The sequence below is a fragment of the Numenius arquata genome, chromosome 12 (genome assembly GCF_964106895.1).
Source record: "Numenius arquata chromosome 12, bNumArq3.hap1.1, whole genome shotgun sequence".
Classification (NCBI taxonomy): domain Eukaryota; kingdom Metazoa; phylum Chordata; class Aves; order Charadriiformes; family Scolopacidae; genus Numenius; species Numenius arquata.
Window position 1 is genome coordinate 20,733,264 of NC_133587.1, and position 144,179 is coordinate 20,877,442.

The 144,179-nt window shown below is 40.3% G+C and overlaps 6 protein-coding genes across 7 annotated transcripts in view; 1 reads left to right on the forward strand and 5 right to left on the reverse strand.

Annotated features, from left to right (window-relative positions):
* Nucleotides 1-1,349: 1,349 nt before the first annotated feature.
* On the reverse strand, nucleotides 1,350-35,724 carry PTTG1IP2 (PTTG1IP family member 2). Of its 2 annotated transcripts, none has more exons than XM_074157353.1 (7): nucleotides 35,594-35,724; nucleotides 30,061-30,113; nucleotides 25,591-25,699; nucleotides 21,605-21,713; nucleotides 15,076-15,144; nucleotides 10,037-10,083; nucleotides 1,350-2,976 (listed from the first exon to the last, which is right to left on the reverse strand). In XM_074157353.1, exons 1-7 carry the CDS (start codon nucleotides 35,706-35,708, stop codon nucleotides 2,927-2,929), a joined length of 552 nt encoding a protein of 183 aa, XP_074013454.1. In that variant the 5' UTR covers nucleotides 35,709-35,724; the 3' UTR covers nucleotides 1,350-2,926. The 2 variants fall into 2 exon arrangements, with proteins under 2 accessions (XP_074013454.1, XP_074013455.1); XM_074157354.1 differs by having other exon boundaries at nucleotides 15,076-15,141; nucleotides 35,594-35,720.
* Nucleotides 35,725-50,076: 14,352 nt separating this feature from the next.
* On the reverse strand, nucleotides 50,077-50,814 carry CLDN12 (claudin 12). The gene has a single exon (XM_074157452.1). The coding sequence runs from the start codon at nucleotides 50,812-50,814 to the stop codon at nucleotides 50,077-50,079; it is 738 nt and encodes a 245-aa protein (XP_074013553.1).
* Nucleotides 50,815-58,570: 7,756 nt separating this feature from the next.
* On the reverse strand, nucleotides 58,571-72,559 carry GTPBP10 (GTP binding protein 10). Its single transcript, XM_074157009.1, has 10 exons — nucleotides 72,489-72,559; nucleotides 71,407-71,600; nucleotides 71,222-71,313; nucleotides 69,071-69,215; nucleotides 66,407-66,480; nucleotides 65,350-65,402; nucleotides 62,032-62,139; nucleotides 61,457-61,534; nucleotides 60,365-60,488; nucleotides 58,571-59,658 (listed from the first exon to the last, which is right to left on the reverse strand). Exons 1-10 carry the CDS (start codon nucleotides 72,519-72,521, stop codon nucleotides 59,441-59,443), a joined length of 1,119 nt encoding a protein of 372 aa, XP_074013110.1. The 5' UTR covers nucleotides 72,522-72,559; the 3' UTR covers nucleotides 58,571-59,440.
* Nucleotides 72,560-85,392: 12,833 nt separating this feature from the next.
* On the forward strand, nucleotides 85,393-86,504 carry FAM237B (family with sequence similarity 237 member B). The gene is made up of 2 exons (XM_074157665.1): nucleotides 85,393-85,774; nucleotides 86,479-86,504. The coding sequence occupies exons 1-2, from the start codon at nucleotides 85,393-85,395 to the stop codon at nucleotides 86,502-86,504; spliced, it is 408 nt and encodes a 135-aa protein (XP_074013766.1).
* Nucleotides 86,505-90,645: 4,141 nt separating this feature from the next.
* On the reverse strand, nucleotides 90,646-123,645 carry CFAP69 (cilia and flagella associated protein 69). The gene is made up of 23 exons (XM_074157403.1): nucleotides 123,493-123,645; nucleotides 123,144-123,206; nucleotides 121,333-121,398; nucleotides 120,183-120,292; nucleotides 118,365-118,441; nucleotides 116,715-116,813; nucleotides 113,934-114,083; nucleotides 113,632-113,809; nucleotides 112,489-112,612; nucleotides 109,900-109,948; nucleotides 109,694-109,815; nucleotides 108,994-109,210; nucleotides 107,969-108,133; nucleotides 106,454-106,572; nucleotides 105,867-105,985; nucleotides 104,711-104,792; nucleotides 103,524-103,716; nucleotides 102,765-102,902; nucleotides 100,431-100,507; nucleotides 99,170-99,364; nucleotides 95,518-95,604; nucleotides 92,919-93,023; nucleotides 90,646-90,822 (listed from the first exon to the last, which is right to left on the reverse strand). The coding sequence occupies exons 1-23, from the start codon at nucleotides 123,643-123,645 to the stop codon at nucleotides 90,646-90,648; spliced, it is 2,865 nt and encodes a 954-aa protein (XP_074013504.1).
* Nucleotides 123,646-132,944: 9,299 nt separating this feature from the next.
* Nucleotides 132,945-144,179, reverse strand: part of STEAP2 (STEAP2 metalloreductase) — a 12,975-nt gene continuing 1,740 nt past the window's right edge. Inside the window, exons 2-4 of the mRNA XM_074157151.1 lie at nucleotides 143,248-143,775; nucleotides 141,470-141,634; nucleotides 132,945-133,229 (exon numbers count right to left, since the gene is read on the reverse strand). Of these exons, the coding sequence (XP_074013252.1) occupies nucleotides 132,945-133,229; nucleotides 141,470-141,634; nucleotides 143,248-143,775 (978 nt within the window). The remainder of the gene's footprint in view (nucleotides 133,230-141,469; nucleotides 141,635-143,247; nucleotides 143,776-144,179) is intronic.

Here is a 144,179-nt window from a genome sequence, read left to right on the forward strand (position 1 = left end):
AATTACTTGTGGCTACACTGAAATAAGAAGGCTAACAACCTTTCTACTGATAAGCCAAATCCAGTATTTCTGCAAAAGAAATACTGACATACAGAAAAGCAGAGAAGGCTGCAATAAATATACTGAAATAAAGGTATTTTCCATCCAATTAATTGCTCCAATAAACAAAACAAAAAAAAAAGTCAAATAATCTGAAAAGTCTAGGGAATGTTTGGGGATTTTTGCATTTTCTATTAAGCTTTAAGGTTGCTGTCTCATAATAGTCTCATTAAATTAATAGTCTTGTCTTTAACTGTGCAAGCGAAAATTATACTTTATTAGATGTCCAGCTTGACATTTTGTATAAATTACAGCCTACGTTACAAGGTTAAGGCTTAGTATACGGTAAGCCTGTGTAAGATACATTTGACCACAGTTGCTGCATTTTCACACCCACAACCGTGGCTTAGAAGTGACACGCTAACACGGTGTGTAAGACTTCACTGATTTCACTCAACCTTCTCTTAAACACAACGCAACTGTTCTCCAGCAATGCCACACCCATTCCAGTGTCTCAAAATATTTTGGTTCTCCAACTACTTTACCACCTTGAAATTGTAAGAAAGGTTGTTCCTCCTCCCCCTTTTGTCAGAATATGTGACAGCCCTTCCTACACTGTAGCAGGTGCTGAAGAAAAATGCTTTTCTATGAAGTCAGGAATGTCACTACCTGGGTTGTGTTCAGCAGGCAGAGCTCCATCATTTTTGCAAAAGTTATCTCCAGAGAAAACCATCAGCATGTTTTATTTCCACACTATCAACTCACTCTTATCACAGACCATCACTCTTCAAAGACAGCCATTTGAATAATACTTCAGACTTGACAACAGTTGACAGATGAAGAAACATGAAATTAAATACAATGCCTACTAATAACGTGCTACATAGGAGTTAAGAAAAAAAGGAAACCCAACCATTATTCCATGAACACTATTTGGAATACAGATCTGGGAACTAGGAAACATTTTTATATAAATTCCTGAGAAACTGTATACAGAGAAACTGTTTACAGAGGCAAAACCAGTAAAAGAATGGAAGTGAACACTGTACCAAAATTAGTGATAAAGTCTTAAGTTACCAAATCCTGAGCAGAGACAGGTTCTGTGGCACTGCAAGGAATGGCAATTCACCTCAGCACCCACAGCCAAGATTTAATTCCCACCACACCGATGGTAAGATTTTACTCTTCTGTCAGAAAACCAGCAGAAGCAAAAATGCATCCTTTCCATTCTCCCAAACTCATACCCGATCACTTCTAAACCAAGTTAATTTAAAATTGTACAGAACAACAGAACTAAACAGAACCAAATTAAAGATGTTAAAGTGTTTATTTTGGGAACACTGGTAAAAATAACATGAACATCTTCAATACTATACATTTAACGGATAATATACAGCAAGGGAGGTTATTTAAACTGTACAGAATGAACTGGAACTCACACTGAGGGGGTGGGGGAAGAACTCCTCTTTGCTTGTTGCATCACACGGTAAGCTAGTGAAAATGCTCCATGAGAGACCTCTATGAAAAGACAGAGGAAATATCAAAAGAACAATAAAAGCTTAAGAAAAATCACTGCTTTCTTACTGTACACACTAGGTCTGGCTGGCATGGAGATAGCTTTCCTCATGGCAGCCCACAAGGTGCTTTGCTTTGGATTTGTGGCTGGAACTGATAACACGGCAGTGCTTTGGCTTTTGCTGAGCATTGCTTGCACAGCATGAAGGTTTCATTTCTCCCCACTCTGCCCACTCCAGGCAGTGGGCAGGGGGTGGGCAAGAAGCTGGGAGGAGACGGAGTTGGGACAGCTAGCTCCAACTGACCAAAGGGCCATGCAAGATCAAGCTCAGCAACAAAAACTTAGGGGAGGGTGGGCAGAGGTCTGCTTCCAGGAGGTGACAATTGTCTCAGCATGTCTTATTCCCCCTACCCTCCTCTTCTTCCCTTATTAAATTGCCTGTATCACAGCTCAAGAGTTGTCTCACTTTTGCTGTTCCTGTTATCTCCCTCATCCCAAGGCAGGGAGAAAGGGAACGAGCAGCTGGGTGGTGCTTACCTGCTAGCCAGGTGAACCCTGGTCAACTGCAGAATCCTGACAGTGGTTTTTTGGTGGGGTGTTTGTTTTTTTTTTTATTAAGAAGTCTTCACACAAGCTGATATTTCTTCTTAAGTTTAGGCACACCTAACTATATTTATCTCAAAAATGACCTTCTTCCAATTTTGATAACTGAAGTAATTTCTTTCTGACATCAGTGATATATCCAAAGTACATATTAACATTTCCACAACTGAGTTAAATTATTCAAAGACCCCATTAACCCTTAGACTTAACACTCGAAGATCTTTTTTGCCACCCAATTCTCACATTATGGTAGTACACAAAAATTTGCCTGGTGTATTTTCTCATCAATAGCAACATCAGTTATTTCAGCTGTGTGAAACTGTCCTTCCATATTGCCTTCTATTTTTATAAAAAAAGATACAGTAGGGAAAAATCTTTACTCGGGAACATGGGAATAACTGTTTAAGTAGCAGTTAAGACTGAATTCAAATGTGTGATTGTGACTTGCCATCTACATCCAGTAAGAAAATACAGTATTAAGAGAAGGAATGATACTACTTTACACTTGTCACCATGAAAAATAATGATAGTAAAAAAAAAAAATAAAATAAAATCAGCAGACATTTCAACAACCAAAAAAGCATTTATGAAAAATTAGTTCTATATAGGTAGAAGAAGATAGAAACATCTATTTCATGAAGTCTTTATCCACTCATAGTTTTACAACGAGGAAAAAAAAACTTTGGGAAAAAAACAAGCAAAAGTCAAATGAAGACAAACTATCTTCCTGTTTTCTGGAATTACAGCTCTAGTGGAAGGTCCTCAGATTTATTCATTTTCAAGTCTGCTGTATGGATTATCAGAATCCTGGAGAAGACCTGTAAAACAAAACAGGACTGCATTTATCATTTTCTTACCAGTATCACATAAAAACCTTGAGTTACTGGCCTCACTGTAATAGGTGCTCCTTATAACAAAACCAAAAGGCAATTATTGTCTCTTAATAGTTGCTTTATTACCCAAATGCTATTAAGCATTCTTATTTCTCAGACTATTATCATAAGTATTTCATGACTTAGCAGGGAGAGAACATTTCCTTATGAAAAATTCTTGCAGGAAAAACATTTCTCATTTGTGAGGTATATCCTACAAAATGCATTTCTGAGAGAGTCAAGTCTACAAAAATCTAAGCATAGAGATGGTTCAGGAAGAACAGATTCAGACTGCCCAGTTTATAAATGAAAGTTATTATAATATCATCATCCTTTTAAAATGTAAGATGCTGCTACTTTGACTTAGTTCTACTTCGATTATACACAACATCTGTCACATTCAGCCACTTACAGCATTTCTGCAGCAGGACAATCATGTCTAAGAACAAATGAAGATCCCTTCTACATGCACTAAAACCTCTGGGGACCAGAACAAGAGCATCACTTAATCCAGGTTGCAGTGCATTTTCATCATGAAGATTCTTAATGATTTTACCAGAATACTGTCACAGAAAGCATTATAAAGCCATCCAATTATACTGAGTGTCTGGATATGCATATCATCTTCTATAAGGGTTAGCTGAGCAAACGCTTTTCCATACAGCAATTACTTCAAAGAGACTTTAAACCACACATCAGACCTTTTGTTGTGAAAGAACAGGAACACTTCCGCTATCTTTTCTACCAAAATTTTTATACTGATGTCTGGCAAGCCTGGACTTACTGCTCTCTACAACTCCCTGAAAGGAGGGTGTAGCCGGGGGGGGTCGGTCTCTTCTCCCAAGTCACAGGCGATGGGACAAGAGGAAATGGCTTCCAGTTACACCATGGGAGGTTCAGATTGGATATTAGGAAAAATTTTTACATGGAAAGGGTTATTAAGCCTTGGAATGGGCTGCCCAGGGAAGTGGTGCAGGCACCATCCCTGGAGATATTCAAAAGACAGGTTGACATAGTGCTCAGTAACATGGTTTAGTGATGGGGTTTTTTGTTTTTGTCAGAGTTCGGTTGATGGTTGGACTAGATTATCTTAAAGGTCCCTTCCAACCTAGACAATTCTATGATTCCATGATTCTATGACTCTTCTCCAGCTTATTTGTTTAGGGCATGGAGACAGAAAACAGCTAAGCCAAACAACCCCAATTCACAAATGTTCAGATTCACAATAGTGGAAGAGAAAGATTACACAAGTCACTGCCCAAAGAACTCCCCTCAGACCTCTTCATACCATACCTCTTTCCCACATACACCTGCACACAGATACTGAATACTCACTGTTCTATCTGAAAGCCAAAAGCTAATGACACTGAAGGCAGACTATACTTTAGTCTAACTTGTTGCAGTTGCACTTCTTTCAAACTGCCAGGCTATTTTAAGATGTCAATCAAGAAGCACAACTGCTTAGTGCTGATTATTTTATCAGTAACCACAACCAACTACCTGATATGGAACAACAAGTATTAAGGAATAAGTATGAAAAAAATTTCCTATAATTACTCAAGATTACAAGCAGTCACTTTTTACAAAGTTAAAATCAAAACCAGCCCTCATACATAATGGCCTTTACTTGCCAAAGAATAAGTAAGCCAGTCACATTTATAAAGCTTCCACAAAATACAGTCTATTTACTTGGTACAGTATCTTCCATCAAATGTACCACCCCCTTCTGTAACTCTCTAAAAAAAATATCTTTGAAGCATTTGTGCAATAAGAATATGGTTAGATGACAGCATTGTCAAGAATTATCTACAATATTCTGAGATCTTTAAATTTTTGTATTTTTAAACTTATAGAAAGCAGTTACTTCTCAAATTTCAATCTTACCTTTCATGCATTTAAACAAAAAGTTGTAATGTCTGTTAAGTCTACTCTAGCTGACAAGCAAGACAACACACAATAAAAAAAGCTCTTATCCTAGGCCTACCGTTCCACCTTTAGTGCCTTCAGGTAACATTCCTGCATTAATATAATCCCAACATGAATACAAAGGAGAAACATTTACTTTATTTCCAGACCACCACCCCTGCTTCCTTCCTCCAAACTTGTTAATACCTTGGCAGCTAGGATCTATGGATCCATATATTTAGTTACCTGAGAGACAACTGTGTAGTCCAGTTTTCAAAAAATTTTTGCAGTACTTCTCTATTTCACCCCTTCCAAATACAAAGCACATCTACACAATGTTTACAGAAAAATCAGCAACAGTAGCAGAAATCAATTTTTATTACGATTGGCATTGCATTAAGTTCCACTTTGAAACCAAGGCACCAAACTTCAAAAATTTTTCTGCAAAGTGGCAAGAGGTGGTACCAGCTTCCCTGACAACATTACCTTAGCTTGCATACTTCTCTCTCTATTGTCTGGCAAGTGCTTATTATGTCTTTCTAATATTTCATTCAAGACATACTTGACACTTCATTAGTATGAAAGTAGCACAGTAAAACACTAGACACTGTTCTCTTACAGCTTAAACAGCTGAAATCCAACAGAAACAATGGTCCACATCCAGTACTGCCAATTCCAAATTAATCAGCCAACAGTGTAAGACTCCTGATAAACTTCTGCTATACCACTCTGAGGAGCAAATATACTTTTATCTGCCTCTCCTCTAAAAAACTCAGACAAAACCCATTTTAGATAACTAGTCCTCATATTTCAAGTGAATGTGTCATTTTTACTTGTCACTGTAAATGCCATTTCCAGGAGTACTTGCTTTAATTTTACTGAATGATGTTTAACAACGAACAGATATAGTTACCAACAATCAGGCATTAGTATGTTTTAACTTAAAGGTCTCCAATCTGTTTCATTGTACAATACTGAAACCAAACAGGCCTTAAGAACTATAGGTCAATCCAATGTGAGTATTACTGGTTGACTTTACAAATTCATCTCCCGGGAAAGAAGGTACTCAAAGAGAAATGCAAGTTCTCCTTCCAAATGAGGATAACCAGAGGTTACAATATCTGACAGACCTTGCTCTCAGTCTTGGCTCTCAAATCTGCATCCAGTGTTTAAATTTTTTTTATCCTCAGCATTCCAAGTACATCTTAAGATGAGAAGAGGGAGACACTTGCACATCACTTGCACCGATTCTTACTGAAGAAGTTGGATCAGGCTCCAATATGTAGACAAAAACAATCAAAAAAAGAGCACAACAAAAAGCTCCTGTCAGCTGCCACAGCTGCTCTCAGCCATGACACAGAGAGGAGATGCAAGCCTATGCTAATTGGATAGTGTGTCTGGGTCAACTAAAGCTTATGTGCTGTCTTGAACCAGACATGAGTTGTCTCTCTCCACTGTTTTCCATTTGACGTGAGAGAGACTACCCAACTTGTAATTTACACTTACAGGTTCAGAGAAACTAGACGCTTATTGCAAACAAGATTCCTGAACCTACAAAGTCCATTACACATTACTGCTGAACTTGAGTATTAACACACAGGACACATACAAGAACTTCTAACATCTTACTTCTATTTACCTTCATTTTGAGGCTAATATTTGACCTACTTAGCAGTATTTAAGAAACACTCCAAAATTTGAAAGATATAGTAGTGAAGTATCTTTCAACAGCTTGTAAGTAATGAGGCCTCTTAATATGTATGGAATGACAAAGCAATTTTAAGAAATTAATACCTCTTTCCAGCATGTTCATTTATATTATATACTATGTAGCTTCTCAGTCATTGATATCTGACTCTCATCACATACCAGCACTGCCCAAAAATAGAATTAGCAAGTGAAATACTTAAACAGACTGTATACAGTGTAAAAAAATGAACTAGTTTGCTGCATGTCTTCACCCCTTATTACACTTTTTCTCTGTATTTTTAACCCCCAGATTAACAACTCTATTCTTATACAAACTAAATAGCTTTAAGTGTACAGGAATACAAGATTTCTCTGCTTTACATTCAGAACACTAAAGATGATCAAGATAGATACTTTACCTTGAACAGAAGGAACATTTACTGTGACAAACTACTGAATATAAAAGTCAAATAAAATAAAGGAAATAGGATTACATATCGTTAAATTAGCTAATCAAAACCTTTGCAGAACTGAAGCAAGCGATGTGGAAGCCCAGAATCATGAAAGGCAATAATTTTTTTGTAAAAATGAAGGGATACAATTCTTCCACTAATACCAGGCAAAATCCTGAAATAAATAAATAAAGCAGCTTCTCACTAACAAAATACTGAACATACAATAGCAGCAAATGCAGCAGCAATTAAATTGTAGTTCCTTTGTATACCACACAAGCTGGAGAAGTACTCTGAATTCTACTTTAAATTTTTCTAACAGTCAACATATAATTTGTGTAATCATACTGCATTCATATATATGAGCAAATGAAAAATACTATCAGATGGTGCAACAAAGAAACAATTCAAAGTGTGTATTACTGGTTGCTAAAGCTCTCTATTGCTTCCAATGCTCCCAAAGGACTGTGGCTAGAGTGACACCCGCAATGCATTATAAATGTGTAATTACCATTTAAATGGAGTAAGGAAAGCTGGTGCATTAAATAGGAAAAGGCATTCCCTTAAAGCCAACCAAATACTGAAATTTCAGGCATGATCATCTTAATCTACAGAGTCAGGTTAACGAAGTCATTGTAATTCTGCCATTCATCCATGCCTACTTAACTAAGAATCCTCTCGGCAGTGCGTAAAATAATCTGTCTCCATAATTATTTGCAGCAATTTTATTAGATTATATTTAATATGCTAACACATATATTTACTACACAGTGAAAAATGAAGACAGAAGATCCAAGGCTATAGCAAGACTTACTCTATTATGTCTCACTGAATTATTTTGACAACCATTTGTCTGTATGTTATCAGAATATAAACTATATACACCAGCAATAATATTTAGGTATTTCAGAATTTATACATATTCTGTCTTTCATTTTTCCTCAGTTTTACATAGACCCTTTCAGTATGTGCCAACTATTCTTATAAGAGTTAGGTTTTTCTTTTGGACAAAAATGAGTTATGAGAATCCAGGCCCCAAATTGGTGTATCTGATAATACAAATTAATCTTTGAGTATGCAATAAAGCAAACCTGTCAATAAACAAACTTTATATAGAAGTTTGCTATTGAAATTTAAATTTTATAGTTGAATTATGATCTTTTATGAATAAACTGCATTGCAAAACATAACTGCATGAAGAAATGAATATGCCTCACTCCTTATAAGAAGGTATGCCTTCCATTAACACAATGAATGTATGAACTTCATTCTAATTAAGTCATTGACAGATTAATACCCTTCAAGTGGAGGCAAAATGAACTAGCTCTCATACGACTGTGTGCATACTATAGCTACAAGCAAGATTTGTTGAACTTGGTGTATGTATTCCAGAGGCAAGCTATAGTTATATTCCTTAGGCAACTCAAGTACTCCAACAAGATCCAACAAAGCATTCTGCAAAGGTCTCAAAGTTACGCACTGAAGAGAGAGAAGTGTCTTCACTAAAATGTAGGACCATCCAGAGAAGAATGAACCAGTTTCAGAAGCAGAACATAACTGAATACAGCTTTTAGAAACACCACCTAACATAACCCAAAGCAGTGCTTCGATACACTAACTGCTATACGGAATTCAACCTCTCTTACCTGCACTGCCTCAAGGAGAAGCAAAGTTATATGTATACCTGTACAAAGGGCTGCATGGCTTTTTTGAGACATAGCCATCATCTTAAATTATTCACCAAATCTGTCCCAAGGATTCAAACTTGTTGAGATTGACTCTAAGGTCTCTTCTAAGGTGAAACAAACACAAAAATTGTGTGGTGTTTTATGTTTTTGTTTGGATTTTGTGTTTTGTTGTTTTTTTTTTTAAATCTGGACTACTGTTGTCAACCTCTCAAATAAACCTCTTGAAACTGAACTGTTGTTGGGATACACAGTCAATTATTCTATAAAATACCACAAGACTGAATTTCATGACTGATGTTTAACAAAAATGACTTCTAGTTTCTACATCATTCTTCCTCCTGCAGCTCAAGCTTCACATTGAATTTTCCTCCATTCCAGCAAAGGAGCATGCTTTTGCAAATACTCCCCAGGCAGAGAATTCCCTATAGAGATTGTCTGTATCACTTCTGCATCAGCCAAAGGGCAGGCTGCAGACTCATGAAGGCATTCCCAGACTCTGCCAATCAGTTTAACAAGAGGATGAAAATTAACAGTTTTGAGTGACTGTTCAGACCTCTAGAATCACCTTCTCTGACATTAGTGCAATTTGCATAATAAAAAGTGCAGCATAGTTTTAGCATATCTGTCTCTGAATACACAGTACTATTAACTCTCTGAAATGAAATGAAAAGTGAAGCACTGACAAGCCTAGATAACAGCCTCCTATACAACACAGCAGGTCCTACAGGCTTGCGATACGCTTCTACTGGACAACAGCTTCACTTAAAAACAAAGAAAAAATCACCTTTTTAATCCCTACATTAGGCTGAATCCTCCATCCATCTTTTTTAAGCTTGATTTAAAAAGCTTACTATCTGCTAATCAGTCTATCCTCCTTCAATAACCATGAGTCTACTAGCCAATTTCAACTAGATTGGTTTATCAAGTTCAAGAACAAACAAACCTCTCCTCCCCTTCCCCCCAAAAAAAAATAAAAATCAGTGCTCTTACTTAGGAAGAGACAGAAAGAACTACTTCTTTTAATCAATATATTGAACACCCTATCCAGCACATTGTCTCTTGCCCACTGGAAGAGTCAGTGCAGGAAGAAAACTGGAGCATAATATTGATGAGATCAGGTGTTCAGATGATAGAAGACATGCATCAGTAGGAAACCGGGCTTGATTACTTCTGCTGCTTATAAAGTAGTTTGTTCCTGTTGTGAATTTTAATAATAGTTAAGAAAAAGGAATCAATTTAGATACTGAGTATCAGAACAAGATTATCACATACCATACTTCTTACGTATTTCATCATGCTTCATTTTTCTTTCATGTTTCCTGCAACAAATAAAGGCATCAGAAGAGTATTTAGACTGTTTTGAGCTAAGCAAAACACAGTAATTACATCTGAGATGACAGCAGTTTTTAAATTAGTATGCAATTACAAATTTCCAAAAAAAATCACGTTACCAGTTATATATAGCTTATCTTTCTATATACACTTTATGTATCCATAAGATTCCCTATAATTTCTCATTAATCAATAATGTCAAAATAAGGTATATTAGTACTGTATGTCCTTCTATATAACAACTCAGTATGTACACGTACACATACTGAGCTAGTCATCTATACATAAGAAGCAAAGCACTACATTGGAAGACTCCCTATTGCTTTCCAACAGCAAACTGTAAAAATTTAGTAGTGAATACAGTGTGCTTCAGAATCCTAATTCAATATAATAATTCTAAAAAGATAAAAGGCGTATTACTGTTTTGTTTAAGCAGTACAGCAAGTATAAGTGAAAACTAATAATTTCTAAAATCCAGCATGGTATCCATGCAGAGGTTAAACTAAAATATCGTGCTATATAAAAATTGGATGCCTCTAATTATGCTGTCTAATCATACAACAGTTTTCAAGACTGTATCTAATGTTGCCAAACTTTAATTATTCACATAAAATAAGTGTCTGACAAGTCAATTTCTTCTTCCCCTTCCTCCACTCTGCAAAGGTGAAGGAAGTTTAAATGGAAATCGTTCCATCATTCATAGGAAAATTTTCCTGTTTCCACAAAGGGAACATCTATTTTGCTTAGTTTAAAAGCAAACAAAAAAGTTCATACAGTCATTTCACTAGGATGATCCAGAATCTATATATTTTGAGGAAAGGACATAGGATTTGGCAAAACAGTGTTCCTCTAAAAAAAATACATCATTGCCTCTATCAAAATTCAACCAGTTAAACAAGTTTTGACTTTCACCTGATTCTAATTTGCACATATTCAGCAGAAAGCTTTGAAGCACTGACAGCTTAATGCACCAAGGCATCCACCTGCCCTATACATATTCCACCTCCAAACAATTCCTACTGCTAATCAAATCCTGTGTGTCCTCAGAAGCAACTACCCTGCTTCCTACGGAGCTGAAGGGCTGAACTGGCCTTTCTCTGTAACTGCACTTCTGGAAAGCATGCGGATAAAGCACGATGAGAAAATCAAATAAGAAAGACTGACTCAAAACCTTCCACTACTATCTCCCTGGATGTCTATCTCCCTTATATCCCTTTACACTATTCAGCCCAGGCAGCATAGGAAATAAAACCACCTGGCCAAACTGCAGGAGGAGGAGGAACTGAGGAATCAGGATGATGGAATTCATGTAGAGGAGGAAAGTCAGGACTGAGAGGCTGAAAAGAACAGGGAGTCAAGTTCCTGACCTGACCTGACCACAGGACTCCTGCTTTCTATGTTGCATAACAGGAAGACGTTATATGAGGCAAGGGGTCTCAGAAAGCGAATAGACAGATTCTGCTTAAAGCAGCCTTCTCCTATATAAATCAGTCCTTATTTCCCTATAGTTTCCGTGAGACACTGTGACCTCAAACCAGTTTGTTTTTTTTTACTGGTGGTATCAATGGCATGTTCTTCACTGTTTTGCATACCCCATCTGAAATACTGGAGACTCACTGCTGCAGTTTCAACTAAAATCTCACTATTTCAGCAGTCAGTCTGAATCTGCCCTAAACACAGAAAGCACTAAGTATCTGCATAAGAAGGGTAAGGGGGTGGGGAAAAAAAATTAAAATCAAATCAGTCTGCGTAGGCCTTAAACCTCAGAAACAGTTTAGAATACCTCCCGAGGCTATTCAAAACAAAAACCGCCAAACATCTAAAATTCTTACATTGTTTAAGTTCGAAGGGTAAAACCATTAATATTTGCCAAACATTTGAACTTTGACAGATGGCCACAACTATATCATATCACATCACCCATGACTAAATCCCTGTACAGTAAATAAGGCCTAGCTATAAATCACTCGAGAAGAAACACACAATTCCGACCAGACAGTCACCGAATCACCCAACCAGAGACGGTTTGCTGCACTGTTCACATCTTACACTATGATCCAGTGAAGTCACTTTACAGCCTTCTGAGTTAGTTCTGTTTCTTAATACTACTGCTATTATTCCACCTTCTGTATGCTAAACTCTTGGCTCTTCATGCCAAGTTGTTCCTGCTGCTGTAAGCCAAGGAAGTATTTTTCCTAATACTAACAATTCACATGATTTTCCATACTTGGTTCTTCACAAGTGAACTGCATTCTTTTCTTTCTTTCCCCCCCCCTTTTTCTCCCTTACCATTACTACCAAATTGTAACTAGCCAGTTTATCTCAATCACAATCTCATTGCTTTTCATTGGTTTATCAACTTGTAACATATTTATAACATGGTTTATAAATTACATAAATTTAACATATAAATGTGGCGTGTATTTGCAGCAGTAAATACTTAAATGAGTGTGCTGCCAAAGTCTCACTATTTGATGCTAGTTTAAAAATTATTTTTCATGTTAGAGATGACATGAAGTCAAATAAAGGACTAAAGCTATGCAATAAGATACTTGTTTTCTTTCGGTATTTTTAGTCTAAAGCTGAACTCCAGGATTCCCTCCCCCCACTGTAAATGCAAACTCTACATTTCAGCAGTGATTCTCAGCCTCAGTGAAGTGACAGCTAGTTTCTTCCTTTTGAAGACAAGCAGAGGGCAGTGTTATTACCCTTACTCTGCATTCCAATGGCCATTTAGGTATTCCAGAATGACACTTCCTAAAATTCAGTTTATTACAGATACTTAACACAAACAAATTTTAAACTTACAAAGCAGACATTTACTGTGTGCCTGATAAGCCAAAAAGATGTTAGGTTCTGCAATTACCTTGATGGTTGCATTAAGCACACACTATGCAACTTGGGCCTCCTTACTTTGTTTTCACCGTTCACTAATGGATCCATTAAATGAAGCTTAGACTAGTCCTCTTCTCCTTCCATTACCAACTCATTTGAACAGCTAGCTGTACATGAAGCAGCTGTATCCCATTGAGGAAAAAAACAAAACCAGAAAAACCCAGACAGACACAAGGTCAATGCTTGTGCCTTGGGCATGAAAGAAAAGTAAGAATGCTCTTGCCACCAGCAGCTCACAGTTACATCAAAAGTAGGGTTAAATTAGTGGCACCATTACACTTAAACATACACATTTTCAAAACAGTAATTCTAGCTCCACTACACTAGGAGGGGTCTAGATTTTCATCTTCCCTCTGCAAAAAGTTACTTTAAAACTTACACTTTCCTAAACAAGTGCAGAATACACATTACTGCAACGGTAAGCCTGTGCTGTTAAGAATAAAATTTGTGCAGAACAAAGAAAATTTGGTAAGTTTAAATTTTAAGTTTAAAAGCTACTAGACTGTATTACACAGCTAGTAGAAAATTGAATAAATAGCCATATTAAACTGCTAGTATGCAATAGCTCTAAAAAATTACAGTCACAGAAACAAAACTAACTACTCAAGCTTTGCACTTTCTTGTTAAACATCCCCTTTGTATCCTATTCTAATTCTTTCTATTGCCAACAGGTTTAGGAATTTTGCACAAGGCTAAAGGACATTTCAATTTAACCCATAACAACAGCATCTAGTCTGCTTCCTAATATCACAGCACCTACTTCAGAGCTGTAACCATTGTCAGATTCAGGGCAACCAGTTGCTGTATTTGCTTGTATAATCTGGCAGTTCAGGACCAGAAACCAGATTTGCATGGAGTTAAGAGTGATTCTCACAGCCCCTGCCAGAGACATGAGTGACAGCAGGTATATCTGTAAGAGAACCTTATTGGCTCCTGCTTTTGTGCCCAGTCAGAAACGTAACATGTCTGAGCAAACCAAGCATATTTGCCTACCTGCCTTGTCATCTTATGCCCATTCGTAACAGAGAAACTTAATGTCTTCATGCAAAAGCTCCACAAGGGGTCTTATTTGGAAGTAGGCTTTCCTCCCCACAGTCCCTGCTCATATTAACAATGAATCTGAGTTCAGGAGAAATAGCAGGCACCACTGAAGGTGCCCATCTGTTACTTGGCAGCTGAGTATTCAGAGACCATTAACCAGGAAGTGTCAAACCTAGGATCAATTTCCTTATCAGTCTTTTGGGATTCAAAACCACATCTGACAACTTTAAGCCTAGTATTAGTTTAGTTAGGACTGTCCCCTTGTCTTGCTGAAGCTAATCCATTGTGAATATCCAAAATAAAGACCAGGAAAGGAAGTAAAATTCAAAAGGTACATCGGGCTTGTACTAGGTATCACGGTCCTACCTATAAAAATGGTTTATCTAAAGAATAATATAAGAACCATGAAGAGTCACTGGAGAAGTAAGCTATAAAAACCTACACCTGAAGGAATGCTGTTCTGAGAAGCACTATATCGCTGCTGACTCCTGCACTTCTTTCTACACTGTATTACAGCTTTAACAAAGACGATGGAAATGTGGAATTAAGTCTAAAAGGAGATCTCAGCCAAAGTTTTCCACTTCCTGAGCAAAATTTCTAGTAAGTGTCTCACTATCAATTTCTCTACCCTTCCAAGCCAGACTTTAAAAGAAAAAGAACCAGTTACCAAATTAATCAAATTCACCTCTGAATCCCATCCTCACTTACGCATTTACTCATGCCACAGACAAGCATCAGTCCAGGAGAGACTAGGAAAGACTTCAGACACATCCCTCCCATTTGCTCTTGGCTGGCACAGAGCACTTGTACCTACCACACTGAGCATCAACCTATTCACTCCCTGCTCACTTAGGAAGATACAGGCTCCTAATCAGGGTCACAAATCTCACAATAAGCTCCTTTTTTGTAAAAAAAAAAAAGATATTGTCATGCCTAACTCCATAACGCCTCTTTGTTTAGTACTCTGTGTATTACTTAGAAGGGCAAAATACTCCTATATCACCGGGAAGTGTGTTCCTATGTATCAAGCTGCCAAGACTTACCTCTGAAGAGACTGTAGTCTTTGTTCCTCTCTCTTTCTAGCTAGCCGTTCTTCTTCTTCATCTGGTCTACTAGAAAAATAAGGAGGGAAGGAAAGCATAAGAGGCGGAAAAATAATTGCAGTGCCAGGCAATCATCCTTTAGTCATTTGACTCATTTTCAAAAAGGATTTATAGTCTGACCTGAGATACTTTTTCACAGGTGTGTAAAATTTCATTGCTGAATAAGTATAATTGAAAAATTTGTAGAATTACCCTTTCACCTTTTATAATACCCAAATGCTTCAGCCACTGTAACAATATGCTCTTCAGACTCCACAGGACAACTTAAAGCCTCGTAGCAACAGGTTGCAGACTGCTCCAGAAGCAGGACTCCTACTTGCCATTTTCCCCTTGTCACACCCCATTTCACAGTAAGCATAATGCACACGCACAGTTAAGTCCATCGTTGTGCCCTGGAAGAAGACTGATGGTTCATAAGCCTTTGATGTCAGAACAGTTCATCTTTCCAACAACCATCACTATCCAATCTCAAGTTGCCCCCAGGAAAGGAGTTCGCATGAACTGTCTTGGCAGTTGCCTTCCCTGTTCTGGAATGAGCAAGGATTTACTGGAGTGCATCAGCTGTGTGACTCTGGGAAACGCTGAGCCTACACAGTACATCCGAGCTGTACATTTGCAGATATGCTCTACTGAATGCAAGCACTTAAGCTTTGTGACATGCCTTGAAGAAAGCTCAGCTTCACTTTACCATTAGATAGACCACATAATAATTGTGGAACTCTAAGGCAAATGCCAAAAAATATTTATTTGTCTGTTATTTTTTCTAGCAGAATTAGTGACAGTTCTTCAGGATTAGTCAGTGGACACCTACTACGCTTTTCCAGGCAGGCAACTGTGCTAATAATTTTTCAAAACTGAATGCACTGCCTGAAGATGTTTAATATTGTAAATATTCATAGCAACACACCTGCTAATAGAGAAACAGATAGTACCACACATCTACAGCAACCAACATACAAGTTAAGCAAGAGTGACATCCAGTGGTTAATTACATCATGTCAAGTGTTTTAACACAGAAAGTTCAGACACTAGAACTGGAAATCTGAACTCAGTTTTTCCACCTGCTCAATCACTCCATACGTGTCTTTGAATATCTTAGTCATTTAAATACAGCTCAGTAATTCAGAACCCAGGTAATGGTTCACGTACAAATTTTCTAGTTCATAGAATGGTTTGGGTTAGAAGGGATCTTAAGATCATCAAGTTCTAAACCCCTGCCCTGGGCAGGGACACCTCCCACCAGACCAGGTTGCTCAAAGCCCCATCCAGCCTGGCCTTGAACACTTCTACGGATGGGGCATCCACAATTTCTATGGACAACCAGTTCCAGTGTCTCACCACACTCATAGTGAAGAATTTCTTCCTCATATCTAATCTAAATCTCTCCTCTTTCAGTTTAAAACCATTCCCCTTGTCCTATTGCTCCACTCCCTGATAAAGAGTCCCACTACAGCTTTCTTGCAGGCCCTCTTTGGGTACTGGAAGGCTGCTATAAGGTTCTCCCACAGAACCTTCTCTTCTCCAGGCTGAACAACCCCAACTCTCTCAGCCTGTCCTCACAGAAGAGGTGCTCCAGCCCTCCGACCATCTTCGTGGCCCTCTGCTGGACCTGTTCCAACAGGTCCATGTCCTTCCTGTGTTGAGGACTCCAGAGCCGGACACAGCACTCCAGGTGGAGTCTCACCAGAGCAGAGTAGAGGGGCAGAATCATCTCCCTGGATCTGCTGGCCACGCTTCTTTTGGTGCAGCCCGGGATGCAGTTGGCTTTCTGGGCTGCCAGTGTGCACTGCTGGCTCATGTTGAGTTTCTCATCCACCAACACCCCCAAGTCCTTCTCCTCAGGGCTGCTCTCCAGCCATTCTCCACCAAACCTGTATTTGTGCCTGGGATTGCCGTGACCCAGGTGCAGGACCCTGCACTTGGCCTGGCTGAACTTCATAAGGTCTGCACAGGCCCACCTTTCAAGCCTGTCCAGGTCCCTCTGGATGACATCCCTTCCCTCCACTGTGTTGACCACATCACACAGCTTGGGTGTCGTCGGCAAACGTGCTGAGGGTGCACTTGATCCCACTGTCCATTTCACCAACAAAGATGTTAAACAGTACCAGTCCGAGTATTGACCCCTGAGGAATGCCACTTGTCACCTGGACATTGAGCCATTGACTACAACTCTTTCAGTGTGACCATCCAGTTAATTCTTATCCACTAAGTGTCTTATCTGTCAAGTCCATGTATCTCCAATTTTGAGACAAGGATGTCATGTGGGACAGTGTCAAATGCTTCACACAAGTCCAGGTAGATGACATTAGGTGCTCTCCCCTTATCTACCAATGCTGTAACGCTATTGTAGAAGGCCACAAACTTTGTCAACACAATTTGCCCTTACTGAAGCCATGTTGACTGTCACCATTCACCTCCTTATTTTCCATGTGCCTTAGCAGAGTTTCCAGGATGATCTGCTCCATGATCTTGCCAGGCAGAGGTGAGACTGACTGACCTATAGATCCCCTGGGTGTTCCTTTTTTCCCCTTTTTAAAAATGGCAGTTATGTCTCCCCTTCACTGGATTGCTATGACTTCTCAAATAGTGGCTTGGCAACTTCATCCGCCACTTCCCTCAGGGCCTGCAGATGCACCTCATTAGGTCCCATGGACTTGTGCACCTTCAGGTTCCTTAGATGGTCTCAAAGCTGATCTCCTACAGTGGGCACTTCTTCATTTTCCCAGTCCCTGCCTTTGCCTTTTGCAACTTGGGTGGTGTGGCTAGAGCCCTTGCTTGTGAAGACTGAGGGGCAAAAAAATCATTGAGTACCTCAGCCTTCTCCATGTCCTGGGGGACCAGGTCTCTAGTTTCCTTACAGAGAGGGCCCACATTTTCCCTAGTCTTCCTTTTATCACTGACCTACCTGTAGAAGCTTTTCTTGTTGCCCTTGATATCCCTGGCCAGATGTAATTCTATCAGAGCTTTAGCTTTCCTAACCTGATCCCTGGCTGCTCAGACAATTTCTCCATATTCCTCCCTGGCTACCTGTCCTTTCTTCCACATTCTGTAGACTTCCTTTTTGTGTTTGAGATTGTCCAAGAGCTCCTTATTCATCTGAGCAGGCCTCCTGGCATTTTTGCCTGACTTCCAAGCTCAGAAGCGATGCATCCTAGCAAAGAGGAGGAGGTGATCCTTGAATATTAACCAGCTTTCTTGGGTCTGTCTCCCCTCCAGGGCTTTATCCCTTGGCACTCTACCAAGCAGATCCCTGAAGAGGCCAAAGTCACTCTCCTGAAGTCCAGGGTAGTGAGTTTGCTGTGCACCCTCCTCACTGCCATAAGGATTTTGAACTCCACCATTTCATGATCACTGCAGCCAAGGCTGCCCTTGAGCTTCACATTCCCCTCCAGCCCCTCCTTGGTGGTGAGAACAGGTCTAGCATAGCACCTCTCCTCATTGGCTCCTCTATCATTTAGAGAAGTTAAGTTCTCATCAAGGCACTCCAGGCACCTCCTAGATTGCTTATGCCCTGCTGTGTTGTCCCTCCAACAGATATTAGGGTGGCTTAAGTTCCCCATGAGGATGAGGGCTTGTGAACGTGATGCTGCTCCTATCTGTCTATAGAGGGCCTCATCTGCTCAGTCTTCCTGGTCAGGTGGCCTGCAGCAGATGCCTACTATGATGTCACCTGTCCCTGCCCTCCCTTTAATCCTGACCCATAAGCTCTGGGTCAGCTCCTCATCCATCCCCAGGTAAAGGTCCATGCACTCCAGCTAGTCACTGACAGACAGCAACACACACACACACCCCCGGCTTGTCTCCCCTGCCTGTCCTTCCTAAAGAGCCTGTATCCTTCCATTCCAACACCCCAGTCATAGGAGCCATCCCACCACATCTCCATAATGCCAATAAAATCACGGCTCTGCAGGCGTGTGCACGTCTCCAACTCCTCTTGTTTATTCCCCATGCTACATGCATTTACACAGAGGCATTTAAGCTGGGCCCCCGATGAAGCTGCCTTACTGGCTGGAATTCCTTCGTTCTGCACTCCAAGTGCCCTCTTGCTGACCTGTGATCCTTCTCCAGGCTCTGGGTATCTATTACTGGCATCAAACTAGTAGAAGTGGGATGAACTGAGGCTCCTCTCCACCAGCAATTTTAGTTTAAAGCCCTCTTCACCAGCTTGGCAAGCCTATGAACAAAGATGCTCTTTCCCTTCTCTGACAGATGGACCCCATTCTTGGGCATCCTTCTGTAAAACTACTTTATTGGAGACCCCAGTTTCTTATAACTCTGCAATAGTCTTACTTCATGCTGACCCATGAAGTCAATAAAACACTGGTATAGGATTCAGAAAATATATTTCTTCTCTGTAATTAAAAGAAGCAGTAAATATCTTCTGATTTCTAGACACTTTGAAGGAATTGAGTTTTTCCTCAAAATTCAGTCTGAAATTATAAAACTTTAAAAAGTGGTTGTTAAACTGAAGAAGTTAAAGACAGTCTATTTAGTATAGTTTTCTCTCAAGTACGTCGAACCAGACTCCAAGTCCAAACACAGGATAAAAATAATGAACTGAAACAATGCACCAATAGTCCTAGGATTCCTGTGGTAGGGATGGACTCAGGTGAGCGACCTACACCATACAACGGCAGGATTAATGCACCTAAGTATTCTCTGTGTTTAAGGAAAAGATAAATGCTGGCTTCTTAAACACCGAAAGCCCACAGCTTAAAAATTACCAGACTACTGATGCTTCTGCAAAACAAGGTTACACCTGAGATCTGGGATGATACATCTAACAAGTCAGTAAAGCAGATCTATTACATTTCTACAAATTTTCCTTCTTCCAACTCAGTAAAAAAAGTTTCTTTTATAGAAAAGGAGTCCCCAAACTGAGCAAGCAGACAGCAAAATAATTCCTGCTGCAAATCAGTGGGTTTAAAACCAGCAATACATCAGGTTTCAGTGTAATAATACATTCTGAATCCTCCTGAAAGAAGTTGGAGCCCACTCTGACAAGATCTTTAAATCCTCTGAGTGTCAGAAGATTAAGCTTAACACCTTTGGAGTTCTGGCATAAGAGGACTCTCAACTAACCCTCTATGTTTAGGATCAGATGTTACAGTACTGATGGATGACTTAGCTACTGAAACTGAAGTCTGGCACAAATCTCTCTTTTGACAGGAATCAAGCTTTATTTGTTGGCATGTCAGCCACAGGGGCCTACTCAGTTCCTCTGCAGAGGTAACTGGCAGATCTTATATAAAATCTCAAACAGTTCTATACATCTTCAGGTCTTATCAGCACAGGGCTAAAGAGTTATCAAATCCTGCACTACAACAGATTTCTTAGACCAATCCACCAGCAGAACAAGTGCATGCACCATTCTCAGGGGAAAAAAAAAAAGTGTTAAGTTATTTACAGTTTTCTCCTTTTCTGAAAGCCACACGTACCATATTTCTCTGGCTTGAAGGTCAGCACTAAACACTGTACAGCTGCATAATTTTTTTAAAAAAATCCACAAACAAGAACAATGAATTACAGGTACTGGAATAGTATACGGAAATTATTTCATATCACAAAATAAGGTCCACATTTTGTTCATGTAATAAGTACTGAAGGATGAAAGGAGCTAGCTGAAACTGCACTGCCCAGAAGCTTGAGCTCTAAAGCTTCAGTGATGCAAGGAAGCGTATTGTGCTGTCCCAATAAACAAGGCTTTCCAGGTGTTTCATTAGGGAATAAGCACTGATCACTTCCCATGGCAGCACTGACCTACCATTTTTAGCTGCTCATCAACTCCCTTTGAAGCATAATAGCCAATTAGAAGTCATTAGAAAGAAAAAAAAAAAAGGTAAGTTTTACAAATCCTCCAAGACCTAACGAACACTTAATTTTTGCTGTATTACTTTACCTGAAAATAAATCAGTCACTCTGGTATCTTAGAGCAAAAAGTATCATCTTACATTTAGAATATTCTGTTGAATTGGCAAATACAACTAATCACTTAGATACTAACTGCTGACAGATCCTAGAGCAAACTCTGTAGCATGGATATCAAGTGCTGTAGGACATGGTCGCTCAGATACTTGTTACCCACCTGGTCCCTTTTTGCTGTACCACGAGCTTGCCTTGAAAGAAATCATTTGCTCTGTTATCACAAGAAGCAAGTATTTATTTGACCATTGAAATCTTTATTAAGATTGGACATGAAATAAGTGCAAAATGTAGAACTGCAAAGCAATAGCTTACTTGGAGAACATATCTGTGATGCCACCACTAATAACATCACTTCAGTGTCATTCCAGCATCATTTTTCCTGTGATACTGCCTGTCACTAAACACCTTTCTTAGTTGTCTCTCAAACAAATAAAATGAAGTAACCAAAATTGCTTCAAAATGAAAAGAATCTTAGTATATTGGAGAGTAAGAATTGTAGTACCAGTCCCCAAAGTTAGTAAAGGAAATAAATATATGCATTTACCTCCTGGAACGCCTTCTGCAGTAACAGCAGTAACAGCAACAGACTGTTACGGACACCAGAATGAGTCCAGCTACTACAGCTATGGCAATAATTAAAGCCTCAAAGTTTACTGAAAAACATGAATATATTCAACTTGTTAGACTCCAGCATTAACATTTGTTCTGATAATTCTTCCCCTCCAGTTAAAACCCAGCATATCACATTAGAATTTTGCTACTATGCATAATTTACACTGAACAGACATTAAGTAAAATTGCTCTTTACATACACCAAATTATTAACTCATCCTGTAATACTTTATATGATATAAATCTACCGGTGTGATTCCACACACAGTTCTGCTGTCCCAACCACAATCTTAGCCAATGTACCACATGAACAAAAAAGTCATATAGATTCAGCATCAGTGTACACACATTACATGCAGCAGTTTCTAAGAGCGAGCAAAATGAAGTAAGACAGTGTCAGAGGATTTAAAGGAGCCAATATAAGACTCTCTATTAAAACTTCCAAAGTCATCTTCTACGTCCAAAGAGTGATTAATAAGTAGAGGGCAGGGTATTATTTTAACAGCATACACTGTAACAAGTGTAGTTGGTCTAAACCAGGACAGGACTGCATTCATAAAAGAAAAAATCAGAAGCCTGATGTCCTGGAAAAGAGTGAGGCCCAAGAAGTAAGCAAACAGGGACAATACAAGCAAAGCTACAGGCACAACTTTGAGGAGTTATTTCAAGGACCTAACAAAGGACAAAATGAAATCATTCAGGAAAGTTGTAACAGTTGTAAATACTAAAAACTAAACTCCTCTCCCCACAAATACCCCACACTGTCTATTTTAAAGCATGACAGGGGGAAGGGGCAGGGAAGCTGTCTCTTCTCCTTTCTCCCACATCAACCTCTCTGATCTCTGCCCGATTGAGCAGCTTCATGCTGCTGCAGAGACACAAAGTAGCTGCACCTGCACTTTTTATTGCTTCAGGGTACTAGTGATAAGGCAGTCAAATTCAGCAAGTGAAGTTCAGAGCGTTTATCCTCTCTGATCATGTGTGCAAGCCAACGCGTCTGATACTTCTCTACAGACCTCACCAACCCACAGCTCCCCAAGGCATAACCTTCACAGATGTTGCCAAAGACTAGAACCCAGTAAATATTTTTGCTTATGTGTTGTAATTTACTTGGCACAGTTTATAACACAGATTAATACATAGTTTCTAGTTAACATACACAAGTAAATCCCGAACATGTACATTTCACTGTACCACATTTCTCATTCTGTTACTCCCCTACAAGGTACAAGCAATTAAATATACCTCATCCAGTGAGGTAGAAAACAGAAAATTGTTTTAATCTCCATTTAGTTTTTTTAAAGTATATTATTTACTTTTTAAAATGTTATTTAATGGAAACAAAAAATATATTTTGAACCTATTAATAAAGTGTAGAAAAAGACTCAGTTTTCAGTCTGTATTCCTGTCTCCACTGTCTATTTCATTTGCTTATGATTCATGAAAAACAATACAATTAAGCTTATGCTGTATTACGTTGCTTCTATACTGTTCCTTTTTCTTCATGGCTGGTTAATAATTTGTCAACATGTCTTATTCCATAAAAAATTCTAACTGGAAGCCAGTCATTTGTTTTTCACATTGAGAGCTGCAATATTCACCTTCATTTCCAGCAACACTGAGCCAACACTCACCTCTTGATTTTACTTGCAAAAAGGAAAAACACCACCACGCTCAGAAGGTAATTAGTTTTCCTGCTGTGTCCAAAGGGGACAGTCTCAATAAGACTATATATCCCTATTGCATGTTGCTGTGTATAATTTGTAAAAAAATCTATTAAGGAAATGCATATCTGGGTTTTTGTTGTTGCTTTAGCGTTTTTCTTTTTTTTTTTCTTTTTCCACTTTTACATGTTTGCTGAGAGTGTTCTACATTCTCTATTTAAGCTGCATTCAATCTAGAAACACAAAGGGTGCCCAAGCTAGAAGCCATTTCTGTAGCAGAAGTAAACTATCAAGAACACCCTTGGTATCAGTAGACAGCAGGAATCACTGGTTTGCAAAAGGGCAAAGCACAAATGCATTTCTGTACAGGGTGTTGCTGGGATGGAGTTAACGTTCTTCCATAGCAGCTGGCACGATGCCATGTTTTTTGATTTCTGGCTAAAACAATGCTGATAACACATCAATGTTTTTGGCTGCTGCTGAACAGGCTTGAAGAGCATGAAGATCTTCTCTTCTCCCCACCCCCTATTCCCCGCAGTGAGTAGGGCTGGAGGTAGGCAAGAGATCCAAGAAGTCAGAAGGGGACACTGCCAGAACACCTGACCCAAACTGGCCAAAGGGATATTCCACACCACAGAATGCCATGATCAGCAATGAAACCTGAAGGAAAAAAAAGTGTAGGGGGTATCTGGCTTCCAAGGTGGCTACTCTTTGGGAACTGGCTGGGCCTGTGGGAAGTGGTAATTGATTTCCTTTGCTTGTTTTTTTGTTGTTTTTTTTTTTTTTTTTTCCCCCGCTCCTCATTTTTCCTTCACCTATTAAACTGTCTTTATCTCAATCCATGAGCTTTCTTGCTTTTGTTCTTCCTATTTTCTGCCCCCATCCCACTGGGGAAAGGAGGGTAGGAGCAGCTGTATGGGTACTTAGCTGTTGCCAGGAGTCAACACACCACACTTCCAGAAAACAGTCTGCTTAAAAGATCATAGTAACAGCACTTACTATAATATTGAAAGCCCAATTTCCTTAAAAGTGTGCCTTATCACTGAAATGATATACCTTCTGTAGCTCTAAAAACCAAGTCTAAGCATAAATGCTTTCTCTCATAAAACAGAGACCTTCTGCTAAGAACAAAGAATTGATAAAGTTCTCCTGTACTGTCCAATCTAGTCCTTCAGTTTGCAGGGATTATATGAAGTGGTAGCATTCAGAAACTCACACGCTCCATTTTAATAGCGATCTTCTACCTCTGTAACTCAAATTTAAAGACTACTCCATAACCTCACTGCTCTAAATGTGTTAACTTCCTTCTAATTTACAGTGAACAGTCACTGATAGTTCATCCCCACTCGTTTTTGTCCTTTAGCCATGGAGTTTATGAGCAAACACATAGAAAGCAGCAAACTCCTGCTTTGCTGGACTAAAGATGTACTCTTATTTCATATGACAAACTTTCCAATGTCTTTATTTGTCCTCTGTTCCAGTCTAGTCTGAATTTAGATCTGTATACACAGTATTGCAAAAATAGCTCCAAAGACTTCACGCCAATGGCGGCATATGCACTGCACAGTATTTTGTAATACAAAATGCAGAGCAAAAGGAAATCTAAAAACAATGAAATGATGCAGCACTACAATCGACAGTGGCACTCTACAGCTTCTTTTTAACCTTAACCTTAACTTCAGCACCGATAGATCACACTTTTTTCAGATGTTTAAGCAAAAACAGCATTCAAGAATTTTTGGGTGGTTCCATTCCTTTAGTATCGGTTCACTGCTGCCACAAGAATATACTATAAAAATTGTGGATCCAGGCATATCACCCAATATTTTAGGAAATTTTTAAAAAGGTAAGAATGGTCACCCTTTGTTAACAGAATGACCTTATTTCTTTGTACCTCAGAATTACAGTTTAAGAAACAGGTGAATACTGACTACATACATAGAATACTCAGAACATTCCAACATCACTGGTTCCCAGTCTAGACTTTGGAGTCAACAGAACTTCACTACATAGCAGGTGTTTTAAAGCCATTGGATCAGCATAACTATACTGGCTGTTCACAAAAATCCTTTAACAATGACTGTTTTGTAAGTCCAGAAGATCAGGGATCATGGTTCCAAATCATAACGACTGACTCTTCCCCCCACCCCTCCAAATAAATTATCAGGAAACAGCTATAGTAAGCAGTAGTCTTACTTTAATCTAATCATACTCATAAATAATTCTCTACAGCAAAAGTAAAATTAGTACCTACTCCAGCAAACTCCCCATCGAGCATTTGAGAGGGAACACAATGAAGATGGTGGAAGAATGCTTCTTACAGGGTAATCAATACAAGTGTTGTTGGTGTAACACCAAAGGCACTGTGCAAACAAAACAAACAAAAACCAAATTACTGATCTTCAAAAACAGATTACAATTTAGTGCTCCTCTCCACAGAGAAAATTCTTAAGTGCATACAGTACTGCACAGATATGTTGAAAGTGCTTTTTAGTATAAAACCTACAGAGTTCTGGTACAATTCCTAAGTAAGCCTAAACTGAACTATGAATAAATACATATCATACATCATATCATAGAATCATATATCCTTTGCAGAGTCTGCTAGGAATCATGTTCCCACCAATGGATGTCGCTGGCTTTATTTTAGTAGAGTCTCACATGGATAATGAAGCGCAACATGATTAATTCAGTCCACACTCATTTTAAGGACACATTCTCAGTATTACAAGACAAGAGATAGTAACTACGAGCACAAAATTAATACCTGTTCCTCTATGATCAGATAGACACATGCAAGTGACTATTATCCCCATCAAAAAAAAAACACTTGGCTATATTTATTGATCATATAATTTCCTATAGGTGTTAGCAACTTACTTTTTTTTTTTTTTTTTTAAGGTCTACTTTGCCTAAAATCTATTTTCCACGAGAATTTAGATTCTATATATTTCTTATCAGGACAAAGATGAGCATGACAAAAACAAATAGCTGAGGGGAAAAGTGTGTTGGTAGACTACTCGAAAGTTAAAAACAAGACTTTGTAAAATTCTCCAGAATGCTGAGTCTCCACACGTGCACAGATTTTAAAGCGTAGTCCTACCTTTAACTAGTGCTTGCATTAGATATGTTGTCTTACACATTGTCATATGGAGTTAGAAACATGAAGAGAAACCTCTCTCAAGATGTTAATCAATAGATATTTACACATTATTTGGTAACAGATAAAAGTTCTCAAATTTTAATACATCTGGTAATCTGCTAGTCATAGCAGTAAATACTTCTTTGAAGTAAATAAACTGAGTTTCAGGATTCAACAGCTCTAACCAAACTCCCACGTGTTATTTTTTGATGTATAATGTTGTCAGGAATAAAATGAAATGCAACAGCCTATCTATAAAATTATCACTCAGAACTCATTGATAAAAACACAAGAACGTAGGTATTCATCAAATCTAAAAACCAATCCAAAGGACCAAGCCAATTATAATTATGATAAACAAAATGTGATCATTTTGAATCATAATTCTATTTATCTGAATTAAATTACTACATTTTAGAATTTGTTTGGAATTGTGTTTATCTATTCACCAAATGGCTAACTAAGAATAACTATCTATTCACCAAATTTCATGGCTAACTGGGGAGGTCCCAATGGACTGGAGGGTGGCAAATGTAACACCATCTACAAGAAAGGCAAAAAGGAGGATCCAGGAAACTATAGACCTGTCAGTCTAACCTCAATACCAGGGAAGGTCATGGAGCAGGTCATCTTGAGTGCCATCAAAACCCACATAATGGGCAACCAGGGGATCAGGCCTAGTCAGCATGGGTTTATAGAAGGCAGGTCCTGCCAGATGAACCTGATCTCCTTCTATGACAAGATAACCAGATTATTGGACGAGGGAAAGGCTGTTGATATTGTATACCTGGATATACCTGTTGATATTGTATACCTGGACTTTCAAAAAGCATTTTGATACTGTCCCCCATACAATTCTTATGGAAAAACTGGCTTCACATGGCCTGGATGAGCATATGATCCGCTGGGTCAAGCAATGGCTGACTGGAAGGTCCCAAAGAGTGGTGCTCAATGGATTTAAATCCAGCTGGCAGCTGGTCACAAGTGGTGTGCCTCAGGGATCAGTGTTAGGACCATTTCTGTTTAATGTCTTTATTGATGATCTTGACAAGGACATAGGGTGTATCATCAGCAAGTTCGCAGATGACACCAAGCTAAGCAGGAGTGTTAATTCCCAGGAGGATAGGGAAGCTCTACAGAGAGACCTAGATAGATTGGATCATTGGGCCAAAATCAATGGCATGAGTTTCAACAAGGGCAAGTGCCAGGTTCTGCACTTGGGCCACAACAACCCCGTTGCAGCTGGAAAGCTGCCTGGAAGAAAGAGACCTGGGGGTTCTAATTGACAAGCAGCTGAATATGAGCCGGCAGTGTGCCCAGGTGGCCAAGAAAGCCAACGGCATCCTGGCTTGTATTAGAAATAGCGTGACCAGCAGAAGTAGGGAGGTGATTATGCCCCTGTACTCAGCACTGGTGAGGCCACACCTCGAGTATTGTGTCCAGTTTTGGGCACCTCAATACAAGAGAGATATCGAGGTGCTGGAGCGAGTGCAGAGGAGGGCAACGAAGCTGGTGAAGGGCCTGAAAGACAAATCATATGAAGAGCGGTTGAAGGAGCTGGGACTGTTTAGTACGAGGAAGAGGAGGCTGAGGGGAGACCTCATCACTCTCTACAACTACTTGAAAGGACACTGTAGAGAGGTTGGTGGTGGTCTCTTCACACAGGTAACTAATGACAGAACAAGAGGGAATGGCTTCAAGCTCCAGCAGGGTACGTTTATACTGAACATCAGGAAAGAATTTTTCACAGAAAGAGTGGTCGGGCATTGGAATAGGCTGCGCAGGGAGGTGGTTGAGTCACCATCCCTGGATGTGTTTAAGAGACGTTTAGATGTGGTGTTGGGGGATATGATATAGGGGAGAACTTTGTAGTGTAGGGTAGATGGTTGGACTTGATGATCCCAAGGGTCTCTTCCAACCTGGATGATTCTATGATATGTTTAATTTTCATTTTTATCTGCTGCTATCTATATTACCACCAATATGAATGCCTGCTTTTTTTTTTCCTCTACTGAAGCAATTAAACAACGTAATTTCAGCAATCCTTTGCTTTTGTATTGCTCGCAGAAATGCTAATGGCTTTGTTCTCTAGCCTTTTTTTTTTTTTTTTTAACGTATGTGCCAATTGTCTGAATCAAGTCTAAGCTCCTTTCTTCACAGTTTAACACTGATGCTATTGAAGCAGTTGTTCTGAATCATCCATCATCCTGTCACCAAAACAAGGCTGGACACTGTCACTAGTTTGACAGATTCTGAAGATAACCTATCTGTAACTTTGTTAGTGTCGTCAGTACACAAACACAGCTAAAGGGTTTATTTCTCTCACAAGGTGAACACATAGCTCTCAGGTTAATAAAAGCTGTGCTCATGTATCTGCGATAGCAGCACTGATTTGAAGTGACAGTCACACCACTGGTAGTGCTGAACATTTAATCTTTAATGTCCTGTATTTTCCATTTCCTACTTTATACTTCTCAAGATGAAGAGTTCTTTACACAACGCCATTCTTATGACAATAAATATACAGGTCTGACAACACACAACCACATCAATACAAGACAATATTTTTCCATTAAAAAGATAAAAGATGTGTAAGATGAGCACAAAGCACGTAAGTTCAGGTATTTCTCAATTTTCCTTAGTGAGAAAGTTTTGCAGTAACTTATGTAACTTAAAGACTCCTGAAATATTTCTTTTCAGTGACATCTGAAGTTAGAATTCAAGACAAACTCTCAGTTTAAATATGGGAGCTTCTCCTCTGCGGGGACAGACACCTTTCGCGTACTTGCCGTGACACCTGTTGTGAAGCTAAAAAGGTTTTGAGCAAAGAACAGCAAAACAAATTATATTGTTTTAAATGTCTGCCTTATTGCAATCTCATTGGAAATCTAAACACTTTACTACCAGATCAGTGACCTAGCCTGGCAGTCTTAAGCACTAACAGTCTGATGCAGTCAGTGGACTGGACAACATTTTGAACATCTACAAAGCACTGATCCAGCCTGCCTCAGTTGCTTGGGGCACCTCTGGAGAAAGGTATCTCTAGTTTATTTACATTAATTTCCCAGTTCTCCTATTCAGCATACAAGAAATGCAAGGCATTTTAGCCACATAAGATTCTATTTATCTAGCCCTTTTGTAAGATGGAAATTTAACTAAGTGCTGCTTGCAACATGAGGATGAGTCTAAATCAGCAGCAACATCAACGTGTTCAGTTGCGCCATGCAAGTGCTGAGCAGACATTGAAACTGGAGGCTGGGGTTGGACACCGTCTGTTGGCTCCAGACAAAGCAGAGAAATACCCCGAGTCACTAAATCATGGAGCAACCCTGGTAAAGTGAAAGCATACTAGCATCAAGTGTGCCAGAGGGGAAGCAGCACATCAGTTGACTTTTAAGTAATAACAGAAATTAGAACTGGCTGACCTTGACTTCCTCTTTTTATTAAGTGTAGTTTGACTAGATTCACCATTAAAAACAAAACCCCCACCAAACAGCCAAACAAAGCCTAACAATTTAACTTCATATTAGGTGGAAAAATCACCGAATTCTCAACAATCAAAAAGGATGTTAAAAATCTTACCGCAACATTCTTTAGACATTCTTCACAGGACCTCTGGGAAAACTCTGAACATGCTGGAAAAAAAAACCCAAAACACACTCAGATGATACATTTATTTTTACTCAGTAATGTCAAGCATTTAACATCATATTTAGCCTTTTCCTTTTTCTACTTCTAGATACCAACAACCACCTTGACTGAAGTAATGAAAACTCAATAATTCCACTCCAGAACTGTAGCAAAGAGAGATAGGAAGCACTTAAGTTTGACCTCTGACATAGGCAAACAATTCAAGCTTACCAATAACTTCTATTTGCTTTCTCTAGGGACAGCTCAGGAGATACGAGCCAAGAGCCTCCCTGTATCTCCGCTGAAGTTCTAAGGCTTTTATGCTTCAATTTAGAGAACGTTCCAAGTTTTGCAGCTTTGGAAGCCTAGCAAAAGCTAACCCCTGGCTAGGGTTGGTCCCCCTTCCATAGATATCAACCCTTTTCTGGAGGAAAAAAGCTTTTAAAAGACAAAAGTCTCCAAATAACATGATTTTAAATAACAATAAAAAATGTTTCCAAACATAGGACACAAAGTTATTTTGTAAGAGGTCAACAAGAACTCAAACATAAGTTTGAAACGCCAAGCGATGTGGACAGACTTGATCTGTATTTTCTTTGGATCTTAAAAAACATCTTCTAGCCTAAAAAAAGTAAATATTTACTGGTGTTCACACTCCCAGAGGACTTCAGCCAAAGGCTATGACTTTCATTTAGAAGTACTGAACGCTTATCGTCTTAAGACGCATCTTTTTTTATCGACAATGTAGAGGTAATCTGATGGCCACAGGACCACGTAACATGTCATAGTCTTGACCTAGATGAAATGCTTGGCAGGTGAGGGCAAGTCTGCTCTCCTGGTCTGGACCTGAATTTTTCTTCCAATAATTGTAGTTCCTATGATCATTTTTAATATTATTTAATGAAATTAACTGCTGATTATTTCAATACATCATAAATATGAGGGGAAAATATCTTCAAATCAGGAATCCAATTCCACTTTTAATGAATAACTGTATTAGTCACCAGCAGTTTTCAGTTTGAGTTATTGGCATGTTTTGAGACAACTACATATTTTAATATTTTAAACTACATATTTTAATATTTTTTTTTCATAATTCATCATCCCTCACGGCATTCTCCTGGAGAAACTGGAGAATCATGGCATAGACAAGTGTACTCTTCACTGGGTAAAAAACTGGCTGGAAGGCTGTGCCCAGAGAGTTGTGATTAATGGAGCAAAATCTGGTTGGCGGCCGGTCATCAGTGGTGTCCCTCAGGGCTCAGTTTTGGGGCCAGTCTTGTTCAATATCTTCATTGATGATCTAGACAAGGGGATTGAGTGCACCCTCAGTAAGTTTGCCGATGACACCAAACTAGGTGGGAGTGTTGATCTGCTTGAGGGTCGGCAGGCTCTACAGAGGGATCTGGACAGGTTGGATCAATGGGCCAAGGCCAATGGGATGAGGTTTAATAAGGCCAAGTGCCGGGTCCTGCATTTTGGTCACAACAACCCCAAGCAACGCTACAGGCTTGGCGCAGAGTGGCTGGAAAGCTGCCCGGCAGAAAAGGACCTGGGAGTGTTAGTGGACAGCTGGTTTAACATGAGCCAGCAGTGTGCCCAGGTGGCCAAGAAACCCAACGGCATCCTGGCCTGTATCAGGAATAGCATGGCCAGCAGGAGCAGGGAAGTCATCGTGCCTCTGTACTCGGCACTGGTGAGGCCTCACCTCGAGTGCTGTGTTCAGTTTTGGGCCCCTCACTAAAGGAAAGACACTGAAATGCTGGAGCGTGTCCAGAGGAGAGCCACCAAGCTGGTGAGGGGTCTGGAGAACAAGTCCTATGAGGAGAGGCTGAGGGAACTGGGCATGTTTAGTTTGGAGAAGAGGAGGCTGAGGGGGGACCTCATTGCCCTCTACAACTACCTGAAAGGAAACTGTAGAGAGGCGGGGGTTGGCCTCTTCTCCCAAGGGAATAATGACAGGACCAGAGGAAATGGTATGAAGCTGCGGCAGGGGAGGTTTAGATTAGATATTAGGAAGAATTACTTTACTGAAAGAGTGGTCAGGCACTGGAACAGCCTGCCCAGGGAGGTGGTGGAGTCACCATCCCTGGAGGTATTTAAGAAACGTGTAGATGTGGCTCTTCAGGGCATGCTCTAGTGCCCGGGATTGTTGGTTTGTGGTGGGGTGTTGTGTGTGAGGTTGTGGGTGTGGGGTTTAGTTGGTGGGTGCTTTTTTTTTTTTTTTTCTGTGTGGTTTTTTTTGTTGGTTTTTTTTGTTGTTGTTTTGTTTGCTTGCTTGTTTGTTTGGGTTTTTTTAATGTGGTTGGACTCGATGATCTCAAAGGTCCCTTCCAACCACTAAGATTCTGTGATTCTGTGATTATTACACCATTCTGGTACTAATTCTTAACATTAAATGTATTTTATGTACCAGTATGTTTAAAACACCTAAACAAACCAGCTTTCTGAACATGAATTAGCAAGGTACTGTCAGAAGCATGCAAATACACCACAGACTTCTAAAAACATGGTTTAGGTTACATTTTCAGTAACTGAACCATCTACAGCAAACTGAAGAAACGTTACTTAGATTCTTATCAAAGAAGGTAATCTCACAAGCTTTTCATGCTGTTTATCTTCTTTAACTGCCTTCCTACTGACATACCATAGCAGATAACCTACACTGGCATATAGCCAACAGACAGGGACTGTCTAATAAAAATTAGACTTGTTATTTATCTTTATTCTAAAGAACAGCATATTAGTCTTCATGAAAATACTTCACAACATCATCACAACATATATCTCAAAAATGAAAACATCTTTATGTACTGCTGTTACGAAATTTAACATTACTATGAGTGACTGAAAAAATATTTTTTTTTTTCATTCTGCTTTACATATTTCTCCGGGTCACATAACTTGTGGGAAATGTATACATCTTTGTAAGTTACGGTGTTCTCCACAAGAGCAGAAGATAGAACAAATAATGTCTCAAACTGAAAAAGAAGAAAAACCCAAACCACCCCTCCCATCCACCATGCTAAAGCATTATGTGTACCAGCACACTGAATAAAAGAATTCAAAGTTATTTTTATTGAAACAGATACTAAGTTTACGGTCTCCCTCTAGTATTTCAAGGGACTACTGTATTATCTTTACTGGGGAAAAATAAATGTAACCCATAGCACCACTACCAACAACAGTTCACACTGTATTTTAAACAGCATTTATCAAACATAATCATTCCTTCTATAACATCAGCATTAATTACCTAACATGTTATAAAATGAGAAATCATTTCTGGATACCAAGCCTGGTTTACCAGTCAGTGGAAGCATTACTTTGGTAAGTGGTGCAATTTTTACCAAAACAGTTTAGTGTAACACCTTGTACAGACTGGACTGTAGCTGTATGAAGATTATACTCTCACAAGATAAGAAAAAGCTATTACTGTTCATGCATGTTTTCTTTTTTTTTTTCTTTTTTTTTTCTCCCTCTTTTTTTTTTTTTAACAACTAGAACGCTGCCCACACATACAGGAATTGTATTAAGTTAACTATACACCAATTACCTGAACAGTCTCACCTTCTCAGAGACATACTCATGGACCAGGGTAAAATATATAAATAGAGAACAAAGGCTGTTCCTCCACAAAATATAGGTAAAATAGAATAGCACTAACAATAAAACTCTGGTTTTTTTAAAAATGCTTTCCTCCCTCCCCTTTACAATATGTATTTGTGCATGGAAGTAACATATGTAGAGATTTTTATTATTTAATTTTCTTTTAGGAAGACAGGGCTCTATACCAGCATACACCAAAGGACTGATGACTGCCATGCAACCTTAAGATCAGCGAGAAATGGAGGAAACTCTTACTCCACTAAAAAAACCCAAACCAGTGCAACTCCTCAGACAGAAACCTTTCAAAACCTACACTAAGCTTATTCATACCTAGTTTATTTTAATTTGTTCTCCACCCCCACTCAGGGCAACATTGTTCTTCAACTTAAACAGCTGCTCCCTCCTACTGATAGGAGTACTTTCTCAAAGTACTCTTATTCCCCCTCAACCTCCCTCCTGTTTCAGCAATTAAAGCCATACACTTCTTGGTATTTCCTGAAATAGGGAACAATACAGCCTTTGTAGCCCTGTTTTGTGCCAGTCCAGCCCTGTTGAACACAGGTGCTGAACTTGTAGAATATTTAGCAGGATGGCATACAAGGTCCCACAATCTTGCAAAACTACCATAAAACTGCCATCCCTCTCCAAGAGCATCGCTTCAGTAACTGAAATGTATCTGACAGTCAACAAGTCTACCTCCCTACTTTTTTCTGTTTCAATCTAAGATTAAAATAATACTCATCATGGCATAACAATCCATCTTTTATTTTTCATTTATTTCTAATATATTTCACTATATTTCTAATATATTTCTAATATAATCTAAACCTTATCTCTAACATTTATTCCTTAAAGGTCACCCACATCTTTCTGTATAGTATCACGATCCTTCTTCATATCAACAATCAACTTCGCATCATGAGCAAGTTCCTAAACTCACGTAAGAATAACAATATGTGAAAACCTCTCCTAGGGAATCCATAAGCAACTTCACTACCAGTTCAAACCCAATTTTTGGCTCCAACCAAACTCTTTGCTCTTTGGTTTCAATTATGTTCCTCTTTGGGTTTGATGATGTTTACTGATTAACTTGCAGGTCTTAACAGGTCTACCTTCTGTTCTTTCCTCTCTAATAGCTGAGAACACTGACAGCTCTCTTCCTCTTCTACTTCAAGCTGGTTGTGTCACAGAGTTGGTTATTTCCTTTTTGAGTATAAACCCTTCTGTAAAACAAACGAAACAAACTGGACTATAAACACACATGTCAAGGTCCACTTGAGATAGCCTAACCTAATACAAACCAATCTGATGAACCTTCTGGTTCAACTCTGTTAATGGCAATCAAATTTGAGGATGAGCTTCACCAACTGCTTTCCAAAAGCAACTATGAGATAAATCATTACAACAGAACAGACAGGACGGGCAGGGCACGTCTGTCAGTTTCCCCTTCCAAACCCCATTTCTCATCGTCAGTTAGGGCACAGAAAAGGCAGGCGATTACTGTCTCCTTCAGCAAAAGCCCCGATAACCCCCAGCAGCCGCCCAGCAAGCCAACCGCCAGCGCCACGGCCGCTTCCTTTGGTGGGACGCCAGGAGCCAGCCTCCCGGGGCCCGGCCCGCCCCGGCGGCAGCCGCTCTCCCGCCACAGGGGACCAGTCCGTTCCAAGGACCGAGGCAGCGCCCGGCGCTCCCCCAACTACCATAAACTACCAGAAGGCGCTCCCGGGCGGCGCTCGGCGCCCGCTGGCCCCGGGGTGAGCGGGGGCCTCTGCCGGCCCACTCCTCCGGCAGCCCTTCGGAGAAAAACACCCGGGAAGGCCCCCACCGTCCACACCCACGGGCGGAAGGGTTGCACGGCCTCCCCACCCCTCCTTACCCTGCGCCGGTGCCGGCGGACCCGTAGCAGCGAGGTGCGCCAGCCCCATGCCGGCGCGGCCCCACAGCAGCGCCAAGCCCTGCAGCCACAAGGGCCACCGCCGCGCCGCCGCCATGGCCGGGCCCGCGCTCGCACCCGGAACAGACCCCGCGCGCAGGCGCCAACGGCCGCCAGCGGGGGGCGGGGCTGGCGCGTGGCGAGCGGGCGGAGGGGGCGTGCTGGCCGCGGGGCGGAAGGGAGCGGGTGCGGCCTTCGGGCGGCGGCCGCGGCGTTGGCTACCGAGAAGTCGCCTCTATAGGCTGGGGTCCGGGCCCCCGCAGGCGTCCGGGGGTGCGGGTTTCACCCTCTGTGCGCTCCCGGTGCGTGCGGCCTGCGCTGGCCCTGCCTGTGGTGCCAGCCTCGCTTAGGCAAGGAGGTGACGCTCCACCCGTGCGAGCAGCCGAGCTGTGGCTGCAGGTCACTCCAGGTGATTTGTAGGCTCAGTTCTGTCATCTAGCAGGCCTTTTCGCCCTCCTTTCAGGCTTATTGTTCTTTTGATTTGACCCTCTTGTTTCCCTTTCTCTGCTGTGTGGGCTCTCCCTGTCCCTGTGGGGGCCGGGAGGTGGCGAGGAGGATCCCTCGCCCTGTCTCCTGCTGCTGGTCTCGTCTTTTGGTGAGGGTGGCCAGCAGGCTGCCAAAGCCCACAGAACCAACGAAGGTACCCCCAGATTGGGGCCGGCCAGAGAACGGAAAGAAGAGATGGAGACAAATACGAAAACTTGCCATGACCTTCCCATTTTAAAAGATTAATGAGCTGTTGGTTTTCCCCAGTGACCCACCTCTTAGGCCGTGCAGGAGCACATAGCATGCTCTGAAGTGCCCTGGAGTGTATAAAACACCCAGATAGGTCTGCAGGATAAGACTCAGGAATGAAAGAAAGTCTCCAAACCGCTTGAGATGGCAGGGTGAGAACCCATGGGAAACTTTGGCCCTAGACAACTGTGATTAGACTCCGAATCGAGTCCTTAATGTCCAATGAAGTGAGATACCTTGCTATGCATTGACGGCCAACCTTACTTTAATTAATTGATCCTACAGCTGAGTTTTGTTAGCGCCTCTGTAATCGTGTTCAGGAGTAGGAAGTTTGATATTGGGCAACATCAAACCTTGAGCCTAAATGAGGACTAAGACTGACTTCTTCAGTGTTTGACCTTGCCATCCTATGTAATTCTAAACATGTGATTCATCTTATTGCAGAGATTAATCATCTCCCTAAAATCCCACACAATAAGAGATGAGTAGCTCCAGGAAACAGATCAGAGGGAATTAGGATAACTGCTAGTAACTTTGGTGACTTAGGCCAGCACACAAAATTAAAAGGAACAAAACCGAGTCTTGTTGCTTGGTTCTAAGGCTGTTGGCCTTCAAAGCTGACGGAGTGCTGTACCGCACCAGGATGGCTTTGTGGGAGATTTAGCAATTTCAGCGGGGGCTGATTGGAAGGTGCCCTTAACTTAAGCAGAGTTTCAATCTGTATGTTAAAAAGTTATTTACATTTCATTTTGCCTACATCACCCTTGGATTTTTGCCAGCAGCACTAGAGTCCCTGCCTCTCAGTCTTCAGGGAGTGTTAGAAAAATAAAGTCGAAGTGTGGGTATATGGGCTGCATGGAAACCAACGTGTTTTCACCTGAGCTTAATGTAAGACAATACTGACTCATGGCTTCAGCCTTCTTTGGCTTGGCTGAATCACAGAATCATAGGAGAGTTTGGGTTGGAAGGGACTTTTAAAGGTCATCTAGTCCAGCCCACCTGCAACAAGCAGGGACATCTGAAGATAAGGTTTTGCCAGGTGCTCAAGTCTATAAGTCTTTATGCTCTGAAATACTTCTTTTTTTCTTGTTTACATATTCTTGAGTCACTTGAAATGTGCTCTTAGAATAGTAGAAACCCATAGATGAGTGACAAAGACTACCAAAGATAAGGAACTGTTTGCACAGATGGTAGTAATAGCTAAGGGCTATAGCTAAGGAGGCATCCAACAGAGATGTATGAAGTCATGAGTGGCACAGAAAAAGTGAACACAAAATGAATGCGTTTTCTAATTCAAGACCTAGAGGGCATTGAACACAATTGTCAAGTGTAAGATTGGAAACAAAGGTACTTAGAAGAAAATAAAGTGCTTAAAGTATAACTAAGTTGTAAAACTCTCTCTGTTTGGATATTAAGGATACTAAAAGTTTAGATTAGTCAAAAAAGATTGGATTTTTTTTTCCATTAGTATGTCTGTTAACAGTTATTAAATACCAAGATATCACCTCTGGTTCAGAAAGACCCTGAACCACACTGCCAGCAGCTGTGTGCAGTTGCCAAGGAAGATGCATTATATGGCTGCTTTATTCTGACATTCTGCCTTAGGCATCTGTTGTTGACAGCTATTTTAGGCAAGATACTGAGCTAAAAGTGTCCTTGAAATTACTTTATATAACTGTTCTCGTTAATTTTCTTTTTTCTCAAAGGCTTATGCTGTTTTCCCCATGATTTTAATTAAATGTACTGAATTCTATTTGAGGCAGAGGGGAAGTCCTCTAGCTAATTATTTATATCTTAGTTTTGGGTCATTTTATGTATTCAGTGAAGAATGACTTCTCATAAACCAGCTCAAATTCCAAGCAGACTTTTCCTTGAGTTGATTCTAGCGTGGTTATTCTAAAGGGAGTATCTTTTAGCTGGAGCAAAGAGTTATGGGAGAGGGGGGAAAAAAAGAATTTGCTGAGAGCTCTTCAGCAGTATGGTTACATACATCTATGATCTAGCTTTGTTATTCCTTTGGGGGACAAAAACATTAATATAGTGAACGGCTATGGTAATTCTCTCACAATAGCTATACCTACAGTAATTAATCACTTTTTTCCTTGATTAGTTAACTGCTTTCTCAGCAGACATAAATTCCCAGGAAATGGAGTGTAGAAGACATGAAAAAGTGATCGACCAAGAAACTGGGTTTGGAACAAGCAGTATGTATTAAGATTACAAACAAAAAGATGATCTTGGAACTTAAACAGATTTTGGTTTTGTTTTCTATCATAATTTCATATTAATTTCAAATGATAACAAGAATTTTTCTGCCAGGTCTGTAGATTCTGCCTGGGGTTTTGAACACTGTTTCTACTTACTCATTTTCAGCAGCAGCTGTGGCCAGGGTCCTCGTTCCTCATCTCTGCTTTGGCTCCTCCCTTGTGATAGACCAGCTGAAGGAGCTGGGCAGCCGAACAGAGAACAGATTTGGCTGACAAGAGTCTTGACGTCTTTTTTCAGTTGGTTTATTTTTCATTATTACCAGTGCTAACAGTCTCAAAGGTGACATATGAGTTACAAAGTCTGTGTGCTCAGTTGATTCCCTTAATGACAATATTACTTCATCACTGTGACTGAGTTTACCCAGCTGCCCTGATTACAATATGCATAAATAATTCAGCTGATAAGTCATGTAAGTGATTAGAATGTCACTTGTTTTTTCCTTGCTGTGTTGGTCTTACAGACACAGGTCCTGGTAAAAGGCATTTTACCCCAGCAACACATTGTTCAAATAGGTTGTTTTAGTTTGTGGCTGGCTGGAGCGTGAATGAATGTGTCTTCAGGTTGCAGTTTGATGTGCACTTAGGTCATTGTTCCTACAAAAAGCAGTCTGTGCTTCTCTCTCCGAATGCTTGTTCTTGCATCCAACAAACACTGTGGTACATGAACACAAACATTTCTGCAGTCCTGCAGTGAACTGATGCAGCTGGAAGTTTGGTTTTCAGCTAGACCAGTGATACCCTATCTGGGTCGCTGAGCAGGGGACCAATTTCTTGTGCTGGCACAGCAGAAGAGGAATTGGGAGGACATGACTAATACCCCAGGGAAGGAGGATTTCTTTTTTTTTTTTATTTTTTATTCAGTTGCAGGAACAGCTTAAATGTGTTGACCTCATGTTAAGGCTTCGTTGAAGTCATGCAAGAGGGGTACATGTGAGGTCTAGTACTTTGTTAAAGTGGGGTAATAAATACCTCCAGGTAGCAGATCTGCTGAATAAGAATGTGCTCCTTTACACAGTCATCCTTAAGAGTGTATTCAGATTTTAATAAATTGGCTCTTACAACTATCTTCTTAAATTTCAAAGTATTAATAATGCCATTTTGTAGAGGAAAAGGCGTAGCTATGAGTTCAGACTATTTCTCAAGGTCAAATAAAGAAAAACAGATCTTCCATTTCAATATCCATCTTCTGTCTTGTAATAACCACCTTTCCATAAATAATCTTCTACTAAGACAAAACTCCTAGAGATCCTAATAATTAGAAGTGGTAAGTATCGTAAACAGATTGGCTCTGGTCCTGCATATACACAAACAGCAGATATTTGCAGGGATTAGAACAATGCAGTATAGAGAGCAAGTTATACACATTATTCAAGGTTTTACAGTTTTTTATGATTTTGCTATAAATACAATGGCCCATTTTCATCTTTCAGGCAAGCTGTGAGATTAAACCAGAGGTTAAATTGGCTGTTAAAACCCCTTAATAAATTCAGACATGATCTACTGGGACATATCTGCATGATACTACTGGGACAGTTAAAATTAGTCGGTCTTCTCAATTGATGTGGGCCCTTGCTGTCACGGAAATAAGATTTGCACCCACAGTGATTTTTGGTTCGCAAAGAGGGAACCTAGGGGAACGCACAGGATCAATTCAGTGTCTCTGCTAAGGGTGGTAGTAAGTAGCAGCTGATTTTCTTTGTTTTTCATTGCACAATACTCAGGTGACCACACACTTAATGTTTAGGGAGTAAACATACTGTTCAAACAGTATCTACATAATTAATCAATTATCTTGTGGCTATACTGAGAGCTAAAAATATTAGTCTTATCATAAAAGGCACATAGTGGAAATTTTTGCCTTCTGACTTTCACAGCTCATGTTACATCTGAGGTTTTCTTCAAAAGGAATAGTTGCAAGTAGCACTGCTCTGAGCACTGTTCTGCAGAGTGGTTAATGTGCTGAATCGCAGTCTGATTGAATTATGGTCTATTGTTAGATTTATTGCAATACTACTGTGACCAAAATGACAAGCCAAGTCCTTCAAAACTTGTATTTTGGCAAAATCTGGCAAGGCAAAACCAGCTGTTAACATGTAGTACTCTCTAATGTTTCAAAAAAGGAAGAGCAATGAATTTTCTAATTTGTGAGTGAATTTGAATTTTCAGATTCTAACATATACGGAACTGATCACTTCTAGCAGGGCTAACTAATTTATTTTGAAAATCATCAGACTTATCTAGACAAAGACTAATTGTTAAATGCAGCGTGTTTCTTGGATGGAAGGGCTGATTTGTTTTTTGGCTGAGCAATGTTGCACAGAAAATGAACGGTGTTTGTTTAAGAAAAACAATGATGGAGACCTAGGCAGAGGGTGTTGTTCAGATCTCCCAGCCAGGCTGGCTGGTTGCAGCCTGAGCAGCGACCTGAGTCGCTGGATCAGACCAGGCTCCCCTGACCACTTCTCTGCTCAGTTCTCACATCCCTGCTGGCCCCTGATCCTGTGCGACTGCTTCAGCATGTGCATTACCCATTGCTATAGATTATTTAAATTAACTATATGCAAAAAGACTACCCTCTGTGACCATTTCTGCATCAACAGGAACAGACTGTTTACAAGCATCTTCTCCGCATGCAATCTGGTCAGCGCTGCAGCAGGAACTACTTGGAGTCTCTGGAAGGCCCAGATTCTTCACCCAGAATGTTAAATGACACAGTTAGGCATAGCAATTTGTCTTGGCACTGCAGGAGCTGCCTGGGAGGAATCCTTTGAACTGAAATCCCCACCTGATGATCTCCTGCTAAAGTTAGTCAAATCCTTTGTTGTGGAGGCAGTGAGGAGCTGGGTCTGTCACCTTGTCTTTGCTCAGTTGAGTGTCTCTTCTGTGCAAGGGACTGGCTGAGTTGTTCATGGAACACCCAGGGAGTTAATGAGTTTAGCACAGTAAGTGTGCACATAGGGACATCCCTAAGATGCAGCTACACCACAATTACAACTAAAGGATAACTTGACTTTCATCCGTATGTCTCACACAAAACTTTAGCTCCACAGCTCTTGCCACAGCACCTCTGTAATTGAAAGCCGCGCTGAACAGCATTCATCCAGATGTGAAATGAGATAGGCAACTCGTGATTTCCTGTGGGTTGCCTTCTTATGTGGGTTAACCAGTCTTATGGTTTAACTGGACACAGACTTTCCCTTTTCCCAGCAGATCATGCTGTTTTGCTCTCTAGAGAAATCTCTTTCCAAGATTCTGTTTTGTTGTTGTTTTGTTTTTTTTTTTTTCCCCGGGATGAATTCATGTAATGAGACTTAATTGCTTGTTTGGTATTTAACATTGGCTTTGCCTTATTAAATCTCCTCAGCCATAGCTGGAGCAAGAGAGACATGGTAGAGCTACAGGCAGTGGGGTAGGGTAAACAGGAGAGTCACAAAAGGGAACAGCTCCAAAAAAAGAAGGGTCCTGTAGCATTCCAACAATTAATAACTCCACTTGATTTAAGATATTGGCTTAACATCTGACAGAAAATATCCCTTGGCTGCTATTTCCCAGGCCTTAACCTAACTTCTGAACCAATAAAGATCAGCTAACAATTTAATGCCAAAGTATGGGAGAAGTATTTACCCACACAGCTGCTCTTATTTAGTGCATTTTCTGAACTGTGAGGGGACCAGATTTTCTCTTGGCATTTCACAATCTATATCATATGAGTTAACATACTGTCTCAGTTGGACACTTTTTCTTGATACTGTGTATTTCCTGGCTTGTCAGCACTTCAGCTTTTCTTGCCCCCGCCGCTCAGATTTGGTTTGGAATGCTATCTAGCTTTGAAAAGACTCTAGTACTGATACCTCGCATATCTCTGTTCTGATTATTTTCAGTATCAAGTGCTAATATAATTTGCTTGAGTCAACTGAAGCAATTCAAGAACACTAATACCAAATCATCTTGCTGTAGCATTGACCCATCTTCCTCCCTCCATCACCTTAATTCAGGCTAATTAAGAAGAAATTGTATCTGTACCTAGTTATTTTCCAGGAGTTTTGTGCCATACCCGTTCTACACCATCACAGAAAAGGAATCCTTTCGATTCTTCTTTCACATACGATATAAAATTCCTGTAGTAAAAATAGGAATGTATCATTCCAGCACATATCCCAGAATTACTTAACCTGTAATCTTGACTGCAGCAATTACTTATATCTTGCTCCTCTGAAGAAGTTAAGATACAGGGAAGCTGGTGTTGATTACCATATTACTAAGTTTCACGGTATAGACTCACCTGTAGTATCCAAAGCAGAGATCTGTTGGTTCAGAAAGTGGTAGCACTACAAGTGTTCCAGTGGACACAGCATCCTGCCCAAATCCCCTTATCAGTGGTGTGGATCCGTGATGTTAAGAGTTCAGGAGTTTACAAATGTCTGCCTTTACGTACCAGACAATTTCCAAACAACTCTGATCAAATCCTTGTTTTCATTTACAGACCATTTCCTTCTGAACAGCTGTGACAGATTTGTTTACTGCTGGATCATATACCCAATAGGGATTTTCAATTCAAACCTGATGTCCAAATTTCTGGTGTTTTCCTCCATGCCTGTGCCAATGGAAAAGGAAGTCCTGCCTTCTGCTGTGTTCTCCCTTCTGTTCGGTCACAGTTACGCACTTATCCAGCAAGGGACAGAAAATGCATGGTGGCTGGACACAGACAATATTTTCAGGAAATATGATAATCAGTTCAAGCCACATAGAAAAGTTTCAGAGCTTAAGAAAACTCTTGAGTTTGAAGCTTGAAACTTTAGCCATTAGGAATTTGTATTTATTCCTGTTAGGAAAAAGGTGTGACAGCTGGGCACAGAAATAAACCAGAGAAAAGGTGTTACATTGCTACAGTAGACAATTATCAATAACAAAATGAAATGCAAAAGATTGTAAAAATAGCTGTGAGAAAAAATAATTTCTGGGACCAACCCAGGAAGCATGATCAATATTAGTTGGCTCATCTACAATAATATTCAAGCGAAGTCAATCATAGGCTAGGTTATCTATGATAGACCTTATAGAAGCTTCTACAAACCCTCATGCCAGCTCTAGTGCCCTGCAAAAATAAGGAGGTGACACCTGAGACATTGTCTGGTAAAAGATGCCTCCTGGAGGGCTGCTGTGGAAAGCTGGACCCAGAGAACTGACATGCCCAGGCTAAGAAAGCAGGGAGAAGAGCCTGAAATTTTTTTGGGAATGGGGCTGCCCATGAAACAGACAGCTATGGTGCATAGAAAGGGTCTTAGAAGAAAAGGACAATTTTCTAGGGAAAGAAATTGTCAAAAACAACCTTTCTTCTCAAGGAATGGTAATTCACTTAGCCGACTTGAGTCTCAAACTCAAAAGCTGCAGGGTTTTTTGTACTTCAGTCTGCAGACACAAGCAGCTCAGAGGCGTATTTCATCAAACTATGTTGTTTTCATGTTATCTAATAAGACCTTTTTGAGGTTTTTTTCCTGTATTTTAAACCAAAAAGCCTCTGTGATGTGTTTGAATCTTACCGTGAGTAGTGAAACCTAGTCCCAGCAAATTCTCAGTGTTCAAGCCCAGTGTTCAGGATCTCCTGCAGGAGCTCTCAGCAAATGAGCGCTGAGAGCCTGAGAGAATGATCGCTCTGGGATGACTTCGCAGGTGAGGCATACAGGCATCAGCCGCTGAGATTAGTGGTTCTCAAGGTTCTCATAAGTCCTTGGCTAATTAAAGTGTAGCCACATGGCTTTTGAGAATATACCTGCAAACTAACTGGAACTCATGAACCATAATGAATGCTGACTTCTGTGACCCAGTGGCAGCTGTCAAAGGAACTGCTGAAAGCCCCACAGGCACCTCAGGGTTTGCTAAGCCACAATGCCAGAAACCTCACATGTTGTGGCTGCCTGTGTGCCACCGAGCTGCCGGAGCCAGCTCTTTCCCAGTCGTTAGGCTGACCCTCCCAATTACTTGCAAGGGAAATTATGTCCTCGTCTCTGCAGCTGTGGAAGACAACAGCATTTGGTCAGAGTTGAAGTGGCAGGTCAGATCTGAAGGCGCCTGCCCCACCAGCCTAAGAAAAAACAGAAAGGTGAATATTTTTTCAGGGCCTTCTCCAGGAGATGTGTAATTGAATCAAGCATAATAGGCAGCCACAGAGGGCAGCCAAATTTGTGCCATCTGATTTATCTGTACTGTAAAAAAAATGCCCTCCCCCGAGCCTATTTTGTGAGAACGTAATTCCTTGTCAGCTGGTTCCTGAGGTGATACTGAAAAAAAAATGAGGCATTCCCACGTTTTGGGAGAAATTAAGTTTCTGCATCACATTATTTATGTCAACACCCAATTAGTCCCCAGGTTTATACCAGTTCTGGAGACAGGAGGCCTGTCTGAAAGTGACAGCAAAGGAGGAAATGAACCCACAGAAGCAAAGAATATCAGATCATTTTTCCATCCCCTCGAGTTCTATTACTGGCAACAACTGCTCTACACTCTGCATATTCCACGAGAAATGTTCTCATACAAACATTACTTACCCAAACAAATAGAAAAACCCAATTAACTAGACTGTCAGTCTAGTAGAATACTAGAAATCTGCCGCGGAATTACCAGCGAGTCTCATTATATTTGGCATCAATAACGCAGATTGGTCTTTGAACTTGCACTGTGGCATCAGCATTTCTAACACTCAGGGGGTTTGTATTTTGCTCTGTAAAAACGGGGGGAGGCTCAGTGCTGAATCACCGTCGTGCTGCCGAGCTGCAGTTGCCAGGAGCAGCACTCACCAGAAACAAAGCATCACTGTTACCGTCATTCCGGACTTCCATGAGTCCCTGGGATGCCCAAACAATCTTCATATCTAAGTCAGTAGCACATTCTGGCCTCTATCAGCAATAATGCGGCCACCAGGAGTAGGGCAGTGATCTTACCTCTGTACTCAGCCCTGGTGAGGCTGCATCTCCAATACTGTGTTCAGCTTTGGGCCCCTGACCACAAAAAAGACCTTGAGGGGCTGGAGCGGGTCCAGAGAAGGGCAACGGAGCTGGTGAGGGGTCTGGAGCACAAGTCTTGTGAGGAGAGGCTGAGGGAGCTGGGGGTGTTCAGCCTGGAGAAAAGGAGGCTGAGGGGAGACCTTCTTGCTCTCTCCAACTCCCTGAAAGGAGGGTGTAGCCAGGGGGGGGTCGGTCTCTTCTCCCAAGGAACAGGTGATGGGAGAAGAGGAAACAGCCTCAAGTTGTGCCAGGGGAGGTTTAGGATGGATATCAGGAAAAATTTCTTCACCGAAAGGGTTGTCAAACTTTGGAAGAGGCTGCCCAGGGCAGTGGTTCAGTCCCCATCCCCGGGGGTATTTAAAAGAGGTGCAGATGCGGTGCTGAGGGACATGGTCTAGCGGTGGTTTTGTCGTGTTAGGTTAATGGTTGAACTCAACGATCCAAAATGATTCTGTGATTCTCCAGCTGACAGCAAGGCAGAGGAGGGAGGGCAGGAGGGTGGCTTATGCCACCACTGCCTCTCGCGTGATGCAAATCTTAGCAGTCTGGGAGGAAACTAACCCAAGATGGAAGTTTTCGGCTGTGTCAGCAAGTTGCACTGATGAGCGATGGCTGAGTGAGCAGCAGAACTGACCCTGGGAAGAGACAGGGCTCAAGGTGTGGGGCAAGGACTGCGCCCTTTTCCATGTCGCGCTGAGGCTTTGGCTCTGCCGTGGGGCTGAACCAGGCCCCAGCCCTCGGCCCGCACCCCGGCCACAGGCAGGGAAAGGGACTCCTCTAGATTAAGGGAAATCACTCTCCTCTTTATAAAGGAAAAAGGAATCCTATAACTTCTTGGGACTAGCTTACAATGAAGATAAAGGGAAATTATAATAATAGCCAAGCTTTCAGAAGGTGGCAGAAGGGAGCTGACCCGGGTTTTTTGGAGGTTTTTTGTTTTGTTTAAAGCAGCAGTCCTATAAAATTAAGGAGCTAAGGTGCAGTACACACAACGTATTTTGCACCTGTTAAGGCATCTGAAACAGTCTGGCAAGCCTAGTGATCAACATCAAACCAGGTAAAGTCTTTCATATTCTAGCGGTTACTGCTTTCCACAAAAATTAATCAAAATAAACTGCATCTGTATGAGAATGTTTTATTAAAAATACATATCTTCTGTTTCACATAAAAAGAATCAACACTGTAATTAAACACAACTTAAGAAGTTCGACGGGAATTACTAGAAAAAAATATAGATTCCTGTAACCCCAGAGCACCCAACCTTTGACTGCGTGAACGGCAAATTAAAACCTTCCTGTGTTGAAGATGCAGAGCGCCTGTCCCGCACACAGTGACGTGCCCGGGAAGGAGCAGCTGGTGAGAAGCAGAAGCGCTAAGTGCTCCACAGCAGCTCCTCCCTGGCACGGATACAGGCAGGATACGGGCGTTCTTCTCCCCAAACCCCAGGAGGCCAGTCACTCCCCAGCCCTGCCGCTAGGCAGGACGGTAACGTCAGCAGCAAGAGAAATGGTGCAGGGGAACTTGGCTCAAATGTCACAGGTTGGCCACCTCTTCTGTAAAGAAGCAGAAATACAGCACAGCATTTCCAGTTAATTTCACTTGGGATCCAGCAGAAACTCACATTAACAGCACTGTTGAAAGAAACCCTGCTGTGCTTTGGTGACACAACGTGATGCAACAGTCTTATTGATAAAGATGACCTTCACCGAAACCTACATTGGAATCCACTAACTTTTGGATCCCTACTTCTAGTAACACAGATCCATCTCAGAGTTTTGAAGACACAAATTGCAAAGCAACAAAATACCAGCTTAGGCAGCAGCAAATACTGATTGAAAGTTCAGTGCATAAAAATCAAAGTCAGAACACAAAAGAGCTGTCAGAGACATCTGCTATTTAAAGTACACAGACAAAACACTGGCTGCATTTACTCTCTATGGAAAACACCGGTTTGCCAGGCTGCCTTTCTTGCTCTGGAGATGTTGAAGATTCAGCTCCTTTTATAGTCACAGAGATGTATTCATCATCCCTCCAAAATGATCAGAATGCTTTGTAAACTCAGGCTCAAAACCCATCCCAGATCCTGACTGAAAACTAACATTTACTGGCCTACTCATAACTTCAGCAAGGCACAAAGAAGAAAAGACACTGGAGTGATGGGGAAACAACCTGACATGGAATCACAAACCAGTGGTCCCTTTGCTTTGACCTGACAAAGTGTATGGGCTGCATGTGGGCAGCTGAAACAGCAACAGTATCTGAAGTTGGACAACCAGAGTAACTGTAAAGCAAAGTTCAATTTTAAAGGAAAAAAAAGCGGGCTTGCATGTAGTTATGTGTTCTAATCCCATACAAGTCATGATCCGATTAGAAGAAAAACATAAAAAGATACTTCATCTAACATCATACCTTGTAAACCTAAGAGGGTATTAAATTCATGTAACTTTAGAGGCCTATCTCCTTAAGTATTCTTTATCTACAGTGTCAATTCATTAGACCGCTAAGGAATTAACAGCCTCTGCAGGCTGCTGAAGCAGTTTGCCTGAAATGCCTGTCTCTTTACTGACTAGGCTGGGAATTTATGACAGAACTTAGCTTCCTCCAAAGGAGGCTAAAGTCCGAGTCCACTACAGTCCAAGGCTTACCAGCAAACCCCAAATGATTCCTCCTAATATACTCATTGCAAGAGTGTAACAGAACAAGATTTGCTCAGCATTTGCTCCTACTTCTAATGCACAGAAAAGGAAACAAACTGATTTTCCGGAGCTTGGAGGAGTTTGCAGAACTGGAATTAAAGAATGAACTCAATTTGATTTTTTAGCAAAGCAAATTTGTTCTGGGATTAATGAATTACAATTATCCACTAAGCTCCAGAATGCCACCAATCAAAATAACTTTCCTTACTGAAATGACATCTTAAACACAAGATCTCAATTTGCTAAAATCTGAGCAAATCAACTACTTAATAACAACACTCTTTGACTCACTGTTATCAAATTTCCAAGTAATTTCAAAGCCCATATTGAAAAGCTTTGATCCTTTGGGCTGAGCTGCTCTGCATTTTAGAAAGACAAAAATGATTTAAAGACATCCCAGGTTGGGAATTTATAATCCCTTCTCAGGCTCATAGAGCTACAAGGTGAAGCTCTCAAGTTACTCAAAACCTCATCTTACAGAAAATAGGAAAGGGAAACTTTCTCCAGCTGTGAGGTGGCAGCATAGGAAATAAATGGATTTTAAAATAGCTCAAGTTGAAAGGTGTCGAAGAATAAGGCTGAAAAGGTTAACTCTTAATCAGTAATTAAATAAGTTAGAGCATGAAAAGTTCAACAACCAAAAAGATCAACTCTGGAAAATACACAAGCTCATTGTTACTTGTATATACACTAAAAAAACCTGCAATCAATCTAAATTTTAAAATCTCTCTGCAGGGTTATAATCCCCTTACTAGAGAGGTGTGGTTATAGTCTGTGTACAGTATTCCAAAAGAATCTTTCATAGCCTCCAGAATTCTTCATGGTTTTCTTAATCCATTTTGTACTGAGTGACATTTCTCTCCAGAACTGAATAGTACTTTAAAGCCTACTTGAAAATCCACCTTTAAGATGGCCTTCAAATAAAATATTCAATCTTCTAAACAGAATTTTTAAATACAAGTGTTTTTTGTTTTAATCACAAAATAATCTAGTGAATTTGCTAACTTATGAAAAAAAGACTAGAAATAAAATTCAGAAAAACGTTTCTAGCCCCCAGTAAGTCACAAAATGCTATTACAGTACAGAAGAACATTATTAGTTAAATCTATTTCCTCTGAGAGCTACTTTGAAAACATAGGGTAATTTGACCCTAAGTCTTTTGGAGAAATTCATAATCGGGTAGCTTTTTGTGTGCAGTGGAAAATAAAGAACCAGTGGTAGAGAACTGAATTAGTCTGCCAAATACCCTTTCCAGACATCACATCTTAAAACACGTGTGTCTAGATGAACAAGCAGCTCAGGGAAACCCCTGCACCCAGTCCCACTGCCTGCATTTGGATAATGCATGGGTGCAAGGGACCACCTACGTAGCTCTTAAAATGGTATCAGAACCTAATAATAGCTTCTCAAAGTAGCAAAGAGGTTCAAACCTGCTTCAATCTCAGTTAGCAGAAGGACGAATGGATACTATTGTTAGTGTACTGTCCCAGCATTAGCAGCAAGTTTGTCTGTAGTGAGTTCAAAGTTAAAAAAAAAAAAAAAAAAGTTGGTCAGAAAGTAACACACAAGAACAGCAATGGACTTGCTGAACTCAGGTCTCCATTGCTTTCACCCTGGGAAACTTGACCTAAAAAATGATTATGCTCAGTGCAAGGCAGCAGAGGGAATCAAGCTGCGATTGCCATGGTTCACATGAGCACAAGAACTTGGCTTCCAAGACTGTATTCTTAAGATGCATGTGTCACAACAGGAATGTCAATCTCTATGGCAGAGAGGCGAGAGCGTGCAGAATATGGCTGCGAGGCATAGCTGTGCATGCTAGGGGGATGGGTGTAGAGGGGCTGCCAGAAAGGAGAAGGTAGGCTTTTGCATGCGCAGTACCACAGAAACAGCAGAACGGAAGTGAAAAACAAACCGCCAGCACTGGCAATGGCAATAAATACAGAGATGTCAAAGCTAAAGACAGGCTCGTATTTTCTGTTCAGATAATTGTTATAAAAAATGACCCAGATGGACGGAGTGAGACAAATGGCACACGCAAGCAGGAACAAGAGGCCAGCCACGAGATGGCAGCCCGCACTGTTCACAAGGCATTTGGCCAACTTGATGTTTGGCACGGTGGATACAAAGGCTGTGTTACACATGCCAATCAAGCAGAGAAACAGAGCGCAGACAGCAGTTAACATACTCAGTGGAAGGGCAAACTGAAGAACACGCAAATCCAGCTGATCGACAGCAGTGTACCACTGTGGGTCATAGATCACACAGTCTCTGCTCCCATCAAAGCGAGCACACTTAATCCAGAGTCCAGTGTAAACAGTCACATTCCTCTCATTCTTGTTGAACGTGTACAGTCTCATTTGCCTCCAGTTTGGAAGTAGAACTGCTGCAAGGAGTCCAGCTACTGAGGCTGTTCCACTGAGGAAGGCCAGTACTGTTGCTGCATGAACATCCCGGCAGCCCATTCTTGCCCACAGAAGTCGTTTCCTATAATTAAAAAGAAAAAAATTTAAAAAATCAAAGTCACTGGTTGAAAGTTTATGGACATTGGACTGACTATAGTTGACTTGTGCCAGGTTAATAAACTTGTGTGGTAGCTGGTGAGCAGTAACTCTCTGGCACCTTCTTTGCCTTACACACTTATGTGGAGGTAACGCTACCAAGTTCACACTTTAATGAAACCTTAGATTATTACAGACTTATGATTGCTCAACTGACAGACTGCTAAATTCACTGTGTTCAAGATGAAAAAGGAGCACTTTAACATGCGATTCTACACAGCTTTTCACCTTGTGTCACTGCATGGACTTTTACAGAGAGTGAGTGGAGAAGTTCCCCTTGCCTCAACTGGAAGCTCCCTTTCTTCAGCACAGACATAATAATCAGAGTGTGCGTTCAGTCCTACCACACTGCTGCATGAGTAAAAGGAGTTGCTCAAAAACCGCATCCTTAGACTGGACAAGGAATGCACAGAGGCAGTTATCCACACTTTACATAGGCCAAGTTGTTGATGAGAGCTGCAAGCTAGTAGACAAGGTGCATGCTTTTGAGTAATTTGCTATGATTTCTTTCAAAAGCAATTAACAGTCCTTCCATAGTACTTCTGCCTTTCAAAACCAGCTGTCCAAGCACATGAACAATTCCAGAAAACAGGGCTTTTCAACTTTCCCATTTCCTTCTTCAACGGAAGTGTTAAAGACTACTACTTCCTTTTCAATTCAACCACTGTCAGCATACCTAACATAGCCTCTTGCCTGCAGAGTTCCTAGGAAACAGTCTCAATGAGTCTTTAAAAAAACATTAAAATTTCCAAAACAAAAAAAGACTCATTAATTTGAGCAATCCCACCTCTGGATGCTTGAGATACTTCAAAGAGGCCTAATGTATAATAGGCACTGAGCATCCACCCCAGAGTGTACTTGAAGCAGGACACTAAAAATTATAGTACCTAAAAATCAGCAGATACTTTGAAAATTCTCACTGAGAGCCATTAAGTCATAAACTCCTATTGAAATTTCTTCCAAATCATTATACTGCATTGTGCTTATTTCTCTAAAGTCACAAAACAATTCTTTAGGCAGCAGAAGTTCTACCTAATGCATATACAAATAACTGAACACCTATATTTCACAAAGTTTACAGACATGGTTGCAACCAAAGAGGAAATGGGATCTGATCCCCTACTGTCCTTCTACACCTGCAGACATCAAATGCCCACGGAACTTTTTAGATAAGGAATTCCCAAGTATACTGAAAGCAGACTACAAGCATTATCAAGCTATACAGCTAGCCAGCAGTTTAGTGATTTACAGACAAGTAAATAAAGCCCAGTTTGTTTCCTAAGAAGGAATTAGGCATTTGTTTACTTTTTATGCCATCTAATACTGAAGGACTGCAATGGTATGTGGGTAACAGTTAACTGCCAATCATACTCTTTTGAGAAGCACTGCTGAAAAGAAATAATGACAACCACATTTATGCTAAAAATGCACCTTATTCATCCAGACGATGGCATTACATTTTTGCTAAAAATATCTGAATGTAGGAAAGCTACTGTTCTCATGACAGTAACCTTTTCTGATAGCAAGGGTCATTAATAGAATACTCCCGAGGTAGGGGGACTCAAGACTTACTTCCATCATAATTGATTTAATATTGTGCTTAACCCCAGCTTCAGTAAGGTTGTAGCAGTGTGCTTCTCCCCCAGCTGGCTCCTGCTCAAGCCATACCCATCAGTGGGAGTTGTGATGAGTTGCACCTGGACTTTGAGGGACAGCTGTCAACACAGCCAAACAGCCTGTAGTGGGGACCTAGATATTTTGTTCCATGAGAGTATGGCTACAGGTCAATTATCTTACTCTATAAATAGTGGACAGCCCAAGAGCCCTTTGAGCTCTCCTGCACGGCAGCGGCTGCACGCCAGGGTCTCCCCTTGAGTGGGGACACTCACTTAAGGTTACGCTACTCCTTGAGGTTGAGAGATTCCTGGCCGCAACAGATTCTTGGTAAGTGGTTAGTAGCATGCTGAACTTTGAAATCTTAGCTAAGGGACATGAAGCATGGATTGTGCATATATAATCCTTTAGACACAAACCCCTGGCCAAGTCTGGGACTAGGATTGGATCCAGCCGCACCCAGACTCTGCTCTGGGAAGGGGTTTAGAAAGCCAGGGGGTCCTTTCTGAACCTCATGACTCAACGGGAGGGTCTCCCTGACAGCGTGTCTGACCCTGTCCTCTGGGCAGTAAATTAATAGAGTGTGCCTTGACATCGAATCTCACAAAACACTGTCACATTCACTACTAACTTTGTTAAATTACTGTTTCACCTTAATAAGTACTTCACTAATTCTCTCTTTCGAGTGCAGTTAATCACTACGCCCACGACAAAGGTCAACACAATCAACTTGGAAGGAAACAGAACTATAACAAATATGCTTATGTGTAATATAGCATCAAATTTTGTTCTCCTCAAGCTCGATACTTTTACTCTTCCATAAAGATTTTGCCTTTGGCAGGATAAAACTTCCATGCAGGCAGGGCATACTCTGAGATAGAGCTCTGCCAGAAGCAGCTGCAATAAGCACAAGACTAGCCACTTTCAGAAACCCACTGTTTCTGCAAAGTAATTTGCAATAGTACATGATGAAAATCTGGGCAGAGTGGGCAAAAAGTGATGTGAGGTTCACCCATATTTTGTAATACATGAGGGTGAAGAAAACACCTATGCTATATCAAAGTAGAGCTATGACAAGGACTATGCAGCCAAGACTTGGGACAGCATGGGAAGATCTGTATTTTTCTATTATTTCTGCTGTACCGTTCACAAGGACAGAAGACTTTAGACTCCAGTTCATCCTATGGTTGCCAGGTGTGTTTAGGCCACCCTGTATACCTTGGTTTTGCTGGCCATTCCTCGTAGATGCACTAAAGGTGTTTTTTTGTTGGGTTTTTTGTTGTTGTTTGGGGTTGTTTTGTTTTTTCTTATGGTTGGTAATGGGATTTGGTTTTGGGGACTGGGGTGACTGTTGTTCGTTTGCCTTTTTTTTTTTTTTTTAAAAAAAAAAAATAATTCTTGGTGCTTCTCTTGGGGTAGAAAGAAAGACACAGGAAATAGCTCATTTTCCCATCACAGGGTATCAAGGAAAAGTGAATTTGTAGGTTAAGACATCTATGATCCCCCCATCAGGGGAAACTTGCCCCATCTTGTAATACTGCTAGCTTTACAGCTGTAATTACAGCTTATGGATCAGTTACAGATCCCTGATCAAGACAGTAACAAGACAGATGTTGTCTTAATTAAGACATGTACTTACCAGCTGTGTGTCAAAATCAAGAGAAACCGTAGCAACTTTTAGAAGTAGGAAGAAAGGTGTTACTGGATCTAGGGAACAGAACAAGGAGAGAGTCAACAGCACATTTGTTTCATGCAATTCCAGCAACAGTGTTTACACTGTAATTCAGAAATAAGGAATCTCAGATATGTTTACGTCAGGCCAATTTCATCACCTTTCTACAGTTTCCTCTTATTTAAAAAAGAAAACTCAATTTGTTCCCCTAGAATTTTTCCCCAGAGCACGTTCTCTTTCTATTTACCCATCTCTGTCTTCATGCAGCAGATAAGAAGGGTGCAAAAAACTTGCTTTCGTATGAGTGGTCCGACACACAGAGATGTACACACCCTGAATTTTAGGTGTCTAGCAAAAAAATCTATATAAGTCATATAAAATGATTATTTGACATGTTAGGTTCCAGGCTGCACTTAAACAGCAGGGAGGAAGGGGTGCAATGATTTTTTTTTATGTCGGAGAACAAAACACACTCTAAACTGTTTATACACTTGCGGTTCTCTATTTCTTCCTGACTTCTACACAAAGGCTTGAAGGAAAAGAAAGACAGGAAGTACTGGTGATGCCTTCTCAATGGCTGTCCAGCTTTTCCAGAGGAAGAGAAAGGATCTTCTTGTGGATTCTCTCTACACCCACATCCGGGATCCACACCAATTCTGCTCCCAAGAGCAGCTCTGCAGCTCATAACAGGAAAATCTACTGGACAGCGTCAGACCTACAAGCATCTCATTATGTGATTGTTAAGAGCTACAACCTAAAGGTGAGTTTGCTGTACTAACACGTACAAGGACACAGAGTTTATTCCAAGTAACCTATAGCAAAACCTGAAATATTATAACAACATTTATATATGCACAGTCTTCTGGGTGCAACATCAAAGACATTCTTCTATCAAACCATCTAGGCAAGAGAGAGACCTTACAGAACACACTCACGCAACTCAAATTTTTCACTAAATAGGAAAGCGAATTTCCAACTCTGGAGTCCTTCAATATGAATGCTATTGCATACAAGGCACAGAAATGCAGAGGCAATCAAATCAAGCATCCCACTGAATTTTCACTGCCAGGTTAATCAGCCAAGATCACTATGAGTAAATGCAGCAATTTGGGCAAAATAACTATGCAGAGCTGCAGAGATCAGTGTCAACATACTCAACTGCATTTGGAGGAGAAGCAGCAGTTTTGTTTTGTTTTTTTTTTTTTCTTTTAGTTTGGAACTCAAAGAAACCCCATATGACTGCACAGCTCAGAGCAGCTGTTTTTACTCACCAACATTTCTGAGCAATTTTCAAGCTTTCTGTGCATTTAGCAGCAACCCAAGCTGAAGTAAACATGCAGATCTCCCTCTGCAAGGTCACACCCCAGCGTGTCACACCAGCCAGTACTCAGTAACAAACATAATTAAATAGAAAAATAGTACTGGCAAACAAAGCTGTCAGAAAGGGACCTGTGCCCAGCCCAACAGTCACTCCCATTAAACGATGAAAACGTGGCCACCAGCTGTTGCAATAAACAGATACAGAGGAGGTACTAAATATTCAACAATATCCAACTCAAGAAGACCTCCATTTCTGCACAGAGCTTCTTTTCTCTTCCCCTAGCTGTTTAGCCCATCTGATTTTATTCTCTGTAACTGCTGATGTTGAGTAACTAGGGACCCCAGCCACTTCTGAACTGGTTGTCCAAGGGAAGAAAGCACACTTTGGCCAGCACGGGTGAAACCTTCCCTTGCCCTTGATTCTAGACTCAAGCTTCTTACATCCTAAACATTTTATAGCTGTAATACTCAAGGCTCTTGTATCTGATCCACACGTTACCTGTCCTAATACCACTTCAGGGACAGATTTTACCACAGCTCCTATTCTAAAGATCCATGTTTCTGTAACAAGAGAAGCTGGCTGAAGCTAGTTAAAATCTGGTAAATCATTAACTGCCCACAAGCTAAAATAAGCAGCAAATTAAAAAAAAAAAAGAAACAGCATTTACTAGAGACATAATTCAGTGATGAGTAAAGCCAGTTCTGTTCCTTTGCGGGGCTTTGAGAAGACCATAGTCTGGGAAGCACCGCTGCTCTGTAAAGCTCTGCAGGAGGGAGTGCACAGCAAACACAACTGATAAACAAATGCATTCTGAAGCTATCCACAACAGCATCAGCAGCTAAAAAAAATATTACAAATTTTGGAGAACTGGCCACCAGACAGAGGAGACCAACACTTGCCCTGTTTGAAGATAACTGTAACTGATACAGGACCAGTGCCACCAGTTTTCTTCTAGACATCAACTACACAGCTCCAAGATCCACAAAACCCCTACTAAAAATTAAATTCAGACGTAAAGGATAAGAATTAACATTCCTGGCTAATACATTAGGAGTTTCAAGAAAAAAAAAAAAAAATGCGCTAAGTGTAATTATTTTACCGACCGATTTGGAAGAGCCAGGCAACGCCTGGCCGAGGCCGCGGCACACGCTCCCCCGGGGGACCCCGCAGCCCCCGGCGCAGGCCGAGCCCCCCGCTGCCGGCTCAGCCCAAGCCAACGCGCACCAAACCGGCCGCGCTGCGAGGCCAGACTGACGGGGCAGCGGGGCCAAACCGGGAAGGGCCGCAGAAACCATCCCCCACTCGGCCCAACCTGCCTGAGGCGGCGGAGCCCCCCTCAGTGGTAGCCCCTCACGGCCGGGCGCCGCCGGGACAGGGCCGGAGCCACGTCCCCCCTCGGCGCCACAGGCCCGCTCCCACCGCTCACCCTCCTGTCAGGGCGCGGGGACGCAGAGCAAAGGCACCATAACCGCCGCGCTGCCCGACCTCCGGCTGCCGGAACCGCTCCTCTCTCGGGAGGCTACGGCCAGCGGCAGGGCGCCCGGAGGGTTGTGGGGTTGTAGTCCGGCGCTGCCGCAGTGCCAGCCCCGAGACCCGCCCGCGCACTACAACTCCCAGCGTCCCCCGCGGCACCTCCCTGCGGGGCGGGGCCGGGCGCTGCATCGCGCCTGCCAGTAGGGAGGCGCGCGAGCCGCAGGGAGCCCCGCGAGGGGGCGGCGGTGCTTTAAAATGCACTCCTGGAACGCGGCAGGAAGGTAGAGGAACCGGCCAGAGCGGTTGGGTGTTGGCCCGGCGGTGGCAGGCGGAGAGATTGCTTTGATTGCTTTTGCATGTATTTTTTTAAATTCTTCTTTCCTTCGCCTATTAAACTGTCTTTAGTTTCCAGTCCCCCTGGCCACAGCGACTGGGCTCAGTTCGGTGTTCCTTGTGATCCCTTCATCCCTGAAGCCCACCTACCTCTTCACGCACAGCTGAAATAAAGCCAGGATGGCTTGTTTCAAGCTTTCCCTCACTCCAATATATGTGTGAGATTAAGACCAGTGTTCAAGAAGTCTGACCAAAAAAAATGAAGTTAGTTTCAACTACAAAATAAAAGGAGTATCAAAAATTATTGTCTACCCATACTTAGCTCTGGTGAAATACATTAGCCCCAAAATCAATAAAACTAGAGGAAAATCAGAACCAATACATCCAGAGGGACCTTGACGGGCTGGAGAGGTGGGCCCACGCCAACCTCATCGAGTTCAGCCAGGCCAAGTGCAGGGTCCTGCCCCTGGGCAGGGCAATCCCAGGCACAAACACAGGCTGGGCGGAGAATGGCTGGAGAGCAGCCCTGAGGAGACGGTCTTGGGGGTGCTGGTGGGTGAGAAGCTCAACATGACATGGCAGTGTGTGCTGGCAGCCCAGAAAGCCAACCACATCCTGGGTTGAGGAGGTCAAGGGGTTCTGGCCTGTTCTCCTGGAGTACTGTGTCCAGCTCTGGAGCCCTCAGCACAAGAAGGATATGGACCTGTCGGAGCGGGGCCAGCAGAGGGGCACAGAGATGATCAGAGGGCTGGAGCACTTCTATGAGGACAGGCTGAGAGAGCTGGGGTTGTTCAGCCTGGAGAAGAGAAGGCCTTCCAGTACCTGAAGGGAGCCTACAGGAAAGATGGGAAAGGACCCTTTAACAGCAATGAGGTGCTAAGTGTAGCAATAGGACAAGGGGTAACAGTTTTAAACTGAAAGAGGGTAGCTTTAGATTAGATATCAGGAAAGAACTCTTCAGTACGAGGGTGGTGAGACACTGGAACAGGTTGCCCAGAGAAGCTGTGGATGCCCCATCCCTGGAGGTGTTCAAGGCCAGACCGGATGGGGCTTTGAACAACCTGGTCTGGTGGGTTGGAACTCTATATCTTAAGGTCCCTTCCAACCCAAACCATTCTATGATTAAAGAATTGTATTATGAGAAACATACCTTTCCTCCCAGTCGCTGTTTTTAACAAAATTTAGAGAAGCAGGGTTTGATAAGTATACTTACAAACCAAAATAAGACCAAGTTGAGACTCAGCCTTTGATGTATTCAGTCTTTTTTTGCTTTGCAATCAATTTAATAGCTTTGAAATAGAAAACACCCTTTACAACAAAGGACTTCTTATCTTGTTTCCACAGTAAAAGGTAAGTGTGCCTGCTCGTATTACAAAAAAATGGAACATTAACTATTTCCAAAAACGTATAGCTCTGTTGAAAAGCAGTCATCATTTTCTTCACCAAGGAGTAACATATACCCACAACTCCATAAAAGGAGGGACTCCCAAATTAAGTCTGGGAATTTGGAGTCAGGATTTGTATGATCAAGAGGACTACAGTAGGCACCAGCATGCGTGAAAAAAAAGCAGGCAGTGTGCATCAGCCTCGCGTTTTTGTGCTCCTACAAGTCACTTTCTTGCAGCCATTTATTTGTGTTTTCCTTTAGATCTTTAAAAATAACACCACCACCCCACCCCCCCAATCTGATACTTGCCAAAACAGCAGAACTGGTTCACCTCAGCAGTGCCAGACCCTGGAAAATTGCCCATCAGAAATTTCCCTGGGTACTTCCCATGTCCATGGCAAAATATGCAGGGGGGCTGAACATGCTCTGCGGGTTATATTCCTTCCATGCGTCTCATTCGGTACAAAGTATTCCAGGGATCAGCAGTTGTTAAGCAGTGCTCTGAGTTGCACATACTTTGGTCTTTACTCTGTTGAGTTGGTAGCCAACACCAATGAGAAAAACCTGTTCTTTTCCCCACTGTGTTCTACCGAAGTGCCAAAAGGAATTGAGACAATGGCGGGAAGCAGAGAACTGGACAGTGGTGGTAGAGGGAACAAAAATTAAATGGGAGGTCTGCATAGCAATGGGTTCATGTACACGCTAAAAATATTGGATCCGGCCAAGAATGCTAGTTTCTATTCATTTGTTCTTCTGAAGTTTGTAAAAGTAGCAGTTTCCTTCTCCGATATTCTTCATTCTCCTGCTCTGCTTCTTCATCTATGCATTTTCTTATATGTGCTTTTAGTTCCTCAATTCCTTCTCCAGTATATGTAGATAAAGGAATTATATCTTTGAATTCAAGTGTATTTGCAGGAATCATTTCTTCCTGTAGTAAGTGTAAGAAGTCTGAAAAATCATATTGAAAGAGTTATTACAATCCTCAAATATAATAATAATTAATAAATTACAGTAATAAACATAACTGCAATTAATAGAGAAGTATTATTTACTTAATCTTTAAAAAAAAAATAGCTAAAGTCTCAGAAGACAAGCACTAAGATAGCAGTTATACCATACTTACACACTCATGAGAAGATTCTATACCCTTCCTTTAAGATGAGTACAAAGAAATCCCAAGTTTAGAACACCGGAGATGGTTTTAAGCCTTCCTGGTTCTTATGCACCCCAATAATAGGAAGAAATTCACCCCTAATATCAAAACTGAAGTAAACTCCTACATAGGCCTGTCCAGAATTTTCATGTGTTTCGGTGAAAGTCACATGATAAATTGTATATACACGTGTCTGTAAGGGAACCTTCAACCAGGTTACTGTTATCCCAGATACTGAGACTGGAAATCTACTCTCCCACAGCATAGTTGGAAAAGAACTTCTAGGATATCTATATTTTATTTAAATACCTCTCCAGCAGTGAAGCCAGCACTACAGATGCACATAAACAGAGCTCTAAAGGCAGGAAGTGCTTTTAAAACATAGTAAATTTAATAGCTGACCTCACTTCAGTTTCAAACAACTCCTTGCCAATGCAGAGTCACCCCTGATGAAATCTTTTTACTACTTTTGTTGAAGGTTATTGTTTGAGGTAAATTTACCTTCAGGATTCTGTAGTTGTTTCATAAGTTCATTCAAGTTATCCTTTGCACAAGGCAAATCCATTTTATTAATGGCAAGAAGGGCAGGCTTTGTGAGAAGTTCCTCTTTGTACAGCTCCAGTTCCTTAAAAGACAAGTAAATTTGCCTTAATACGTATTTGTATTTTAAGAAGTGCTACTTCAATTTTACATCTCCTCTCTCATTTGTTTAATTGCCTAAATAGTCTTTCTTCTTAGGCAGCTGTGAGATTTACTCAGATGCTCAAGGTTGATGTATTAAAGCAGTCTGACAGAGGAAAATAACGTTCAGTGATTTTTTTACTCCAACACAGATGTTTCAGGTAAACAGGCTGGTCAATTCTGAAACAGCCTCCTATTAAATGAACGACCATTTTGTTTTTCTCATATATGCAAACACAAAATCAATTTCAGAAAAAGTTCAGATCTGTAAAACATATAAGCAAATTCTTTGGAGAATTTTCTGATTCTTAAGCATTTTAATGGACTACGGTTAAAATCAGAAATGGAATCACAACCATGAATCAGCTAAAAAGAAACAGCAATAGCTGAAATTCAGAAGACTCATCATTTTAAGTCATATAGCTAGAGAGAAAACAGCAGCTAAACTTGAAATTATGTAAAAGGTATTATTTTAATCAGAAGCAGTGGCAAGAGATTGAAACACTGACTGTCTGCAAAGCTGGGGCCTGATGTCTCATCTCCGTTAGGCTATGCAGTAAGGGCATCAAGGCAGGGATTTAACTATACCCATGTATTTCTACTTCCTAAAATGCTACCAGACTGAGGAACTGAAAATCATGTGTCTTTTCACCTTTGTTGGACTGTAAGAAACATCCCATATGCTACATAGATTAACAAAGGAACAGTTGTGCCCAATATGAAATAGAGCAGTTTCACCTGGACAGTTGAAAATAAAGATTTCATCATTCTAGAGAACCCTAAGCTTGTTAACTGGCCTTATATTATAAATCCAGAAAACACACTAACATTTGAAAATTCTTGATCAAAAGTGAGCCTCTTTCTTAGCTCAACACCTAACTACAACTGTCAATTAGGAAGATGAGAACCTACCTTTGTTAGAAGCAAGATAGTTTCAAAGGCTGTTCTAAACCGAGTCTTAATAGACAGCTGAAACCCAGAAATATCAACCTGAAAAAGTTACATGAAAACAATCTTTACGGTATTAAATTATGTTACAATATCAAGGTACTCTCCATCAACTACTTTGCGATAAAATGTCCATGTACGTGCCCTCATTCCTGGGCAAATAACAGAGGGCAACTATACACCAAAGTAACACCATAGACACTGGAAGCACAAACTGGTTGGTTCTGATACTGTGTTTCTCAAAGGTCTGATTTTTAAACCTTTTTTAAGGGGATTGTACAGGAAAAGGAAGGAGAAAAAAAATCATCCCATGCTTTAATTATGCTTGGAACACTTCACTGCTCTAAATTAATTTGCAAATTTTAATGATAAAGTATTTATCATCAGTCATTTGAGCATTCCATTCTGAAAACAGTATTATAGCTATATTTATCACAAAACATGCAAATTAAAAATTATTTCCTAAATTCCAACTACACTGCCACTAAGATGCATTTTATTTACGGCACTGCCTTGTATAAGCTATAAATTTAACTTACAACTAAGAGAAGCTGTTTGGTTCTCTCTACATGTTTGAGAAATTTGTGGCCCCTCCCTTTGTTTGCATGTGCACCTTCGATCAGTCCTGGGAGATCAGCTACTGAAATCTAGGAAAACAGAAAGATTTCCAACAAGCAAAACTGGTGACTTTAAACTATCAACATCCATTATCATTTTATATAAACAAAAGAACTCAAAGGAATGTCCAGAATATCTATTTTCAGAGACTATTTACAATTGTGTATTCCTGGGAATTGTGTGGGCGATCAGTTCTCCAGCAGTATGCACTAGCTGTTTCAATACAGTTAGAATCTATCATCAGAAGCAGATTTAAACAAAATGCTATTACACAGACACTGTGCTCCCCATGTTCCCCTGTCTATTCATTTATAGCTGTCTGCAATGTAGAAAACAGAGTGTAATAATACCTTGACAGAGATCGTGCAAAATTTACCTATTACCTGAGAATAAAACAGACTCTGAAAGGCAAGAAGATTAGGCTATCATGGTTGTGAAAAATTCAAACTGTCACTGGAAAAGAAATAAAGTCTGTACCTTGTGGCTACAGAGAATCATTATTTCAAATGATTATACTTTAACATTGTTCCCCTGAGCGCGAGAAGCTCCAAGAATTTGTCTTCTGCTTTTCAACTGAAATGAGATTTTGATTAGTGTATCAGCTTCCAACGAGAGGCCAGAAAAGACTGCCACAATGGACAGGGATCTTGCCATTTTCTCTGCTGTTTGGGAGGGCTGTACGCAGTTGTAGAGGAGAGCTGAGACATGAAAAAATAGAAGAATACTAAAATCCCCAAGTATCTACTCACTAGCTCACCGAAAGCTAAGACAGTGAAGCAAAGAAGAGCAAAAGCACGCTCTTCGAATATATCTAATACCCATTCAGACAGCAAGTGGATTCAATTAAACTGCCCAAAGCCAGCACGCCATACAATTTCAAGCGTGCTACCTATCGTAGAAGGAGGCTTTCTGCTATGAGCGAGTTACACTCCCACTCGTGTCACGCTAACTTTTAACCATTATGCATTTCTTAAATATTTGAATCCTTGCTTCAGAAATTTCCATCTACACAAATGTGAGATGCAACTGGATGAACCACAGATTTGTAGCTAGAAACAGGGAGAGAATAACTGAAACAGGAGAGAATCACTAGAGAATTAGAATAGAAACATCCACTTCCAGGTGTGATGGGTTTTGGTGCTGTAGTACCACCATCACCACTTTTTCCCCCCAACTTTAGTTCTCTTTCAAAGAATATTTTTTGCAGAGCTCATAAAGAAACTCACATGCTCTCAAAAGAGCACTTGGTTCAGATATTCTGGTAGAAAAAGTAAATGCCTCTGCTAGTTTACATGATCTGGTATTAAGACCTGAAGCCAGACCCAGATCCTCTACTTCTGTGCCCTTTCTTTTGCAAGCAGTAAGGACAGACAGCACCAGGTAATTCATGTGTATTTTCTTCTTTATAGTGTACTACGATAAAATAAGCAAATTGCCACATATTTCCTTAAAAACGTCAATGTTCCATAGGGGTAAAAAAAAAGATATAATAACCCAATCTCCCTTGAATGATACAGAACAGTCACCTCAACTATTGCTCTTAATTGCTTACATTGTTTTGTTTTCAGCAGTGGCAATACTGTGAACCGAAGTACTTCCTTTTGCTCACAGATGTTCCCTGTGATCACAATCACTAGTTCCCTTGATTTTAGAAAAAGAGATATTTTGTCCATATAGTTCCTATACAGCACAGCATAAAAACCATGAACTGCAGAAACAGCCCACAATAAAGGTCATTGGCTATGACATGAAACAGACTGCAGAAAAGAAAGCCAGGAGTGCAAGTAGTTCTCCTGCTGGAGAAAGATACACCAGTAAGAGCAAGAGGTCCCAATTCATGGCAAGTAGGTAGTTTTTTAAAAGGCTATAATTAATCCTGTTATTTGCAGCACAGTTTTCTAGGATAAGTTGCCCTAAACTAGCAGATAAAATGAATATACAAAAATTTTCCCTTAGATGTGTGCATCTCTACAGGGAACCTGATAAATTAGATGTACTTCCTTTAACATAGTTTTGTTAAAGCTTGTTAAATTAAGGTTTCAAGCATCAGCTACTGAATTCCCCCAAAGATTATTGCTTCTGAAAGTGAAGAGAGAAGTCTTCTGTCTTTTCACATCTGACAGGTATGCCTTTCTGGTTAACACATCTGAAACCCTTTTAGCATTTGCCTTTCATCTTGGAAGTAATGAGTCCAGTACTGCATGTATCATACACTTAAAAAACAAAACAAAAGCACATAAAAGAAGATTCAAGCTTGAGGAATCAAAATGTTTGCTGTAACCTTACGTGAACTTGAGGACCAAAATCTATTACCAAGAGTCTCATTTAGCGTTGTTTTTTCCCCCCTGTGGATACTGTAAAGAAGGATTCCAGGTGCCACACAGTATCTGACTTTACCTGAAGAACCCTGGTGGAGATCGGTTCATAAAAAATAAGGTGGTAGGGCAGTAGTACCAGTTCTCCAGAGCTACAGCCCACTATAGAAGAAACTGGAGCCAGGTACCACACCTCTCAGGTAGTGCACTAACCTGGCTGCTTAGGCAATCGCTATCACTTCATATTACTTTAGTTTTTTTATTAAAAAACAAAACAAAACCAAAACCCAAACAGAAACCAAACCACAAAAGGAAGTCAGAGCAGCCAACCTAGAGAGCCAGAACAGTAAGTTATAGGTAACTGGGTTATGTTCACTAAATTCCCTGTCATTTACTACTGCAGATCTGCAGCTATTGGACAAATTTGCCCTTATTTAAAATCCATTCTGAAAATGACTCATTCATTCCAGAGCTCTCTATACAGTGAACTTACAGAAAATTTGCCTTTTCTAAATAAAAATAACAGGTTGGTCTCTGAAACAATTCTTTTTTTATAGTCCTAAACTTAACAAGAGTATGGTACGACACAGTAAACTCAATTCCACCCACAAGCTCACAGCTCTAAGATTATAAAGCAGGATTAGAACCACAGAAAGGAGACAAGGGAAAATGAGAAGCCATATATTACAGTGACCTGAAATCAGCTCAGCATCATATTACTGCATTTAGCTATAAAGCTCTCTTATTTTTTTATAAAAATAGTACTTTCTCCACAACTTTCATTAAGTCCATGTAATTGCATTTTATATGTGTACATTATAGATACACTTATGAAAAACCTAAAAGTTTCCTTTTTCTTTCTGAAATTATGTTAAGCAACATAACTAACCATCATATACAACCAAAATGAATTTTCATACCAACCTGCTTATAATCTGCATACATGATCTTTCCTAGTTCAGGCTGTACTGTTGTAACTATGACAAGGGAAAAAAGAGGAGGGGAAAAACCAAAAATTTTTAACATGTAAAAAAATGTTAACGTTACAAAACATTTAAATGTTGCTTTCTCACTTCGTATTTAAATGAAACAAATGTTCACTAGCAGAAAAAAATAAGGCAAATGGTATGTTAAGAATTACTGGAAAAGGAATACAGGAAAAGCAAAACAAGAGACAAGAGACAAAAAAATCAGACCACTCAAAAAATCCGTGGTTCACCAGTCTTGGCACTGTCTGCAGTTCTGTTCCCATCATCCTAAAAAGAGAATAGAGGGGCTAGAGAAGCCTCAGACACAAAAAAGATTATTCAGACTATGGAATAACTTCCAAATAAAGAAAAATAAGGAAAGGCAAAGTGAGATAGGACTCTTCAAATTGAGAAAAAAATATAAAAAGGCTGTAGAGAATCAAGAGTGGTGCAAGAAGGTCATTAGTAGTAGGAATTATCAGTACTTGTACTCTTACTTTTTAATTAAAGAATGATCAGATGGCTAAACCTAATTTACTCATTAAAAAATAATAAAAATGGCATTTTTCAGTGGACAGATTAAAAATCAAAATCTCAAAATCTTACCCTATTGCAATAACAGGTCGTATCTATTTTCAAAGCATACAAGATGTTTATGCAAAGGAACTTGATGGTGCATATTCGGCACACTGAGGGTATGACACACCATGGAGAGTCCCAGATGGAATAAAATGGGCTGAGACTACAATTAATGTTAAATAGATCCTGCATAAACAGGTTGAAGCACTACGAGGGTGTACACATGAAAAACTGATGTGCTTAAAGGAACCGGACACTGAAACAGCAAGTTCTCTCTTTGAAGTATTTCTTAGAACTAAAAATTTGTGTAATTTATTTAGCAGGCAACATGGTTATCCCCTATTATTTATTATAAACCTGCAAACCAAGTCAAAGAAAAGACTTCTTGCTCTCATGAAAATATTACTGCTCTAAAAATAAGAGTATGAACTTACACGCATAATCTGCAATCTCAGGTTTGGCATGAGAAATCTTGCTTAACAAGGATGATTTTCCTGCATTTGGAAACCTAAAAGGAAAGTCAGGATTTATACATTGAATAAACACATGTGTGATTCCTGTATATTTTATTACCAAATTACCTTAGTCAAACTCAATGTTATCAACAATAATTTCTGCAGACTTATTTACTCACTTTTTTTTAAAAAAAACAACAACCAACAAACCCCAGATCATTATGATTTCTTCTAATCAAATCTGAATAGCTTTTCTAAATCCAACAGTGCTTCCCAAGGATGCAGGCAGGAGAGGTATGTAAATACACATGTAATAGATTTAAGGAAATCTTAAGCATCCAGGTCTACTTGAATTCAGTCTTCACACGCTAAAACTAATTCTGTAAACTACTTCTACATTCTAAACACCTGTTATGCAAATGCATCTTCTCAGTTGGATTTACAGTCTTTTGGTATACAAGTCATGGTTAATGAAACATTCTACAATTTAATTCCCAATGATACCTATGCTACAGTTTAGCTCATGTAGCAAAGCATATGTAAACTCTGTAAGTGCATCTATATGGGGAAGATGGGGAAAAGCGAGAGAGAGACTTCCTGTATACAGACACACACATGCAGAGTTTGTGTATGTTTTATGGCAACAAGGATGTTTGAGGAATCCTGAAATTAGGACTAACCTGCTTTGTTATCAAATAAACCAAAAGAATACCAGTAAAGCCCTAGAAGCTGGTCTGTGCAGACCTCTTATAACCTTTTCCCTCTAGCTATACCTGCGTACTATGACAAAAATGTTCCTCAAGGGATACGGTAGCTTTTAGAAAAGCTTCTTCACAGAATACACCTACTCATTGAAATGGAAACCTAAGTTAAAACTGAAATTATAACACATGCTTATTTTAAAGATTAACCTGAGCTGTAGAAGACACAATAGCCTTGATCTATGTCAAACTTGAAGCTAACGCTGACAGCAGAGCATAGACTATAGTCCTTATTTATAGCACCTGCTCCACACAGGATACCACAGAAGACTTGTGTTCCAGTCAAATTCCCAGTTGTTCAGCACAGCATTTCAGTGCAACAGTGATCAAAGAGAACTGTGTCTACAGGCAACTGATCATTGGTCACAAGATACAAAGACGTGTCACGCAGAAAGCCATATACCCTCCACCTGAATACATGGTGAATCACGACCTGTTAACAGGGACAACTCATAAGAACATGCACTATTGAAAAACAAGACTAGTATTACATGAAGGGGCTTTATAAAGGGGTTGTATACGGGGCTTTCTTCAAAAGAAAGAGACATAATGACTCTTGTTGTAACAGTAGAACTATTGAGGGTAGTTTTAATGTGCTCTGATGTTGAGAGGTGCTTTAAAGACATTCCAGAAGGTTACTCTGCTCATCTCCTCAAGTGAGTACCTTGTTTCCGCTGAGGTACAATATGCTCTTTGAAGCTTAAATAGCAACCCACACAATACATCACAACCTGTACCCAAACCTGATGGGCCTTTCTCAAGTCTGTGTGTTTTTTACCTGATCTAATAGCAAAACCACTTGCAAGTCTACTGAAATAAAAGTAACAAACACAAAGAGATCAAAGTACAACCACAAACTATCAGAGGCTGGCTGATTCATACTCTCAACAAGAAAATAATATGCTCCCCTAATAAATTGATAATGACTCTTTTAATCCATTTTAAAGGGAAACTGTCAGCCAAAATCTAAAATTAAAGCAGCACCAGTCCTAAACCTCCTATATTTTCACACACTCTCAAATAAAAAAAAAAATCTCTGTTGTGTAATTACTGAAGACCACTTGAAAATTATATAATGTCAGATAAATCTGACATTAACAGAATTATTTCTAATAAGCAAAAAAGGAAAAATGTAGGTAGAAAACCATGCTGTCTTCAAGTTTCCATTCTTCAGCAGTATAAACCAATTAGACTATTTCCACCTCAAACTCATTGTCAGTTTATGTTTCCTATGTTTTTTATTAATAAGGACCACGGGGCAGGGAGGGGGGAGTAACAGATGCTGAGTAGACTAATACTTTTACAATTGTAGTTTGTTGAAATCTTTCTCCAAATAGAAATATATTTATCTGCATTGTTATAAAGCAGCAACACTGAAGAAATCCAAGTCCTACTGTTCTGGTTTGTAACTACTTCCTTCCAACATTCCAAGCTGTTTATTTGGGAGAGTAGGTTATGCACGATTTGAAACTCTCTTTAAAACTACTGCTGAAAGTATCCACTTGTGCCAGTACCGTAAAGTGGAAGATGCAACAGAGACAGTGTTCTTGGCTCTGTTTCGCACCTCCTACTTAATTCATAAATACTAGCTAACAGTATTTTGATAATCACTGCAATTGCTAAATTCAAATATATTAATAATTATATATTACTCTGACTCATGAAGCCCTTCACCCATAAAATCATAACCAATACATTCCAAATTTTAAAACTAATTTTAGTAGGTTTAAACTCTATCTGATTTTTGCAAACCACAAGTAATTTAAGTGGCAATGCAAATGTACAATAACACTCATTCTCCAAACGTTCAAGTTTCTTTGGTATTCCATTTGAAATTTACTACTTTGTTTTCTAATATCAGTTCTCAAACTACAGTACTTACCCAACTAAGCCAACATCTGCTATAAGTTTCAAATCAAGATGAACAATTCGCCTCTGACCTTTGCAAGGCAAGAAGTTTGTGACCAAAGAGCCTCCAAGACCTCCGCGAGCTGCTAGGAATCTCTCTCCTGCTGCATTAAGTTCTCCTGAAAATAAATACACTAGTGAGAAAGGACAGCCCCCTGCAGTAGTTCAGTTGTGATTTTCCACTTGAGTCTATCTTCAATGAAGAGAAAATTTTCTGTATGCTTCCTTGCAAGAGCCATGCACTCAGGGTCATGGTATTTTTCCTTCTTCGGAAACAAATGAAAGCAATCACGCTCCAGTATTCTGCTCTGTCATATACTTACTCACTCCAAGAAAAGTGCTTAGGACAGGCAGGCAAAGTAGTAGTTCTGAAGTCTCCAATTCTTGAACTCAAGAATGCAAGGAAAAATCTGCATTGACAGAGATGTAGCTACAGCAAACTCTTCAGGTGTTCCCTATTTTTTCATTAAGATGCAGGCTATAATATCTCCCTTAGGGTTAGAATAATTAAAAAAAAAAAAAAAGGCAAAATTTGAATATATAATTCAGGGATAGCTTTAGACACTGACGTGCCTACATCATAAACAGTTCTTGCCATACATCCAATTTTGTTAAACACCCAAATTGGAGTCATCTTTGAATTTAGTTTGAACTTTGAACAACATCAGAAAAAAACTTCTGCGTAACTGCAAAGGAGCCATTGAGAGCCATTCCAAGAGCACCGTGTTGAAAGAGATCTTCCTGGTTACTACCAAGTACCACTCTTTAAAAAAAAAAGAGTAAAAACCAGGTAAGTATTTCAGATGACTTGAGATATTGACATTTGGCAAGGATCTTTATTGTTTAAGCAATGTCATAATTCAGTAAAGTTACAAGGAGTTTATGGACAAATAATTTATGTAAGGTCATTAATTTTGTTTAATTAACAAGTTTGCAGATGACACCAAGCTGTGTGGTGTTATTGATACACCAGAGGGACGGGATGTCATTCAGAGGGACCTGGACAGGCTGGAGAGGTAGGCCCAGATGAACCTCATGAGGTTCAACAAAAGCAAGTGCAGGATTCTGCACCTGGGAAGAAACAATCCTCAGTATAAATACAGACTGGGGGATGAGGTGTTAGAAAGCAGCCCTGAGGAAAGGGACTTGGGGGTGCTGATTGATGAGAAGCTGGACATGAGCAGGCAATGTGCTCTCGCAGCCCAAAAGGCCAATCACATCCTGGGCTGCATCAAAAGAAGTGTTGCCAGCAAATCCAGAGAGGTGATTCTGCCACTTTACTCTGCTCTGGTGAGACCTCACCTGGAGTACTGTGTGCAGGTCTGGAGCCCTCAATATAGAAAGGACATGGACCTGATGGAGCGGGTCCAGAGGAGGGCCACCAAAATGATCAGGGGGCTGGAGCACCTCTCCTATGAGGACAGACTGAGGGAGCTGGGGTTGTTTAGCTTGGAGAAAAGGAGGCTCCAGGGAGACCTAATAGCAGCCTTCCAGTACCTGAGGGGGGCCTACAGGAAGGCTGGGGAGGGTCTGTTTACAAAGGCCTGCAGTGACAGGACGAGGGGCAATGGTTTTAAGTTGGAGAAGGGGAGATTTAGATTGGATATTAGGAAAAAGTTCTTTACCATGAGGGTGGTGGAACACTGGAACAGGTTGCCCAGGGAGGTGGTTGAGGCCCCTTCCCTTGAGATATTCAAGGTGAAGCTCGATGAGGCCCTGGGCAACCTGGTCTAGTTGGGGGTGTCCCTGCTGACTGCGGGGAGGTCGGACTAGATGGCTTTTGGAGGTCCCTTCCGGCCTGGACCAATCTATGAATCTATGAATTAATGATTCTGTGGAGAATCAGTATGGCTTTCAGCCTTTAACACTTGTTTGCAAGGGCAATTTTCTTTCTGCTGCATGTAGAGATACAAACTGACTATTGCTAATTTCTGGAAGGGAATTTTCTTGCTTTTCTAACAATTTCTACAGCGTGTTTTTTGTCAACTCTTTGCCAAAACAAAGGAAAACAAACACATTTTGGGAGATGCGTAACCTTAGAACATTCTAGTGTTAGAAGTCAGCTAGATGCTATCAATAAATACATTATCTACTAGATACATTAAAACAAAGCAAAAGTTCTTACCAATCTGCGTGCCATCATTACAAAGAATTGAAATTCCCAGAGGCACATGAACTTCACAATCTTTTCCTTTTTCACCTTTTAGTGCTTTAACACTGGGAGAAATTAAACCAGATTTAGTAATTTAAGCCGACATTTTGCTTTCTGGAAAAGATGTGTGTAACAACTTTCATTAAGCAGATTCTTACCTGCTGTTGGCTCCTGTTCCAGCTATAAATCGCTTCTGGGGATATCTGTGCTTTATGCTCTTTAAGGTAGTTCTTTCTTGGGCGACTAACCAGACGTCGCCACCTCTCCCTCCTTCCCCACCTAGACGAGGATAACCCATTCCACCAGTTCCTCCTCTCACGTAGACCCGTAAACTGTCTATAAAGTTGCCATACTAAAAAACCCAACAAGTTTCATATCAGCATTGATGTCAAAAGAACAAAGTCAAAAGTTTACCAAGAAGTTTTGGTTGGGACATGGTTGAGACATCAAGAAACGTACCGAATCTCGAGCAGGATGTGAAACAAAACAATGTGTTCTTTTGCAGTTGCTAACTTAGACATAAGATAGTAAAAAATGTAACTTCTGGACCAAACTTGAGGCAAGAGTGTATCCCCAACTAACCGTGGGTAGTTATAATGCTAAAATACACCCACACACCCAGCCACCCCCACCCCCCCTTCATGAATGATGAGCACGCTAATCAGGTAACCTCGCTAAATGTTTTAATCGCGAGTTCAGATGAGTATGTGTTGTTAGGAGTGGTGAGGCAATTAACCAATCAGCTGTATTTTATTGTTACAAACAGCGGGCGGTTGGAAAGGCCTGTGTGCTGGCTGTGGGTAAGTGCCCAGCACCCGACCCTGCAGAGCTGAAATAAACCCACATATGGGCACCAGCTGTGCTGATGGGCGCCCGCACACCGGGAGAAGTGCCCTCACGTAGGGACAACAGTACTATGTTCCGCTTACAGCTCATTCTGTAGCCGTTAGAATCAATGTGGCTAGAGCTGCTTAGGCAGAACTTTTCTCTGATGGCACTAAGGAACCTTCAGGAAACAGACAGGTAACCCGCCGAGATATTTTTAGGGAGAGAGAGATCTGACGTTTCTCCCCCGGCAGCCATCCCTCGCTGCCCGGCCTGCACAGCCTCACGGGCACAGCCAGGGCCCCGCGGGGCCGCCGCCGCCCGCCGGCTCTCCCCGCCGCTCTGGCTCTGCCTGCGCGGGGGCTGCGCCCACCCAGCGCCCGTCCCCACCGCTCCCCGGGCCGCCCGCACCGACCTTCCGCAGCAGGGCCGCACCGCACCGCACCATGGCGGCAGCCGCCGCCTCCCGAGCTCGCGAGGGGCGGGAACAGCGGCCGCTGAGGCGCAGGGAGGGCGGGCCCGGGCCGCAGGCGGCTGTGTGGAGAGGACAGGGCAAGAGAGCGGGCGGGGTCAGCGCCCCAGCGCCAAGGGTGCGGCTGCCGGCCGGGGCAGCGCAGCAGGGAGCGATCAGCTGCCCCCCGTTCCCGTCAGGCCGGCGGCCGCCCTGACGGCCGCGGCAGGGCCGTGTCTGGAGCAGTTGGGTGCGCGCCGCCCCTCCCGCCCACGGCCGCGGCCTGCTTTGGCGGCCTCTCGCCGCGGTCTGGCAGGGCCGGTCCTTCGAGAGCCGCTGGCAGGGCAAGGGACAGGCCTGGTTTGCTGCAAAATGTCGGCTTCTCGCTGCAGTCTTCCCCGTCCCCCCAAAGCATTTCAAGGCGACAGGCGTTATGGCGGTTTCAGGCCGAGGTGCGGTCATGGCCGCCTGAGAGGAGAGCAGGGCCCCGGCTGCTGGAGCTGTGAGGTTTGGGGCAAGATGCGCCATCTCCAGCCGCGTGTTCTCCCTGGAAGCGGTATGCTGATGAGATACCGCATCTGCTGCTGGCTTTGCCCATGCAGTGGATCCTTTAAAGCCCGTTGGTCATACTGCTAATGCGCTCTCCCTCAAGAAATTGGGACCTGACCTTTCCACCAGGGCTAGTTGTCAGGGTAAGGATGTCCATGTTTGAAAGTACATGGCTTTAATAAGGCTTATAGTGCTTTACAGTTCATAAGTGGTCACAAATGAGAAATTACTTTGTAAATAATGACATTAATAAGGTCAGAAGGGTAAAATTGGTGAAAAAATGGCCCCCAAGTTAGTTCTTTCACAAGTGTTTGTTTTGTAGAAAAGTTTTTTTCAGACAGTATGAGCGTATTTTCAGTGGGTTTTTTTCAAAGCACAAATCCTTATTAAAAATATTATTCTATTCCTTCTTACAGCCTTTCCACAAAATTTTACATTCTCAGTTGCACTTGTTAGCCATCTGAGCCGAATCATTACCATTTACAGTAATTTAATACTAAAAATAAGTTCAACAAGGGATTTTATCTACTACAGAATTAAAAAAAACAATTTAGAAAACAATGTTGTGCTGTATACATGCTAAATGGCCCAAGAGAACATTTAAGTGGTATCCGGGATATATCGCAACATGTGAGTGTTGTCCAGTGCCACTTTAAGAATGTAAATTTGGTTTTGTTAGCTGTTTGTTATTTTTGTTTCTTAGTTGCTTCATGACCTAGGACACCAGATTTGGACACTGTATTACAAAATATGTGCAAAATAGTAGTTACATAGTTAGATTCTTCTGTATATTACTGTTTGGTCCTTATGTTTGCTGTAATTTTCCTTTACTTTTTACACTATAAAAGTTAGGCCAATACCTACATTTAAAAATCGACCTATATATAGTTCTATATAGTCAGCTAATTAGGGCAAAGAAACTAAAATGCTAAAATTTTAGGTGTAGATTCGAAAAAAAAATATTTTTTTTTAAGAAAAGGGGGAAGAATGAATAAAAAATCCAAATTCCTAATGTTGTGCTTTTCAGCTGACCCACACTTCTCTCTCTGACTTAAAAAAGCAAACTGTGTATTTTGCACCTGGGTTATTCAGAAGACGGTACAGATGAAACGTGGCTGTCATTCCGAATGAGTATTCCTGATGACTTCTGATGATCTTCATGAATGAATAAAATAATAACCTACTTCAATCAAATACAATTTTACAAGCTACTACAGTATGAAATGAGGGTGGTTTTTTTGTCTTGAAGTGTCATATTCTATGGGAGTTTTTAGTAGTATTTTCAGAAGGCCTTAGTCCCCTTTATGAACCTTTTCTTTCCACCTACGTGTATGGAAAAACACATTCAAAAGCTTTTCACTCTGTTGACTATTACAGACCTGCTTTTTTTTCTGCTGTTCTGTGTTATTTTTAGCAATCAACTACATATTCTGCTTCAGCTAAAAATGTTTATAATTTCTACCAACTGGACCTGCTTGTGTCATACTGTTATGACCTAAGTTAAATCCCCCAAATTCCAAGTATGCCTTTCCTCAGTGCCAATCCGGACTGTAATTACTTATCTTTGAAAGAAGAAAAATGACGTGGCCAACTACAGACCCGGAAGCCTGGTCTCAATCTCATGCAAAGCTTTGGAAAAACTCAGATTTCCCCTATTAATACTCTATTGATAAAACATTTGATATAGTATCACCTGGGAAGGAATGAGATTATGGGGGTTAGGAGAGAAATTGTGAAGTGAGATAGCCACAAGTAATGTTAAGGAAGATGTCAGGCTTAAATGTTTGGTTTTAGGATGGTTTTTTGTAGTAGCCCTGATAAAATCAATAAGAACATACTGATGAAATCTGTTAATGATATATATTTAGGAGTCATCATAAGTACGGAAAGTATCTCAGGAGATGCATTTCATTTAAAGTAGGGAGGTATTACTGTCATTGTTCAAGGCCCTGGTGAAATCTCATTTGGGGTACTGTGAAAACTTCTAATTAATTGTTCTATGCTGAGCTAAGGTTGAACTGAAAGAGGGGTAGAGGGAGGTTAGATGCATCACCAGAGAGCTTGAGAGCCTTTCCTACAAACAGATTTTAGGATGGCTCAGCTCGTTTACGTCAATAAAACAAAAACAGAGAGGATATACGAGTGCCGTCTATAAATATATCAGGAAAGTAGACATGAAGGATGAAAACCATTTAATTTGCGGGGCGATGTTGACACAAGCAAAAACAGGTATGGCCTATTCATTAATAAATATATCAGGAAATTAGAATAATGTTTCTAGTCATTACAGCAATCAAATGCTGAAACAGCTTTTCCGTGGAATCAGTGGGAGCGAAGATATGCCCGTTTTTAATAGAGTACTTGATAAATTTATGAGGTGATTGCACAAGAGAGCTTTCTGTAGCAGCAGGGAACTAGGCCCCATCATTCAGGAGGACATCTCTGTTCTGTGTCACCATGCCAATTAATCGTACTGATAGCAGAACATTTTGTCCAGATGTATAGTTCGTAATACAGGAAGGACTTGTCAGTCCAATCTGACTAGCAGGCAAGGTTCAGAAGTCCTTACATATGCAAAAGTTAGACTGTGCTACCGTGACGTCGGTAAAGCATACAGTAGAAAATAAAGCATTACATAGAAAATAATAGAAAAAAGGAGTTAAGCAAAAGAACTTTTAAGTGAGGTGAAGTAAGTGTGGGGAAGTTGCAGATGCAAGAAGGTTATCGGCAAAGTTCTTCAAGGATCAGGTCATAGGCCCTGACATCTCCTTGAATACCAGTACAAGTATATGTCAAATTACCCCGTGTTTTCATGCTTTGTTCTTTGAATTTAGACCTGTTGAATTGTTAGGACTGTCGAGAGCAGCAGGGTCTGTAGCTTGTTGACTTAGCAGAGTCTTATTTATACTCAGCGTGCTGAACTCCCTAACACACAGCAGGAGGTGACATCCAACAAGAGGTTAATATGTAGACTGATGCCAGTAGAGATGCCAGCAGAGCTACTAACTAATGTTAATTCAACTCATGGAATCGCTCCACAGCTCAACCTCAGAAAAAGAGAAATAAAGAAAAACAGATCTCCTGTGGATGTTGCGAGTTGAAGGTGTTAAACCCATTGACGTAACACTGGGTGTATTTCAGCACTGAGCAAGCTTGTGCCACCAAGCTCATACCAGCAGGGAGTTAAGTAACATTTCGTTTGAAATTGCTATTGTGTATTTTCTGGAACCTTTTATACCAGTAAGTACATGATCACACACCCGTGATGCTAAAAAATACTGAAATGGAATAATTTAAAATTCTAAAGTTTGAGGATATTTAGATGGTTTATTTTCTAAATACTTCAAAAATGAATCCGGTCACTTGAAGAGACACTCTGCTTTGCCGGGGCAGCACTGATTCTATCATCTTTTCCTTTTGATTTGTGTTGGCTGTTTGATCAGTGGTGGGTGTGCCGTACTTGAACTCCAGTGACGGGGCTGTGAGCACTTCACTGTCAGGCCTGATCGTAGAACATCACTCTTGTTATTTCTTTACTTCAGATGATGCTAAACAGTGATGCAGAGGGTGACTCAGTTCTTTATCTTCAGTGAATCCTGTTTACGTAAGAGTGTGCAGGTGTGTAGTCACAGAGATATCTGTAATTCAGTCCTACAAAAGGCTGATAGCGTTTTAAAGCTCTCCAAACTGATTTATACGTAATCAATGCATATTCTGAGTTTCATGCTAAATAATGCTTCAGTTCCTGCTCTTTCTGTTCTCATTGTGTATGTCACATACTGGTATATGATAGCTTGAAGATAGCTCTACCAAGTCATGGTTTTTCCACTCTGTTCCTTTTCTCTCATTATAGAAATCACTAGGTGGTGCGCTGTCATCACTTCTAACAAGATTAAGCTGTAAAATCTCTCCACAAGAATTTTAAAGCTTCCAGCAGCAGTTCATTTAAATTTGTACTTTATGTGTTGTTTTTCTTGGTCTAGAGAAGAACTAACTTTGGTGGAAATAGTTAAAAATTAAGCTGAAATATTTTAGCAACACAGCTTTATTTTGAAGTAGAGTTGAAATAATTAACAAACGCAAGTCAAATTTCTTTCCTTGCCTTTCTGAACATGCACACAATGGTTCATTGCAATGCTGGGAAGCTGGCATAAAGGTCTTTGTAGTTGAAAGAAGTATCTACACCAACACGTCCAAGGTCCAGATGTTCTAAAAATTTGATGTATTACTTTTATAGTTTCAATTAAAAAAAAAAATGGAAAGAAGAGATAGAACCAATGCCAAGGATACACTCTTCAGTACAATGCAGTGCCACTAGATGGAGGCACCCAACTGCAATAATAAAAAGAATAAGCTGAAGCACAACAGTTCAAAACTCATGCTATAGAAAAACTATCAATGTTGGAAGAATTTCAAGGAAAAAAATCTTGTTTTTCATAAGTTTGGTTATCAATTAAAAATTGCAAAATGATAGAAACAGCCACTTTTGTCTTTAATCCCATCTCATAAAACGTGCTGTGTGAAATGGCTGTACTGGAGTCTGTAGGTTTACACATGGTGTACGCTGCAACTTTGGAATTATTCCTGTACCCCTGCAGGGTGGAGAACACAACACAATTTTTCTCTAAATCCCATTTTTATTTAGTCACCAGCTGAAAAAAAAGTCTGCTTTCCCAAGTACATGAACAGGGTCTCCGGTTTGAAGGGCTTTCACCTACCACCCAAGCTTTTGTGTAGCCTTGGTACATTATATTTTATGAAGCTGTCACAGATTGACTTACCTTGACCTTACCTGTTCTGAGATAGAAATTGTCGTAACAATACTTACCTAGTAATCATGATCAGTATCTTTCTTCACAGTGCTTCCATTCTACAAACTTCATGTAATGTCCTGCAGGATTATTAGTTACTAATGATTTTGATCTCTGTCAATTTAATTTCCTGGGTTCATCCTTGGTCCAGGTGGCATTCTCCCATGGGTGATAATCCCTCAGTGCCTGACTGACAAAGATGCATAATGCCATAAAGGAAAATGAAATATGAAAGTCAATGTTCAGAACTGTTTTCACTCGGGGAGGTGAATTTTTAAACATTATCAAAGAACTTTCACATAAATTCTTAAGAGAACATTGTTGATAACGTAGCACTTTAAACAGAATTTCTTACTTGAAAGGATTTTTCTAAGAAAAATAAGTTCCTTAACATTTTGATTTCTATAGTTGTGTTCTGGGAATACCTCATTTTAAGATAAAAAAATAGTGATTTTTTTTTAAATGAGATTAGGAAAAGCATGAGAAGTGTGATAAAAATTAATCTGCATGTTGAAGAGAAGGGATGGAGGGCTGCCACCAGTGGCTGCTGGAGTAGAAGGAAATCACCATGTTCGCACCAGTATCCGATGCTCCTGCACTGAGATGTTGTCAGTGGGGACGAAATGACAAGAAGGAATTGGTGCAGTGGCTGAGCAGCTGTGCAACTCCCTACTTCTTTACATGCCTTTAAATGCCTTTGGAATGTTGGCTGTTTCCCTGTTGAGATTAATCATGCTAATAAACTTGATGGTGCATAAAGCAAACAAAAAGAGAAAAAGCTCTTCTTAGCTTGAAAAGTTACTGAAAACTATTTTCATTAATGATACAAGGAGCTTTCTTAAAGGTAGGTTCCTTGTACAGCCTTCCTAAGGCTTTAATCTCCTTGGTTATGAATGCTGCTTTAGAATGGCAAGGAGTAATTACATCTAATACAGCTTTGGCTCCTTTCAATCACAGAATCTTCATGGGTGGAAGGGACCTTTGAGATCATTGAGTCCAACCACAAAAAAAAAAACCAAACAAACACACACCCCCCCCCAAGCCCCCCAAAACCACCAAACAGACACAGACAGACAGACACAAACCAACAATCTCGGGCACTAGAGCATGCCCTGAAGTGCCACATCTACACGTTTCTTAAATACCTCCAGGGATGGTGACTCCACCACCTCCCTGGGCAGGCTGTTCCAGTGCCTGACCACCCTCTCAGTAAAGTAATTCTTCCTAATATCTGATCTAAACCTCCCCTGCCGCAACTTCAGACCATTTCCTCTGGTCCTGTCATTATTCCATTGGGAGAAGAGGCCAACCCCCACCTCTCTACAACCTCCTTTCAGGTAGTTGTAGAGGGCAATGAGGTCTCCCCTCAGCCTCCTCTTCTCCAAACTAAACATGCCCAGTTCCCTCAGCCTCTCCTCCTAGGACTTGTTCTCTAGACCCCTCACCAGCTTGGTGGCTCTCCTCTGGACACACTCCAGCATTTCAATGTCCTTCCTGTAGTGAGGGGCCCAGAACTGAACACAGCACTCGAGGTGAGGCCTCACCAGTGCCCAGCACAGAGGCACCATCACTGCCCTACTCCTGCTGGCCACGCTATTCTTGATACAGGCCAGGATGCCGTTGGGTTTCTTGGCCACCTGGGCACACTGCTGGCTCATGTTAAGCCGGCCGTCCACCAATACCCCCAGGTTCTTTTCTGCTGGGCAGCTTTCCAGCCACTCTGCCCCAAGCCTGTAGCGTTGCTTGGGGTTGTTGTGACTGAAATGCAGGACCCGGCACTTGGCCTTATTAAACCTCATCCCATTGGCCTTGGCCCATTGATCCAACCTGTCCAGGTCCCTCTGTAGAGCCTGCCGACCCTCAAGCAGATCAACACTCCCACCTAGTTTGGTGTCATCGGCAAACTTACTGAGGGTGCACTCAATCCCCTTGTCTAGATCATCAATAAAGATATTAAACAAGACTAGCCCCAAAACTGAGCCCTGAGGGACACCACTGGTGACCGGCCACCAACTGGATTTCACCCCATTAATTACAACTCTCTGGGCACGGCCATCCAGCCAGTTTTTTACCCAGTGAAGAGTACACTTGTCTATGCCATGATTCGCGAGCTTCTCCAGGAGAATGCTGTGGGGGATGGTGTCAAAGGCCTTACCAAAGTCCAGGTAGACAACAATGAGACAGAGAGCTCAGAGATAAGCTAACTATATTCCAGTCTTCCAGATGTTTGGGGTTTTGTTTTTTTCTTTTCTATGTAGCTGTGTAGGTTCAAACATGGCTTATTTTTTTGAAACAAGATTTTGAACCAGTGTTTCCATTGCTTAGCTGGAAAGACTTGCAGAAGATCACTAGTTATTCTGAATGTTGTCAGTTTAGAACAGGTTTGTATTTGCCCTCAAGTGCTGTATGCGTTGTTTTCATGACAGAAATCACTGTTTACACTTGAAAGAACAGGCTGTTCCTGTCATGTTGTGTTCCACCAAAGCACGTTGTGAAACCTTAACAGACCCAATTTCACTAGGTACTTGTCCTGTGTTCTCGTCAGCCATGCCTGCCTTTGAAGAGAGGAGGTTCTCTGGAGCTGGGACTCTCACTGGTTTTACAGGCTTCAGCCATCATGATTCTCGGTACATTGCTTTTCATATGTGGGAATATACTGCACGGAAAAATGAAGTTTAAATTACAGTCCTGAGCTGTTGGGTGACCCCCAAATTTAAGAAAGCAGCAGCTGCAGTTTAGTTACCCCAGTCTGCAGAGCAGACGGCATTCCTTCAGGGAACATCTCATGCAGGAGAGTTTCTGGTGTGGAGCCACGCACGCAGCCTTGAAGAGAGCTGGTGGGGTTGTGCAGAGGTTCAGTGGGGTTTCATTTCTGCATGGACCCAGTGGTGCAGAGTGAAGTGATTTTCTGCTGTGTGCCAGATGCAGCATTTTCATTGTAGTTTGAACAGTTGCCTTTTGAATTTTCATGTCTTTAAAGAGGAGTGGAGCTGTGAGGGAGCCCAAGTCTTTCCAGTGCCTCAGACAGCTGACATTTGCTGTGAATCTTCAAACAGCCTTTACAAAGATATAAATTCCGTGAGGCAGTCACCAGACTGATGGCATTAAGAGCACTTGTTTTTAAGTTGCCTGAATGCTACTTGCAGACAAAGTGTTTGTCCCCACATTGTGCTAGAATGATGGTATATGAAAAAGAAACTTGTCTTCTATTTGAGCTTTTCATCCAGCTGTTTTCCTTTGGCTTTCAAATTTGGTTCTGTAGAGTAACCCTGTTTGCCACTCCTCACGCCATAGGTGTTTAGAACACTCTACTTTCATCCTCATGCCATGCAGGACAGACTCTGGTCTCTTAAGGTAACAGATGAGGAAATCCCACTGGCACAAAGCCCCGGGTCTGCAAGTTATTCTTTGTAAATGGGTGTCTAGACCGAAAGATGAAGTGAAGTAACTCAAGAAACACTCCAGAGCACATAGCGTTGGGCCACAGGAACTCCCAGCCTTCTTCTCTTGGCAAGAGCCATTTCCGGCCCCCAGTAGGTGAGGAGGGACGAAAATTAATTTCTTCCATTATATGCAATGGGAAGAGGGCTGGGACATCCCTTCTGCAGTAGTTCTCGGGTTATGCACAGTGAGGAGCTGCACTGAGACACCAGAGAAGTGGGGAACTTCAGTGTTTCACGATCCAGCCCTGTAGTGCAGAAGTGGGCACAGGGATCCTGGAACATTTCTGAAGTGTGATCGATAGCTTTGCCACTCTCCATAACTGATTTTGCTGCACATCCCCAGCTGTAGGAATTTGTGACATAGAGGCAGCTACATTCAGAGTTATCATCTGACATTGAACTGCGACAGGTTACAAAGAAATACAGAATCTCGGTGTATTTGCAAAAATGCTTTGACTTTAATGATGTTGGCTGCTGATGGTTTTACTTTGACAAACTTTGATTAAACTCTAGTGCCTTTGAAGAAGAAAGACTGATGATCTTCCTTGACAGCAACGGCCCCCTTGAAGAGTTTAGAAAGCATGTATGCAACGTATGAAGAGTTCTCTAAAAAATCATCTGCATTTCAGAATATGATCCAATCCACTTTCCCTTGTGATCTAAGAGGTGATTTGAATATACATGTTGAGAAATTTGTCAGAAAAATCTGTGTAAAGAAATCTAAGCTTTAATTATATCAGACAAGATAGCTGTAATACTCCTCATCCTTGTAGAATTCAATTTTGGGCAACCTGTCCTGAATTAGTCACAGCAGATACCTAGAACAGGCTCCAGAAATCCATCTGGCTCAGTGTGGAGTTGCTTGAGCCATCCAAGGAGGAGTGCCAGGACTGAGGGAGAAACAGAATTGCAAATCTATGGACAGGAATTTGCCCTTAGGAACACACTTTGCACTAACAGAGCATCTTCGATTATAGGAAGTCAAGGCCTTTTACAGATTTTAATGCTTTGGGCTCCCTGACAACCATTAATTTACACTGTATTTTTAACCTTATTTTACTAGCAGGATATAGAAGTTATTTTGTATAGTGTACTGGATCTGGCTGGGCTAACCTGCAACATGTAGACCCATGGAAAATCCACAGCAGCTGGAAAAAAATTCTGTCTTTATTTTCGGTCTTAGACTTCAGTATCTGATGAGGCACTGTAACTGGTGTATCACAAGAATAAGTGAAGAAATAATTAGAAATTAAGTAAGCTTCTTCACAAGCTTCTCCCTCTCAAAGGAAATGAAGGTCTTCTAAATGTGTGCACGAGCCTAGTTCCTTAGTGGAGAAAACAACTGACCAGAAACAAACCAGAGGAGTCTTCAAGCCCTGGCGCAGCGTGGCTGCTGCCGGCTGGACGGTGTGGGAGGGGGGCAGCAGAGGGGGGCAGCCAGCGCTGCCGCCTGCGCCTGGGGGGACCTTGTCACGTACAAATAAAAGGGCATCGACATCCTCTTTGGCAACCAAGTTGTGGGAGATTTTAAAAACCAGTGCAAAATCCATCTCAAGTCAGGGAGTTTCTACAAAAAGGGAACTGGAGTAATTGTGCCTACATATTCTGGGCTGTACGTCCATTTTCCATTAATTTGAGCTGTTGTCTCTGATGAGTGCATGTTTCAATGGGCAGACAGGACTGCGGATGGAAACCTGGGTTTATAAAATGGGGAGAGCGTTCATGTTATTGATTTGGAGAAAGCTCTGCTATCCATTGTATTTTCCTCCCTCTGATAGCCCTGTCTCTCCCTTTCCCCCACCCCAAAGCACTCAGTCTCTGTGGGTGACCCCTGGCTGGGCTGTGCTGGCGCTCCCTGCCCGCTGCAGAAAGAGGTGGGGCTGCCACAGCCACATCCATCGCTCCCGCTCCCCTTCCCACTGGCCAGAGCTCATGCTGCTGCTGCTGCTGCTGCTTCGCCAGTGGCAGAGTTGTCCCTGTGCAGCGTAATCCCGGCATCCTCGGAGCATCCAGCAGCCGCCAGGCGCTTGCAGCCCCCTCAGGAATTTCTTTCTTCTTCTCCAAGTGGGTGACTACTCTTCTTTCAGGGCTGTTGTTTCCCATCTCATCACAGGAAGACTGTAAGTATAACTTCTGCTGTGGCTCTTTTTAGTTACTGCCTTTGTGAAACTCATCTGTCCTGTACTGAACAGTAGGAGTTATTAGTTAAAAGTCTCTGTGAGGCTTGTTGTGGTCGCTCTCCCTGTTTGAGGTGGTCAGATGGACCCTTAGCATTTTAGTCTTTAGCTGGATTAAAACATGAAATCAACAGAACTCAAAATGTTGGTGGCTTCCTGGCTGCTGTTTTCCTACTTTGTAGCTGAATTGCTCATGTGTCCTCCCTCTCCATGTGGGTGCCCAGTGAAGTGGAAGTGAGAAGAGAAGCATTTACATCACTGCTTGTTTGCTGGAGCCGGTTTTCTAACAACCCATGGAAAAGAAACTTTAATGCATATTCCTAAATTCTTGGGACGCTGAGGCAGGGAATCCTGCTGCCTGCTGAAACCCTGCCAGCAAGTGGAGTTTTTGAAAGGAGTTAGGTTGGGGTCTGTCTCATTCCCTCGGGTCCTGAAGGCGAGGTAAAGGAATACATGAGTTCAGGGACCTCGGACGCAGCAGTGTAATGGCACATCCAAACTAAAAATCATGCCAGAGCCCTGAGGCCACCGGTCCTGTTTCCTAACCCAGCTTGGTATGACTGGGAAATCCATGGTGTTGTCACAACTCTGTCTTCCTATGGACAGTTTACGTGTATGTGGTATTATCTGTGGATTATCCTCTCTTCAGTGGTATCGCGAGGAGCTTCAGAGAGGATGCCAGTGTGTTAACGCTTCGAAGGCTTCATAGACTGACTGTTCATGCTGCTGGTGCTCGGAGATAATCCCAAGGGGCAGGGCATGCCTGCGATTCTGGCCAAGCTCCCAGTAAAATTTGCACGGTTGCCCAAAACATTGCCTTGAATCTGCACAAAACCTCCCACCATTTTGTAATTGTATTTTACCTTCTGAATTGGCACGGGGATTGAAAACTGTGGGAAGGAGCATAGCACGAACTGTTTGATGTAGAATTGATTTAGGACACCAAAATAAGGGGCACTGTCTGAGAGTCTGGGCTGTCATCTTTTTCTCCAGACTTTTCCCTGTGTTTGCTTGTCTTTTTTTTGTTTGTCTGTTTTCACCTTTATGTTTACTCTGCTTTTCCACTGCACTTTATCTTGATAGGAAGGACTGAGAAAAAAATTTATCAGGTATTTTAGTGATGTTCAGTCTAAACCTGTTTTGAGCATATGGAATATGCACCATAGGAAAATTGCAGCTTTCCCAGAGGGAATCCATGTATAATAATGACTACATATTCTGTGGCATTTGAAGTTCTCATTATGCCTCCTGTGCTATTACTCTTTCCGTCTCCAGTTCTCCAGATAGTTTGTGTTTTGCATACATGCTAGAAATAATTGTGCCAAAAGTTTGCTTAATTTTTTAACATAAGCCAGAAAGGAATATGTCTTTTTCTGGTCTTGCAACAGCTACTGAATGAGTTCGTAACCAGCCTACGCTCCCCCAGTACAGTGTAATGGTTTACTGCCTCTTCATCACCACCCTTCTGAACTGGACTGCTCCATGAAAGACTGGCTATTTATAGCTCTATTACTTGTTTGCAATCATTTAAAATAGAATACCACTAGAACCGGGACCTAACAGCTATTCATCTGATTTTGCTGATGATCTATACACAGGAGCTTAAGGGAAGAAGTCTTGAGCTCAAGGAGCCGTTCTGATGAGGCTACGGTCACTTCAAACTTTATGCTTCAGGTTTTCATGTTCTAAACAGCATTAACAATTTCTAGGTGCAAATCCAGCTCCAGCGTTAGTGTTCATTGACTGGTATTTATTCCATGGTTTGAAAAGTTTTCTGTATATATGTATAAATCATCTCTTGGGTATCCTTCTAAGTTATGTGAGAATGAGCTACATAGTGGCAGAATCACTGATTTTATACATTTTCTTTCAGGTATCTTCTTGGAGTATGGAATCTGTATGGAAACGAAGGTGGTATCTTCAGCTGGGTTGTGTATTGATACTGAATTTGGTTTATGCCAATCTAGATTATCAAAAAGAAACTCCTGCAAGCCTGGGTCAGATTGACCATCAGTGCTGGGAAGTGTCGTCCCATGGGCTGGTGGAAATGAAGAAACTCAAGGTAGCAGATGCGGTCATTGATCTCTGGGACTTCATGATGTTCCTAAAGGAATCCCCTAAGCCCAAGCACAATGAACTCTTCAATGATTTAGCCCAGAACTTCTGGGATATGTATGTAGACTGTGTGCTCTCAAGATCACATGGAATGGGCAGAAGACAATTAATGTCTCCCAAATACTCTTCCACATACTCACATAGAACTTTACAAGGTAACTACAGAATATGGTGTTAGTCCGTTATGTCCTAACATTAAACTGAACCGCTGTTCCATGCTTATCCTTGATTGTTTAGACAACTCAATATAGTAATTTCTAGTTTCCTGTCTCTACTTGTCCAAAGTATTTGCATCTTTCAATGGTAGCCACTTTCACAATACATGAGTCGAAAGTGGTTAGGGTCCTACATTTCTGTATGTGACAAAGTGTAAAAAACGTCACGTATGCATGTGGGAGTGTGTGGCAATGGATGCTGCATTCTCCGTTTATCACTGTGTGCATATAAATGACATTACAATGCTAAAAGTCTCCTGGTGTTTGGACTTCAGTCTCAACTTTGGGGAATCGACCCTCTGTGAGAAGGGAAGCTCAAATCCCTGACTGCTTGAACCTTGTTCTTCCCATTAAAACTATTGACACATAATGTGATCTCGTGGGCACTGAATCATCAAACAGTGACAAATTCTGTTGTCGTGGTCTGAGATGAGTCTGAACTGAAGTCGTACAGGCGATTGGCTTCATACCTTATTAACCAATCCCAGACCTGTGTGCTTCCTTCCTCCTCTGCAGTACGGTTTTTATCTGATGTACCCAGCCAGAAGTTTTAAGTTTCCGGACTGAACATGGAGATAATTTAATCCTAGCATTCCTAACCATATTCCTTGGAAAATAACTACCTTTCTTTCATAATCTTGCAGGGTCCGCTTTCACCAACCCATTTTAGGCCAAAAGGGGAGAAAATGAAGATACCTCAGCAAGGCAACATCAAAATGAAGGAGCACAAAAGCACAGCGTATACTGTAGATGCTTAGACAAAACCATTGGCATGGTTCAAACTTTTTTTTTTTTCTCTGTGTAAGGTACTTAACCACTGTTAAACTGATAGGTACATCAGCTCCCACATTGTCACTTTTGCTTTCCTGTCTTGCAATCTACCAGGGTTGCCTTTTTCTCACTGCATGCGTGAATGCCTTTGCATTTTGAGTCAACACCTTTGTTCTCTCAGGTAAGCTTGTGAGTCTGAACCACTGGTGTATTTTTGTAGAGGCTCATCTTTTCCAATAATTCTCTTTTTTAAAAGTTAATTTTGATGGAAACCCAATATATTTTTATATGTTAGGCAATGGATAAAATGTCAATAAACGTATTTTATAGTGTCTTGCACATACAATCAACTTCACTTTTAAGAATTGAAAAAAAGTGTGACATCAAGCTAAAGGGAAGGATATGCTCATTTTAATGTCCTGTGCAGTCTGAGCTTTGCATTTTGTCACTGCTTAGTCTAGGCTATGGATTAATTAAAGTATTTTTCTACGCAGCAAGGTCTGAATAGTATTTTCTTGTCTATTGACATGTTATTTGCAAGCCTGCTACTAGTTATATTAAGAACAGTGCTTTACACAAGACTGCTCTTTATTTACACATTCATACAGGTAAATAAGTTGATACAGTTCATCCCTGTCACCATCCCTCAACGTCACAGTTGAGAAGAGACTCGTGCATCAAGTGGTTTGAAAGACTGAGAGACTAGCTTGACTACTGCTCCCATTACCAGAAACCATCCAGCATGGGTAAGCTAATTCAGGCAAATTAACTGTCTCATAAATTCATTTCTCCTGAGCACAGAAAGCCTGAGAACAAATGGGAACACTCAGAGACGCTGACTGTTCTCTGCTTTACTCCTTGGGCTATACAGCTTCTTCAGTCCCTCTTGTGTTCTGGCCTTTTATGGGATCCCAGCTGGGTTTAATTATTGTAGGAAACAGTACTTACACAGTAACAGCATATAAACCTTCATAAGTAACAAGAAATCCATCCCAAATAATGCCTACCTCATATATAGTTTGTAAAATATCCAACAATTCTCATAGATTTGTAAATGTTCATTTCTGTAAATACAATATTGAACTGCATCTTGTAAAATGGAGTATTCTGAGGGGGTACAAAAGTAGTGAGACATTTCTCCCACCCATCAATGTAAGTTCCTGATGCAAAAAAATATCTTAAATAGAGGGAGTCGTGACACACCCGAACATCAGTTTCAGGAACTGAGACATCATGATGAGCAGCTGTTCCAGCAATATTCAGTTTATAAAGCTGTGCATTGTATTGCATTTGCAATAAAGAAGGTGTCCTAACTGTCATAATCCAGATAAATAAATTCCCCTTGTTCACACCTACAAATAATTTTATTCGTCACTTACAGAAGCGTAAAACTATGGTAACATTTTAAAGGTAATGTCTCCTATATTGGTGATGTCTTAATTGAACGCCAGAGCGAGGTATCCTATGCAGTTTTAAAAGATCCATCTTTCCTCAGACTGTAAGTCTTTGCTTTAATTCTATAGGAGACAAAGGTGCTTGGCATCTACCATAACTGGCTCCAGAATGCTCGAACAAACTATTGCTACGGTGACCCTGCAGTGTCTGCTGAAGGGGCAGGTGATTGTAAACAACAGGAACACAGCAGCAGCAGCAAAACAAATTCCAGGTGGAAATACCTGTTTTGTCTCTGACAGGGCCATGGAAAGCCAGCTGGCTGCTCCTCGGGTCTCTACAAGAGGGTTTCCCAGTAAGGGGGGTGATTTCCTCCACCAGTCCTCAGCACTCACTCTCTTTCCATCCCTGGGTTACAGCAGGAAGAGCAAGCCCAGTTCCCTTGGGTTCCCCGCAACAGCCAGACCATAGTCCACGGCTCACGGCAAAAACTGTGCTGTGTGAAGCCTTGTGTTAGAATTCATTTATGAAGTATAAACGTGAGCATTTCAGGAAATTCTGTCCCTTCTCCAGGCTTCACTACAATTAACAAGAGCATGTGCAGCTTCATGCCTGCAACGCCAGGGTGTCTGCAGCAGAAGCACGGTGCGGGGGGGAGGAACACGGCTCACTTTATGCCTGATTTAAAGTTTTTACATAAGCATAAATATAACCTGATTTCCAGTTAAAAGATCTTTTATATCCGTACCTTGGCTATGCTGCATGGCTGTAGCCTTTGCTAAAAAATTGGAAGGACTTACATGAGTCCTGTATGGTTTTTTGGAAAAAATAGGCCGGTGCCTTGCTGCCAGCAGTAAAGAGTCACCCACACATCATGTATATGAAAGCATATAAAAAAAATATCTAAATGTCACAGTCTTTGTTCTCCTAGTCAAATATTTATTGTTTGGTTTTAATTGTGAAAAGACAATGGAGCATACTTTTTGTGGCCCCAGTGTGTAGATATATTTTCTCATTCTCCAAACCAGCAGTAAAGCAGCGTAGCTGTTGAAGAGTTGTGAGAGAAATACAAACATAAGGAACTGAGCAAGACTTTGCTTGACACAGAAGACTTCAGTTAGATAATGTCTATATACCTTGGCTTACCCTTCTTGCTGGCAGGCAAAAAATACACATACAGGCTTGTTTAAACAAACATACTTAAATTGTATGCAGATAGTTTTGAGAAAAAACGTCATAATGAAATGAGATTATACTTAAAAATTACCAGCTAGCAAAGTGTCAGCATAAAAATGAAATTAAATTAAATTAGCATAGCTTAATTTCTCTGTCTTAAAGTACTAGATGACTGTTGTACTCTACAATGTAGCGTTTAACAGACCTGCCCATAAGAAAATGCTTCTGATCTTTGGAAACTAAACGTGGATGTTTCTCTGACGCTTAAGTACCATCTCATATGGCTGTTTTGTTTTACTATTTTCTTTATGTTCTTCTTTTTATAGAATTCAAGTAGACAATTTTTAAACAAAAATCTCTGCCTTCATTTTAATGCCAGCTCTGCTATGTCTTGTTACAGAGACAAAAAGATTTTTAAGAAACGCTTACACAGCTCCCCCCCCCGCCCCACTCCCTTCTTCTCTTTCAGAAAGTAAAAAAGGGAGTTGGAAACCGAGTTCTATCTGTTTAGCTCAAATTTATTTCCAATTTTCAAGTTGGCTTTTAACAAAGTAAAAGCTTATACTTTTCTCACAATGTTGCTTACAGGTGAAAATGACAGCCTACAAGCATATGTCACAGAACCCCTTGCAGTGTCACGGCAGTTCATGCCATAACACTGGAGACCAACTGCTTTTAAAAGGAAGCAACAGCCTCTGAGAATCTTGCTCTATTGAAACATAGCAAATTCTAGCTTTGCCCAAGTTAGGAAAGGAGATAAAAGCTTACAAACAGTCAACTACAGAAAGGTCTGCTGCTCACAAGCTTGTGTGGGTATTCTAGAGGTGCTAGGGTGGAAGACGATGAGTTCTTACAGCAGACAATATGAGCAATAACCCAAGAAATAATTAAAACAGTAAGATCAGTTAAAGAGCTGTGAGAAACCTGTGAGAAGCAGAACATTTCAGCACCTCTCTCTAACAGGCTCGGAGAAACTGTTGGCACAGACAAACTTCTTAGTGAGTCTTTAGAAGAGAACTGAGAGAATAGAAGTCAGAAGTCCTGATGCTAAAGGCAGCAATTCTAGTAATAAAATGGACTTTGACAAAATCCAGGAGGGTACGGTATCCAGGAAAACAAAGAACTGAATGCATTTATGTGATGGTTCATCACTCTGCTCACTCACACTGCAATGTGTGGAATGTGTCAACAAGAGATGGAAATCTAAATAGTGGACTTAGTGATAGTGGATCAGAGTGACCTGACACCAGCACACAAAATTATTAGACTCAACATATCTTTGTACCATACTGTACGGGGTACTTTTATTTATTAATAAATCATCCCCATGTTTATATTAGTTAAGACAAAATATAATTTTACTCTCAAGATGCTCTATGCAATTCATCAAAGCTTTACAAACAGATTTTATCTTGTATCTAAAATACACATACATTTCACTAAAATATTAGAAGCACTGTTCAGAACACTATTTATTCTACAGGTACCGAATCTTTCTTGACCGAGTCTAATGTTTTAACTCTTTTAATCTTTTTCAAGTCTCCTTTGTAAACAGAGGGCTTTCTACGAGCAAGGTCTGTAACAGCCAGTGGCCCTCCAGTTAATTGAGGAGGTGTACTTTCAACAGTTACTAAGCGACCAGATCCAATCTGAAAAACAAAATAAATGCATTGCTTGACATTCATGTTAGCATTTAAAATGAGATAAGCGTTAAATCATGAACTGTCTTTCAAAAATATTATTCAGCTGGTGGGGATGCATGCTGTGGTTTCTGAGGTCCACTCAAACTATTCTTTATGCTAAATTCACAAATTGTTCCCATCAGTACAAAGGAAAAGACAGAGTTGTTTTTCAGCAGGTACCTTTATGTACTGTGCTTTTCTGTCTTTGTATCTGATTTTATGCATAGAGGAAAAGAAAGTGAAACCTTTATTACAATAGAAGTTTGTTCTGCAATGGTATTTGGATTTGTGTATAATATCAGACACAGTTTTTGTCCTCAGAATTTCCCTATACAGTAATACTTCAAAGAAAAAAAAGGGAACAGACCCTGTTTCTCTCAGAATGCAATTGCCTCTAACTACTGCTCCAGGAAAACTCCCAAGACTGAGAGAGACATACACTTTCCAGTCTCATTACTACTCTTTATGCTGTATACGTTCAGGTCTTTGAATAAATAATCCCTAAGTGACACCTCTATCTTCTAACCATGACCTACTAAAACAAACAGCGCAACTCTTTGAGTGCATGTGGCTTGTGTGTTTGATTACTTGACCTCAACTTGTTTCCAACAACCATCATTTAATTTTCATCTCTCCCTATTAAGACTGTTTGGGAGAGAGGGGGGAATAAAATTGTTAAGATTGTTCCACGAAAAAGATTGCCAGCCATATCTGTCATTGGTAATTCTTATAAGCGGTATACCCAAGGGATTTTGTCTGATGTTGCCGATGTGTATTCCTTTTCTAAATACACTTATTCTGCAAAATGGACTAACCTTTTCCTTGTTTTTGTCTACAGTTGTTGAAACATTGATTATAGAAATGTTGATTATAGAACCATAAAGATATTCTCTTGTTAAATCCTCTCCCTCCAAAGAAATGAATAATCTTGGCTTGAGGTCCAAGTCTTTACAATAAAACCTAACAATGTATTTCTCTCTACTAACAATTTCCTGAATACTCATGCTTATATTTAACTTTTTCAGATACTTTCTGCAAAATATTGCTGATTAACAGTCTCACTGAGATATGCATGTAACTAAATCATTTTTCCAGCCCACTTCATCTTGCATTCACAGATGTGTCCCTCCATATCCTTCAGAAGTTTAGGGCAAAGATAATTTGATAAAAATCCTAGTCCAGCTCTCTGAGACCATACCCTTGCATCTTATTAAGATCCTCCTTTCTTCACCACATCAAACATGAACCGCCTCTTTTCTTTTTCAGGATGCAGCCACCTTAGCTGTCATTATTTATTGATAAGGGAGAGCCCGTGATAATACAATCTCTTGCCTTTGTGCAAGTTTGAAAACAACACCTCATGTTTTTTCTTCCTTGTTTCTCCTTATATGTAAGAGTAACTTATAAGCAACCAAGAAGCTATCCCTCCCCCTAAAATCCCACTTAGCTGTGATGGTGACACAGAAATCATCCAGCCAGCTCAAAAGCAGTTACTGACTGGAATGGAGATTCTCCCATGTCTTACCCCAGCTTGTCAAAATTCAACATCTAAATATGCTGTTACACCCGAATAAGATCTTAAGAATGGCTTTTATTTTCTCACACTTCAATTAACTGATAGAAATGAGAGAAAAAAGATCTTTTCTGCAGATGCAACAAGTGACTTGTCTGCAGACAGCCAGGAACACGTTTACTGACAAAGGACACCTCTACCAAGCTGTGTATTAGGGATCACACAGATTTACCCAACAATAAATGAAGGAGGTCTTGACCTCAGCAAGGTTTCCATGAAAGGCTGTCTCTCAAGGGGTATGTGTCAAGTAGCACAGGGACCACCTTACCCACGTCTTATGAGTAATTTGCAGATCTGAATCTCATTCTGACCAGCAACGAGTCAGACGGGGCAGTGGTGCTTTGCATGAGATACAAATTCTTTCTTACATACTTGGAGCTTGTCAACATAAACATTATTAAAGAGTCAGTAACAGCACATATGCCATCAGAATAAACCCCAAACCACTTACGCATTAATGAAAATAGAACTGTCATTGGGGATGACTTACTGTTGTACCAAGGCCTTTAATATCAGTAGAATGGACAGCTTCATTTTGAGTCTTTGATTTACATCTGGAAGCCTCTACTGATTTTTCCTGAAGCCTTTTTGCTTTCTAAAGATAGTTAGAAAAAAGGCAAAATTACTTTAATCACAATGAATTGTATCATTTGCACTTGTTAGAAAATATACAAACAAAATGACAAAATTAACGAGGTGGTAATTCTATTGGCCTTTAATTGTAAGTACCCTCCCTCTGGTTTGTGACTCTCTCTTGTACTGGGGACCTGAAAACAGAATAAATGAACACGGCTTCCCAAGAGCAAGAACAGAATAATCACTTGCTGTGACCCATATTCTTTCTAATGTAGCCATATATAGAATCATAGAATCATAGAATGGTTAGACTTGGAAGGGACCTTAAAGATCATCGAGTTCCAACCCCCCTGCCATGGGCAGGGACACCTCCCACTAGACCAGGTTGCTCAAAGCCCCATCCAGCCTGGCCTTAAACACTTCCAGGGATGGGGCATCCACAACTTCCCTGGGCAACCTGTTCCAGTGCTTCACTACCCTCACAGTAAAGAATTTCCTCCTAATATCTAGTCTAAATCTCCCCTCTTCCAATTTAAAACCATTACCCCTTGTCCTGTCACTACACTTCCTGACAAAGAGTCCCTCTCCGGCTCTCCTGTAGGCTCCCTTCAGATACGGGAAGGCTGCTATAAGGTCTCCCCGGAGCCTTCTCTTCTCCAGGCTGAACAACCCCAGCTCTCTCAGCCTGTCTTCATAGGAGAGGTGCTCCATCCCTCTGATCATCTTCGTGGCCCTCCACTGGACCCATTCCAACAGGTCCATGTCCTTCCTGTCTTGAGGACTCCAAAGCTGGACACAGTATTCCAGGTGGGGTCTCACAAGCGCAGAGTAGAGGGGGGTAGAATCATCTCCCGCGACCTGCTGGTCATACTTTCTTGATGCAGCCCAGGATGCGGGTGGCTTTCTGGGCTGCCAGTGCACGTTGCTGGCTCACGTTGAGCTTCTCATCCACCAACACCCCCAAGTCCTTCTCCTCAGGGCTGCTCTCCAGCCATTCTCCGCCCAACCTGTATTTGTGCCTGGGATTGCCACGTCCCAGGTGCAGGACCCTGCACTTGGCCTGGCTGAACTTTATGCAATTTGCACGAGCCCATCTCTCAAGCGAGAGAGAGAGAGAGATTTGCACGAGCCCATCTCTCATATGCTGTTAGCCTTCATCACCACAAGAGCACACTGTTGCCTTACGTTCAGCTTGTCACTCCATACACAGTACACATCCACACAGCCAGTCAGTCCCCAGGCCGTACTGATGCATGACAACCTGTGCTAGTTTTGACTGGGATAGAGTTAATGTTCTTCACAGTAGCTAGTATGGGGCTATGGTTTGGATTTCTGCAGAGATGTTTTAGTTACAGCTGAGCTGCGCTTACACAGACTTTTCTGCTTCTCACACCACCCCAGCAGTGAGTAAGCTGGGGGTGCACAAGAAGTTGGGAGGGGACACAGCTGGGACAGCTGACCCCAACTGACCAAAGGGATATTCCATACCATATGACATTGTGCTCAGTCTATAAAGTCGGGGGAAGAAGAAGGACAGGGAGGGCACGTTCAGAGTGATGTATTTTGTCTTTCCAGTTAACCACTACATGTGACGGAGCCCTGCTTTCCTACAGATGGCTGAACACCTGCCTGCGCAGCGAACAACTTCCTCCTGAGTGGCCTTCCTTCTTCCATAGGCCATAAACTTTCCTTTTTTTCCTGAGTTCCAGTAAAAGCTCTCTGTTCAGCTAGGCTGGTCTTTTTCCCCTATTGGCATGTCTTTTGGCATATGGGGATGGCCTGCTCCTGCGCCTTAAAGACTTCCTTTTCGAAGAATGTCCAGCCTTCCTGGACTCCTTTGCCTTTCAGGACTGCCTCCCAAGGGACTCTGTCAACAGTCGAAGTCTGCCCTCCAGAAGTCCAAGCTGGCAGTCCTACTAACTCCCCTCCTTACTTCTCCAAGAACTGAAAATTCTATCATTTCATGATCACTATGAGCAAGTTGGCCTCCAACCTTCACATCACCCACGAGCCCTTCTCGGTTCACAAACAACAGCTCTAGTGGGACGCCTTCCCTAGTTGGCTCATTCACCAGCTGCATCAGGAATTTCTCTTCCACACATTCCAGGAACCTCCTCGACTGTTTCCCCTTTGCTGTATTGTATTTCCAGCAGACATCTGGTAAGTTGAAGTCCCCCACAAGAACAAGTGGTAGTGTAGACATACATGCTCACACACCTACACACACACCCCTAATTGCAAGTGCATAAACAATGTTGATCCCCAATTTGTGACTGTAATCAGAAAAGTAAATCATAGAATCATAAAATCATAGAACAGCAGAAGAATCAAAGATTGTGTAGCTTTGCTAATACATCTTATGGTTCATTCTTCTATGTCTGTGTGAATATAAAATTTACTATAATTTCTACTTTGGATATCCTCGTAATTTATTAAGAAATGTGTTTGTAATTTCTCAATTATTATAACTACACTGTGAATGTAAATTTTGCTCCATCACTCAGATTTCTTACCTTTAATGCCTCATAGTTTGACGTCCGAGTCAAGAAATTTTCCCAAGATTTATTTACCATTTCTCTCTGCTTATGGATAGCTTGGATCTGTAATATAAATGAGATTTACAAGATGTAACACAATCCTGTTCTCATGAGCCTTCCTGAACTCTTTCCTTGTGCTGTTTGGATAGTAGGTTCACCTATGCCCCTGCAGTTTCCTTAGCTCATACCCCTCACTTGAGATCGGATGATAATGCTGTAGTAATCTACATGGCCTTTACAGGCTTATGCACTGTCTTTAAAAAAAACAGGGTTACCTTCTCTGTGGCAAACAATTTTTCCCCTCATCCAACACAGATGTTGGAAGAGCCCCCACTCTTTCAGGAATATTTTCCGTATATTCTCACTCCAAATGCTGAATAACAGAGATGGAATCAGTACTGGTGACAAAAGTGCAGGCATCATAACGCATGACAATCTTGGAGAGAGTTGAGAGCTTGTGGGTGAGGATTAAGGGGCAGGCCAATATGAGGGACACCGTTGTGGGTGTTTATTACAGACCACCTGATCAGGATGGGGAAGCTGATGAGGCCTTTTACAGTTGGCTCAAAGTAGCCTTGCAATCACAGGTCTTGGTTCTCATGGGGGACTTCAATCACCCTGATATCTGCTGGGAAGGCTACACAGCCAGGCATGTAGAGTCCAGGAGGTTCCTCCAGTGTATTGATGATAACTTCCTGATTCGGGTGGTGGAGGAGCCAACAAGGAGAGGTGTACTACTGGACCTAGTTCTGACAAACAAAGAGGGACTGGTGGAGGACATTAAGGTTGTGGGCAGTGATCATGAAAAGATAGAGTTCAGGATTGTGGGTAGTATGCACAAAACAACAAGTAGGACTGAGAACTTGGATTTCAGGAGGGTTAACTTTGACCTCTTCAAGAAACTGCTTGGAGAAATCCCATGGGTTACAACTCTGGAAGATAGGGGGGCTCAAGACGACAATATTAAAACATTGTTTTCTCTAAGCCCAGGATCGGTGCATCCCTGAGAGCAAAAAATCAGGCAAGGGAAGCAGGAGACCTGGGTGGTTGAGCAGGGAGCTTCTGAAAAAGTTCAAGTGGAAGAAGGGAGTTTACAGTGCGTGGAAGAAGGGACTGACCACTTGGGAAGGTTACAAGAATGCCATTAGAGTATGCAGGGTTGAAACGAGGAAAGCCAAGGCCTTCTTGGAATTAAAATTGGCAAGGGATGTCAAAGTCAACAAGAAGGGCTTTTTCAAGTATATCAGAGTCAAAAGGAAAACCTGAGAAAATGTGGGCCCATTTTCGAATGAGATGGGTGCCATGGTGACAGACGATGCAGAGAAGTCGGAGTTGCTGAATGCCGCCTTTGCTTCAGTCTTTACTGATCAGGCCAGCCCTCAGGAGCCACAGAATCTGGAAGAATCAGAGAAAGTCTGGACAAAGGAAGACTTTCCCTTAGTGGAGGAAGGTCAAGTTAGGGAACAGTTAAGTAAACTGGATGTCCACAAGTCCATGGGTCCTGATGGGATGCACCGGTGAGTGCTGAGGGAGCTGGCAGAAGTCATTGCTGGGCCACTCTCCAACATCTTTGAAAGGTCCTGGAGAACAGGCGAGGTGCCCCAGGACTGGAGGAAAGCCAATGTTATCCCAGTTTTCAAAAAGGGCAAGAAGGAGGACCCAGGAAACTACAGGCCAGTCAGCCTCACCTCCATCACTGGAAAGATAATGGAATGGCTTGTTCTGGGCGTCATCTCAAAGCATGTGGAGGAAAAGAAAGCTATCAGAAGTAGTCAACATGGATTCACCCAAGGGGAAGTCATGTCTGACTAACCTGATAGCCTTCTATGATGGCATGACTGGATGGATAGATGAGGGGAGGGTGCTGGATGTTGTCTACCTTGACTTCAGCAAGGCTTTTGACACTGTCTCCCACAGCATCCTCATAGATAAGCTTAGGAAGTGTGGATTAGATGAATGGACAGTGAGGTCGATTGAAAACTGACTGAAAGACAGAGCTCAGAGGGTCATGATTAGGGGCACAGAATTTAGTTGGAGGTCTGTAACAAGTGCTGTTCCCTGGGGGTCAGTACTGGGTCCAGTCCTCTTCAGTATATTCATCAATGACCTGGATGAAGGGATGGAATGTACCCTCAGCAAGTTTGCTGATGACACAAAACTGGGAGGGGTGGCTGACACACCAGAAGGCTGTGCCACCATACAGCGAGACCTGGACAGGCTGGAGAGTTGGGCAGAGAGGAACCTGATGAAATTCAACAAGGGCAAGTGTAGGGTGCTGCAACCTGGGGAGGAATAACCCCCTGCACCAGTACAGGTTGGGGGTGACCTGCTGGAGAGCAGCTCTGAGGAGAAAGACCTAGAAGTCCTGGTGGACAGCAGGATGTCCATGAGCCAGCAATGTGCCCTTGTGGCCAAGAAGGCCAATGGCATCTTGGGGTGCGTCAGGAAGAGTGTGATCAGCAGGTCGAGGGAGGTTATACTCCCCCTCTGCTCTGCCCTGGTGAGGCCCCATCTGGAGCACTGGGTCCAGTTCTGGGCCCCCCAGTTCAGGAAGGACAGGCAACTGCTGGAGAGGGTACAGCAGAGGGCAACAAAGATGATGAGGGGCCTGGAGCATCTCTCTTACGAGGAGAGGCTGAGGGACTTGGGTCTTTTTAGTCTGGAGAAGAGAAGGCTGGGGGGGGATCTGATTGACGCTTATAAATACTTAAAGGAAGGGTATCAAGAGAATGGAACTGGTCTTTTTTCAGTGGTGCCCAGGGACAGGACAACAGGAAATGGGCACAAATTTGAATATAAGAAGTTCCACCTACACATGAGGAAGAACTTCTTTACTTTGAGGGTGGCAGAGCACTGGAATAGGCTGGCCAGGGAGGTGGTGGAGTCTCCTCTGGAGACATTGAAAACCCGCCTGGACACATTCCTGTGCAGCCTGCTCTGGGTGGACCTGCTTTGGCAGGGGGGTTGGACTAGATGATCTCCAGAGGTCCCTTCCAACCCCATATCATTCTGTGACAATCCCTCAAAAACACTAACATGAGATTTTAGACAACTGGACCAATTGATCTTACTTCTCAGAAAGCAGGAGAGGATGAGACACTAGATGAGCAAAAATGCCAAATGCTTGCCTTGTCACCAAAGCTGGAAAATCTCCATACCTGGTCACTCTCAGCAGGCTGGGAAACACAAAGCACTAGTTTGGGAAGTAATGAAGCTCTGTGGATATTCAGTTTATAACAGAGGCTTATGTTTCATTTTAAGAAGCGGATGTAGTTGTAATAGGTACCTTAGATTGTTAACTGCTACAGATGAACACAGGTGCAACTCTTATAGTAAGATAATGATCATTCCTCATTACACCATTGCTGATGCATCACTGATGATACTGCTCCATTTTTTCATGTTGCTTTCTAAATATTGGCAAACTTATACAAATTGAGAGAACTGAGGTTAACCTCATTTAATTTAAAGTTAAAATTTTACTGCTGAGACAGATTGAAATATCTTCAAGCAATACACACATACGGAATTCTCAACATTGTATAATAAGAAAATCTTCATATAAGTTGACAAAAAAGCTTTACATTGGTTTTATTTTTAAATTTACATTTAATACTCCTTGTCTTACTTTTGTATATGCTTTTTCTTCCTCTTGGATTTCTTGGTGATGTTGACTTTCAAGCACTTCAGTTTGCAGAGCAGCAACCATTCTTCCAGTATCTTCTGGTACCTCTGAAATAACTTTCAGGGCTTCTTCATCCAATGCAACAGGCCTGAATTCTTCCTTTAGTTCTGCACACAGTTCACTCCAAACTTCTCCAACCTGTGTGTAAAACACACACCATGCTAGTTGATATTTATCCATTTTTTTTCAGTTCCAATTATTCAAAATATAATACAGCAACAATCTCTCTCCTTATTGTTGTTTCACTTCCCAGAATTTTAATGCAAGGTTAGACTTCAGTAATGTTATGCCAAATTCATTCATGATAGTCCTCCCTAAGCCTTCCTAAGACCACGCTTGGCTCCACAGAACAGTAAGAGGAATGCTGATGACTACGGAAACTCAGAAGAAATACAAATAGCTACTAGATACCAAATTACAAGCGAAGTGTTGTGTCCCACTGGCTTCTTCTGTAAAATCTCAAATTGTTCACATTATCAGGGCAAACTGCAACATAAGACATAAATGGAAACTGGAATTATCAACTAAAGATCCAGTCTTGCTAGTTCCTGAACACTTTAAGCTCTCACAAACTTTGTTCCTAAGCAGAAAATTGGCATAAACTGAAGCATCTTTTGAGTAGGATGGCTCCCACAAAGCTTATTACCCTGTTCTTGTTTCCTATAGGCCCATCACTCTTAACTTTTGACAGTATGGATGGATACTGCATGAAGGGACAAAGATGGGAAAGCACAGAAAATCCTTTATCAGAATGTGTGTTTAATGTCATTTTTAATAGCAAAGTGCGCCCTTCCCCTCCCACCCCCCCCCACTGACCTCACAGAGGTAGTCCTACTCTCTTGCCCTTCTCTTATTTCTTACTCCTATCCTGGCACACTCCTGTTTCTTGAGCTGGCAAACAGTAAAAACTATTTTTTTCTGAGTTATTTTTAACTAGCATTGGTTTCTAGTCTTATTTTCTATGCAGTCACAAACATCTGTAGCAGTACAGATGGTACAAAAGGAAGAGTCTGGGGAGTGCTGGAATCATGTAAGTGGGACTGTTTATTTTGATGGTAAATACTGGCTTACACTCTGTGAAACTATCGGTGACTTGTAATATACGTGACAGCTTTTGAATGTTAATTTGTTCATTGTATCCTGACATATAGTTGCTATATTTACAAACAGATACAGCAGTAATATTTTCTTCCACAATACTCACTTTAAAGTCAATATAATGCCGTATGATAGCAAGTGTGACAAAATCCTTAGCAGACAAGCCACGTAAATTTTCAAAACCTAAACAAATATTAACCATGTCAGTATTAACAGCATGTTGAATTTATCTTAAAATATAATGTTCTAAAAAAGACTCAATCTTATTTGTCATATAATCACATGCAAAATCTTTATCACATACACCTGTCAGTCACTAGTCTAATCATGAGCAGGTTTTTGGTGATAATACTCCTACTTTTTCTGTAATAAATTCACTCTATTCTAACTCTTTACTTATCAGTGTCTCCAGTGAAATTCCAATCACTTGGAAAGCCAGGATTGTACTGCATTTGCTATGCTTTTGGGGTAAGGGTTTGATCTGCTGAAGCAGACAAATAGTTGAGTCCACAGGTCACTGTACTAAAGAAGCAATTCGGCACAAACAGAGTTTGCTTCAGCTGTGAAGTAGCCAACAGAAGAATTGTATCACAGAGCCTCTAGTACTTTGTTTCAAAACTGTGTAATGAGGGTTTCCTCCATCTCAAAGATTTGAGCCTTGAGCATAATGACTCCATCTTTTAAAAAAATATGTTTAGAATACATGTAAAAGATTAACCTAGAGAAGTATGGGTGCTGAGACTATGCTGCTTTTTTTTTTTGCACACTAAATGTTAATTATACCTGTTTTTTTTTTTAAGAAAAAACACCCCTATATAGTCTATCAAATCTCATTCTAGACTTCATTATACCGTCTGTGTGGTAACTGGGAATGTAGCATCTGTCTATCAGAATATAATCACATCATGTTTTTGAAGTTAAGAATACCATAAATAAAGACCAATTAACACTGCTTTTCTAGATCACCATGTTACAGGCTGTTATGGAGTATGACGTACGAGGAAGATGCTGAGAAAATACTATGAAAATCTTTCCATTTTTTTATCTACTTTTAATCCCTTTTTTTTATTATCCACTTTGATGCCATTTCAGTACTTCACAGGAGACATTAAAACATATATAACTAACATAGGAAGTATGTGGATATAGGAGAAAGTTGGAACAAAATCTCATTTAAAAAAATAAAAAAATAAAGAATTTAGCTGTGATCCAACATTCAACATAATTAAAAGTAATAAAAATTGGTAAGAACCTGGGTTACAAGCGAGGAAGAACTGGCTATAGTTTATTAGAGAAACTAAGGTTGTTTCAAACCAGGCGGTTCTCTAGGTTACCCAGGAACTGGCTGAAGCAATCTCAGAACAGTTACTTTGAGCCTGTGGAGGACAGACTTGAAAAAACAAACACAATGCCTATTTTTAAAAGGGGGAAAGGAGAAGCCAGAGAATAGTGGTTCAGTTCAGTTCCTGAAAAAAGACTGAAACAAATAATTAAACAAAGTTTATGCAGTTAAGTGGTAACGTAAAATGAAAACATTAACATCCAATATGAATTAGTAAAAACAAACCATGTCATTCGATCTAGCTTTTGCTTACAGCCAGATAAGAAATCTTACAGATGCGGAAGAGTTCATCATGTGTCTTGACTTCAGCATAGGTTTTTAGACAACGGTGTAATGTGTATTCATATTCAGTGTGCAAACAACATAGAATAGTTGGGACTAGGAGGGACTGCAGCATTTTGAAAGAAAAGATTAGAATGCAAATTAATCTTGCCAATCTGAAAAATTATCTAAACCCACAGAATTTAATTCAGTAAGGACAAATAAAAAATTCTAAATGTAGGAATAGCATCTTTACAAATTCAGGATGGTAGATGATCATACAAGATCCTAAGTCAAATGAGAAAAGGATGAGTGGAAGAATCTAGTTCTATTTGGCTGTGAGGCTTCTGCTGGAGTACTGTGTTCAGTTTTGGGACACTACAGATCAAGAAGAATGTGAACCAATTGGAAAGGTTCAAGAAAAAACCAATGAGAATAATTAGACGTTATGCTGTGAGATCTGTGAGTAACATCTACAGAAAGTAGTATTTCTTAATCTAGGGAAATAAAATTAAATGTGAAAGTGTTAAAATATGTGAAAGAGATACTGTGTGTGGGAAAACAAATTACAGAAACTTTCTAGCAAAATTTAGGTTTAATACTAGGAAAACTCATCCTAGTGACAGAGGCAGCAAGCTACTGGGAAAGTCTTCAAATCCACAGCAGCAGGGACTTTTAAGAACAGGATGAGCAGGTATCTATCAATAACAGAGTGTTGATGACGCATCTTGAAGTTTCCTTTGATGTTTCTTTTTTATAGTGACTTTATTGATTGCCAGTGAACAAGTTCATTTTAATGACAAATATGACACTGACAAGGCAATTCACTTGTCTTACCTAGCTTGCATAATAAGAAATAAAGTTTTGCCCGTATGTTTTCTGAAATTTCCATGATGGCAAAGCTGGGATAGTTGGCAGGAACAGGGATGACCTCTTGCTGTTTCTGGAAGTTGCTAGCAATGGGTCTCTTCATATCTAATAATTTCAAAATACAAAACAAGTGTGAAGAATGAAGAGGTGGTATGTTCCTAAAGCTATTAAACTTAGAGGAAATGCTATCTATGTAAGGAAGCATGAGGATCTTTAACATGCAGCTACAGACATATTCTCTTCTGTGATGCCTCCTCCAAAAGAAGGCAGGTCCATCTTTGTGGACACTATGTAAATCATTTTGATAGTTTGGCCTGGAGTTTGAATATAATTTGGGCCAGGAAATATTAATTAGCATGACTAATGATTTGCAAGACTATAGCACTCTTCTTACTTCTTTTTACAACATATAACAAAACACAAAGCTGTTTGTGGAAGAAAAGAAGTAGTTTAACTGTCCAGCATTAAAAAAGCTGTTCAGGCTGTCCTAGTCACGGCTCCCTTCATTACTTGGTTCATTCCCAGCTAATGCAGAAAATGCCATCTAGTGGCCAGACTCCAACGAAATAGATATCAGGTATTTTGGATTTGGTAAGAATTACAGCATAAAGCTATAAACATTGTAATACACTTTCATCAGGATTCAGACTGCAAAAGCAAATACTGCCTTTGTTTTACCTTGTTCAGTGGAGCTGCTCACAGTTTTACACGCATCATAAAACTTACCAACAATCCTTCCATATTGATCACGATTGACTCCTAGCTCACATTCCTCCTGTCTCCATAACTGTATTAGAAGATTAGCTGCTGTTTGATCTTTCTCCCCTCGCCAGGTATTGATGTGCGAAGCGGTTTTAGGGTTGTCACAAAATTCAACCAAGATTCCAAGAATTATATTGCACAGGTTCTTCTGCTTTAACTTGGTGAAGGGAAAAGGAAAAAATGTTTTAAACTGTTCAAAAGACAGTGATGTTTACCTTCAAATAAATAGAGAAATTGTGTAATATGTAATCGAGTAACTGCAAGCTTTTCATCACACCTACTTGCCCAAAACTGGTGTATAAACGTGTAAATCTTTCAAGTTTCTGGAATCCCGCCATATGAAATTCTATAAATCAAGGAATATGAGGGGAATGAATGTAGGATCATGTAAGATGCGCATACCTGTGTGTAGAATTATGTAACAGGTTTTGTATTCATGCCTCCAGGTTCACATGTTTGAGACTGTACTACTACCACGATTTATTTTTGTAAGAAACAGACCCTGAAGGCAGTGGCTGAGCGGTACCACACGGCACCTGCGCTATTTGTGGTCAGATTTTTTAACAGCAGATGAAGGTAGGGCAGGGTCTGCAGCCTCGAACTTCAAGGGCATCAGAGACTGGCAGTACGCCCAGCAAGAATGAGGAGGGAATGAAACAAGGAAGGAGCATGCTTATTTTGTAAGAGGTGAAATGCCTGTGCCAGCTCTAGGTTCAGGACCCATAGAAATAGCTACACATACAAAATACACGTACAAACTAACTTTAAACATCAAAACTTTTAAAGCCTGAAGTGTATACTAACTCTGCTTTTACTAACTTCGAGATGAAGAACTGAGGTGCTTTTCTAAACAGAGATGTCATCCAAAATAAGAGGATAGCTTGAGTTTTCTTTTAAAAAAGAGTATATTTTTGGTAAATTTAAAACTCTGTCAAATACCTATTTTGAAAAAAAGATGCATGGAAACTCTGTCCAATCATTTCTGAGTGGATATCCTGGTGTTTGATTACCTTCCTATCTCAGGGAATTACATACACCAGTCTTTTTGTAAGTATTATAGTAGTCTGAGGAGATACTATAAAAAAATATACAGTTTTCCATGTTGTTTTACTACTCTTTCATTCTGTAACAACAATAATAAGAATACCTACTGCCAACAAATCCAGAAGGAGAAAAATACCCTGTTTTTCAAGAAAACGATCCTCTGCAATGTAGCATCCAATGACACAGGACCTTAAACAGAAATAATTTGCCTGTGTAGAAACATTTTTATGCTTTAGAACATTCCACAAACATCTCATTTATTTTACTGAATTCCATAAATATATTTGGTATGCAACATGCTTCATACCTTTAGGGAGTAGAAAAATCATGTTTCGCATCTCTTTTCACTTACACTGTATAATTAAATATACCCTGCTTGACTGCTCTTGTAGCACCCCAAGAAATTTGGTAGGTTCACAATGAATTGGATTAGAAAAGGGATTTGAACTAAAACTAACTCAGTAAAAGAGGCTAAAATTTAACTAGATCATGCCCCTGATCGGGCTTATTGCAAGGCTGTGTGAATATTTTTGCCAGCAGAATCAAGGGGGTGAGACAAATAAGACTGTTTCTTTTGGCAAGTGTTTGCTTCTCCCAGCTTAAAATGAGAATAAAAGCAGCATTCACAGTGCTATTGATTCCTTCTCTCATTTCCTCACTTATGGTCATTAGCACAGAAACTGAAGGGATCTCCTGCATCACTGAAACCAGTCTTTTCTCCCAAACATATCAGTTGGATTTTTATATATTTATAAGCCTCTACCTTAAAACAAACTAACTTTTATTTGTCCTCCTATGTATTGCTGTTCTCTAATAGCAATCTGCTAAAAATTTCTAGCCCAATATATAGCCAGTTTACAAATACTTCTTCTTATGCTTACACAGTTTTTAAAAAATACTCTTGCCTACTGTCTACTCTTGCCTTCTGTTTACTCCTCTGGAGTTATTTATAGACTCTAACCATACACCTCTCTTGAAAGTTTTAGGTAACTTGCATTGAAGTATCAGGAGGTGACCCTGTGTGGGGAGTTGGACTGCTTTGTAGGGAGTTAGGTTGTCATACTGAGCCCTATTTAGAAGAGAATACATGCAAAATATTCTGTTTATTTTGTATCATTTTAGGTTAGTTAAATTGTATGAAGGATTTTTAAACATTTTAAATAAAGGTTTGTATGTGCAGAGAAATACTATAGTATTGCAGACCTAAAATACAAGATCTACCATTTTTAAGAGTTACTGCCACTAAAATACTTCTTTACTAACCACAAGCAGTCAAGTGCAGTGAAGAGGAGATGATTATGGCCTAATCCACTATATAACTTCTTTGGATCCATCTGAATGAATGGAATAAGTGTATTCACTCCTTCATAGCTGAAGAGTTCCTGTCGAAACATTAATTAAAGCAATATGTTTCTTAAATAATATTTACTAAAGAGCTATATAAAAGAAAATACAAAGGAAAATGGAAAATGTAAATATTTATATTGTAATAAATTTTACCCACTCGTTAGAGCAGGATTATAAGGATCATAAGGATATTCCTTATCATATACATAAGAAAAAGAGATATTAAGTTTTTCCAATCTGCTAATTCCATTAACACACTTTCATATATTCATTCAAAAACTATGTAAATTAGCAACTAAATAGGTGAAACACTTGCTAGTGGATTTCTGAGTAATTTTGCATTTTAACCGTCACTGTCACAGAAACCACTTAACTGCCTTGATTTGTTAGCAATGAACTAAAATTGACATCTGCTTTTGAATAATAAAGAAGCAGTATCATTTAAATGAAAATATACCATGTTTTGTTGTTTTCTGCACATTACAAGATAGAAAGATACATACCTTTCTGTGGAGATCATTTTCACAAAGAGCAGACAAAAGAAATAATACATCAGCTTCAATTTCGAGTAGAATGGCCTCTTCTTTCTCTTTAGATTTGTTTGCTGCGTACTTTAGGATGTCTATAAATGAATTTATTTTATACATGTGAATGTCCTATACACAAGTCAGAATTCTATTACAGCTGCTGATTTAAAAAAAAAAAAAACCACCAAATTTACACCAAGAGACTTTTAAAGGAATCTACTTATGCTATTTGTTTTTATATCTCTTGTGTTTTCTAACACAGCACTCTGATGCTGTAGTTCCATGGACTTTACTCTTAGTGACAGTCAATGACAGCAGCTTGCACTGACTTTTTCCTTGTTCCAGCCCCTTGGTTGTGTCTCTGTCCTGTCCCTTATATTGTGCCACTGCAATGAATTCAGGGCAATAATCTGAACTTAGCAACTCTTAGAAAAAGGCAAAGAACTTACTGATTTGCTCAACTGCAGAGCCTCATAAACATTTGTACTTACAGTGGAAATGTGGGAGAGACATAAACCACCACCACTGCTGAGAAAATCAGCCTTGGAACCACTGTGTGAAAGGGCACATTCAGACACAAAAGTAACTCCCCCAAAGTAAGAAAAGTTACTTGAATCTGATGTGTATGGTATAGTGTTAGTTTTACTGTCACTAAAATCTGTACGTTTTCACAGAGTTTTAACTGGAGTTCGATTTTCAATGGACGATATAAGATCTTTTATTTCTAGGCTTTCTATTAGAACATACTCTGTGAATTCCAAAGGATCTTACCTATTTATCCCTTCCAGTATGATTCTTTCAGAGCACTGGAATCTTTTAATTATTCATAGAATCTTAGAATCATTTAGGTTGGAAAAGACCTTTAAGATCATCGAGTCCAACCATAAACCTAACACTGCCAAGTCTCACTAAACCATGTCTGAAAAGAACTTAAGACAGTGTATAGCAAAACTTAAAATCAAATGTAAAAGTAGGTATGTGTTACTGAACGAGAAAATGCTCTAAATTGCAGGACCAATGGTAAAGCAGTTTTATTGTGCTTTTATTCTTCATAATGTTATTCATATAAAAGTAAAGTCTAATTAGTTTTCTTCTACTCTAAAGAAAGAGGAGTTGTGGAATGTGACATCATAATAGACTTAGGTAGAACAACACCCATGGAGTTCCCAGGGGCTACCACAATGAAAAAATGATGTAACAAATGCCGAATAATAGAAGAAAGAGAGCAGAGGCAGGTTTCACTCTGAAATTATACACCTAGGCTTTCACAGCTGTCTGTTTTGCTGAATTCCTTCAATTCTGTGTGTTAAAGTGTAACAAAATTCAAAATCAAATCAATTACATGTTGAATTAATTGTTTTGGGCTTTTTTCGGTTTTCAGCAGTCAAAGGAGTAACACACTAAAACCACAGCACACAAAAAAGCAGGAACATTCTTAGTGTCAACAGAAATGCAGTAATTTTAAGTATGGCAATACAAATTGTGCTTTACCTAGTAGCTGGCTAATTGCTCCCTGGTCACACAAATTAAGGTTCACAGCATCATCATAAAGGGACACAACAGATCTCAGCACTCTCAGGCTGTAGCGCATTTGTGCGAGTTTGTTGCCACGACCACCTGTTCCATGGAAACTGTTACCTTGACCAAAGAAAGGAGCTGTGGAGCAATCACAATGAGTATTTCTTTTGGCAGACAGTGTATTTTCAGAATAATCATGTGCTTAGGAAAAGAAAAAAAAAAGGCTTATCAGCATAAGCAGCCTAAAAACAAACAAACCAAATCCCTTAATGTTGGAAAGTCTTCTTATTCAAAACCATCTAGTAATAAGCCTTTCTGTGTAGGGCTACACTTTTTACATTCATAAGAAAGGCATAATCTTGGTGATCATTTAAAATTATTACAATTTTTTAAACCTTATTACGTTGATGAGCAGTCTCCAAGACTCAAAATATCTTCTCTAGCATGACATGCAATATCAACCTTTCGATATCCATTCGACCCAAATGAAAAATTCTTCCTAGAAAAACTTATCAATTTTATGACAAAAACTACCCATCCCCAGAAAACCAGTCCATGAAACTGGGTGCAGTAAGTTATCTTTCTGCGTAGCCCATACTCTTAGCTGATGGCCACAAGCCAGCTTTAGTCTGGAAGCTCTCTTACTGTGCACAGCTCTAAGTTTGAGCTAAAGCTTCCTGCCTCATGGCAGGAATTACTGGTTGGACTTGTTGCCACAATAGGTGTATCTGGCTAGCTTAACACAGTCAGTAGAGATGTGGGGCTGCTCACACAACTGAATGAGTATCAATATAGTAGTATACAGTGAACGGAGCACCAGCTAATCCTTCAGTAGAAAAAAAATATTATGGTGGTTTTTTAGAAAGATTAGTTTCCTACATAACCTATTGAAAAAGAATCATTTTGACTTCATGATTTTTACATTTTTCCTTCTGGCCAAAGAAAGTTGAGCTGTGTTTTGAGGTTACTGTGTGTGAAAGACATGAGCATCTACTGACCTTGGCATATGCACCATTCTAGAAACACGAGGAGAAGAGTATTCGCCTGGCAGGACAAATATTTATCTACTAACACGGGAGCCACTAAAGCTAGAACAGCAATTGCATGAAGCTGTAATTCTTCATATTGGGCAGCCGACCAGTCAGAAAACCCAGGCTTTTGATTTGGTTTTACATAATAAAGCAAAGCTGGCATCACACCATTTTCACTGAGAAGCTGCAGAGTCAAGACAAAGAGAGAGACAGCTTAGAGGTTTCACATGCAAATAAGAAAAATCTAAAGCAATGAGTTAAATTTATCCGTCCTACATTAAGAAAATTATTTTTTACTGAAAAAAGTGTGTCATGAATGCTTCAAGTACAGACAAACTCTGTTTATATTCTGTAGCATTCCCACAGACTGCGGGTTGTTAAACTTTATTATGTTCTTCATATGTATTTCAATAATGCTTTGCAGTCACCCACCAGATAATTTTCGTAGCATAGTCTAGGTTTGTAACTTTTCTAAAATAGAAACTGTATGCTGCTTTCAAACAGCAGGACTTGGTCTGAAGCTATGTATGAATTCTTGATTTGGAGAACAGCTCATTTTGGTCTACTCGACTATGCCAGATGGACAGCTAAACAATATTCCTGTGATTCTTTTCACCTTTCTCTCCCCCCCTCCACCTACTGTATGTTGTGTTCTGTTACAACTTACCGGTACAGCACGTGGGTCTTTAGATAAGACTCCTATTACATTAAATAGTAACTTCTTCAGCTCGAAGTCCTCATAACAGCAGGTAAGTTTAAGACTTTTTACCAGGGAATTGGGAATTTTAACTATGAAGGAAATTGTAGATAAGTTACAAAAATATCATAATTAAAAGTAAAACTAGTGTAATTATGCACTATGAAATGCCTTACCTTCAGTAAATGTTGCAAGTACTATTAACAGCTCTGTAAACCCGCTTTCCTAATAGGCATTCAAAAAACATACATTAATTAAATTAAATTGCAGTGAGATTAAGACCTATGATTTCATTTTAGTTTTGCTTTTTTCTTCAGAACACAGAGTTTATGTATCCTCTGTCAGAATAAACAGAATTTTATCAAAGAAGAGATCAACTATTTGGACATTGCATGATACTAACTACAGTCCTAAGGGTAAAATCAGTTAAACCCACGTCCCATTCAATACAAGTCTGAACGTATATGGGGAAGTCCCAAACTCATGTATTCAGTACTATAATCTACCACACAAGAAAACCATATTCTCAGTACTGTTAGAGTTGTGTTTTTTAAAACGCATTTGTGCACATGTAAGTTTATACATCAGGGTCAGTAGTACATACAATTTTGTGCCCTCAGTTGTGTGTACTAATACACTTTTATTTAACTTCATACTTGTGCATTCACTTGTGCATTTCCAAGTATGCACATGAAAACTGCATGTATGAACAACATGCATTTACAATATTACATGTTAAATATCCTGAAAATAAAATCTTGTCATTCACAGTTTCTAGAGAACTAAAAGAAGGACAATTATGTCTAATATAACTACAAACAGGACCAAGGCCAGGGGGTGTCTATACAGTACACTGGGGGCAAAAGAGCTTTGTTTCTGAAGTGATTAGAAGCCATGGTTACCGGGACATTGCTCTTCTTGAGCAACAAAATACATTAGCTTGGCCTCAGTACTCTGGCAAAGCCACCACAGAGCTTTCCACTAGCTCCCAACAGGAGCAGTGCTCACAGAACACTACACAGACATCCCCACAGAATCAAGCAGTTCTACTAGTTTTGCAGCAGCTTTTTTGATGCCTAGTTCTGGAAGTTAGCATACACCCAAATGACTTTAACAATCAGAAAAATATTGCGGTACACAACTATATGGCCTATTGGCTTTTGTCTCTATGGGATCTATATTCTCTATATAAAGCCATTGCAAACTGGTTAAATAAAAAAAAACAATATTAAAACATTAATGATTTCTCCTTGCTGATTAATGCAGTAGTAAATTCTGATGGAAACTAGTAAGCAATTATCAAACAGACAGTTTTGTTCTAACACAATCATAATTGATATCATTATAAGCTTTACTTTACATAAATTTTCCAGTTTACTTTTGATGAGAAAATTATTCTCCTTTTCAAAGGCTCATATGCTGGTTTCTGAATTAAGTTAAATACAAGACTGAGTTTTCTGAAGTTGCTTGGATAGTATATCAGCAAAAAAAGGAGAACATTCTGATGAAAATGTCTTTGGTATTATCTACAAGGAAGGATTCAATGTTAATGTTAATGTTTTTGTTTATTTAATATTTATATCTTGTACTTTATATCCACAAGCAAAGTAAAATCTCTAGGGAGGCTGAGAATACAGAATCTAAATGAAAACATCTTCATTTTTTCCTTGCATTAAAAAATTTTTTCTTCCTTGCACTATAAGGAATTAAAATAGTATGTCCTGGTTATTTATCTTGTAGGAAAACCTGCCCTGTTTCTACAGCCAGATAAAAAATTTGAATGTTTTAGATATCATACATGTTGCTGCAATAGTATAACAGACATTTCGTAATGGTTAGTGATAAAATGGAAAGCTTGAATGAAAAATCTGTAATCTTCATTACACACTATAAAAACTATTTAGTAATAAAGCCTCTTGGGAAACTTCTACTGAAGTTGAGAAATGAATTTCCTGAAAGTAATCCATTCCTGAACAGCCAGTAGATCTACAGGAATTTGGTTGCTTAATTACTCAGTAGGTATCTCACAACTTTATTTAAAGCTCTAAATCTCAACTGTAAAACAAGAGAGTAAAACAATATTAACATCTATTAACTTCTCTGTAGTTTCCTCATAAAAATTCTGGGATATTACAGAAGAATGAATCATCTACTTTTTAGGCCAGTCATGATAGTGCATTCTGGACTACATTTATGTGATCTAGTCTTAGAAAGAATTGATGTGCCTCTATGAACTGGATCTAAATAATTATTCTCTCAGTATCTTACTTAGAGCTTCTGAGTTGATTTTTGGAGGACCCTTCTTGTTCCTGGTTATGAGGCACAGACACTTCAGTTGAATTTGGGCCACCTGAATACAGTCTGTACTACTAAATCTTCAAACAACAAATGAGATTTAGTGCAAAACTCATTGTAACAGAATGGCACATCTGGGAATCTGTACAAGAATATGGGAGTTAATGTTAACTTTTGCACATGAAAAGTGTTCATGTAATTTTCTAAGTATTAAATAAGGTTGATGCTAGTACTCAGCTAGTACTATAGATGCTAGTACTCTATAGGCATATCACCTATAGATCTGAAGTCTCTTTGAGATAAGGGGAATTGCAGAAAGAAAAACGGTTTCTTGCTCAGGAAATCTAAGGAAGAGGAAAGCACTGGAGACAGAACAGAGCAAATACTAGAACCTTAATGGGCAAAAATACTGAGTATATAATAGGAAAGGAGAATTTATTAGTCTCTGGAATATAACTATATAAACTTACAATCATAGGTGCTGCAGGGTTTTCAGCTAGTAATGTGGCAATCACCAAGAGGTCATTCCGTAGCTGACGATCGTAATGCCGGAAACCATGCATGAGAAGGTCTACAAACACTTCTTTCAAAGCACTTAAAAGAAAGTGAAATGCATTTTATCTTTCTTTTCATATTCTAATTTTAGACAGCTCTACGTATATGAATCTTCATTTAGTACCATACTTTTCAAAGCCTTAGTGTTTAACTGCAAGAGAAATAACTTAAAACTTTATTACAAAATGGATTCTTATGTGTATCACTAGACATCCATATTAAGCATATATACAAGGTGCATGTATTAAAAATTGCACCTTCCACTGTATATATTATAAATAATTAATAGAAAGACATAATATTTACTCAAGCATGGAACTGGATGTTGTTGAATGATTATTGAGAAGAAATGGTCTAATCGTAAACAGTTAAACCAGTGTAAATCACTAAGGGAGAACTTCAGCAGAGGAGCTAGAACTAAGCCTTATATATCACTGCACAGAGTTTCCTACTAATTTTATAACATAAGCATTTCAACAGTGAAGTAATGCTGGTCTACCAAGCCTAACGTGAGCTTGAAAATCATGCAATTAACTTTGTCATCATACAAAGCGATAGGGCTATACCCTCTGCACTGTGCAGCAGAGCACCTTGATCTCCCTCTTGCCCTCTAACAGAAACAACTGGTGGTGGATCGCTCTCTTCATGAAATAGAGAGGATTGACAGTGAAATACTTCTGGAGTTGACTGAATGTGCTTTTAGCTGGACCCTGGCCACTGAGTTTGTAAGCTACCTGGCAGGCACCTCTTGTATCATACACCATTTCCTGGCATCTCACAGGCCACAGTGCTATCTAACTAACTTGCTGAAACAGAAACAGATGCCTGAGGGGTCTAAATCATGGGCTGCTTGGCTACAAGGTCTGATCCAGTAGTGCTTCCATTTTGGAGAATCAGATGTGTTAATACTGAAAACTTAATGAGGACTTAATGAGAGATCTGCATTCCACTTTTGTATTTTCTCTTGATTCATTTCAAACAAAATGCTACACAATAGCAATGCTTTAGATGTCTCCAAAATTTCAATATTAATTCGGACAATGCTTCCCTGTACTTACTGTACACATTCCAAGCTACTGAGCTGATTAACAACTTCTTCTTTTGAGGTGTTTTCTAACAGGTTCCATAGGATTTCTGAGGAGCGGAACACCAGCTGTCCTGAGGGATCAACACCATTTAGATACAAACAGAGTCTGCTGGCTGCTTGGGCCTTCATCATAAGCCTGCAATTTACTCCTGAAATTATGAAAATCTCCATAATTAATTCCCTGTAGGTCAGTAATTGTTTTAGACATGTTCAGAGAACAAATGATCTAAGATCAGAGGTAATGAGATTGTTGAAAGAACAGTTTGTACTAACCAGAGCTGGAGAGATGCTGGAGAGCTTTAAGTACCCACAACTTCTCAGTAAGTTGATTTTCAACTAACGCTAGTGACAAAACAAGAGTTTCTGCTAATCCTCCTAATTCAGCCATCTGAATTTTATAGTTTGCACTTGTTGGCTGGTAACCTGCACATACAATAGCTTTAGTTATAATGCAGTAGATATTCAGAATTTTGATAATTTCATAAAATATTCATCCTTTCCCAAGAAGATATTGAGAACTGAGTATCATATTTCCTTAGTCCTAAGACCCATTGAAAAAAGAAAAATCCAATAAACAACAAGAGCTGTTTCTCTTATATCTGAGTATTAATAGTGCCTAAAGCATATCCAACAGACATCCTCAAGACGACTAAAATTCTATATAAAAAAATTAATTGCTTCCTAGAATTTACAGAATGAAAGAACAAGTAGGGTTATAGAGAGGTGAAAAACCTTCTTTGGGTCATGCAGTAAGTTGTTGGTGCAGGACCTAGTTCTCTTCTGTAGCCTATTCACTAGAAAATTAATGCCTTAAAATATGTGAAGCCAACCTTTGATCTATAAGCTTGACTTTCTCATATGCCCCTGTTTTTACTTTTGTCCATGCTTACGCAAATGTGTGTTTTTTATTATTGAATTACGGGGGAAGAGGAAGCATTGAGAAAAGAAATTTATATTTATATATGCGAACTCATGAAAGTAAAGTTTATCTTAAATATCTTAAAAATATATATATCAAATGACATGAAATGTAGGACTGATAAATGCAGATAATGGACATGGCAAAATGAGTTTTAACTAAGCATAAACTTTGACAGGCTCTGAGTTGGTATTACTTCATAGGTAAGAGAACTCTGGAGGATCAAAGTTTGGCAAGATTGACATACATGCTTAGAGATGAAGAACTTGACTTTAAAAATCAGATTTAAAAACATTCTTTATTTTTTAGACACCATATCTTATTTTCTAAATCTGGAGGAAAATAATAAAATCTCTCAATATTTAACATTCACTTATCTTGATGGAACTGTTTACAGATATACAACTAAATGCACACATAGCTGCTTGCAGAATTTGAGGCTTGTTTGTAAGGTAAAAAAAGATTTATAGGCTTTCGTATTTCTAGAATCTTGTGAGGTCTGTTGCAGCTGCAGCTTTTAGGCCTCCTAAAAGAAATGAAAACCAGCAAGAGGGCACAGGACCTAGTGCCACACTGTAGGAACACAACAAGGGAGCACACTGACATCCAGCTTGCTCCCTCACCTGTGCTCTGGATCCACACTGTGACAATGTTTACCTCTAGCTTGGCTGCCTATAAATCTAGTGCTGTCTCACAGCATGTGATCCTGTGCCCCTCTAGGAGATCCATGACTGACTTTGCCTGATAACAGCCTCCATCACCATCATAAGGGTCAAAGGAATAAATAGTAATGGATTCTGATGACAGTTTGCATGCCTGTCCGTAATACCAGGGGATCATGCTTGAGCTTGTATGCAGCCTCTTTATGCCGAGACAAGTCACACAATTTATCCAAAGCCTATGCTCAAATGTGTCCATATGATATGAACTCAATCAAATTTACATGTGCTTAGATCTATCCCTCACAAGCAACACAAGTGAAACCAGAGCTGCTGCTCTCCACACTACATATAAAAAGTTGAAAATTACATTTTGTCCCGGTTTGAAGTAAAGCCGAACCAATTTTCTGTTCTGTAACTTTACATCCTAGCTCGGCCTCCTCTAACTCTCTGAAATTAACAGCGCATTGTGGAGAAAACTGCTCGTTCTCAGAATGATAAGACCAACGTTTGTGCTCCGTGCCAAGGAATGGTGAGCAGAGAGGCCCTTGCTTATACTTATTGCTATAACAACCAAGGTCAGCCCATGTCGTTATTTGCCCCCTTAGAGGGTCGGAAACGATAAAAACGTAAAGGGGTCACATCGGTGGGGAGGAGTGGACAGGACAGGTGACCCAAACCTGACCAACCGGGGTATTCCATCCCATCTGCCCCATGCTCAGTATAAAGGCTGAGGGATCAAAGGGTCAGCCCTTCCTGTGATGGCCGACGTCCAGAGAGGACTCTGTCTGTTCATCTGCCTTTGATCCTGATCCGTGTGTTCCTGACTCCAGAGCTCGAATCCAGTTCCCATCTGTCGCTGAGTCCAGCCTGGGACTTCCCCAGTGCCTGCCAGTGACGTGACTGTCATCCTGGGAGCTTGATACGGTTTTGTATATATTGTATTTATTTCATTATTTTCTTCTTGATTTTTATTTTAATATTAATTCTTCATTAAAGTAGTTTAGTTCATTCTAAACTTCTGAATCTCCTTATCTCTTTCTCTCCTCTCTCTCTCTTTTGGGGGTGGGGGGAGAGGGGAGGGAAGGGCCATCTGTCAGTCTGGTTTCAGTAAATTCGGCCGAAACCACGACACATTTCCCTTCTTATAATTCTGATCCTAACTATTCTTTCTTCCTCCATTATCCACATTTCAGAGAACTTGTGACCACTTCACATTTTCTGGATACTCCGTAATCCTAATCCCATAAGTGTAATAATTAATTCTTTCTACAGCGATGAATTAATTTCAGATTTTGAGTACACATTTCTATGAAAACATCTTAATTGCACATTTGCCAATGCTATACATTTAATACATGAGATACATTAACTATAAAGACAAATTAATCCATAGCTAATTATAAGAGCCATTTCAAAGCAGCTGGAATAACAAACACTTGATTTCTTGTGACACTTGAAAATACTGTGCTTTACCTGAAAGTATTTTTCTCGGTAGCTCCACATTATAAAAGCTAACAATACACTTACAGATTTGTATTCTAACTTGAGAGCTTGGCACCCTCATCAAATAGCCTGTCAGAAACAGAAAAAAAAAAGTTATTCACAAAGTTTATAATTTTTTTAGAAAGTAATCTTGAACACTTCTGTTTAAATACTTAATGTTTCCTTTAGTCATACCCCCTACAAACCTGTCATTTCATGCAAAGTTTAATTATACAATCCTCAAGGGACGGGGACTCCTCCACTGAAGAGGCCAAAGGTATCTTGGAGGAGAAGCATAAGGTTAATCAAAATGTGACCTCCTCTGTTTATGGCTACAGAGACTTATAAGAGACTGGATGTTATTCCAGAAGTTGTGGAATTCAGAAGAAAGCTACTACATTAGGATGTTTTCACCATTACCATGTTCCTGGAAGTGTTCAAGGCCAGGCTGGATGGGGCTTTGAGCAACCTGGTCTAGTGGGAAGTGTCCCTGCCCATGGCAGGGGGATTGGAACTCAATGATCTTTGAGGTTCCTTCCAACCCGAACCATTCTTTGATTCTATGATTCTATGCCAGAAACTTTTCTAGTAGACATGATATGACATAAAGGGAGCAGAGAAAGAGATCCTTTTCCACAAGATAAAGAGAATTCCATTGAGAGCTACCAGTGCCTAACATGGATAATATAAACAATCTTTTAGATTTTAGAGTTTTTTGGACATGCCACTCTAAAGAGAATCTGGAACTATCTGAAACCAGGGGGCCATTCTTCTCTCTACTTGGACCTGTGAAAATAAAGACTTCTAAAAATATTTTTTTCTCACCCATTTCAAGGATAATCTTTTTTTCATATGTGACAGGCTGATTGTGCTACCTTTTTGCCATTAAGTGAGCTGATACATCACTCCTGCTCTGTTCTGAATCCTTTTTGACCTACAGTGCTTGCAGCATTTTCTTTGAAAATCACAAATGTGACATGCAAGGTCGTAAAAAGATATTTTGGTACTAAAATGTCCAGTGACATTAAGACATGACCTTGACACCATTTCCTCCATAACAGCCCTCTTAAAACAGATTTCTGAAAGATAGAAGCTCATGGCTCAGATGCAGCAGGAAGCTGAAGCCAGAAATTGCTACTCCTAGTAAGGCACAGCACTAAACTGGTGTGTATTTTGCCTTTGTAGGTGTTAGGTCTTAGGCTTTTGGGTTTTGAAGGTTTGAGCTGGCAGTCAGGAGTTGTTTCTCACTTGTTTCTTCCATTTGGTTTCAAAAAAGCAAGAGGGATAAAGGTTCCCTTCATCCCAGGCTTTAGTGTTTATAGTAACTCCCCAATTTCTCAGAGCAAAATTAAATGAAACAGGCTACAGACAGGTTTAGTTCTTCACCTGTACTGATAAAGTTATCTATCTCCTGTGGCTTCTGACACTGGCAATTAGGTAAGTCTGTTAGCTAACCTGCAGGTTAGCTGGACAGCAAAATAATAATGGTTTCTAATACTAAAAAGCACAGAGGACTGAATGAATAATTGAAAGAAATGACTTCCTAAGGAGGTAACAACCAATTAAAATCATGCTAATAATACAGTTAATTTTATTATGGCATAATAACAATTTTATTGTGGCATATCAGTTTACACTCACCCAGTTGTGCAATGGATTTTGAAACGGTCACAGAATAGCTTACTTCATCAGACGATTTCTTTTTTTGAAATGGTAACCTGCAAAATGAAATTTAAAAATATTACAACTACACTTAAAACCCTGCAGAAGAACACCTTAATCCAGTCACCAGAAAAGCTCCATAGCTCTTCTCTTCTGCCTTGACATTTTTTGCAAATAAGGACACTTTTCCCAGGACAAATACATTCTTCGCAACGCTGATTCTACACTGAAAGTTGCAGACCTCTTGAAATGGATAAAAATAAAGCCAGTAAACTGACTCCAAATAGCCCAACAACAAATTTATTTTTAAAAACAAGATATTAAGAAATATTCAATAACATTTGCAAAGCACTCAGATATGACATAAACATGTACGTGCTAAAAATTCTCCAACAGTAAACATTACAATATTATGCTAAGGCGTCTGCAGCTCTTAGTGCAGAAGCAGCTTTCCAGCAGGTTTACCTCTGTAAACATAGCCAGAGAAAAAGAAAGGCAAGAGCAAATAATGGAATAAATGGGGAGAAAAAAAAAGAAGCAGACATTGAAAAAAAAGTGGGAACAAGACAGGTAAACAGAAGCAGTTATGAAAGAGTGGAAAATTTTACTGCAGGAGCTCTAGTATATGGAAGGAAATTTTAAATAACAGCCCCCCCTCTAGTTACAGGCTTCTCTTTGTCATATGAAGTAGTAGTGAATTGCGGGGGAATTTCCACAGTATAGAAATTAAAGCAAAACCCAAAGGTGCAATCTTCCAAAATATATTGATTGCAGAGACCACAATTATTGCTGAACTGCTGGAGGAGACAAAAAGGTCTTACTCACAACTACATTTTACCAACTTTATAAACTCAGTTGTGTCACGCTTCTGCCGAACGCCGAAGAAAATGAAACTTCAAGATGTATTTTCTCATTCTCCACGGTGTGGCAGCAAAGGAAAGCAGTACAACTGATGGTACTCTGGGAACTAAAAGATTCAGCTGAGTTCTGTGAGTTTATTAAACCTAACAGCTGAGAGGAAACTATGTAAAAACCTATTTGAATATCTGGTTTACTATATGACTAACTTTCTGTCTGACACAATTTTTCTCTTCCTTATTCTCTCAAATTATAATTAAATACAGGAGAAACTATAGTTACAAGTTAAGTAACTTAAATTACATTAGTGAGGAGGAGAAAACTATTAACAAGTGTGGATAACACCTCAATTCTGTTCTGCAAGAGCATAGTATGACAGTGAGGATGCGCAAATGTTCGTGCAATATGCTTTAAAAGTAATTATAAACCCTGAGTCCTCCAACTGCTGTGGTTCTTTCTCTTCTGCAGTATGGCTTATCATTTCACAAAGCTTACCTTCAGGTATTAAAGTGTCTTTGTGTCACCTCAGGTTTTTAAACTTACTTAGAAAGCATGTTTGAAACAGCAAAACATACTTCAGCAGGAGTTAGCTGCTGAATCTTTTGAGGCCAGCAGTCCCAGAACAGCTTACTCAGGCACTAAGACACCTTGGGGAATCTTGCTTCCAAGTAAGCTGGGGCCAATTACAATCCAGTTGTGAGTAATGTAGTACGTAGCTGCACAGACACTGAACTGCTAAAATGGGTCCCTCTTTCATGCCAGCGGAAATTGAACTCAAGGAAAACAGCTCATGAAGAGGAAGGGTGATGTAATAGATGCCTTGCAGATACAGATGCCTTGTAGACAGATGCTGTATGGATATGTCAGTTGCCTTAGAAAATGTATGAACATGTTAATAAGCAGTGTTTTAATCTCTAAAAGGAGGGCTGAGGTACTTACCCACATAATTTAATAAGTTCACATAAAGGCTCAGCGAAAGCTTCTTGTTCATTCATTTTTTCTGCACACAGGCTAAGAATTTCAATTATTTGTGCTAAATCCTTAAGGGGCTTTCAATTTAAAGTTAAGGAAATCAGATTGTATTGCTATGAATCAGAAGAAAAAGTTGAAAACTGTATTCATCATACTTCAAAGACACAACCAAGAAAAAGCAAGGCCAATGATTTCAAAGTTAGATGTCTAAAATGAAGCATATGAGTCAATACTTAGGCTTTTCAAAACAGCCTTACTTTTACACAAGTACAACTCTTGCAAATCTGATTTAGCTTTCTTATCAGCTGAATTCACTGGAAGTTCAGCACTAAAAATACAGGATTAAAATTTTTACATCCCAGTGTCAGATTTACCTATCTAAATTCTGAGATAGCCTTGAGGTATTTAAGTTCTTTTCCACTGTAGTCCCAAATGACTACTGAAAATTTGAAAATCTGGACCCAAACACATACTGAGATTATCTAATTTAGGGTAAAGGCACAAGATCAAAAGTGAACAGATCACTGAGACTGAGAAGTTACTACCAATCCACTGACTCATGGAAACTGCCTGTAAGTACTTAGTCACAACTCAGTCATGAAGTAATGTGGTATCTTAAATCACTGTGACAATTAGCTGAAACTGTATGAAATTAATCCCATTTTTGCATATGCCACACCCTCCCTAGTACTTGCGATTATTGGAAGCCTTTCAATTTGTGCTATAAATATGTAAAAAGTTTAAAATAAATTAGTCTGACTTCATTTTTCTTTAAAATGTCTCCTCACCGGAAGTCATTGCTATTTTATCTGCTGCTTCTTAAGTACTGACAATTACTATGCTTGTCTATTCTGAGTTGAAAGAACACTAATTACATTTTGAACACTTTCAACCACTGAACAGGTGAGATCCCTCTACTGAATTTGGTGGCAAATGAATCTAATGTCCAAGAATTTTGCTAAGCTACCAACCTTGGTGAATGATGAGAATATATGTGGACTATCGCTGCTCTCCATGTGGAAGCATGGCATATCATAAAATGCTTTGCTGAAAAGTCAGCGTATTATCATACATAAAACACCATGACTTTAGAATTCTACAGTGGCAAAAAGGATACAAATCCGTTTTCAAAATGCTTGACTACCTTCTTGAGAGTTTTCAGCTGCTCTTTTTCCGAATCTCTCTTAAGTAAAAGAATGAAAAGCAGGTTTTAATTGCAGTTTGCCTTAGAACATTAAATGCTTACGTTTATCCCGTTAAGTTTAAATGAAAGTGGAAACCAGATTAAAAAAATCACAAGGCACAATGAAATTGTGAAAGTGCTTTGCAGCAGGATTAGCTCCTTAATCAAGCCTCATTTCTAAGTATGGAGCCTGCGCTCTTGTAACAGAAAAGGCTTTTAAAAACTATCTTTTATTCAAATGCGTGGGCTTTTTCTGTTAAATTCCTTGGGGTTCTGTGAAAGACAACTAAGAAAACCAAATCTATGTCACACATGACATAAACTGGTAAAAACGTAGATGTAAGTGGCTTAGTGTGGAGCTATGCAACAACTAGGAAAAGGTCTGCAAATTCAAAGTTGAAAACAACTGAAGTGAGGGTATGTGCAGGGTGTGTCAGTGACACGCAGCATTCATTCCAGCTCTTCTGAGCACCTCAGCGCTGCAACTTGAGGCAGGCCAGAAAGTTGCTTCAGGAAGAACTACAAGCCCAGAATCCTAAGGGTATTTTATCATACTTTGTCTGTATTTCTCAGCTGTAGGTTTCAGCACTCAAAAACTCCCAGATAAGCTAGAGATTTTGCACATCTAGTTTTTACTTGCACATGCTTTGGTATTGTTTTTTTTTTTTGAAAAGAGCCTGTGTGAGGATGCACTGGGTTATAGATATATATTTTATTTTGTTTTAATATAAAAACATCATTGATCCCACTCTCTATTACAATGACCATCCTCAGAAGAAATGTTCAAATACCAGTACAAATACTTCAGCTTTGTGCTCTGTAGCCCCAGTAATCAGTGCCACCTGGACAAACTCAACAACTAGGCATGTGTGAACCTCCTGAGGTTCAACGAGGCCAAGTGAAAGGTCCTGCACCTGGGTCATGGCAACCCCCAGTATCAATACAGCTGGTGGATGAAGGGATTGAGAGCAGCCCTGAGGACTTGGGGGTGTTGGTGGATGAGCAGCTCAACATGTCCCAACAATGTGCGCTGGCAGCCCAGAAAGCCAACAGCATCCTGGCTGCATCAAAAGAACCGTGGCCAGCAGGTCGAGGGAGGTGATTCTGCCCCTCTACGCTGCTCTGGTGAGACCCCACCTGGAGTACTGTGTCCAGCTTTGGAGTCCTCAACACAGGAAGGACATGGACCTGTTGGAACGGGTCCAACGAAGGGCCACGAAGATGATCAGAGGAATGGAGCACCTCCCCTATGAGGACAGGCTGAGAGAGCTGGGGTTGTTCAGCCTGGAGAAGAGTAGGCTCTCGGGAGATTATTGTGGCCTTTCAGTACATAAAGGCGGCTTATAAGAAAGAAGGGGACAGACATTTTAGCAGCGACTGTTACAATAGGACAAGGGAGAATGGCGTTAAACTGAAAAAGGGGAGATTTAGACTAGATAGAAGGAAGAAATCTTTTACAATGAGGGTGATGAAACAGTGGAACAGGCTACCCTGAGAGGTGGCAGATGCCCTGTCCCTGGAAACCTTCAAGGTCAGGTTAGACAGGGCTCTGAGCAACCTGATCTACTTGAAGATGTCCCTGCTCCCTGCAGGGGGGTGGGCTAGACGACCTTTAAGGGTCCCTTCCAACTCTAACTATTCTGTGATTCTGTTTAGGGTGGGTACTAAAGTAATTGTATAAAAACTTTTTCTAAGCCCCATTACTACTTGTGCAACTGAAATAATGAGGTGTCAGGCTTACTTACTAAGTACGACGCTTCGAGTAGTTTGATGACGTGATTCAAATCCACTGATCTTAACTCTGCATCCTGGAAAAGTCATACTTTTAATTTAGTGGGTTTTTTTTCAGTCTGTGCTTTAAAAGTGCTTAAACCTTAAAACGTAAAGTGCCCAGTTGAACCAACATCAATCTACCCACAGACGGGTAAATCCAGGCTGTGTGTGAAGCACAAACTGGGGCTTGCTCTCAACCCGATGTAGTGGCCAAGGCAGGCCAGGCAAGGCCATGCCAGGCCAAGGGCAGGCCAGCCCAGGGCAGCGCCCGCAGGCCGGCAGCGGGGCGGCCGGGTGACTCATGGCCGCGGAGGAGCTCACCTGGACGGCGCCGAGATCCGCGCCGGCGTCCGGGGCGTTCCTGCGCCGCTCCCCGCCGCAGCGAGAGGGGCCGGCGGCCGGCGACAGCGCCGGCGTGCGGACCGGAGAGCGGGAGGGCGCCCGTGAGGCCGGGGGCTCGGCCAGGGAGGACATGGTGCGCGCCCGCCGCCACCGCCCGCGCGCCGTTGCCATGGGAGCGGGGCGGTGCCACCTCCCGCCGCCAGGGCCCAGGCCTCGCCTGTCTCCCCCCGCCCGCCCCGCTGGGCCGGCTCCGCCCGCCCGCACCCCCGGCAGGCAGGGGGGGGTCTGGCTGGCACCGCCGGCGGGCAGCAGGGGGCCCGCCGGGCTGTGCGGGCCGGCGGGGTGTCGGCAGCCGGGCCCCGTGTTCTCCCCCCGCGGCCTGCAGGCCCCGCTCCTGCCCCTCCTGCCCCTCCTGCCGGTGCCACATGTCTACATCCCTGCGGGGACAGCCATGTTTTATACCCTCCTCCGCCCTACTGGTAATGCCATTTCGTGCCTTGTTAAAAAACGCTTCCTCAGCGAGAAAACCATTTCTCCGCCCCTGTGCAGAGCAGAGGCTGGGCTGTTCCTGCTTGCTGGGGAGCCGGAGGAGGGAGGCTGGTCAGTCTGTGGCTTCTGATCATGAAAAAATCCACCGTCAGAGACCACAGTGACAAACCCTAGCGCAGGTGGGACAGCCCTGCCTGGGGTAACCTGGCTGTGGGGAACTGCGGGAAAAGGCATCTTTTTTCTGTGTAGACCGATACGAAACGGATGACTAATGCTTGGAAAGTAATAAAGGCAGAAGCATGAGGGGATTTGGATATTTTCTACTTGCTCAGTTTTCATCCCTAGGTTTGCTCTGGGATCTCTCAGCTGCGAGCACAGCACTGCGCCTTATGGGGAGGCAGGTTCACCTCCGGGGAGTGTGGTGCTATCCCGAAACGCTGCCTCCAGGACAGGAGTGTGGCTGAGCCCACCAACGCCAAACCGTCCAGGAACACCAGGCCCTTCCTTGGCTAGGTATATACCTGGAGGAGGAGAGCTGGGTGTCCAGAAGCGGCTGCAGCAAAAGGTGACACCTCATGGTGTGGTGACAAGTGCTCTGCTGGGTACTCCCTTCAGCGGCCCTTCCTCGGAGCTGGATACCCTTTTGACACGTTGCGCTTAAGGAGCTTGGGATATGCACATATCCCAGGTCTTTGGCTGCAGGCACTGATACCAACCTCAGCTTGCATTAACAGATCATTTTTAACTGTTGTGGTTCCAAAGAAACATTTCAATACATGAATAAATTTATTAAATGCTAAGATAACTGTTTGAATGTCCAGACAGCTTTTATAGGAAAAGAAGTGATTGATAACAGAAACAAGAAAGAAACCTTCATGGCTCCAACTATAACCAACACAGTTCTTAGCTTCATCCTGTAGCTTGCATGCTACACCCCTCCCATTTCATACCTGCCTTCTTCAGAAATGAATAAGATGCATACCATGTTTAGTACTCACATACGCTACACAGCTGTGTAGCTGCTACACTACTGCGTGTACCCATCCACCCGCTGCATTTTGTACAAGTTCATAGAATCACAGAATCTTCATGGTTGGACCTTTGAGATCACCGAGTCCAACCATACACACACACAAAAGACCCCCACAATCTCGGGCACTAGAGCGTGCCCTGAAGTGCCATGTCTATACATTTCTTAAACACCTCCAGGGATGGTGACTCCACCACCTCCCTGGGCAGGCTGTTCCAGTGCCTGACCGCCCTCTCAGCAAAGTAATTCTTCCCAGTATCTAATCTAAACCTCCCCTGCTGCAACTTCAGACCATTTCCTCTGGTCCTGTCTTTATTCCCTTGGGAGAAGAGGCCAACACCCACCTCTCTACACCCTCCTTTCAGGGAGTTGTTTCAGGCAGTTCATCCTGCATACAACTCCAAAACAACAGCAAAAATATAGCCTAGCTGAGAATGGGACTCTAATTTGGAAAATTCAACGACCACGTTGACATCCGTAACATCCTGAGTATCCCACTGGTAGGAACACAGGCCACACAAAGGCAGGACCTGTAGGACATTGCAGCGTGTTCACCCAGTGCCATGACGCGGCTGCCAGCCTTGGCCCTGCTCTTTGACGCTTTCATCCATCCACATACACACACCTCCCCATCCCTCTAAGCGTTTTACTAACCCTTCCGTGGTCTACCTAAACGTATGTTTCTGTGAACATTCTCAGTGGCTGTCTTATATCCGGGCCTACGCTGGATGGAACAAGATTTCTTATTTCTCATTTGACATGAATCGTAATGACAATGCTTATAGGGCTGCAACAGTTAGTGCTGAACAAACTGGATTACAGATTTTTTTTTGCTTGGTGCCCAGATACTTCTGGCACTGAAGTTGTATGTATTCAAAGTTTTTAAGGTTATAAAAAAATAGCACTAAAAATTAATTTCATTGTGGCTTAAGTGGTTTTAAGTTCTGTTGCTTGTGTTTTGAATGAGGAACATATATAAAGAACATGCCTAAATTGGGCAACTTAGTCTGTAAATTACAAGCTTAGGTCACATGCCATTTGTTGGCTGATTGTTCCGAAGATAATATTGCTCTCTGTGCACCTTCTTCATAAATGAAGCTTTTAAAAATTGGGATGAGAGCTACACTGTGCAAATTTGACTGCAGGGATTCTGCTGCCCTTGGCAAATGTTCATCCTCAAAAGCCTGCAATCAACTCTGAAAATCCTAACACTTTTCTGCCCAAAACAGGCTTATATTGTATTTTTATCACATCTTACTCTTTCACTGGTGACAAATAACATTTGAGACATCAAGGCTTTAGTACCTTACTTCTGAGAGTATTAATTCACACATATTAAATGTTAAGTCTTACAGATGCTAAGAAATAAAAAGTAGACTTGATGTAGAGAGGATTTCTGTTTTGACTGAGGACAAACTCTTTTGGTGTGAAGAGACATGCCAGCAAGTTCTATTCTTGAGGTGAAGTTAAATTTCATAAAATGACAGGACTGTGTAGGACACAGCTCTGCGTTAGAAGACCAAGGTTCCGTATCTAGGTCTGCCATTAATCTCCTCTTGACTTTGCTGAGTGAATTGTTTCCTCTCCTACTCTGTATCTGCTGTCTTAGAAATTAGGTTGCAAGCTCTTGAAGGACCATTACCCAGTACAGGATGCACCTTTCATGTGCTGCAATTGGGGTCTTCAGCCCCAGCCAAGTGATATCCTTTCCTTGTCTGTGTTGAACCTGTAGATTCTCCAAAGCCACCTGCACTCTTTATCAAATATGACACCGAGCCCTTTATAGTACAGAAATCAGAATCTTTCTAAGAATTAGTCTGTTGACTCCTGTCTTCCTTTTCATTCTTGTTTCTTTTTTTGGTCAGTAGGAAGGGGAAAAAGCAGCAGTGGCATAAAACCAGGAAAGTGCAGAACTGTCCTGCCAGACCTGTGTTTGATCCCCACAGAAAAAAGAAGAGAGCTGTGAAGTGGCTGGCAGTAGCTTCGAACCTTAAACCTGTAAAGTCAACAGAGCTTCCAACATCTGGATTTACCTGGCTATACTATTAAAATACAGTGTTCAGGTCATTGGTGGTATGAATGGTGGTATGGACTTTCACACTGAGCTTTATTATGGTAAGGAATTGAAGTCACAGTAGCCAGAACTTACACACTTGTACAGTACAAGGTACAGCTGGACCAAGGTGTAAGTTGAGGATCCCAGCTGCTAGCATAGTATTAACACTCAGTAAAATCAGCACTGTGATACAGAGAAACAGGGTGAGATTTAAAAAAAAAAAACTAAGAAAAGACAGACTTCAAGGACCAAAATGGTACTGTTACATCAGGCATGGCACAAATCCATATTAAATATTTTGAATTTAAAAAATACCTAAATTCCATCTGGGAATCTGGGTAGACACGTAACTGAATGCGAAAGCAATATGAATCCCACCAGCTTCACTGACTCATGCATCTTGACTTCTCTGAACTCGGAATAGTTTATGATGCTGACCTCCAGTTAAGCAGGATTTCACCTCCTGTGTTCTTTTCCTCTTTCCTCTTATGTTGGCATAAGCCTCTTTGGAAAAAAGTCATGTATTTCCAAACGAAGGATTGCAAAGTGGTTCACCTGTTTTTCTCATTTAAACAGTAATGCTTTCTCACACACACAACCAAGCAGGAAGAGTGTCTCCACTTGGCAAACTTACTTGTGCCTAGCAGTCTCACTTTTGCCAAACTTTTTGTTGTATGAGAAGTGGACTAAATATATGCAGTAGTACTGTAGTGTTCACTCTGTGTTCTGAAAAAAAATGGCAAATACCTTACAGAAAGATATGGGATATAGCTTTCCAGTGTGTCTGAGTGAAATATCTGTTATCCAGCCATTGCAAAACAAACAAATGGCTCTTTAGAATTTTTTTATGAACTTGCACTCAAGTTCTACCTCTCAGAGATGTTGATCAGAGCATACATATATTATAAAGATAAGCAAGCTAAAATTTATTACGCATAAGCACAGAAGAAAAAGCCAAATACCTGACATAGATTTTTATTGATTTTTGTGTAAAACACAGTATATGGAAAAATAGATAAAGCATTACTAATAATTTATAATAGCCCTGTTCAGAGAGACAGCACAAACAAATTGACAAACACAAGTACAAAGAGAATATTGCGCATGGGAGACATACTATGCTCACTGCGAGACACTACCAGCAAGGCGTAAGAAACAAGAGATAATGATAGAGATCGTTGTCCAAGTCATCTCAATGTGTCACTTATTTTAAAGGCTGTAATCTAATTAATTCAAGTAGTATCGTATACTGATAACAATATCAGTACTGCAACATTACTCGTTACATTGATAGAAAATCCTACAGGATGAACAGCCAAGAAATAAAAACCTTGTGTATTACAAGATGCACTGTCTGAAAGGAACTATGCGCACGCATCCATAACCACTGCATATATGAAAATACTATACTGAAAAACTCAATCTGTCTAATTTTTATGCACCTGATACATCTAACTTTCAGAGCGAATCTTCACATTCAGAGGAAAGCTGTTTCCTAACTATATTCATAACTGAAATGTATAGCCTCTTGGGAATTCATTGCCTTATATTAATTAATAATTTCCCCTACTGCTAGTTGGGCAGCATGTATACCTAATAACATATAGACACACAGACACAGACACACTATTTTATAGGCAATTAATGTCAAATGAAAATATAAATGTATTTTCTCACGTTGGCACAGCATATAAAGCACAATATTGAAAGAAAAAGTTAACCGTGGCACCAATTCACAGCAACCATTACCACAAGCTAGATATGCAAAGAACTTGTAAAATAATTACAAAATAATTAATCTCTAAATAATTCAAGAATGTAGGTATTAATTAACTTGCACATAGTTGCCACAGTTAATAGAATTGTACGGTAAAATTAAAGACACATATGGAACCTGTAATAGAACTGTACTTTAGACAACGTTAAGAAAGAATACCTTAATATCCATAGAAAACAAAAAAGCTGTTGCTAAATACAGAGGTCTCTATTTTCTCAAATGATGTGTACAGTTCTGTGTTAAATATTAAGCACTATTTTTTTTTCACTGAACAGTAATGAAGAGAAATGAAGTTTATTTCTTTATTCATTTTTCATTAGGCAGTAAGTAATTTATATGAAGCTACACAAAAATATTTTTATAGCAGGCTATTCCTCAAAATATGTATTAATTCTACTAAGTAACTAAGACATCTAAATTAATTTAGTTGTTTATATTGAGGCAATTGAAACTAAACTTGTAGCCTCAGGTCTTTTTCTGATGAGAAGTCCTCATGTGAGTTCTTCTATAGAATGAAACATATGCATTATGTGATACTTAACGTGTAGCGAATGCGTAAGTGTCACGTGACTTTCAGACTTAACAGTGTGTTGTTAGAGTGAATTGGTCCTAAAAGAACACTACAAAATATTAAACCACAAGTCAACTTGTTATTCCAGTTAGAAGTAAATACATGGCCTAATGGGAAACCATATGTCGTTTTGTAGTACAAATATTTCACAAAATGTCTTCATATATTTGATCTAAAAATATAAACTATTTATTAATACTTTAACATTTCAACCTTTCAGGTAACTTATAAAATCAACACACATTTTAAATTTTCTACACACACAATTTGAAAAACGGAACAACACATCATTATTCTCTCTAGACACCTTTGGCAGTTCAAAATTTAACAGTTTAAACGTTCTTGAAGGAATTTAATGATGAAGTAACTTTTTTTGCATAGGAAAGTGGGCCAATACATTTCTGTATCTACTGTCAGTGATTGCATTAGATACAATATACGTGGACAGCAATTTTCCATTAGTACAGTATTTTATTTCATTTCTGTAATATTATCACTATTGCATCAAATGAGTTAGATAATTGTAGGGAACATGAATGTTAATTACCTATTCTACAGAAGTGTAGAATTACTATAAAATAAATGCAGCATATTTAATTTTGAACTATAATCAGATTGTCAACAGCAATGGTTTCTGCCCTAAATTTGTTCAGAGGTATGAAAATCTGCTCTCAGTTGAACCATCCCATTCTAGAAATTTTAATCAGGTTTTGTTTACAGGATTGGTGTAGAATGTAGCATGGTATTTATCCCACTAAAATTCTCCAAGACTTTGTGTATTTTAAGATTTTTTAAAATTAATTTTATTTAAAGGATTGAAGCACAAATGCCCAAGCTTTTGTGGCTTCCCTCTGCAATAACAGAATAGGAGACAGGCCAGGAAATTGTTACATATAATTCTGCAAAGCCTTTGGAAAAATACACAGCTTTCTGTATTGGAATATATTTAACAGACAGACAAAGTAAGTTAGAAGTTGCAATTGCCAATTGTTCTTCATTTTTATGTGAAAATCTCATTTGTATAGTGTATGCTCCTGTCTAACTCCAACAATGACAGGTTTTCACTTAATGTTTGATAAAACAAAATTGTACTTGTGTATCCCCTCAAGCATCACTGAAACATCTACATATGGGAGGAGGGACAATAAAATTAGTACCTTGAAACTGACTGACTTGTTTTTGGAAAAAAGAAAGAATGCAAACTTTTCTTAAAAATTTGATAGATTTATGAAACTTTTTTTCCCCTTCCGTCTTTCCTTTTCCTGTAAAAAACTGGGAATGTTTCACATTTCTAAAAAAGTTAGATAAATTTTTAGAGGAAGTAGGTATTAAATATGATAGTTCAGAGGCAGCACCAGTCTCAAGTAAGTCCTAAATTACTGATTTCCAAGAGGTTGAGAGCTTATGTCAGAAGAAGAATCACTGGACATATGCCAAGTCTCAAAGACCTTAGTCTGACCAATTATAGCTGTTATTATTGTTTACCTTTCAAAAAATGGTGAAATAAAATGAGTTTTCTCTCTCCAATTGCTTCTCCCCCATGAATCTTAAAAAGGAGGATAAAACTGAGTTTTCCAACTATTTGAAATTGAAAATTTGTGAACTGAAAAAAACTTCTCAAATTTCTGTTGAAACTGATGAAATATAGTTGAATTTTTTTTTTCAATGAAATGTTTTCACAAACCTACATTTTCAAAGAGAACTCACTGACCTCTCGTTCAATACAAAACATGTTTAAAGACACATAAGAAATGCTTTCATTCTGGAAAAAAATCATACAGATATTTTATTTTTCATCTCCAGATTTGAATATGCTTAAAATGAAAGCAAGTTTAACTGTCTCTTTATTTGCAACAAACCTGGAACGTACACAGGCTTGACAGGTAATTTTAGAGAATATGGATACTACAATGAAATTAAAACTTGTAGATTTTTTGAATTTGAAATTAAATTAAGAACAACTAACATGAACTCTTTAGGTTTAGGTTAGGATAACTGAGGGCAGAGTTTCATTCTAGATTATTCTTGTTCTGTGGAGCTGTTGGTTTCATTACAAATAGAGATAATGAGATTTACAGGACTAGTGATGTTTAAGGATGAATTCAAGCTTAAGTAAGTACTGTGTATGTCTGATGTATCTTATTGATGACAAATTCTTCAAAGTAATAAATAATAAGTGAAGGTTCAGGTAAGAAAGTCAGAGATCCTAAACAGTGCAAATATAGATAAGAGAAATATAATTTCATACAAGTAAAGAAAATTAGGACCAAATACACATTCTGATTCACTGAAATAAAGGTTTTGCTAATTAGGACTAGCCTGAAGGTACGAGTTGAGTTTGGCTTATTTTTTTAGAGAAGAATAGAACCTGAAAAAGCAGTAGTAATAAATAACTGTGAACATTCTTTTGAATCCCACAGGAAATGCAAATGTCAAGTTTTAGAGATAAATTCATTTTTAAGTATAAGAATATTAATTTTGCTTCTCAAAAATTCAGGCATACCCCAGAGACACTTGTTGTAAAACTAAGACTTTTATATAAAAATAGAAGATTGGATTTGCACAAAAAAATTACTAAGGATTTAAGACAGACTCTGGGAAATTCATACATAGTAACTGAAACTCCAGTGTAGAAACATATAGAACATGAATATTGTGATGCTTCCCTGTTGTACCAACATACTGGAAGTCTCAACAGTGAAAATGGATTTTTATTGTTGCAGATTTCTCAGGTTTTTTTGTTTTAAATTTTTTTTTTAATATTTTGAAATAATTCTAAAATAAAAACGTAGTTGCTTGCACACATAATCTGCAAGTCTTTCTATACATGTGTAATACTTCTGAATTTTCATTATATGATGTATGGAAATAAAGATATACCAAAGGTCTAAAATTCTATGTGATACTTTGAAAAAACCGACCCTGTTAGTACAATACCATTCGCTTACAAGATGTACAATTACACCATTATTGAAACTGGTTTTGCATATTCAAATCATGGAATGGTGTAAAACCACACACAAATAAATATACTGTACATGTGCAATACATCATTACAAATTAATTTGTTTCAAAACCTGATTATTTCCTAAATTATTAAACCTATTAGTCTATATTCTGAACTCACTATCCCAGAAGTATGGTTTTAATAAAAGAAACACTGCCCAGAAAATGTGGTGTTAATAAACAGCACTCTGACACATACAGTCTAAGTCTGTATGGAAAGCATGATTATGATAAAATACTGTTGTGATATAACTGTGCAAAGGAGCATTAAAAAATTCTGATTTCGTAATCCTCTGCCCTCTGTAATTCAAAACAAAAACATTTTTGTAGTTATCTGAAGTAGTAGTCTTCTAGTTATAAATTTCTCATAGTTTGGTTGACAGCTTGTACTATATGCCAAGCAAGTCCTCAGTGACTTTACGGAACTCCTAAAAATACAGGTTTATGACCAAAAAACACCACCCAAATATCTATAACAGTGCTGACAAATATTAGTCTATCATCACATCACAGTTATCCTTTCCGGGGAGAGATGTGGAACAGACCCACTTGCTTCTTCTATAACATGGCTTTTCTCCCATCCTCTTCGAATTCTCCTCAGTTTCCTACTTACACATGGCAAAAGTAAAATGATCTTACCGAGAATTACAATGGAAGGCAGAACAAGGGCAAGGACAAAATTTGGTGGTGTATAAAATCTGTAATACTCTTCTTCAAAAGCTCTTTTCCATCCATAAATCAGTACATGGAAAGTACTTATGAGCAGAGCAACATATCCAAGTGTAGACTTTGAAAAAAGAGAAAATGGAAAAAAGAAGAGATAATAGTACTTGGTCCTTCATCTGACAGCTCTAACCCATTCTTTTAACATTTCTATTAGACATCATATCAAAATCTCTTACCTATACGCTATTTTAAATTAGCAATATGTGATTTTAAGTTCACATGTTCTGAAAACTACAGACTGAACTGAACACTGATATACAACGTATCTCTGCTGCTAGCATCTACAGGCCTTAGTCAAAGCTGAAATGAAGATGATGTTTGCCCAAATTCTAAGTAATGGAAGTCAAGGATATGTATGTGAATAGGGAACAATCCCAGTGAAGTAACTGGAACAACATCAGTTGTGACTGGAAATTAAATTCCCTGTTTCTTAACTATGAGGGTAGATCACTTCCAACATCTCATGGAAAAGATCTGGGCCTAATACTCCGTATTTTTATCACTCTGAGAGGTGGAGTTTGCTTCTTCCTCACAATGGTCAACATCCACCTGTCTGAAGTTGGCATAAACCATCCCTTACCTTTCTCTGTCAGCTGTTGCCTACTGGTTAATGGGAATATCTGGACTGCAGGACTTGAGCACAATGGCACAAGGCAACAGTGCAGTTTATGATAAACAGGTAGTGCTGGATGAAACATGAAGCAGAAGGTTCTCAGCACTCTGCAGAGGGCCTCTTACCACGTAATCTAGAGTATGCCGCAGAAGGTAGTGCGGGGTGCACAGGGGTAATTTCTGTGAATCTAACCTTTAACAACCCTATATTTGTATTGCTCTGCAGACTTGAGTTAAATATATTAACCTTGACTTTCCCAAACCATGGTAAAAACCAGACTACTATGCTTTGAATTTTGGTGGTGATCAAATGAAGAAAAACTCTTTTTGGCCAAAACTGATGTAATGAATAACTTGGTTGGGAAATATTTGTAGAAAATAATGAAAACAGAGAATTAATATTAAGAAAGGTAACCGGCTACCAAGTTTTGGTTTAATTCCAGTAAACAGAGAGGCAAAGAAAAATGCTTAGGCTAAGGTACTGTAATAGTTGGTGAAAGAATTAATTCTTTCTACTTCAACATTAACCAGTTTCTAGGGAAAAGAGAATGTCTGAGAAAATACCATTTTCAAGGATTCACAGATATAATGGTATAAAAAGGAAAATACTTTTGTTAATTTCTAAAGTTGGTACCATGTTTTTTAGCTTGTCAATATTTATGTATTTTTTTTGCCAATGGTTTCAGAGCCAAATTGGTATGTTTTAGGATGTGCTGCACCCTTTTTTTGAAAAGAACAATTTGCTCCAAAAATATCTCATAAGAAACAGAACAATCAGACGAACACCTGTGGATATGAAAATGGCATATGCAGTATCTGAACGGAAGTTCTGGTAAGAAATCTAGGCAGCAAAACAATACTATAAAATCTGATGTTTGAATATGTTATTGCAGATTTTTGCCAGTACGACTTTCCTGAATTTATTGCTCTTATATCACTGCCAGCAGAGAAAAGGGCACAAGTGAATCACATCCCTTATTTCCTCATCAGGCTTACTTCTGAGGACTATAACAACTCTTGAAAAAGAAACACGAGGGAAATGTTATATAGGCTCTTCCCAGATTTTTCAAAAAAAAAAGTTTTTAATGCTTATTTAAATTCCATCTGCAAACAACAGTTTTGAGACAATTATGTATGTCTTCATTTTAATGGTTAAAATAGAAGCTAAGAAGTATATCAGTACATTTATCAGTACATTTAGAACTAACAGCACAAGGACACTAAAAACATATGATGCACCACTATTAAGCTGGGTGTTTTTTTGCCCTGTGAAAAGTTGCCATATGCTTCTTTGAAGTGTTGGTAGGGTGTGTGCCGGTATGTACTGGACCCTTTCAACCACTCATCTTTGTCATAAAGTCATATTCCAAAGTTGACCACCCCTATGGATGTTAACACGAAAGATGCTTCAATTATTAAGAAATAAGTTATGATTGTGCTGTGGGAGTTATTAACTGCTAGAAAGCAATCTGTTTAATATTGGAAAGGTGAGAGAGGTGCTATCATTCAGGTATGCAAGGTTATTTTCTTGTGCACAGGTTTATGACTAGACTATGTGGATGATGGAAGACAGGAATTAAAGACAATAGATTTCCTGAAATGTAGTGGTGCTTCAGATGGATTATACATGTTGCATTTCTGTCATCCTTTCCTGGCTTCTTAAGACACAAAAAGAAAGGGATGAATATGTCTACAAGAGCTGGAAGATCACTTACACTGATGTTACCACAGGGAGGCCAGGAGAGGCATAGGATGATAACTTCTTTAAGAGCAAAGGCCTTTTGAAAGCAGCAACAAGGGATACTTTTCCTTCACTGGTAAATTCACATTGGTGAGTGAGTAGCAATATCAGTTGCAAGTCTTGGGAACCCTCTGACTAGGCTCTAGGACGGCTTCTGGGAAAAGGGAAAGAACACCTTTGGTTGCTTTGCCCCCTTATCTTCCATAATACTGTGTTTCCTGGAAGCTGAGTCATAGATTAGCACATTTCCTATGGACTCTCCAATCTTTTAGCTTTTCTCTAAGTCTTCCCTGTTTTGTTTCTTTTCCCTCCTGATCAAAGCCAGTTTTTTAGCCAATGTGGGAGATTTCCAGACAAGGTCACTGCTAAACTGGACAAACTGGCATTGTTTGGGGTAAAGAAAAAAAAAAAAAAGTGTTAGAGGAGTGGAAAAGATGCAGGAGAAAAGTCCCTAAAATGAATGTTACCAGGGAGATGTAGATATATAGAGACACAAAACTCTATTTGTCCCACTGCTGTGGGGCGAATCTGCTTCAGGAATTTCTACCTTCGCAATGGTCGAGTAGTTCCAAGCAATTTATATATACAAAAGGTATTTTCCAAAGCCTATGGTTATGCAAGGTATACTTCAGATTCTGCCAGAAACAGGATATTGCTAAACTTATAAACAGGCTGTAGCAATTCTGACTGGGCTCTTACCCATAAATTTGCTAAATACTCAGGCCTCATCCTTCTTTACTTGAGGGGAAAAGTATCCTATTCCTGTGGGAGAACCAAGGCAAGGTAGCCCTTCCTCAAAGTGTGTGTGAAAGAAAAGTTTTAGTAACATTGTCTCCAAAAAGCTATAGGATTGTGCTAGTAGACAAAAGGAATATCTACAAAAAGATTGGCTTCCTACTACACAAATGGCAGATTTGCACTGATTTTTGCTAAGAAACATTAAAGCTCAGCTTTCAAAGCCAGTCTGCTCTGTCCATTGCCACTTTGAGTGATGTGCTTTGGAGTTAGACTCTTAGACTGGAAAACAAAAGCGGTAGTCATTTATGCTTACATTATATATTGACAGTTTAACTTCCTTCAGAAGACTAAAGGACCCAGTGCAGCACTGCTTGCAGATAATATTCTCCATTTCCGTGTATTTTATGAGAACACTCAAGGACTGGTTTTATTTAATGCCTTTTTCTGTTTGCAGTGTGTTGGTTTAGGATAGTTATTTTGCCTGCTCTGGCAAAACACAGGTTTTTTTTTTATTTCTTGCCCATGTCCTTATCCAAATATGTTTAGAAGTGAAGAGTACTGAAGTGGCGTTTAAGAAAACTGATGCATTGGTTTATCAGCACCAGCTTCTTCCCTGTTTCTTTATTCAATAAGCTCCAACTCTGGGTCATGTTAAGATGCCTGCAAAGTTTCATGCTACGTTTCTGTCACCTAGGATGTTCTACTGAGCAAACTCTTCATCACTGTCTGGTTCTGTGGCTCCTCCATCTAGATGTTATCAGTGTTTCTCTCTGAATCATGATGAAGTAATCAAGTATTTGCTTTGTACAGTGGTCAGCTCTGTACTGCAGCAACTCCAAATTTTCTGCTGGTCTCAGTTCCTGGTAGGGCTGACACAGTAACTTCCTTTAGCATCGCTATTCAACCTTCTCATAACTCACTTAATTCATATTCATACTTTGAAGGAATGAGAAGAGCCTGCATTGCTTCTCCTCTCAAAGTCCTTTTCCCTTGATCAAGCAGGCTGGAATTTTTGGGGCTGCTGATGCCTATGCTGTGAAACCAGGCTAGGTAAGATGGAGGCATCTCCAAAACAGTTGGGGATATCCAAACCAGCAATGATTTCTGGGCAAAAAGAAATCATTGTCCTGATGGAATGCACCGGCGAATGCTGAGGGAGCTGGCAGAAGTCATTGCTGGGCCACTCTCCAACATCTTTGAAAGGTCCTAGAGAACAGGCGAGGTGCCCGAGGACTGGAGGAAAGCCAACGTCATCCCAGTCTTCAAGAAGGGCAAGAAGGAGGACACGGGAAACTACAGGCCAGTCAGCCTCACCTCCATCCCTGGAAAGATAATGGAATGGCTTGTTCTGGGCGTCATCTCAAAGCATGTGGAGGAAAAGAAAGCTATCAGAAGTAGTCAACATGGATTCACCCAAGGGGAAGTCATGTCTGACTAACCTGATAGCCTTCTATGATGGCATGACTGGATGGATAGATGAGGGGAGGGTGCTGGATGTTGTCTACCTTGACTTCAGCAAGGCTTTTGACACTGTCTCCCACGTGGATTAGATGAATGGACAGTGAGGTCGATTGAAAACTGACTGAAAGACAGAGCTCAGAGGGTCATGATTAGGGGCAAAGAATTTAGTTGGAGGTCCGTAAAAAGTGGTGTCCCCTAGGGGTCAGTACTGGGTCCAGTCCTCTTCAGTATATTCATCAATGACCTGGATGAAGGGATGGAATGTACCCTCAGCAAGTTTGCTGATGACACAAAACTGGGAGGGGTGGCTGACACACCAGAAGGCTGTGCCACCATACAGTGAGACCTGGACAGGCTGGAGAGTTGGGCAGAGAGGAACCTGATGAAATTCAACAAGGGCAAGTGTAGGGTGCTGCAACCTGGGGAGGAATAACCCCCTGCACCAGTACAGGTTGGGGGTGACCTGCTGGAGAGCAGCTCTGAGGAGAAAGACCTAGAAGTCCTGGTGGACAGCAGGATGTCCATGAGCCAGCAATGTGCCCTTGTGGCCAAGAAGGCCAATGGCATCTTGGGGTGCGTCAGGAAGAGTGTGATCAGCAGGTCGAGGGAGGTTATCCTCCCACTCTGCTCTGCCCTGGTGAGGCCCCATCTGGAGCACTGGAGTTCTGGGCTCCCCAGTTCAGGAAGGACAGGCAACTGCTGGAGAGGGTACAGCAGAGGGCTACAAAGATGATGAGGGGCCTGGAGCATCTCTCTTATGAGGAAAGGCTGAGAGACTTGGGTCTTTTTAGTCTGGAGAAGAGAAGCCTGAGGGGGGATCTGATCAACACTTATAAATACTTAAAGGGTGGGTGTCAAGAGGATGGGGCCGGTCTTTTTTCAGTGGTGCCCAGTGACAGGACAACAGGAAATGGGCACAAACTTGTACATAAGAAGTTCCACCTAAACATGAGGAGGAACTTCTTTACTTTGAGGTTGGCAAAGCACTGGAACAGGCTGCCCAGGGAGGTGGTGGAGTCTCCTTCTCTGGAGACATTCAAAACCCACCTGGACACGTTCCTGTGCAGCCTGCTCTGGGTGGACCTGCTTTGGCAGGGGGATTGGACTAGATGATCTCCAGAGGTCCCTTCCAACCCTGTATCATTCTGTGATTCTGTGAAAAGCATTCACAACTGGAGTTTCTTTACAGTATTAGGAAGACTGTAGGAGATCTGTTTGAACCACTGTAGGTAGGGGAGATTCTGCTCTGGGCTCATACTACTGGAGCAAGGGTAGAAAACAGTCTATACTGTATATGTTAATAATTTGTTAATCCTAAACTCAGATTTTCCTAGTAGGACTTAAGACTGAGTATGTTTTAGAGGTAAAGCTCTTTAGAAGAGGCCAGACCCTTATTTTGATGAAACTGTATTTACTAAAATACTGTATTTACTAAGAGCAAACTAAGATAAACTGTATTTACTAAGCGCAAGCAATAGTAATTATGTTGTTCTCAGTGGGAAGTGCTGAGGTGAGAAACTGTCTGAGTGTGCTGACTGATTCTTCATCTGTCAGATGCAAAACAAATTCAGCAATTATTGTGGCAAATCACGTGAGATTGTGGACTAAAGCTAGAGACATACTGCTTTTCCCAGCTAAAAAAAAGCAGCACTGAGATGACGGGCTACTGTTGTCCCCAGTTCTACTGTTTGCTCCTCTGGCTTAGAGAAGATTGAGAAAATTTTTTTCAAATTCACTACAACATATTGCATTTCAGTAGAAGAAAAATATAAAGGACAGTAAGTATTATGATGTTTTAGCTGTTCTACTTGCACACTGGGTACAATGAAGCTTGTGTAGAAATGCAGGCTCCTTTTACTTTAGTGAGGAATCACTGAAAGTCTGTTTTCTGACTGAATACAGAAAGAGGACTTTTTTGAAGGACAAGTAACTAAATTAAGAACAACCTATATCCTAAAAGTAATTTATGACAAAGTAAAGTACCTTTAATGATCATTAACTTTAAGGAAATTTTTAGTAGTTGAATATATTTTGTGATTAAAAATTGCAAATGATCATAATTAATTACCAATACCAGTTCTCTTCAGCGTGTAATGCAGTATCAACTGTAACATACCTCCAGAGCAAACAACTTGTTCCCAATCAAACTCTTTAAAATACTGACAGATTATTCATTAAATCATAATCATTTAAATTTGAAACCATTTTGACTGTATTTGCAGTGGAAATAACTGCAGTAAATAGGACACAATAAAAAAACGCCTTTGTAGACACATCTCTATGTGATTATTGTATGGTTTTTGACTTGGTCACACCAAGCCTAAATTTGGAAATTTGAGTAAGGAAAAATAAGACACAAATGCTGGGTTTGTGCCTGGAAGTCATTACTGGATAAAGGCATCACCTCCCACAAGAGGGAATACATCTTTTTCCCCTTTTGCACTAACATTCTACATCACCAAGCAGCAGTACTATTGTCCCTGCACAAAGACCTCTGGATGGCAGGGATGTTGTAACAATACAAAATGGGTAGTTACTCCCTCTGAAGGCTCAAAAACATAAGCAAGAATTAACAGTTCTGTCAGGGGAACTCTAATTTGAAAAATTTTTCAGCAACCTTTTTGTTGGCCTACCTGCAGTGTTCCACCAAGGCAAACGCCAGGGGAAGGGAAGACTTTACAGGGAATTACTTTACAGACGAAGACGTCTGACAACTACTGCCAAAGAAGTGTTCCCCATCACTCCCTTTAAAACATCTGTAAATTATGAAGTACAACTCAAACCCTGACCAGCAAAGTCAGTGCCTGTTTTCTGAAGGTAGGAATTTGTAAACAGTGACAGGATTAATGATTAGGCAGTATCATTACAGTGGCTGTGTTGAAAAAACGTGAATCAGAAGTGACTGAGTTAATACTAGAGTACTGAATTGAGAGTCAGAGAACAAAACAGAACATAACAAAACCCAAAACTGTATGTACACACTTAGGAAATTTATCACAGGACTGAATTCTAAGAGAATTTCTTATCACTGACTGCTGCCTAAAACTAATGGCAATTTTGTTTGGAAGCAAACATTAAGTTGTTTATTAAAGTCTGTATTTCTCAGTATTTTATGCTGGCTAGGTCTGTCCATTGTAGTTATTTGAGGAAGGCATGCCAGGACCTGGAAACACCTCTGCTTTTAATAAACAAAGCTTCATATTTCACTAATGGGTATTTTCAGCTAATGGGAATAATGTAGTTGAGAGCTATATTAATTCTCACACAGTGGAGGGGAAGCAGAACTGAATCAATAACACTGCAGCTGTCAGGGGGCTGTGCAAGAAGAATCTGGCAGGACAAATTAAGTCTTCAGTTTTAACAGTTGTGTGCATCTACATACAATAGTATCTCATCAGTATCATTGCCTTTAGCGAGTTTGTCCAAATTTATCTTATTTGAATTTAGGAAGAAATTCTAACAATGGAAAAGGAATAGATTAGTGCTCACTTAGTCTTAGCTACGCTGGTTATTTAAGACCAAGAAGTATAAAATGCAAATTCCTATTGTAACACTCATGAAATGCTTAATGTGCCTTCATGCTAATGTATCTGCTGAGTAAGGACATGTTTTTCTTAACTTACCAGAGAGAGGAAAAAAACCAAAGTGCTCATCATGTTGCAAAGTGCTTTTGTTCATGATCATGATCATGATCATCATCAAGGAATTCTTGTTAACAACAAACCCCCTTTATTTAAGAAGTAACACACCTGAATGAAACTGAACTCTCTCCAGTTTAAGGTACTGTTTACTGAAGGGATGGAAGTTACTGCCAGCAAAGAAAGCAATCCAAGACTCATTATTCCAAAGGAGATATACATTTCAATTCGCCACACTTCTTCCTCATTCCAAGAATTTTCAACATTTGTATGAACCTGATGAAAGAGCAGAAACCAAGCACTTTATTCTACACAATATTTAAAATATCAACAGAAGTTATTTTGCTAAGTAAATATCTACAGTCATAGGACAACTATAAAATGGGGTCAAGTATTTAAGAGGTTTCCTCATGTCTTGGAGAAAAATAACAATTTCCTTACTGCTGGTATTGGCTCTTGTTTGATTAAAAATATGTTGAACATGGAAACTTAGATGAGTTGTTAAAAGAAAACGTAACATTATATAGTATTTGTAACAATTATGTTATAAAAACAGATAAATCTGCGTATTCCTGTATACTGTAGAAAAGTAGCTGTGTTCTTCAGACTCTGGAAACTTAAATTCTGTAACATAAATTGAGTAAACCTGTAATTTGTTTTTAGTTTGTTACATTTAGAAATAATTTAGTATAATTTCCTGGTTTTGCTTCAGCTCCCTATGCTGAGTCCAAGTTATTTTGCCTCTTTCACCGTTAACTCCAGATATGTCCAAAATATTTCTTGTTGGAGAGCTGTACCAGAAAAAAGAAACAACTCAGGTCCTTAACAATTAAGAGGCTTGGACATTCCATTATTTCTCCACTTTTCAGGTGAACTATTGTGATATGTCATGTCTGAAAAGAGGTTCACTTGGAATATTAGCAAGTGAGAGTTTTACAATATTTTTAAACCCAAGATAATTTCTTAGTAAAACCATCAGTGGATCCTTTACTAGTGTGAATAATTACAGTTTCTTGCTGCCTTTTGTAGTTTTGCTCTTCCTGCCTCTCTCTTAAGGCTGATTTTTCATGCTAGCCCTTGTAGAATTTGTGGACCCAGTCCCTGTTAATTTGTTCCATGTGATTTGATCTCCTCAGTTTTCTTTTTTTTCTGTTCCATAACATCTCTCTTTCCTGCAGATTTTATGCGCTGAATGGCAATGCTGCTTTTCTGTCACTTTAAAGGTGACAATAAGCTTCCTCACTGATGGGCAGGAGCATCAGACCCTCTTCTAAAGGATGAGAGATTTGTCAGAGGTTGTTTCAGGGCTATGCAAGACCAATTGCTCCTGGGAACTGTAAATCAATTTCTATTGCCTGTAATAGATGCTGTTCACAGATTTTTTAAAGAATAAATTTTTTTTACCACTGGTCCAAAATGTTACAAGGTAACAGCATTTTCATTTTGTAAACAGTTGTAAGCATTATTACAGAATCTATCCTTATACTTTTTTCAGACTTGTAAATGCAGTTATGATATACATACTTCCCCCATATGTTAAGTACACATAGTATACCTACCTCAGAAACTCAGAATTTTCTTCCTGTTGCTTTTATCCTGTCTATTCTACATTCTCCTTGTCTATATTACTATCAGGGATTTAAGTAGGACACATCCTCGATTCCCCCTACCAGACAAACTTCACTACAGCTTGACCCACGAGGTGAGCACGATGCACAGATGTTTCTTTTAGTCTCCTTTCTTACTCAGCATTAGCTATACATAAGATAACCCATAACATTCTCTGCTGAAAACAGTGGAACAGATTAAGAAAACATATACATTGTATTCATGAGCCATATGCATACAGCCAAGGCATTTTTGGCTTACTGAACCAGAGATTGTCTTACCTGTTGATATGCCATGTTGAGGAATAAGTATCGCTCCGACCTCCTCATAGGTAAGCAGAGGCTGTATGCCACATGCACTGTTGCAAAGAAAAAACTGAGCAGGCCGAGCTGCTTTCGACACTGAAGCCAGCTGTCCAGCCAAGGTGGAAATCGTCTATACTTAGTACCATAGTAAAGCTGATAAGCTGCTGCAATAAGTCCAGATAAATACACTAGAGAAAGCAAAGTGATGGCAACAACTGGCAGAGTTTTGTTCACAATCTCAATAGGGATCTTGTAAAAGTCACTCTGCTGATTTCTCATGTATGGATGGATTACGTCCCTGATGAAGGAATAGATGAAGAAAAACGTTGCCAGGCTAATGGCAATCACTACAGGCCCCTTCCACAGTGTGAACAGTCGCAGAGGTAAATTTTCAATCTCCCTTGAAGATGACAATGCCCCAAAATCAATAGGAATAAAACTGAGTTGACGGGCAAGCTCAATAACTTGATGGCGAGCCTGAACATTGTTACTGCATATATAGACCTGTTGAGAAAGTCAAGTATATTGTCTGTAGTCAGAGTCAAAGGTAAAAAAAGACACCCAAGCATAAAAACCCCTTAAGGGCCTCCGGGACAAAACCGCAGCACCACTGCTAAAACTGTACACTCTAATCCCCGTTTTATACCATCACGATGACAATAAAACCATCTACAAATCCAGCCAAAGTGAAAATACAAACGGCAATTTAGCAACAGAGTAACCAAAACAAAATTGGCTTTTTCTTGGAGTTAATAATGAGCTGACTGTGGCATGCCCTGGTAATCTGCACACTGAACCCTCTCCCCCCCACCCCGGAAATGTCTACAGAACTGGACTGAACTTGAAACAATGGCTAAAAGCATTTCAGAAAACCGAGTCTCTCAAAAATACAGGAATCTTAAATGATG

What these genes read in the sequence shown, in the direction of transcription:
- CFAP69 (XM_074157403.1), bottom strand. Translation starts at nt 123,645, where the DNA reads ATGTCCTCCCTGGCCGAGCCCCCGGCCTCACGGGCGCCCTCCCGCTCT. An exon ending in ACCGAGAAAAATACTTTCAG is followed by an intron (nt 114,084 to 116,714) that starts GTAAAGCACAGT and finishes TTGTATGTGCAG; the next exon opens with GTTACCAGCCAACAAGTGCA. An exon ending in TTTCTTATTATGCAAGCTAG is followed by an intron (nt 100,508 to 102,764) that starts GTAAGACAAGTG and finishes ATATTTGTTTAG; the next exon opens with GTTTTGAAAATTTACGTGGC.
- GTPBP10 (XM_074157009.1), bottom strand. Translation starts at nt 72,521, where the DNA reads ATGGTGCGGTGCGGTGCGGCCCTGCTGCGGAAG. An exon ending in TAATGATGGCACGCAGATTG is followed by an intron (nt 69,216 to 71,221) that starts GTAAGAACTTTT and finishes ATTTATTTTCAG; the next exon opens with GAGAACTTAATGCAGCAGGA. An exon ending in GCAGATGTTGGCTTAGTTGG is followed by an intron (nt 66,481 to 69,070) that starts GTAAGTACTGTA and finishes CTTTCCTTTTAG; the next exon opens with GTTTCCAAATGCAGGAAAAT.
- PTTG1IP2 (XM_074157353.1), bottom strand. Translation starts at nt 35,708, where the DNA reads ATGGCGGCGGCGCGGCGGTGGCCCTTGTGGCTGCAGGGCTTGGCGCTG. An exon ending in TCGATGGGGAGTTTGCTGGA is followed by an intron (nt 21,714 to 25,590) that starts GTAGGTACTAAT and finishes CATGTTTTTCAG; the next exon opens with TAAACTTTGAGGCTTTAATT. An exon ending in AGACTACAGTCTCTTCAGAG is followed by an intron (nt 10,084 to 15,075) that starts GTAAGTCTTGGC and finishes TATTTGTTGCAG; the next exon opens with GAAACATGAAAGAAAAATGA.
- CLDN12 (XM_074157452.1), bottom strand. Translation starts at nt 50,814, where the DNA reads ATGGGCTGCCGGGATGTTCATGCAGCAACAGTACTGGCCTTCCTCAGT.
- FAM237B (XM_074157665.1), top strand. Translation starts at nt 85,393, where the DNA reads ATGGAATCTGTATGGAAACGAAGGTGGTATCTTCAGCTGGGTTGTGTA. An exon ending in CTCACATAGAACTTTACAAG is followed by an intron (nt 85,775 to 86,478) that starts GTAACTACAGAA and finishes ATAATCTTGCAG; the next exon opens with GGTCCGCTTTCACCAACCCA.